General features: G+C 41.3%; 3 protein-coding genes across 8 annotated transcripts; 2 read left to right on the top strand and 1 right to left on the bottom strand.

Moving 5' to 3' along the window:
• Positions 1–2,352: 2,352 nt before the first annotated feature.
• mymx (myomixer) lies at positions 2,353–30,094 on the bottom strand. 4 transcript variants are annotated; one of them, XM_075476178.1, is made up of 34 exons: positions 29,447–30,094; positions 28,765–28,851; positions 27,519–27,662; positions 24,906–25,052; positions 24,236–24,427; positions 23,202–23,288; positions 22,849–22,967; positions 22,658–22,772; positions 22,494–22,571; positions 22,278–22,393; positions 20,962–21,124; positions 16,494–16,639; positions 16,296–16,389; positions 15,907–16,056; positions 15,505–15,654; positions 14,806–15,062; positions 13,591–13,720; positions 12,837–13,031; positions 12,275–12,427; positions 11,108–11,325; positions 10,602–10,785; positions 10,282–10,437; positions 9,504–9,842; positions 9,140–9,259; positions 5,759–7,723; positions 4,962–5,096; positions 4,779–4,853; positions 4,612–4,698; positions 4,444–4,535; positions 4,219–4,304; positions 4,057–4,120; positions 3,755–3,972; positions 3,257–3,391; positions 2,353–3,163 (listed from the first exon to the last, which is right to left on the bottom strand). In XM_075476178.1, exons 1-34 carry the CDS (start codon positions 29,948–29,950, stop codon positions 2,898–2,900), a joined length of 7,167 nt encoding a protein of 2,388 aa, XP_075332293.1. In that variant the 5' UTR covers positions 29,951–30,094; the 3' UTR covers positions 2,353–2,897. The 4 variants fall into 4 exon arrangements, with proteins under 4 accessions (XP_075332293.1, XP_075332302.1, XP_075332312.1 ...); XM_075476187.1 differs by having other exon boundaries at positions 23,202–23,285; XM_075476197.1 differs by lacking the exon at positions 9,140–9,259.
• Positions 30,095–45,231: 15,137 nt separating this feature from the next.
• On the top strand, positions 45,232–74,738 carry klhdc3 (kelch domain containing 3). 2 transcript variants are annotated; one of them, XM_075476165.1, is made up of 11 exons: positions 45,232–45,252; positions 46,960–47,201; positions 48,341–48,529; positions 48,748–48,863; positions 48,942–49,013; positions 50,075–50,288; positions 50,548–50,634; positions 52,030–52,138; positions 67,822–67,895; positions 68,947–69,025; positions 71,581–74,738. In XM_075476165.1, the coding sequence occupies exons 2-11, from the start codon at positions 47,048–47,050 to the stop codon at positions 71,645–71,647; spliced, it is 1,161 nt and encodes a 386-aa protein (XP_075332280.1). In that variant the 5' UTR covers positions 45,232–45,252; positions 46,960–47,047; the 3' UTR covers positions 71,648–74,738. The 2 variants fall into 2 exon arrangements, with proteins under 2 accessions (XP_075332280.1, XP_075332271.1); XM_075476156.1 differs by having other exon boundaries at positions 45,232–45,323.
• Positions 74,739–80,657: 5,919 nt separating this feature from the next.
• Positions 80,658–85,942, top strand: npas4l (neuronal PAS domain protein 4 like). Of its 2 annotated transcripts, XM_075483796.1 has the most exons (9): positions 80,658–80,783; positions 81,611–81,774; positions 81,956–82,101; positions 82,216–82,315; positions 82,605–82,860; positions 82,944–83,053; positions 83,404–83,539; positions 83,626–84,890; positions 84,993–85,942. In XM_075483796.1, the coding sequence occupies exons 1-8, from the start codon at positions 80,683–80,685 to the stop codon at positions 84,872–84,874; spliced, it is 2,262 nt and encodes a 753-aa protein (XP_075339911.1). In that variant the 5' UTR covers positions 80,658–80,682; the 3' UTR covers positions 84,875–84,890; positions 84,993–85,942. The 2 variants fall into 2 exon arrangements, with proteins under 2 accessions (XP_075339911.1, XP_075339901.1); XM_075483786.1 differs by having other exon boundaries at positions 83,626–85,942.
• Positions 85,943–121,896: the final 35,954 nt, after the last annotated feature.

Raw genomic sequence — 121,896 nt, 5'->3', positions numbered from 1 at the left:
GGCCATTGGATCCGTGTTCCTACCCACTATTCCACCCTGCTGCCCACGACTGATAGTTCCTAAACCACTCTTCCCATTACATCATTTTCATAGGCTCCCTGGGGCCGCCTGAGGCAGACAGCGTTGGGTTTCAAAGCATGGCAGATGACTGCAATTTTACCGTCGGAGCCTGCAGGTTGAAGGCTAAAAGACAAATTTGAAAAAAAAAAAAAGAGTTCTCTGCATAATCTCTTTTACTCTCTTGAATTATGACCAGCATTTGTTCCCAAAAATTCTGCCATAATTATACCTTTTTTTTTTTTTTTTTTTTTAAATTCGGAATCAAACGTCTCGGCTGTGATATTCTAGAAAAACCATTAACTTACCGTCAGTGTGGAAGTCTGTCATCTGTAAAGAGTCAAGAGTCATCTCTCCAGAGGCACAAGCACCATTTTCCATCAACAGCAGGAGATGCTTCAGGGCCTGAGGACATCTTTCTCCTCTTACAATGTGCTGATGGTTTCTTGTGATCTCTGGATCTCTTTGAATGACTGGCAACCCCGTGAGCCATTTAGCTCTGAAACACAGCGTGGACTTTACCTCACCTTTGGGAGGCTATGTCATGTGGCCAGTCGTTTGTGGTTAGACAGGAAAAAGGCAACAGAGTGTGGAGATGTGCAGTGGGGGGTGTTTTTGAGGTGTAAGTATCCGTTGCCTGTATTGCAAAACATAACCCCACACTCGGGGAGAAAGCCTCCAGAGTGTGGTGACACGCAGGCGTAATCAGTGCATCATTGTCCCCCCCCCCCACACACACACACCCTAGACAGCTGTGAACGGAGCAGTAGGAGCTGTCAGCAGATTGTACAGAGGTCAGAGGGTACAGAGGACAAAGATCTGGGACATGGTGATCAATGGATTGGCTGGTGCTGCATCCATCAGGATGTGGCTGTCATTTCAAACATGACGGATAGGAAAAACATACAAAAACGTCTTCACCGTGGAGGGGAACACTCACGTGTTTGTAGTCGATGCATATCAAGACAATAGGTGCCAGGCACACTGTGGATGCCACTGTGGATCATTAAGTTGTCCACAGTGCGTACTCTTTATGCAAGAAAGTACCCAGAATATGTCAGTGGCACAAAACGGTGACCTGTATGAGGATTTTCTCCACAAACTGAGCGAATGTGCGGTGCGTTGTGCAGTGCAGTTGGAGGCTGAGTCATGCGGCTTTCAGCTCTACAGTCTCTTAATAATGATTCCCAGATTCCCGAGTCGGTCGTGATTAATGCCCCTGTTGCGCGCTTCTGACAAATTTGCACTGCAGACGCAAAACACAATTTGAGCATTTCTATTCACCGTTGTAGCTGCTATGCGTGCACCGTGACCTTTTGGCAGTACCATACAAATAAAAGTTCCAACCAAGCTTTTTTTTCGTGATAATGTCCCTCGACCAAAGTGTGTTAATTACGGTTACCAGGAACCCCCTCACAGAGCTGCAGGAGTAAACAGTAGCACGATGTGAGGGTTAGGTTTGTTAGACTGCAGCGTTGTGCGTGTCGTTCCCTCTACTATTATTTCAGCTGCTGTCAAGCAAACACTACACAACTGTTTCTGGCGCTTAAGCTTCACTGCTCTTAAACTGACAGTTAAACTGTAGTAATCTCTTTCATCTGAACCAACACCCACTTTGCATACAGAGTGACAATTCTGGCTGCAGGGTTTGAAGCAGAGTCTACAGTTTCATTTGCTTCGAGCTTTAAAACACGAGCCAATTTCATCGCACTTTAAACCCCGCCATGTTTACACCTCAGCTGCTCTGAGAGCTACGACTAGAAGTGCAAACAACGTCAATATGGAGGCCGTTAACAGTTTGCCTTCGCCAACAGTTTTCAGAGTGAGAATTAATTGTTTCAATGAGCATTGTATTTTTTCATCTGCGAGTTGAGCTTTTGTCAGCTCTTCTGCTCCTTCCAGAAACCTTCCCAGAATGGACCGGCTCCCTCTCCTGTGTGACTAATCTGTGTCAGACATCTTGTAGGGATTCAATTAATATTTTGTAATGCTAAACAGTCGTATTTTGCAAATATTTTATGATAGAACTTATTATGCAACCACGTCTGCAGAGGGTCCCTGTTTCCTCAGCCTAAATGCGATGTTGATTATGCACATTTGCATCACGTCTCTGGTTGGTGTCAGGTCTGAATATGCAAAAAGAAGATGTTCCTAGCCAAGCTTGGCCTTTCATTTCTCTGTTCATCTTTTATCTCTTCCAAAAAGCCTCCAGAGAGGCCAATAAAGCTTGACTGAGGGACGTTTTTTCGCCGCAGCTGTCTTGGAAAATAAATCTTTAATCACAGCCCAGGCAAATTCTTGTTTTTTTATGTTTTATTTATATATCTAGTCTTTGCTACAACTCGTGTTTAAGAAGCACTTAAATCAAAATGGGTTCAAGCAGTGTCAAACTGCTGATTTGTAGTTCAGGGGCTGGAACAATACGTTCGGGTTTCATTAATACCTGGGCCCAAAAGACTCGGCTGAGCCAATAAGGCACCAGTCGCAAAAGGAAAAAAAAAAACAGAAAAGAAGAAGGAATGAAATTAGACTCAAATCCACAACTACACAGTGCACACTAATACAGTATTGTTGGCCTTGCTTGAACAAGAAAAGTACAAAAAAAAAGCAAAATAAACACTCATAACAAAGGAGAATTATAAGGATTTCTCTGCCCGTGAAGTGGTTTATATAAAACACATCAAAAATAAAGCTGTGGCGGTCCTTTTGTTATAAATATGGTCAGTAGTAGTGTTGTTTTTTTTCTTTTTTCTTTTAGTTGGGTCTTGCTCACTATGTGCACTGCACATTAGAAACTATTTAGAAAAACCCTTTCTAGGTAAAAACCCATATCTACAAACTCAGAGGTCTTTTTTCCCGAAGAACTTTTTAAAGACGGACTTGTTGCGAGGCCGAGGCATGCTTGCATAGCTTCGCAGAGCAGAGTCCACATATGTGTCCTGCTGCCACCCAGCGAAGGCCAGCAGTGGAGGCTCAGAGCTTCTGCTTTTTGATGAGCTGTCTGTTGACTTCTCTCCCACCACCAGAGTCACAGAGTAATTGGAGCCTTGCTCCAGGCCTTTTCCCCCGGGAGAGTGCAATATGGGTTTGATCTTCTGGTAAGTAGCTGGAAGGACACAGAGCAGAAACAGAAAAATGAATGGCGTCAGCACTTTATAGATCACACGTCACCAATCTGGGTTGATAAATGCAAACTAACCCGATGTAAAGGAGTGGGAGCGGTGCTTGTTACTGAGCCATTCCTGACCGCTGGATACAGGGGGGCGAGGCGAGGAAGGAGTGTTTTCTCTGAATCTGTGAGTCACTGTCTGCATTAAACTGCCTCCATCATCATCTAGAGGGGGTCAAATAAAGAGCAGAAAAGCTGAGCAACAACAAAATGAAACGTTTACTGTCTGCGTTAGGTCATGTGATGCTCCAGTTTTTTAGGATGCAGTAAGACGATGCCTTAGCTCCCCCTAGTGGTACCTACTGTAGAAGCAACAGCTATTCACTGATTCCTTTGTTGGTTGGAGCATTGAGTAAAACGGGCTGAAACACCACAAAGCTTAATTAAATCCTGGTTTCTAAAGGGAGCCTCTAACACAGTCTCCCAGTGGGACTGATGAATAGTCCCTCTGGGCTACTCCCACTGGCAGTGTGGTGACAAACTGATGTCCACAAAGCGTTAATGTGGAGAACACTTCCCCAGCCTTACCACAACAGCCTGCATCCGAAGAGAAGACGGACGACTGCTCATCCAAACTTTTTAGGTGACTCTGCAGCATGTGACTGTGCTCTCTGGTGAGAACAACAATTTCCTTGGTTTGGGCGACGCCCGGCGATTTGTGCCTGGAATACATGTGGGTGACATCACGTCGAGAGGAGCAGTGACAACTGGCTTGATCGTGACATCGAAGGCACACGGAGGACTTTCTGGAAGGATGAGAGGATTAAAAAATTATTAGATAAAAAAGCAATTATAAAGATTGTAGGCAAGCTGTTTGACCGCCATCTTACAAGGAAGTGGAGAGGTGTTGATCAACAGGGCCGCTGAATGGTGAAGACACAGGCTCACCCTGACCTTTTATGCAAAAGACAAAAAAATCAGCCACATCAGTGGCACGTTAACGAAGAGATTTGATATATATTTGATATAATTCATGTAACTGATATATTTACCTGTGCTTGCTTGTATTTTCATGATCCATTTCTTCATCATAAAGCGCGAGGAGGTATTAAACAGATATTCCGAGCCATCGCGGAGCCTGAAGAGCAGAAAACGCAACTGTTAATACTGCAGATAAAAAGTTAGAAAAACAGCCATCTGTACATCCACCAGTGCCATTAAATCTGTATAAGCTATAAAACATTATCTCTGCAACTTAATAACCACCACATTGTTACCGTAAACGAAAGCAGTTGGGTTTCTTGGTGTACTCTGGGGCAGGTGAACACTCGGCTTCCCTGAGGTTCAGTGGAAGGCCACACGCAGAACTCTGAAGCACAGATTGATAATTAGTTACCACGTACTACCTGCATCCAAGCACCTTTTCCTCACTTCTGTCTGCTTACCCGCAGTGTGTCCTTTCTGTCCTGGAAGAAGCATAAGGTGTGTCTATGTAGGACAGCGTGGTAGGAGTTCCAGCCTCTGGAGGCTGCCTGTGAAAATAAGATAAGAGTGTGTGATGCTGACTGTGGGCTTTACATTTGCCGACCGCGGTGGGTTAATCGTTCCTTACTTTCTTTCCTCCCAGCTGCAGCTTGTGCTTCCTCTCAAGGGTCCCCTCCATTGACTGCAACTCAGGCTTTCCACTCTAAATGGGTTTGAAAAAATAACATTCAAGTTTTAAAAAAAATATATACACCCAGAAAATATACAAGCAGTATATCTAATCAGGCAACTGTCGTCAGTTAAGCCTCACCAGGATGAAACAGCGCCCTCCTGTGGCCACCAGCTCTCGTTTCTTCTCTGTGTCCTGCGGGCTTTGCGAGGTCATTCTTTGCTGACGGGCCCTGTCCAAACCCATATGAACTGTCAGCAGACTCATGGACGGGTCCTGTTCAGGGAGAGAATACTCCACAGTCAACACAGATGACAGAAATCTTTATTGTTCATGTACAGTAGTTGAGTTGCCTTTAATAGACACTGCAACCCAACGGGAGCTGTACAGCTGCATTTGTGGAATATGCTGCATATAAATTCATTATGTAGAAACTACATCTGCTGCTATTGAAACTGATACTAGAAATCTACTAAAAGATTACATGGAAACTATTTCTAGACTAATTCCATGTTTTTTTTTCTTTAAATATGTGGGGTCTGAATATGTTTTTGTATTTTCTATAGTAATATACGTATCTCATATATATATATATATCTTCAGGAAACACTACCCTGATCCGCCCTCTTAGGACATCACCTGTTTCGTCCTAGCTCCTTACGCACTTATTTGTTTCCTAAATTGTCTTCCCATTTGTCTAGGTACCTAACTTACCGCACTTACTCTAGCACTAGTTATGCTCTTAGCTGTTTGGTTTCGGAAGGAAATGCACTTATGATTTTTTGTGACCTGAAGTTCTTTTGCCTACCGATGTGGAACACACTTATTGTAAGTTGCTTTGGATAAAAGCGTCTGCAAAATGACCGTAATGTAATGTAATATATATATATTTTTTAAATTGAGCTCCAGTCTGATAGAACTTCAACTGCCAACCTCACCTTTGAACCACCAGTGTGCTCTTCCACCTGCTCCCCCACATTTGCCTCCTCCTCCTCCTCCTCCTCCTCCTCCTCTCTGTATTGATAAATGTATCTCTGATTGTCGCCTACATCTGGCAGCTTCACTTGATCAGATGCGGTCTCGTTCACTGTCACTGAAGTCTTGCTGGCTGGTTCCCTGTTGGGAAAAGCTGCCCAGGATCTTCTGTCTCCGACAGCCTGTGGGGGAAGGTGATCTTTGGGACTCTGTCCCTTATCATAACCCAGCAAGCTCTGGATGTGGGAGGGTAGTTTGAACTCGGCAACGAGGAGGTTGGGTGCTGATGCTGTGACCTGGTTTCTGTAGAGCACAGCTGGGTTCTTATCTGTAGGTGAGCAGCAACGTGGTTCTCTGGCTTCAATTGAGGCTATAGAGTCTTCCTGGTTTGGCTGATACATGATGTCCGAGCAGATGCTCTGCCTGTATTTTGTAGTCTGGTTCCATATGTCCTCCAGTTCTTCTTCTTCCTCCTCAAACTGCTGGTGGTCAAGGTGAACGGCCTCTGTTTCTATCTCTGCTGAGTCCGGCGAGGGACTTGAAGGTGTGACACTGTTCTCTCTTGTTTGAGCGCAGTCGATACCTCCCACTTCAAGAGATACGAGCCTCCCCACCACTCCTTTAGGCTGCATGTTTTCTGAACATGGAGCGTCAGTGCAAAGCTTGAAACTGCTTGAGGTGGAGATACCAGAATCTGTAGAGTCCTGTCGAACACTGACACTCATCGTCGACTTCAGATTTACTTTCATATGAGAAGCTTGGCTTGACTGAGGCCCAGGACTCTCACCGCGCACACCCTGGGATCCTGCACATTTATGGTACTGGTGTCCATTTAGATCACTAATGAGTGTGTGGACACTAAGGCACTCGTGTTTATGAGCAGCTGAGGTGCAATTTGGAGCTTGGTTAACATAAACAGGCAGCTGTGAATGCTGGCTGCTCTCATCTTTTTCAGCTATACTGGATTTCACATCTGATAGCATTTTGTCCTGCTCTGCATGGTCACACTGAATCAACTGGGTTTTAGATCCATTTCCATGTGCTATGGTCAGATCCTCATTTTCTTTTTGGGACGAAACAGGTGGAGGCTGGAGACTCTTCTCCGCACCAGGCAGGTGGCGGTCCTTTGCTACAGGTGCCGACGGCTGTGATTCAGAGCAGCTGCTTTCAGCTGAACTTTGTGTGATGGCAGTCGCGGGTCGAGTCTGTCTGAACGAGCTCAGGACTGTGTGTCTCTGGGAGTGAGGGTCGGGATCGGCCCCTCCTCCTTTTTTGGACTCTGGAGGGGCGATAGTAATGATGTCCTGAATGCTGGGGATAAGGGTCATGTCCTTAGGTAGATCAAAGCTCAGCACAGAGCCCAGAGAGAGGAATCTGCAGTGGCTTCTCGTCTGACCTTCTGATGGTAAAGCAGCCGGCCCCGCTGACACAGCGTACGGGTTTATGCTGTCGTCTCCCAAGCACTCTTTGTCAATATCTTTCAGCAGGGGATTCTTCATGTAGGCCATAGCTTCCGCGTCCACTCTGTTCTTAGGTGAACTCTTCTTTCTTCGGCCTTCCTTCAGTGGCCAGGTACGTGTGTCATACGTGACTGTCTCGCAGTCATAATGGTGCATCCCATCGGTTGGCTCATCCACTCCCATGATTTTCTGGATAGTGTGTCGGCGAGCATCTCTCTTTCTCTTTCTCTTCTTGCCCATTCTCTTGAGGCTGCTGAACATGGAGCTGCTGCTGCTGCCCGTCAAAGAGTGGAAGGTCACGTTGGTCGTCTGTGGTCCAGGCATCGAGGGAGATTGAGAGGAGGAGGGTGGCAGTAAAGTAGGGGAGCCTGAGTCTGCAGAGTGGCTCTTTTGGCGGGGAAGGGTGATACTCTCATACACAGGGGCCACAGCCAGGTTGTTATCCTTGACGTGCAAGTAGGTACTAACCTAAAAAAAAAAAAAAAGAGAGAAAATGATGTTAGGCATGTGCGTTAGCTGTACTTTCACTGAAGCTTGTATACACTGCATTGCATACAGTTAACCCCACAGAGAAACATGCACACTGCAGGCTGAGGCCTCGCGGCCTTCTGTGAGAACAAGAGCTTTTTTATGTTACAGACGTGTTAAAGATGGATGATGACATGAAAGAAAAAACGACTATGACAATCATCTCACACGTTCAAGAAAACAACGGATCGATGGAATGTTTCTTTTCACAAAACTGAAAATGGATTTAAAAACATCAGAAAGAGCAAAAAAATAAATAAATCAGATGAAAGGACAAGAGAGCATGAACATTATTGCAACTGCAGACTTTCAGAACTTAATCAAAATCATATGTAGCTGCACATGCCGTCATACGCAGCTGTAATGTCTTGACCTTTCAACTCTGTGACTAATCTCTTGTTTCTGTATAAGCCCCAGACTATAAATCATGTTGTGCAGTCTGGGGGCCTTTCGAAAAGGTTCAGCCCCAGGTCTCTGTCTCATGGCTGCAGCTCTACTGGCATTTGGGACACGCTCCTGCTGGGAGCCATTTTGGAGTACAATTTTCATAGGAAGTGAGGATGAGGTCACTTATTTCACACAATCGTGGCTGAGCTGCGGAGAGTCAAACATGAGCAGGTTTACCTCAGGCTTGTGATGAAATGGCAGGACAAGAGAGAGCTTCTGTCAACAGTCACAGCAGGGGGAGGACTGCGTGTGCTTTTCTTACTCATTACCCTCATTCTGGTTCTGTCATCAGTGCTTTTCAGGTTTAAGCCCTGCCTCATTTAACAAGTTGTGTCCCAAAGAAAAGTTTTAATGTCAGATAGCCCGGTGAGAAAAAAAAAAACCCAACACTGATTCACCGTCTGGTTTTTGTGGTGGAAATAGAACCACTCATCTGAGTTTACAAAAGAAAAGCTGAACAGACAAAATGACGACAGACAGATTACTGTAAAGATAAATTCCCATTCACAGCAAATCCAACATACACACTTTTGTTTTCAGAGCCTTAAGCTTAAAAAATCAAATGTATCTTGTTTCTAGGACACCAAATCAGAATTAATTTTGTTTTAGATCTACATCTACGACTGTCGTTAAGGAGAAAATGAGGAAGTTTTCAGGGTAAAATGGTTTATTCCCGTTTCGCATTTTCCAGTCTCAGCAACTTTGGAGACGGTGTCAGTACAAATATGACGGCACTTTGGCACGACTTACTGTATTTCCAGAGAAGGCAACAACACAGGGGCGCGGCAGACTCGCTGTACCTTGTAGCAGGTTAGTAGAGCATGCGGACCCCAGAAAACAGCTGCACAGCATGCAGTCCCAGCACACTGAGATGCCGCATGCAATTATAGCTCACACTATGCAATTTACCTCAGTTGCACTTTGCCGATAAAGCTTTCTCTTTCGCTTTAAACTACCAAAAGTATTTTCCAAAAGCCCCTGGCAGCGCCTCCAAAAGTTTTTACAGGCAGAAGATTGAGGCACAGTGGACTACGGGAGAGAATGAGGAAAAAGGAAGATGTGAGGGCAAACGCGGGAGGAATGACCAGCAAGACAGTCAAGGAGGGAGATCCCATGCAGCGTCGTTACAAAGGAGCAATGGTGTGACCCTGAACCTTCAGGAGCAAGGGTAAATATTATTTGTTTCAATGTTTTTGAGTAAATGTATGTGATCAATAATCCTGACATCACATGATGGTGTTTGGAGACTGTTAGTGTTGAGTGTGCTTCTCACCCTGTGGACAGGCTCAGAGGTCTCCTCCTCTCCTTCATTCAGGTCAAACACCTGCACCTGGCTGTCACCGGTGTTACCAAAACTAAGGATGAGGTTGACTGCGGCCCCCAAAGGTGGGCTGCTGTTCTCCTTTAGCACCGTGATGTTTGCCTTTGGAGGATCGCCCTGAGGTCCAACACTGTTCATGATCTCATACCCATCCTCTGAGTGCTTCCCTTCATGCTGCTCAGTGCGTTCAGGCAGCAGGGGTGAGGGATATCTATCTGCCGCTGCCTGTGCTGTGTCTTCACAAATGTTGACGACATGGGGCTGCTGGGACAGGAACTCAGGAGCTGAAGTCTATGCGGGATGTCACAGACAAAGACAGACAAACATGCATGCTGGTTAGCAAGTATCCTCAATATAAATTTCATCTTCAGCTCTGACTGACTTGTGAGGAGTCCCAGGCATTTCATCTCTTGCTTGAGTTGCTCGGTTCACATGTGAACCGTCGACTCACCTGAGCAACACGCGAGTCAATAAAGTCAAACAATTATCACTACTCTTGATGGAGTGAAGGAAGCCAGCTATAGCTTTTAATCTAGTAGCATGGCACCAATACCCTCGGTCCCGTGTGATTAAAAAAAAAGAAATCAGGAGAAGTGTTTTAATCTATTTAAATAAATCTCGAGAAGGTAAAGTAACCTTCAGGTTTGACATATGCTGATTAACCAACAAACAGCAGGGCAAATTCTATGATTTTAGGGCATTGATTGTTTGCGGTAAATTTGTTTTTTACCTCTGTAATCGGAGGGCACATTAGTGCCTCAGAGTAAATATTATCTTGTGAAGACTCCTGTCTGTTCTTTTTGTGAAGCCACTGTTGTTTCTGAGCCCTCCAGTGCACCGAGATCCATCCAAGCATACTCCTCAGTTCCTCCATGCGCTCTCTTACCTACAAGACATTACTAGTTATAGAAAAGTGGATTATATATATATATATATATATATATATATATATATATATATATATATTATATATATATATATACTTATATACACTTATATATATATATATACCAGAATCACAGTGAATTTGAAGTGTGTATCCCTGCTCACCATCTGCATGAGGTGGTGTTCTTTGTCTAAAAGATTCTTCCCTGTCATTGCCAGTTCATCAAATTCCTCAAACTTTTGTTCGATTTGCAAGTCCAGCTCCGCTGCCAGTGGCCTCTGCCCATCTCTCCCAAGATGCAAGGCAGTGTCTGAGAAAATGCATGACCTGGTGTCTTCTGTCCAAGAGCTGTTCAGAGAGGTGGGAGGGGGGGGGTGAGAAGACAAGGAACAAGGCTGTGAGAAGAACCATACATTCACAAAACATGAGAATTGCCAGACTCTTCGTGATAGGAAAGACATTCATCGCCCTGTCACACCCAGGAAACTTGCTCAAGCCCTCTCAGCACATCCCAAATTCCACATCCCCCCTTGGGACCTGTGCTTGACAATGAGAACATCCTGTTCTTTCCTTGAAAGATATTGTAATGGGTAGATGCTCTCGGAAAGTGGATTAAACGAAAGAACTTGTGGCCCAGAATGGGGTCCCAACATCCTCACATCATGCTTACATCATGGCGAGGTAGCTCCTGAAGAAGTCCTGGAGCTGCACAAACTCCTGCAGACGTGATCTGTTGTCTGTCACACTCTTTCCAAGCTCGTTCCAAGCCTGAAGCGTAGCCTGGATCTTTGCCCCGAGCATGTGCAGTCTCTCTGGGCACACCTCCTTCAACCGAGAAGCCTGGTTCTCCATCTCCTTTACTTCCTCCCTGATGATTTCATAGTCAATCTGTGGAGAATCACAGGAAAAACACTATCAAAAACGACCCGTCTCCATCAATTCCAGTATCATTTAAACAGCCTGTATCAATTGTGTGTCTGACTATGACCTCATCTCCATAGCTTTATGCATATTATTCAGTTAGAGGCCCATATGGTCAACATATGGGCTGCCACGCTATAGCAAGCTTGCAATCTTGACCACTTTTCTCTCCTTTTGACGAGGCAGTAATTAATAGCGTTCGGGGCTCTCTGGGAGCAATACTTCATAACGTTTCTCAGCTACAGTAAGCCTCAAGAACACTGTGTTGTGGATGCCTGTGTGCTGACGGCACAGTTATTTCAGTTTGGGAGATTAGGTCATTACTGCTCTTCAATCGTATCAAGTCCAGACAGCTGCGTGCATGTGTGCGTGTGTGTGTGTGTGTGATAAACACAACACTGCCCAAAAATGACTCATACAGAACTTTACCATCCTCAACTTCACATCTCCAACCCTGTGACCTCCGGACGCTCATACACACCCTACCAGATTTACCCATAAACACACACACACAAGCTCACGCACACACATTGAGAGTTAACAGAACAGTGACTCACACGAGCACAAATAAATATCCTGTGTGGATAATAAACTTTTTGCACGCTCTATGTGTGTGTGATCGCACAGTGCGGTTTATATGATAAATTAAACGCAGCACAAAGCGGGGTGGGCTGGCCTTTTATTTTATTTTTTATTTTTTTGGTGAAAAGAAATTGGCACAACAGGAAACAGACTGTGGAACAGAGTGTTGGAGGTGAGTGTGAGGCAGACAAGGGGGCTTCCCGTTTTCTTTTCACAGAGCAAACAGACTATTATATAAAGCCAAGAGAATGGAATACTGAATCGTATGTCGGTGATGAATCATTTTAGGATGTTTACACCAAAATCACAACATGAGCCACCATCTTCCTCTCACCTCCAGGTGGTCCTGCTTCTCCTGCAGAGCCTCTACGCCACATCGGTCTGGTTCACACTGCATGGCCATGTCTGTCTCCTTCTCCAGGATGTCCAGACTCAGCTCCTTGCTGCAACATAAGCACTCCTCCACACGCACCGCCAGGCTGGCATGCTGGTGAGGCGCAGATCATCATGAGTTGATTTTTTCTTTTCATGAAGTCATACGTCGCTGTCTATGATTTGTTTTCCAATCACAGCCAGATTGCAAAGTAGTGTTTAAAATTGTGTCATGGAATCCCATTCAGTCGTCTAGTACTTTATGTGATATCTCGATATGTGTACCAAGAATAAATTGAATCCAAACACAAACCATCACGTACCATTGATGGAAAACGCAACCGCACAAAATCCAGATGTGGCTCTATTACAGGTCTAAGATTTTAAACACCGCTCAGCATCATCTAAGATCATTCTGCCAAACGCCGCAACAACCACATGATCTAATCAACAGGAACCAGAGCTCCCAGAAACGCACACTTTTCAAGAGAGAAGTCAGTATAAGTCCCTCTTTATCTCTTTACCTTGCTCAGCAGGTCCTGGATGGCCTGATCATGGCTTTGGGATCGACCTCTTTCCCTCACCGTGTCATTCAGCATCTCAACAGCCTCTCGAAGTTCCTCCACAGGGTCCCCCATAGTTTCTATCAGGGGCTCACCACCGCCGCTACTTTGGAGTGCAAGCAAAGTAGGAGCGGGGGATATTTCACTGTGGAGAGGCTGTTCCATAGAAGGAAAGAGAGAGGGAAAGAAAAGGCATTTGGTAAAGCTGAAGGGAATAATGAGACAGGTGATAAAAATCTGTTTGAATTCATATTTAAGGTTTCTGATGATTTCTGTGATTAATCCACACAACTAACTTACAATGTCAACAGTTTTGATGAGGAATATATTGTCTGTTAAAATTTTTTTTTATTGAAAATTGATCTGTGGAATATCTGTCCAAACTGCCTGTTGGATGGTCAGCCAGGGTCAAAACTCCCCTCCTAATCCATTCTGATGTCACACAGGGGGTGTCACCTAATTCAACCTTTTGTTTAATGCTTGAGCAAGCTATATATTGGCAAGATAGGAGTCGGGTATTGTTCTTCCCTTCCAAAATATATTTAATTCCAACTAAATCCAGGCAGAAATCTCAAAGACAAATAAATGAAAACATCAAAACCAAAGATTTCAGCCATGCTAAAACCATCAACATTTAAATAAGAACATTTCTAACAAGCTTAAAATACTGTCCGATCATTTAAGCTCCATCTCTGGGCTGTAATGTGTTTCTCACTTGTCCGAGGCTGTATTGATCACTGAGCTGGCTCTCCTCCAGCTCCACACGCTCCAAGAACTCAGTCAGCATGCGCGTGTCCTGCAGTTCCGAGCTCTGCTGGGTCAGAGCACTTAGAACACGGTGGTACCTGGGAAACACAACCATCAGCAACATTGTTTTAACAAGAAACTACATCTTTTGTGTCCTTCACATGCACATACAACTCCCTCAGCAGGACCACATCACAAGAGACCGCAAGCAGCTTACTGGATGACTGCTACCATGCTAGAGCGCTGTTATGTAATCATACTGTATATCATCTGTCACATAAACATATCCTGTACTTCAGGACACAAATGTACCTCATCTGTGCAGAGTTTACATATAAAGGGATCAGTTTGAAAGGGTATTTTTTTCCAGGATAAATGAGCCTTAAGTTGCCTCTTTGTAGTGTCAAATAATGACATCATACCAAATGCCATGCAGCTGCTTTCTCAGCACCACTACCTGAACCAATGGTCCCTCAGACTGCACAAGGGGCCATCTCTGCCCCATCCAACACCCCCACCCTGGAAACACTTAAACGGAGACATTTCCTTGTCTTTATTTTCATTGGTCAGCTTAGTGTTCTTTACAGAGTCTGAATTTCTGTTTATAGACATAGGTATGTCCAGAAAAGCAGCCAACATCATAAGGTTTCACTAAACGACCGTGGCAACAACCTGCCCTTTACGACGGGCCGACCAAAGAGAGAGGCGTCATCTTCCAAACAAGGAACGGGTGACTCTGACGCATGCTGACAAGCTGTGGGTGAAGTGCATGTCAGAACTGTGGGGTAGACCTCTCTAAGTGCTGCATGGCACAGAAAGGAATAAACTTGAGCTGTGCATTTAATGAGCACACGGAGAGTATTTTGTGCCAACTTGGATCAAATGCTAACTTATGAGTTTTTGGGGATATTTATACATTTGTGGTTTATGGGGTGAAATTGTTTGTCTTAAATATGAACTGGCAATTTCATGAACAAACTCTTCCATGTTGGATTACAAACATGGAGCAAGCCCAAAGCTGTGACCTCTTGGAAACAGTGACATACTTTATTTTCTGACAACAGTGACTGGCAAAAACCAGCAAGCGTTTGATTGCTCATATCCATAACATGAATCTTCCATGATGACAAACATCAGGGGGCTAACTCTGACCTTTTACTTCCCCTCCTCTGTAAAAACCTACTTTCTTTCCACCTCCTCCATACGCGCTGGCAGCCCTCGCGTGTGTGGGTGACTGTGGCCGTGAAGGCGGTCCACCTCCTGCCTCAGAGCGCCCAGCTCCAGGCTGCGTGCTGCCACCTCTTTCTCGAGCAGACAGCTCTCTCTCTCAGCCATGCTCATTGTTTCAGGGTCACCAGCTAATGCAGACTCCTTCATGGAAAGCTCCACAGACTCCAACCAGGCCTCCAGGCTGCCAAGAGCTTGGAGCACTTTCACAATCTACGCAGAACAGAAGTGGAGAGATTGTGGGTTTGCACGACATTTTGTCGTGATATAGAGGTTTTCCTGCTTTTGTTTTCAGGTAATTTAGCAAAGGGGACAACAATAATTATATAATTATACAATAATCATAGAACTAGACAGCGCTTTCACCAACACGATAAAGTTGACAACTGGATTTGCAGCCTCTTTTCAACTAACAATCAAATTATAAGGAAGCACACTTTATATTCCTTAGATTATATATAGTTGTGAAAATACCTCAAAGGCTCTGCCAAATAAGGCAGTAATGATCAAAGATAGCGAGTCTCTAACTATTGTAAGTATACAACCCAAGCTCTGTCCCCGCCTAAAAGTTCTAACTGTGGTAGAATTGATCCAGGATACCTGCCATGACCCGAGAACAGACCAGTACTTTTCAGAGATATTTTAAGAATCTTACCCTAAATCCCAGCTCCTCCGAGGCCTGGAGAAACACGGCATTCCTCTGGTGCCTCCTCCTCAGTTCTTCCCACAGAACTTCCAGCTGGCTGAGAAACTCCTCAATCTTAGTGCTGCCTGGGTGCTGTGCACGGACCAGTCCGTGGCCCTCCTGAGGAAGGTGTTTTAAACTGATGAGTGCATGTGATGAGTAACAACTGGAAATTATTTTGGGAGATGTAAACCTAATCTGACGTTTTGGCCAAGTACAGCTCTCTCAGATGAGAAGTCAGCTCATTATTTGGTTGATATAAAAACCATCCCTGCCAAGATTCCGTGTTCGGGGGAAATTTTCACTCAAGTCATTCATCCAGCGTATATGTTTTACGAGAAACTGTGAATGTGACGATGTGCCTCGGTTTACCCTTTTGACCACCTCTATCCTGGCTCTGTTGCTGAGGATTTCTTGTTCAAGAGTGTGTTGACATCTCCTGGCTGCCTCCAGACCCTCAAAGCTGGCTATTGAGCACACCTGTGTTGCCACGGACACATTGTATTTGAGCCAGGACAAAGTCTAAGATGGAAAGGAGAGAGAAGTGAAACAGGTTAAAAGGATGAACAGTTTAAAGACCACCCCAGCTGCCAAAGCCACAGGAAACACATCAGTCAGGACCGAGGTGATGTTTGTCATCCTGATCTATAAACCTACAGAGAAGCAGTGACTGAAAATTAGGGAAGGGCAGTATATTGATAGCTAACACACATATCGGGCCATTTAGCAAGAAGATCAAATTATAAATTATATTCGGTCACCTTGTCAGCAGACACAGTGAACTTCTGAAGCTGTACGTGAAGCTGTGGGTGGCCTCGTGCGGTCGTGGAGAGGCTCAGCTCTGCTCTCGGCTTCCTGCCGCAAAGAAAAGACAGACATGTGACTCCAATTATGATTTACATAAAAACTTCTCATTATGTGAGTCACAGGCAGAAATAGAAGCCAGGCTGAATTGACACCTTTCCCCCTTCAGTTGGTGTCTGGCAGTGGCGTCATCTGCCGAGGACGAGCCGTCTCCCACGGGCGAAGAGGTGTGCTTCACTGATTGCTGCTCCTGACTTTGGCCGCTCTGACTTCGCCAGCCACTCCCGCAGTCAGCAATACTCTGTGGGAAAAGTAGGAAAAGTGTAAAGATCAATAACATGGCATGTGAGAATTCTTTTTTTCATTTTTCTGCCTGGGATCCACTTAAACATCTCAGAAAGGAGGATTTCATCCTCATTCACAGGGAGGTGTTTCTGTTGCTCACTGCGAGTGTGAGCGCTACCACGTGGCTGCAGGCTGGACAATATGGACAGCTGCCCGGAGGGAAGTTTCCCCTGTAAATGACACGTACTAACAACGGTTGGCTATTTTCAGTGAGACAACCCAGAGTAAGTCGAAGACACAGACCTTTTGTGTTTAACAGCACCAAAGTTCACGATGAAAACACTAAAGATGGCAGCTAAAGTTTGAGTAGATTAAAGTCACTTTATGAATGAACATATGAAGGCTCCTAACATGTGTTATACTACTCTAATGATGAAAGAGAGGCATTGTGGATGAAATATAACCCATTTTAAATTCCCTCTGCCCAGCTCTCATTAAAACAGCTGTGTTTTTTCAGCATTAGACAGTGATTTCCACGACCTTCCAGTCCGACTGTTAGAACTATGCCGTGGAGTTTTTAGCAAGGTCAATGTCACAGCTATTGACCTCGTCTATGCGCAGAAATAAATTCAAGAAGTCAACAGCCACTAAGCTAGTTTTACAACCATTTGAGTGCTTAAAAGGTTGGCCAGAGGACTCCCACTAGGGTTTTCCAACGAGAGCTCCATGTTTCTGGACTACAGTGTTGGCTGCTGGTTGAAACAGACTAAGAAACATAAAGCTGTGAACCTGAGAAAGCTTGGGGATCCTGAGAGGGACGTGGGTGGTGAGTTACGCTGAATTTGGGGCGAAACAAATTACTTGTTTTCTACCACTAAAAGTGACCCATAAACTGAGGTGGCTGTGCTGGAGTATTTCTGATGTTAGGTGTTTCGAAGAAAAATGCTGCACGTTTTACTCAAATGCAGTCAGTTACCATAACATCGTTCTGTGTTGAGCTGAAAATGAGCTGAAATCTTTAGCTGACTAACTGAAAAGTAATTATAAACAACCACCCTGCAGCGTTTTTGTAACAATTTAGAAAACTTAAAGAGTTCTGGGCTGATCACTGGGTCAGTTTGACTATTTTCCAGAGTTTTATAAACCAAAAAATAAATCATTTAATTGGAAAACATGATTATTAGATCAAACCACAGTGAAACTAGTGATACAGTGAAGCCTGATTTGTAACAGATAATCTCCACTTCAAACAATCCTAATTATATGATTGTATAGTATAATTCAAGTATAAATGTCTTATTATCCTTGCAAGCTTTCATGTAAGTGAAACTTTCAACTTACTTTTGTTCACATTTGTATTTGTCGTCTTGTCACAGTGTTATATTTGAACTTCCACAAAAGTGAGGGGCCGTGTACACTTCCACCACCGCTGACCAACTGACACTTTAAATCACGAGACTCCCCGACAGACACTGTGCTGGAAGAGGTCCGTCATTGGCTGCAAACGGATTCATATTCATTGTTAAGCTGAACTTTTTCCTATAGATCAGATAAGAGGATAAGAAGAGGCTGCAAGGAACTCTGCTTTTCTTCAGCATCACAGATAAAGAATTGAGGCTGTCGTAATAGCTGGCGTTCTAAACTACACGGTTTCCTGTTGCCTAAAACACTGCCATGTGTCAGGATCGCATTTTGCAAAAATGCACGTGTAATACTTCCGAGTCATGATTTGTTGACAGGTCATTGTTCAAAATCATTTTGTTATTATTTCTTGATGTTCTCAGCATTTCTTTCGAAGTAGCCTCCTTAGTTACTGTGTTCGGTGTTATTTGTAACTCTGTGTAACTTTGAAATGATTTGAACAAGAATGAAAATATCAAATTAGCAAATCCCCCTTTTTTTTCACATTTCCCTGTCCAACTTAAAGAGTATGCATGAAGGTTTACGCAGTAATATAGAAGAACATACCTAAACGTTTTGCCGCAATGGATCCAACGAAAAACACAAAACGGACAATAATCGTGTTTTGTTGAGTTAATTTCAATTGGAGCCGTACTGACCTCGCTTACAGAGCAAGTGATTTGGAGAACAAGAGAAATACACGTCACCTTTGCAAGAAATGCAGTAAAGTTAAGGGATTTATATATACTGGGGTATCAGTCATTTTATTGGCCAGTGTTTTACAGCACCACATTATCAGGCCATTTATGTTCAAACAAACTTTTATGATTCACTTGATATCTGCAGCTGATGTCTCCTTCCCAGATATTTGCTTCTGTCCTCCATTCTTTGAAGTGGCTTCCATTCTCAACAAGTCATAACGATTTATTTCATCATGTTGAATATATAAATATATCATAACATCATTGTTTATCATTGTTTAAACCGCTAATAATGTTAAACCTAACATCTAATTTTAGCCCGCTTTCCCTATCTGGTTGCTGTTATTTTCTGTTTGTTCTCTACTGATCTCTTCTCCGTTTGTGCATCTTTCTGCAGTGTGCTCTGAAGTGATGTCAGCCAAGAACTATCACTTAGCACCGAGCCCATCTGGTCTCCAGCCTAAGCATCTGGCTGCAATTAGCCAGAGTAACAGACGACGGCCATGTTTACCTCTAGAAACAAGAGGCCGCACTACTGCGAACAGGATGGCATTGATGTATAGATTACTGTGGGATACATGCACTAATGAGCACACGGACAATAAAACCTTTACGTTTCAGTTTCATCAACCGAGTCACATTGAACAAGCAGACTTAGACTACGACCATAAAAGTGGGACTGTGTGTGCATACGACTGCGGATACACTGAAAACGCTGTCCAGTTATACATATACAAACTGTCTCCGAATCTTTATCAGTCTATGGCGCTGTGCAGCTGAAGCTTGGACCCTAAAAGCTAATGAAATCAGTTCGGCACATTTGGGAGCTCGAGTGAAAGAGCTTTCACTGTTTAACTGGTGCCTGTGCTTTGGCAATGAGTTTGGCCTTTAGGCTCCAGGGCTTTCTTTGGAGTGTCTTATTAACCCCTCCATAAATAGTAACAAGTGAGTCTCCCACAGACAGTGCATCCAGGCAACTCCCAGCTCCCAGTGCAATAAAGACTATACTGCAGTAAAAGGGCTCAAGACAACTATGCCAACAAGCTTAGCGTCTGCGGAGGGAAGCAGGCTTACTGGTCTGATGGGTTCTTATTACAGGTGGTGAGACCACAGGACCAGCATGAGCTGAATAACAAAAGCAGGGAAATAATGTGAACCACTGACACAAGTTTTCTCTCCCAAAGCATATCAGGCAGTTTTTCATTAGCTGAAATGCAAGCTTGAGGCCCAGTGGTAACATCAGAAGTGAACAAGGTGAAAAAGAGGAACTGCATTATGGGGTAACCTTGGCCTGAACACAAATAGCAACTGCGTGTTCAGTTAAGAATTATAAAGAGATTTAATGTGCAAACTAAATATACACATAATTACTAGTTTGCAACATACCACACAGTTCCTGGATAATCAGTTTTCCAAAAGACGCCAAGAGTATTTCCTTGTAGGTTTACAAGTGCTCATGGTGTTACTGTAGGAGCACCCCCGTGTTAAATAAAGTCTCAGTTTGGCCTGGAAGATGAGGAATGTCGTGTCCAAGCAGTCCACTTGCTTCAGTAACCCAGGAGTGACCACAGGCCTTCTATTAATACAGTATTAATTTAATGATAGTATTTTTGAGTGTGGTTTAAGGCCAAGATATTTTTCTACCATAAAGTCAAATTTGGGGTCTGAGGGAAAGACCTATTTATTCTGGCCGACTTTTTGACCATGCTGAACATTCACGACTTGACATTTTTAATGGAAACTTATGTGGCTCTTGTGCCAGGACAAATAACACCTCCAAAAGTTCTTCCTGTGGCTCCTACAGGGCAATATTCATAACATTTGCAGGCTGGGGATCTTATTAGTTATGGAGAGGATCAGCAGGAAACAGAGAGGCTGTTCTCTGAGCTTTAGAGCCAAGCTGGAATTTATCCTAACCAAGTTGTCAGGGGATTCCTCAAAACTGGGACATCAGATGATGCTTTTGAGTGCAACTAATTAGCTGCTAGGCCGGAAAACAAGCCGCGTGTTGTTTCCAACAACAAGAAGTCACAGCTCGTTTTTCAGAGTCTATTTTGGAAAAAAAAATCTGCTGAAGTTGTAAATCAGGCATTTTCCAAACCAAAGGACAAAGTGCGTCACTTTCTGCAGCCACAGATTTCGTAGGACTGGAACAGACCGATCTCATTTTTTGCCAACTCAGATGGAGTTGTTCTCTCTTCCTCCGGAGCCACAGTGAAATATCAGTGTCACTAACCACAGAGCCTTTCAGACGATTCTGCTCCTCCTTCACCTCCTTTCCCATGATCACATGTGTCTCGGTTCCCATGTTGCACTGGGCTTCTTGGGCGGGTGTCAGGAGGTCAGCATCTTCCCTGGTGAAAGTGGAGCCAGGGAGGGAGAGTGTTGTCCTGTCACTCCTGGAGGGTGAGCAGAGCAGGAGGTTACTTGTGGTGCTGACAGCAGGGCCTCAGAGACCAATGATGAACACCAATTATGGCTCTGAGGCTTTATGCCAGTGTTTGTATTATTTGATTTAAATAGTTACAGAGTGGAGCAGATAGTACAGACAGAATTATGTAATATTTGGATCTAAAGATAGGCCGCCACCATGAGAGGCTCTCAGCCTGAGAAATTCTTGGGAGGCAGGAGATGGGATGTCAGAAATGTGGACTGGAGTTACTCCCCACCCTTATTTATTACTACGAGCAATTCCAATCCTTTTTTTTCCTCTTTTTTATCAGGCACAGTAAAGAAATACAATATTATCCAAGGGCCAGTCCATCACTTTGACCAACTGGCTGGACTGATATCAAATTGGCGATGAATATTCAGTCCCCAGAATATAATTTCAAGGAATGCCACATTTTACTGTGCATGCTGTAGGTCTGTAACAAATCCCAATTTCTATAGAATTGACTGCAATGCACATTCAGAAATGACGTTTTGTTTCGCAGTTTGGTTCCAGTTTTAACGCGGCAATTACTTGCGGCTGTGGTCATTAAGTTGATATTGATTCTGATGGTCTAAAAAGCCTAATGATTAAAAAGTCTGGATGCTTACTGTATGCTATTAAACTAACAATAAATTGTTTTACATATTCCATAAAACTTACAAAATATTCTTGTAAACGTGCTCTTTCTCCAATTCAGCAGCCTGTCTAAGATGATGTCAGGATTTTATTGGTGAGAAGAGGGCAAACCATGTTGCCAACTTGATACGTCGCCAGACATTATTCACCTAATACAATGATCCAAATTCCATAGAGGCACAGAAAAAGAGGGTGGTGAGCGATACTCTGAGTGGCAGCTGATCCCTCGACACGTCTTTCATCGATCCAAATGTTAAAAATGTAACCAACCAGGGCTAAATGGGAAGGTGAGAAAACTTGTCGGGTGGAACTGTTTCTCATTTGGAAAAGTTGTCAGATTTGCCAGTGTATGCTTTTCATGTAGGGTACCAGTACAGTGAAAACATAAAAATGCCACTCCACCGCAGTGGAAACGTGTGAAGGACCAATTACTGAGTGAAATGGGGCATGTATTCAGAGTTGGTATTATCCTGCTGACGTACCTGAAATCCCTCTGCAGAAGCGTCCAGCAGTCCTTTACCTCACTCTGCTTCTGTGTGATGCTGGCAGCCAGGGCAGGATGGAGATTAGACAGCTGGGACGCACTCACATCGAGCATCTACCACACACAGGCCTGTTGGTTAGGCAGAGAAGGCTCCTGCAGCACATTTCAGGATGTGCCAAAGCAGCGCTGCTTTAGATGAAAGGACTATTCTTACCATGATTTGACCTGCGATGTCTCGTATCTCTCGGTCGCCGCAGCTCGCCAGCTCTTTGGATGCAGATATGCTCCTCCTCTGACAGAAAGGGTGAAAGCTGTGAGCTTTATGTATTACTCTAGACTAATTTCAAAACGTAATAGTGGAGATTTTAGGCAATTTACCATGTTGTTAATAGCAAACAAGGTATTATCAGCCTGCTGGTAGAACGAGGCCACTTCAAGTGCCAGGTGAAGATTTTCGTGGTAGTTCTTGAGATGGGGCTGGACCTTCAGCCACCTACAGAAAGATCATTCAGCCTTTAGACCCGAAGGTGTTTCTGGCAAACTAGCAAAAGTTGAGGAACAAACCGTACATTTTATTGATGTGTTTTCTCCTACAGGAGATATTTTTGCCGTCTGTCTTCCCTTGTTTCTCCAGTTTGAAGGCTAAGTTGTTGATCTCTTCGTGGAGGTTTCTGTGCTGCTGCTCATCCTGCAGGGAGACAGAAGGACACAATCCAAGTATGACCTCAGCTGTCTTTACCGTATGTCCTGGGGGACAATTTACTCTCAGCCAAGGATAGACCACAAAGAAACATCTTCAAAACTGCAAATGGAGGCAATAACACGCGAGAAAGCATTAATGTTTAACTCAAGAATATTGCTTAGCTGGTTTAAAACAGCTTTTGTCTGTGTTATGTTCATGGTAATCTTTTACAAGGCTCACCTGTTTCAGATCTAAAATTCTCCTGGTCAACTGCATTTTGTCAACATTTCCCCCCAGGACGTCCACTACAGACTGCTCCTCTTCCTGCTGGCACACATAAAAGTCAGTGTTTATGGCCCCCATTTGTACAGAACCCAACCATTATGTCTTTTCAGAGGCACAAGGATAAAAACCACATCACCACGGCTACCAGGGAGGATGCTGAACAGAAACAGCTTTCAGCATGACATTTGGAAACTTTGAAGTAAAGGCTGAGGAGAACGGAGGAAGAGCGGAACCGAATGGAGAATCCATCTATTCCAAGGATAGATGTTTTCTAGCTTTCATAAGGCAAAGTCCTCCCGCATTAGATTTCCGCAAGTGCATTATCAGTCTCTAGGTTCTTGGTGCCAGACACAGACGAGAACAGAGAAATAAACACAGGCCTAAAACACACTTGATGATTGCTTTTTGATAATGACAGGCAGATGTTTTACACCGGTGAGTATACGCAAACGAGAAAATGTCTTCAGGATACTGAGCTAATTTCCTGTATTAGCGAGTGCTGTTTTTGTGCCAATTATCTTGACAACTGTTGATTAGGCTGTCTGTAGACCAAGATTAGCCTCTGGGCTGACTGTTTGTGTTATAATTGTTACAGTTGGAGCGGTTCATTAGCGATTCTCTTTTTTGAACTATTGCTTTTTAGGCAAATGGAAGGAGAGAGGAAAATATTCAAGCTAAAGAGATGGGGGATATATTTTGGATCTGAAATCTGAAAGCAGCTCCGGGATGAATTGCTTTATTTAAATAAGTAAAAAAGGGCAATCATTTTAAAAATGGGAATAAGTTTTTGATTCCACCCTGTTTCACATTAGTTTTTGAAAGTGGAAAAAATGAGTGAACCAGCAGAAAACACAGCACTGTGCAGTGAGCAATTAAATACGTTTCTTACTTTCTAAAAAAAAAAAGGAGAACATTTCAAAAAAGATTTTTCATGTTCCATCTATTAATTGGCTACACTCTCCTCTTATGTGTGCTTGGTACTTTGGTACCTTCTCTTTAATCCATGCCTCCAGTTTGTCCACTTTTTTGTTGAAGTCCTGCAGGCTCTTGGCTCCACCTAAGGCACGCGTCTGATTTGCCGCCATCTGTTTCAGGGTCTGCCACTGGTCCCTGAGCTGGCTGAGCTGCTTCTTCACCAGATCAGATGTGGGGTTCAGCTTGCAGATCAACTGCTCACCCATCTTTTGAAATAATAAGACACTGTTTATTTGGCTTTGTAGCACAGACGGAGCGGCAAGACTAATATAGAACAGTGGTTGGACACATGTAACACTTCAAACTGCCATTCATGTCTTGGGTACACCCTTGAAAAATTTCCCAGTTCCTTCTCGGGCCTTCTTTGTGTCAAGGGAGATTAATTATGACCACTGTGCAATTTCCAAACATTTCTCCTGGCCTGACAGAGCCGTCTGGAACACTGAGGGTCTGCTTTTCTCTTGCCTGGAAGTGCCTTGAAGACCATTATGTTACACACTATGCGATATGACAGACTCGTATAGCACCAATGACAGTGATTAATGGTTGCGTTCAAATGGCCAATGTGTATTAAATTGTTAAAATAAACATTTGCATTTATGGAGTGCTCTGATGGGCTTGCTCTGTTAACTCGGTGGTATTTACGTTGCTACAGTGCAGCCTTGTGTTAAATCAACTTGTTACCTGGTTGAGTTGAATCAGAGTGTTCTCAAAGTCCTTGAGGTCTCTCTGAAGCGTTTGCGATGCCTCCTCCCAGTCCTGCAGGGGGCAGCACTGAATATTACATCCATCCTTCAAGTCCTGCAGCTTGCCTTTGATCCACGCCTCTGCCTACAACATAAACAGACACAGACTATACTGCATGAGATATTCTTCACGGTGTGTGCAGTCATTTACTTACGCCTATAAATAGATCAGAGAGATGTTAATATTTTGCACCTGAAGTTCATAGACATAACAAGAGGGAGTTTGGGAGCATTTATTCCTGATGTATAAAGGTTATTTCCACAACTGTGCTAGACCAAAGATAGACCAAAAATAAGTCACTTTCTACTCTGAGCAAAAAAGGTGACCTTTCATACTTGAAGCTCATCCCATGTGTCCCCGCCTTAGCAGGCACATCAAGAACAGCTCTTTGTTCTCCAATGTCATGTTATGTGGAGCAGAGGTTTCTCTTGGCAAGGGCCCGGGCTCCATTGCATAAGGCTTTGTCTTGCAGAGCTGCCTTTTCTGGCAACGTCTTGTAACGGAGCAGGAGGGCCAAACCGGGTGGCCAAAATCACAAAGTGTTGGAAAGTGCACGTTTGTTTTCCGAAGTGAACACAGCGTGGGAAGCAACGAGCCACCTAGGTCGCAAAAAAAAAGATGAGTGGACGCATAAATCAGGTTTGTTCTTTAACCTTTCAGACCGATCCTCTGTGAGTCATACAACTGACGAAATCAGAAGAACTTGTTCTGTTTTTTTCCTTTTCTGTGTGAAATGTCAAATATCCCTTAAAGACACACTTAAGACACCATTACATCACATCAAAGCAATATTTCTCAAGGAATTCAGGAATGTCTGACAGTGAATAACGCCCGACGGTAACCCCACGTTTGAATCAACAAAACATCGAGACTGCACGTGACACGTCCACCAAACAACTTCTTGCTCTCGATTAACATGTGATGTCATTTCTCCCCAGAGGAGGAGGTCATTAACTTTACGAGGCCCCCGGGTAGCAGAGGTATTTCTGGGTTGAACAGAAGGAAAAGAGCTCGACAAAACAGGCCTGCCCATATCTGCTCACACTGGCTCCCATGGCATTATAATGACCTCATGCAGGAAGTCTATGATTCCCTTGTTTCTTCCTGTCAACTCTCTACAACAATGGCCTGTTTATGAAAAACCTACAGTAGGGCCTTATGCTGGCCACAAGAAACAGACAGCTAATGCATGCAGTTCAAATTATCATCGCAGAACACATTTTTTTTGTGAAAAATCTTTGGCTGCAACAAAATGGCAAAATTAACAGAGTATAACAGATTTAATAAAAACAGATGGACATTTTTTTAAATCCACTTTATCAGATTGTAATCTGTGAGCGCAGCTCGTTCGCTGTCCATACCCCCGTTTACTCTCTGCAAGTTTCAGAGGAACCTTTGGCATTTTAAAACGAAAACGAGGGCAAGTTGTGCTAATCTTTTCTCTTTAAAAATAAAAATAAAAATGCCTGTCAACGTGCTTTTTTTTTTTTCCTCGTTTCCCCAAACCTTTCAAGTAATGCAGTTTGGCTCTGACAACACAGAGGGAGTTGAAGTTTCTCTACGTTTTCTATCGCAGAGGCGAAACGGTGAAAGGCGAGATATCTTGCAGAGCAGCCACGGAGACAGATGGGTCCACACGGAACCCTGTTTCTCCATGTGGTGACCTGCTTTGCTCTCTTAACCGTTAGGGGCCTTTAAAAGTCTCTCCCTGGAAAACTCACTTCCACTTTCATCGCAATCTAACACTGTAATCATACATTTTCATCAATAACAGCAGTCAACCGAATCGCTGTAAAACAAGACGTTCCCTAGACACCAAACCTCTGGCTATTTAAAGGCAACTCTCAAAAAAAGTTAAATACAAAGGAGCGCCACTTAAAGAGTAGAAGCGCTCCTAAGCTCGTTAACGTTAACAACGCGCTACAGCGCCGCTTTCAACACATCCGTACGTCACACGTTTGCCTCAGCTGACACATCTGAAATGAAGAACTTGTGTTTGGAAGCAAACAGCCTATCGCTTGGAGGGCTGCTCAACAGAGCTCTGATGACAAACCCAACTGCTGGACAAAATGTCCCTCTGCCAAACTTGCAGATGCAAATGTCCATGTGCGCTGGGGTGGACGCAGCACTGAGATAACACAACCAGTTGTGCTGCTTGGCTGAGTCTCTTTGAGCCATAGGCGTGAAGAGATGGAGCCAAACAATGATCTCATCCCTAAATAATTGCTTGTGGCGGCTTCCCCTCCCTCTCCTCCCTCAGCTGAACACAGCTCGCACAGTTCTTGAGACAAAATAAGAACCAGTACATATTTTGTTCTCATTGGAGGGTCACGCGACAGGCAGCTTCCTTTCTGATTTCGCCTCAACCACATAACTTGATGTTTTTTCTAGATAACCTTACTCCACCTTCTTTCCAGTCAGCCTCAGACTGTCCTCAGACAGGACAAGATTCCGATAAGCTGCTCACTTGATGAAGTTTGAAACAGTTGACAACATCTTTGCCTGCAAATATGCATATTCTGGATATTGTGAATGCCTTCCACATTTTACCTGCAGTACTTCCTTGTTGAAGAGGGAGTTGCGCTGAGTGAAGCAGTCGCTCTGAGATGTAGTAGCTGCCAACACCTCAATCTGTGTGTGCAGATGACTTTCTTTGCTCTCGGGCTCTTCCCTCTGCAATTCAGGCACTGAAATCTGTGTGAGCGGACAACAAAGACAAAGTGCTTAAAACCAGTTCGACTCGATCATTGTCCTCATCAGATAAAACTAAATAAAAAACTAATTCGATGACTGCCTTTTATAAATCCTCCTGTACTGTATAAGTAAAACACACACACAGCTCTCCAGCTGTAATCACCTCACATGTGATTCGTGGTAATTATACCCTTCTGTTTACCATCTAAAGACAAACATGTGGCAGGCCGGCTGCCCCAAGGTCACCTATAACAAAAACCTACTGTCAGCACCGTGCGGGATGACACGAACAGGACTGGCACAACTTCACTAATGGACAAGCATTCCTGTTCGTCTCCCTTCAGGAAACATCTGGGCACAAGAAGGAAGCAGGAACGGACAAATCCTGGTCCGTCTGGCACTTTTTGGCTTTACATGTAAACATATCACCTTTAAAGGACCTTGGCAGATCACTGCTACCTCCACACGACCTCCACAGGTGTAGGCATCCTAAAGTTTCACATGCGATTACAAACATTTTGTTGTTGTTGTTGTTGTTGTTTGTTGCCAGTTTTATGGTGACAATATATAAGCAAAGAACCCTTACATTTTTAGAAGATGATGTGTTAGATTACAGAATCTGAGGGAAGTGAGACCAGTGCTGTGTCAGTGTTATTACAACCAGCCTCCATAAGGACCTCAGTAAGCATTTTCTTTTGTTAACATCTTCCCTGACTTCATGTTTTCCAGTGAGCCCTGCCTCTTCGAGGTCTGCTGTAACTGAGCCCTTCATCCACAACACGCACTTTAGACTTCAACAAGTAACAGACCAAATTCAGTGATTTAATGGTTTTAAACACGCTACCATACACCCCCACCCCCTGAAGTTACTTGTATTCGCTGCATACAGTGACTTTAATGAAAACTATGGCCTAACATGACAAAACAATAGTTTCCCTTCTTCTGAATAAAGTAGGGATAAAACTGCACATCAGGAACACCCTGTGACAGGAAGAACATTTTGGTAATGATTTAGTTTTGACTTTTTTTTATTTTACCGAAATAAAGCAGCATTAAGATGGGCGCATACCGTTTCGAGCACACCAGCCAGCTCGCACCTTACCTGAATTGGTTTCTTTCCATGTAGTTTCGCCCTGGTTTGTGCCTGTGCCGGTGGCAATTCATCGCCGTTGTCTTTACTAAGTAAAACCTACGAAGTGATAAAAAAAAAAAATAAATAGACACCAAGTAGCAGGTAAAATAATGCTTGAAGTGGAAAGGAGCAAAGCGTTACAAATTGTAGTTCGTATTTTTTACGTGCACGTGCCTGTGAAAAAAAATCGAACGTTTCACCAATGTGTCGACCTTCGTGTCGTCAATAATCTCAGTCTGTCCGTTTTTTTTTATAAACATTTTGTAACTAAGATTATACTATAACAAGACAAAAAAACTTAAAGCAGGGCTTTTCAAATATATTTTCTCTAAACATTTATTGATGTGTTCAGAATTTAAACAAAATGCTTTCTGTCATATTTAGATTATATTACTTTCATTTTGCTGGTATTTTCTGGCAGAACAGTTAAAGTGAAGTTACCGAATGTGACTGTTAAGCTACATACAGTATAGCCTACCTATGTTAAAATAACTGTAAATTACTTACATTTAGTCTACTTGGTAAAAAAAAAAAAAAAAAAGGTAAGTGCCTCTTAAACCTATAGCAAAACTGAAACCATTGACAAATAGTGGCATAGAAGTTTCTTTTTTTTAAATTTGTATGTTTTAATTAGTGAAGTGTTGTCTTGTACCTTAAACTGAGACTTAGGCTTATTCTCACAGCTCACTCCCACAATCCTGGGCAGATGTGGATCTGATGTGCTGGTGGTGATATTGTTGTTGTTATTGTTGTTTTCTGATGAGGAGCCTGTGATTGAAAGCTTTGCCGGTACCTCTAACATCTTGTTCTCTGATCTGTCTTTACTCCCAGAGATTGTGATCTTCTTTATAGATCTGGAGACGGCAGAGGGAGAGGCAACGTTCTGGTTCAAGTGGTCCTCTGCTGCCATGTGCTCTTGATTGTGTTTCACGGGGGCTGCCTGCTTAACAATCGGTGAAACAAGACAGGGGCCATGTGCGTAGACCTGGGATCGACTGAGGTAGAGCGAGTTCAGGTTGTGCTGTAACACGCAGTTATCCAAAGTCTCGCCGGGCAGATAACTCTGTGTAAACTCCTGGCATTTTGGCACAGGGGGAACTGACAGCTTTGTCCCAATGGTGAAGGGCTGCACCTTCCTCGCAATGCTTTCAGACATGACCAATGTCCCAGTAAGAAAACAAAATGACTAAAGTCCAGATAAGCACTGAAAAGAGTCTGTTACATCCCTTTAAGCTCTCTCCTCACTAAACAGTTGTCCAGTCTCTGTTCAGCAGGCAAGTGGACGGTTTAACAGAAAGTGAAGGGAGAGCTCAGTTCTCCACCTTCTTGTGCATATTGAGAATGCACAGCACACAGCCCAGGACGGCTTCCTTTGACTCCTGGGATCGAACGCGGTCCCAGATGTGGCGCAACGCTGTGCCAAGGTGGGCAGCACCCGTCGAGAGGCTTCTCCTGAGGAACTGTGCCAGTGAGCCTGCCAGTCTACTACTGAGGAGCCTGATAACCAGGGACCGCAGCAAGATGAAAACTGCTGGCATGCTGCCTGACTGTGCTTCGCAAAAGTCTTGAAAAAAAAAAAAAAAAAAAAAACAGCTCAGAAAAGGAGGGGGGAAAGAGGAGGGTTTGTTAGGAGAAGGGATGAAGTCACCACCTTCTCTCTCTGCCTTTCTTTCTTTCTCTCTGTCAGGAGCGACAGAGCGGGGAGCGGAGAGGGGGCTGTAAAGCCTGGCTGTCAAAGCTTCCTCTCTGAACCCGAACAGAAAACCTGCCTGATAAGAGGCTGAGAGTAATGGAGTGAAAGGCAGAGACCTCTGTCAGACCTCTTCAATCACAGCTTATCCTCCATGAGGTAATATCCTTAGTTGAATCACACACACATACACACACCCAAACTGCCTCTCCCTTACCTCCACTTTGAAGTGCAGAACAGGTTCAGCCCCAAGGTGTTGGACTCTGTCCCAGCACAAGAATCACAAGAGAAAAAAGCTTAAAAAGAAACCTTTAAAATGGGAGGAGAGGATCAGCTTTAGAGGCTCATGGCAGCGCTGTCTGTCCAAGAATGAGAGCGTTCACTCAATTCTCCTCCTCTTTCCCCAACAGAGAGAAGCAGTTGTCACACAGGTTACAGCTGAATGCAACAGATGAGCTCTGGTGCTCTGCTCCTTAAACCCCTGAACTGTTGGCACGACAAGTGTGGAGTGGTTGTAGTGTGTGTGTGTGTGTGTGGGGTGGGGGGGGGGGCAGAAGATGGCCCCTGCCACTCCTTCATGGTCGCTAGGTTCAACAGAGCAAATGTTGGGCTGACTGAGTGGAATGGCAGGGGTGGCATGCTCGTGTCAGGGTGAGGTGGGGGATCTGTTGAGGGCAGACAATGGAGAAAATATTTGCAGGGAGCAGAGGGAAGAATCTGCTTCCATGGGTGAAAGCCTTTCCCTAAAAAGGAACTCTCGCTCTTCGCTCTGCTGCCCGCTGCCTTGACCTCAACACCTGGTCGAGAGGTTGAGATTAACTGAGATTAATGCCAGCAGCTCTGGCTAATTTTTCCACACACAGTTTTAAATGAGCTTTTGAAAAAGTCTGACCCACGCGGGGGACTTATGTAACCTTTAGAAAGCGAAACATTCGTTCGCATGCTTTTAATGTGAGCAGTGTTGGTGTATGTTTTTATGAAGGCAAAAACAGCCATCAGCGGGACAAGTCTCTCAGCAGGGCTCCATATGACAGACATAGCCTGGGGTCATCATAGTTAATGATGCTTTTAAAAGAGCTCTGGTTTCATGATGAAGTCATCTGAGGAAGAGTTTTAATGCGTTGCAGCTTGAAATCAGAGATAAATTCTACGCGGGCTGGGTGGTGTTCACGGAAGGCAGCATGGGTGGAGTTCAAGAGGTTTGGCTGGCTTTAAAATGACATTTCCTCATATTGCTCGGTGAGCGGCTCGAAAAGTGTGCAGTTTATGTGTTCAGTGGGCACACACTGTGACTACCACTGCCGTCCGCTGATGTGTTGATTGTGTTCTGTTTTATTTTGAGCTCATCTGGGATTGGGAGAGGCTTAGAATGTGCAATTCATACCTTCAGTTTATATTACAACTTAAAGTAAGGAATCAAGAAAAAAGAGAGTTGTAGTGCAGAGTTTAGTCATTTGCAAATCCCTCAATTGAAATCCTTAACTGTTGAAAGATTTAGTATTTTTGAAGTGGATACAAAAATATCAAAAATTTGTTTACAAGCATCCTTAAGGGTCACTAATTAGCACGTTGTAAGCTCCATTGGTGCGCGAAGCTAAGCTAATTACCTCCTGACTCAGCTCAGTGCCTAATGTAGACATTATAATAATGATATGAAGATAATATAATTTAGTGTGTAATGGTAAGAAAAAAGAAAAAGGGAGACAAGCAACATAATTGATTATGTGAGAAACACTGTTAGGACTTAAGTAAAACTACATCTAAAGAGGGGTGTTTCTGAAAGAAACCCTTCAGTCATCAGTCAACACCCCTCAGTCATATATATGACTTGACTGATACTCCTGCATTTCTCTCTATGCATAAAACAGATGAAACACTGAAGATCTCTGGCTATATTTAAGCTCTCATGGGCCTTAAAAACAAGAATTGATGCCTAAGAATAGCTAGAATGTTGGGGAATTGGGAATACATGTGAAAAGTCCGGCAGCAGCATTTTTAACTCGGTCGAAAAAGTCAAGTCAAAGAGATTGAGTTAGAGTAGTTTAGAGAAGGTTAAACACAGTAACCATTTCTGGGTACCAATGTCTTTTCAGAGACTGCAGAAACTAAAGACATTCCAGCCTAAAAAATGCCCTAGTTGAGAGGTGGTGCTTTTTGAGACTAGCCTTGATACTTTTGGAGCGTTGCTTGCAGAGCTGAACATTTCTGATTGTCCCTGTAGTCCCAGCATTTTGTTTTCGTCTTTCTGTCTCGGTCATGTTGGGTTTCATATCCCCCAAAGCTCATAAAATCTGTTAACTTTGTGCCACAGGAAAAGTTGTTATGGTTTGTGAACACGAGATTCAAACTCGGCCATTCACGCAGCCCCAATCAGCTGGGAAGTACACTGCGAGTCGGCAATGGTTGGGCAGCTCGGGCAGCTCCAGAATGAATTAGGAGACAGCGCTCCAACTATGACAAGAAAGCAGTGAAATAGGAGTGTTTACACTCTAAAGAACAAATGAAAACATTCAAAACCCTGTAGAAATATGTTACATGAACAGATTTTAAGGAGCTGAAGCTCACTTCCTGTTTTGTGGGCTGCTTTGATCCACACGGATTCAAACGCAGCAGAAGTCATGATCAGATGTAACTGAGAGCAATTTTTTTTTCTTTTTGAGCAATAAGGCACAAATAAAAATACCCACAATCCATAGAAATGTGTAACGTTAACAAATTTTGAGTGATACAGGTAAAGCACTTGCTGTTTTTACTGTCCGTGTAGGTGTACGAGCATTGCAGGGCTAACACTCCGGGCCGGACTGTCTGGGTGGAGCAACATACTTCAGCAGACTTAATTTCCCTAATCTACCTTGAATCTTAGGGTTAGGGTTGGAAATGCAACAGACCCAGGGTTCCTAGAAAAAAGCCTCAGACTGTTTGAGTTCTGGTACCAATCCACCCCAGACAGAATGACTTTTCAGTCAGATCAGTCCTAATATAAACAAATATCTCTCAATTTGATTGTGGTCATTCTGTTTAGAGATTTTAACTTTGCTGCGTCTGATTGGGGCAGATCAGACGGGTCTGTTCTGTTTGAGGTGGTTACATGAGGCATTTTTGTTCTAATTGGGCTATTATTCTGATTAGTCATGGAATGAAAAAGGTCCATGTAAATCCAGCTACTGTGATCCAGACAAAGCAATTGTTTGAGAGTTGCCAAAAAAATGTCCAGTGCTCTTTTAGAAATAGTATTCTTTCGTCTGGAAGCAAGGATTTTTACCAAAATTTGTGATCAGAAATTCTAAAGATTTAAGCAAAATGTTTTCCACTGAGAAAATAAACATTTGTAAAGGACAGAAATTTGTTTGTTCAGTGTAACTGTCTGATTAGATTTAAACCAGGTGTCCCACCTCTGCCAAACCAGTCAGATTACGCTACTGTAACACCTTCCTTATGTTGTTTATCCTGGAAGTCGTCCCTCCCTCTCTCCCCATTGCTCCCATTCACATCTTCTGTGTAAGCTGTGCTGCCCACATCCGTGACAGATAATTTCAACCTCAGCCCTGATCTGACTGCACTGTATATATGTGCCCTGCTCCTTTGCGTGTGCACCTTTGAGGATGGATGTTAAAGAGAAGGTGGTTCAGGCCCGACAGCTGATATCATTGCCTCCCGAGTTGATAATAAAAACCTGATGCTTTCTCACCACAAACCCTAGTTATAGATTGCCCTCGTTAGATACCCCCCATTTTGTTGAAGTTAGTAAATACGACTTCGAAGACTTATTCAGGGGGTGATGTCACTGAGGCTGCCCGCATGAAAGGAGAGTGATAGCTGCGGTGATGGAGAGAATATGCATGGGAGCAAAAGGGGGGTCTGTACTTTTCCACTTGGTGTATGTCATCACAAAGGCATGATCGGCCTCTTGGTCAAGTTTCAGTACAGATAAGATTGAGTTTTTACTCTGGATCAAGATCAGAAAAGAAAAGATAAAGTTTTGAGAATGGTTGATATGACGTGAATAAAAAAAATAAAAAAATAAAATTACAGCCTTGCATGCCATGTCAGGCCTGCTCAGCCAACATTGGATTTAACATTTCACAGAAAACCCTAAGAGCAGTTTTAGTTCAACACATAACTGCCTCACTAGAGTCTCCAAAGTCTCACACATGATGTAAAAAAAACGTCTGTCAAAGCTGCAAAGTGACACAGACATGTTTGCACGCGTCCACTTTTGACTTTCAATACATAGAAAGAATGCACTTCAGTAAACATTTCTGATTACAATGAAGCACATATTCTAAACAGTAGTGAGGCATAGAGCCAGGGAAAATGTGATCTTATGTATACATATATGTATCTATATATAAATATATGTCTGCTAATGCCTATCTGGTGATCTAAATAGCTGTAAATTCATTTGCTGTGAGCTCACAATGTTGAAACCACATCTTGACAATGGCCTCGCCTGTCTCAGATGGCTTGCCTGTGGGCTTTTGTGCATAATTTTGCTGAAAGAAAGAAACATGATTTGTGCCTGAATAGAACAATACAACATCTGCAGTTTATGGTCAAAGGGTAATTTAAATACATTACAAAAGACACATTTCAGCCTTTACTACATGGTGTCCACATGGGTTTTGCCCACCCCAGATCTCTTGGAATGGGTAATTTATGACATAGCTTCAATCAAATCCTCTTAAAAGCTGAGATGCTGCAGCAATGAGAGCCGTCAGCTGAAGTTCCAACTGCTTTAGTCATTGATTTAATACAGAGATGATTGTGACATCCAGTTGCGAAGCTTACCTGAGGCTATATTTGACCTAATGAGACTGCATGCCTGTCATATGATGCACACACTCACACACACACACACACACACACACACACACACACACACACACACACACCTGTGGTACATCATCCTTGGAGTTCTGTTTCCCACATTTCTTTCTGAGCATGTCCACTCTTATCACAAACATGAAGAGCTCAAGCAAGTTTGAATGTTGGATGACATCACATGCAATAAAATGCCATTTTCATCAGTCAGTGCTCATTGATTAATGTCAGTGCCAAGTTTGTCTCACAAAATAAGAGGGCAAGCAGGGACTATGAAACTTGATCATCTGCCATGATACACATGTTTTGTTTCTATCAAACTGTAGCATCATTGTTCCAAAAGAACTATAGCCATATGTTAAACATACTCCCTCTATAACTTAAATTTATTGGTAGGTCTGCAGAGTTTCTTGTACTAGTTCACTTACAGTACATCAATAAAACCATGATCTGTGGCCTCCCTTTGCAGCATTCCTCTATAATGTTTGTTCTATTTATTCTCTGACTTTGGCAGCAGTTTTGTATAATGAGTAAAAACAGTGTCTTGAACCTGTATGTTAAATTTAAAAAAGGTAGGAGTCTTGCTTTGAAACAAGAGGGCCTTTGTCTCTACTTAGACCTCTTAAATAGACTTCTTGTCCAACTGTAACAATTGGCAATGACATTAGAAAAATACATCACGCAGTTTCGTTGGGAAAACTGATTATGAGTCAGTGTTATAAGTGTAAGATTCAAAGAAAAATAACAGACAAGTCATAGTCAGCATTCAGGTTCTTCAAGTAGGGAAACAGATTGAGAAGGAAATTTGCAGGTGAACAAATGTATCCAGTTAGTTTTTTGTTTCTCCTTCTGGAGTGGAAGCCAACTGATGACAGATTGGCATCCATGAGATCATTTGTTTTCGGTTAATGGAAGATATATTTCATGGTTTCTTGGCCAAATCCCAAAAGATGTTCAATTCAAAGACTGTACTGAATTTTTTGCTGTTAGTCTGTTTTTCAGTTAATCCACTCGTCACACCCCACCCTCTAATGCAAAAGGTCAAAAATGTATCTCTTTAGCCCTTTGGTTTAAATCCAAGTAGCTACAAAAAGAAGAAAAAAAATCCGTCTTTCTAAGTTGTGTTTGGTAAATTAATGAATTACATTATTGTCGTGAGTATGTTAGCATGCTAGTTTGAGCTTTTAGCCTCACACATGCTACCATAGCAGCATGAAACAGAATGTTGTCCTATTAAACAGAACTCTATAGAAAGCACCCTTCTCTATGCCACTCTGGTGTGAGAGGTGCAATAAGCAAAGTGCATTGCATCACTCAGGCTGTTATTATACTTTTCTGTCAGTGCAACTGGAGTCCACCGCAAGGTAGCAGTCAAGCTGAATGGTAAGGTCGCTTCATCATGTGACATCATTAGTTCACATGGCAACTGTGCTCCAGCAGCAGGAAGCAATTTTCCCATATCAAAGGCTGAATAACAGAAAAAAAATCTGTACCTTATTTTTACCTACTCCAAAAGTATCAATCACCTTGAGAGGGAAGCTTAACATTGGACCTCTGATGTCATTGTAGTGGCAAGTTGGGGGCCTTCAGCCCTTTAATTGGAAATTCTGTTTACCTGGCAGTGTCGTTTATTAATCACATACAGGAACTGTAATCATGTGCTGCAACCACCCGGCATATTGCTCGCTCGTGTGCATGACATCTATAAAAGCAAGTGTTGCCAAGTGCTTGTTTAACGATCTCAATGCGGGACAATGAATCAGAAAAGAGATTAACCTACACATATATACATTTAAACATTTACATGTTCAGACTGGTGATGGATCGATTATGTAATCACAATGTACTTGAAAACTTAAAGAGAAAAACAGCAGAGGAAAAAGAAAAATGTTTAATCAGTGTGCTTCGGGCAAATGGAAAAATATAGTCAAGCCGAAATACATCCTGAGTCATTTTTGAACAGTGCTATTGTGTTGCAGATTAAATTGATGTTTTGGTTGAGGTAATACTTCTCTGTCATTTTCTAATTGGAAGTAAATACGAAAATACAAATAAACACACAGACAATGTAGAAAACTTTAACAGATGTTCCCTGACCTTCCTGAATACCAGTTAGTTCAACCTTAATTCTATCTTTCAATAAAGACATCATTAAGCCTCAACTCAAACAATTTGGATTTGATACAAAAGAGGCAAATGTGACCCCCCTCCCCGCCCTCATCTGGTTTAACGTACTAGGTGGCCTTGAGGCTTTTACATAACAAGCTGGACCTACCTGAAAGTTCTGCATTATTGTTTGCCTCGCTCATGTCATCTCCTGTTAGTGGAATGAATGAGCTCATTGCTGACACAAGTCTGAGCTATGCTTGGCATAGTCATGCTAAAAATCAGCTGGCACACTAACAAAGTCACCCTTTGTGGTATAATTTTACAAATAAAGTTGAGTGACAAAATGTCATTTGTATCCCCTATGTCCAGATTTTGAAAACGATTTTCTGCATTTTCCATCACAAATACTTTGAGCCATGAAAACAGGATATATTTTGTGGTTTCTTTAAAAAAAAAACACTTGTGGACATTTGATTCGAATGATCTATGGTTTCATTGCAGAGCTGCCAGTGGCAAAGCAGAAATCGATCCCATAGTTGGCTATTGATCTTAAAAGAGTTTTATTCGCCATTGAATAGCCAAACCGTCTCTTTGCACACATGTCGGAACTTTGCAAAGCACATACAGTCTTTGACTATTTAGGGCTAGCTGTTCCCTCAAAGACACAGCATGTGAATTACTAAGATTTTATTAAATCCGTTTTAAAAAGCAAAAGAAAAAACAAAATATCAGAAGACTGAAGTGTCTTTAGATTGGGTGTGGACTAGCACCTGGGCCTTGTGACTAAATGCCTGAGAGATACCAAATCCAAGGAAGGCAGCCAGTGCTGCCATAATCGTGGATGATAACAATTGGTTTTAAAACAGGTGCTGTACAGTCTTCGAAACAACTATCCCAAATGTATGAAAGGAGGGAAAGATGAAGTGGGGCCGTTAAAGGGGCAAAAACGGAAAGTTAGCCACATAAGTAAAGTGGTCCATATGAAAATTCCTCTTGCAGCTAGTTGTCTGTCTTTCCTGTTGCAGTCAGTGGGATGGTAACATTGATATATAAAATATAATATGTGGGTGTGGTTAGAGACCACAATCTAAAATCCCACAAATGCTAAGTAACAATCTAATGGGAGCATTTTATTTAACTGCCAAAGAAAACTGCAAGCCACAGATCTCCAGGTATTATGGAATTTAGCAAAAAGTTCATGCACTGTATGCACTTCCACAAACTGAAAGCATTATTCTCAAATGATCATATGCAGTGTAGATTGCCAGCATTATCAATCACAAAAAGACAAAAAAAAAGAAGATAGATAGAATAAATAGTCAGGTTACAACTGCAATGACAATCTGTTTTGATTCCTAAACCTGCTGCTCATTTTCTCAGTCTCTCTCAAACAAGATGTTCACGGGTGATGATAATGGCAATAAAGAGCATTTGAACCAACTCTCATCAAACCGAGATGCCGCCAAAGCATTTGTGCATGTTTTATGACCGGTGTGGAAATGATAATACTCTGTTAAAACCCTCATCTGCTCAGTATTTTAAGCTTTGTCCAATAACCTGTCTCCTTGCTTCGCCCCTCGACTTTTCTTATAGAGTACAGCTTGTTGGTTAATGTGTAATTAGAAACATAGCCTGTCCAATAAAAGCTGTTACAAAGTACTAATTTTACTCTTCATTCAGAGCAATTCAAATGAACCATAAGTGAGAAAATGGCCCGAGGCACATACCAATCGTCTTCTTGAAAAACTCACAGAGGGAAGCTCTGTTCATTTAATAACCCTGGAATTAAAGGAAAACGTATGATTCAGTCATCTGGCCACAGACTTAGATCATGCTCTATGACATCATTCTGGATGGCCTAATGCTGCTGACCTAATCCTGCTATAGCGGAAGTCAAATCTGTACGTCAAACAAAAATCTGTATGGGAAATATCTCTGCACACCGCACAAAAGTTGTGGTTTTAGTGTGTGGATGCATGCGTTTGGAGTAGGAGCTCATATTTTGACTTATGTCAATTTTAGGCAATGTGTCAACAACACCATGACTGTCTCTGAAGCCAGAATGTTTCTTTCTGAAGGCCCACGCAAACAAAGCACATGATGGAAACTTTGAAAGGACCTCAGCAGTAACATTTTCAAGCAAGTCCAGTGCTCTGATGGAAGTCATTAGAGAAGCAGATGGAAATAATGCCACAAAGTGGCTAAAACAAACTCTTACCCAACTATTACTGTATTTGTTTTTCCTGTTGACATCAACAAACACTTTATTCCCTTTCCGCTTATCAATTAGGTTATTTTGCACAGAGTTGCTTTCACTGTTCGTAATAACAGCACTTGGGGGTTTTATGCAGCATGGTAAAGAAAAAGGTTAACCAAAAGAGCCATTTTTAAGTAGAGGCTGTGTTTTTCTCTGCCACAAAGCATTGCAAAGCTCTTCCATCACTGGGCCTGCCCAAGAATACCGAACAACAGTTGGTTTCAGCAGTTGTTGTTGACTTGCAGAGCTATGCTCCAGTTGGACAACTGCTGCTCTCTATGTCAAAGCAGACACCACATGTGCTAGCTATAAAGTTAGCGAAACACATCACTAAGCAAATGTGTCAAAGAGTGGCTCAGCAGGGCAGATGGGTGACGCAATCTGTTCAAAGGCTGACAGGTGGTAAGGCAGGCCTGTCTTTTGAGGCAAAACACATTGGGTGTGTTAGTACAGGAGACAACAAAGACTTTCACTAGGATGGGCTGGGCCAAAGAGTCCCATTCGTTTTCTCTCTTTGGGTGAATTTGTAGACTTGCAACAGGCACAAAATCTAATAGGGAAAGGCATACACTCCTCTCTATGATATTCATGTATTACATCCTATATCATGCAATATTAGGTTTGAATGCACAAGCTCAAAAACCAATTAACTGCCATAGATATTATCTTTTTAGGTAAATTTATTCAGAAATTTCTGGATTAGCTTTCCGACAATAGCATCACCTAACTGCGCTTGTGTAAAATCAAAGGTGCATGAGAAAGACCTACAAACCGCTTTTTTGATCCACAGATGACACTTTTCTAACCCATTTAACATGTTTGATTTCACACCAGAAAACATAAAAGTAGTAAGCTATGAACTACACAGCTCCCCTAACCCAACTACATTTGAACTATTTCAACTCTAACTTTTCGAGAAATAACAGTCACTACTAATTTCTGCATTTCATTATTCCTCGAGTGTCTGCATAATCATCTATCAGAGCCTGAAACAGCAGCAGTTATCGGCAGCTGTCGTTTGGGCAGCCACAGGCACAATCTCACCATTGTGCACGGCGTGCAGCTGGCATGTAGTTGGAATGCTGACACACGATGAATCAATCACAAGCCCCTCCTTAGTGTACCAGACTTGGGCAGTGATAGAGACAGATCCATAACAGCTGTAATATGGATCCTCTGTGCCATAATCCTTTTACATGGCTCGACTTTCACCTCAGCCTGACCATTTTGAGCCAATGATTACACTAAACCCACCCCTATAATTCAATTTAGGTAGCATAGTAAAATTGCATGGTGCATCATATTTACAGTCTAAATGTGTGAAACATGCTTTTTAAGGGGTTCTAGTGAAATTTACAAGCACAGGGTTAGACTATGCATATAAAAAACTTGCAAGCTCTTTCATATTTGTTCATATTTGTCCTTTGCTTTGTCACTTGGACCTCAGTTACAGTTGGATTAGGTCAGCCATGACCATATGAACCTCAGATGAAGACTATTTTGTTCTCCAACCTCGGAAGCCTTCCAAAGAGCAAATTCTAATTTATTGATAGGGCTGACTTGGGTTTCAGTCATGAATGCAATATGAGGGACTTTTCTTAACATCAGACACATGCACATACCTATAAACTTCTCAATTTGACCACAGTATAACACTCGAATAAGCTAGGGTTGTTCGCCTCGTTTGGTGGTTGAATATTACACACAGGCCAGCGTTCTGTACTACGCTGCGGTATTCTTTAAACCGGACAAGAAAAACACAGAGATTTCTATGGAAGTTGCTTACTAAATGGCTATGCTCTGCCAGCCATTTTGAAGGATTGCCATGCAAGCAGCATACTATCAGATTATCACATCCTCTGCTGAGGTGCTCCTCAACCACACCGAATTTTTGATTCGGTCACGTTATCTGACGAAAAAAACACTAGGGTTTTATTTTTGGAAACACTTTGGGCAAGAGTGCGATTGAGTTCTCTGACAGCCTGCTGACCTCAACAATCCCACAGTGCCACCTGCTGCTGCAGTTCAGTTATTGTGCGTGTAACACAAACGACCACTGTAAATGCTGGTCTCATCCATTTTCTACAGCTGGAGCCTATACCAGCAGTCACTGGGGACTGTGACTGGCCTTGGAAATAAAAGAACCATGAAAAAGAAGCCTACCCACCAGGCCAGAAATCTGGGTGTAGTGATGGACTCAGACCTAAATTTGGAAAAACACATTAAGGCAGTAACAAAGTCAGCCTACTATCACCTTAAGAATATATCAAGGTTAAAAGATCTGATGTCTCAGCAGGACCTGGAAAAACTAGTCCATGCATTCATCTTTAGTAGGCTTGATTACTGTAACAGTATCTTTACATAAAAAGTCAGTTAGACAACTGCAGCTCATTCAGAACTCTGCTGCTCGAGTCCTCACTAAGACCAAAGAAGTTGACCACATCAGTCCAGCTCTGAGGTCTTTACACTGGCTGCCTGTCCATCAGAGGATAGACTTTAAAGTTCTGATGCTGGTCTATAAAACTCTGAATGGTCTAGGACCAAAATACATCAGTGACCTCCTGACCCAGTATGAAAATTCCAAGCCCCTCAGGTCATCTGGATCCGGTCTTTTATCAGTTCCCAGAGTCAGAACTAGACATGGAGAAGCTGCTTTCAGCTTCTATGCTCCCAGAAAGCCTCAGATCAGCTGAAACACTCAGTGTATTTAATTCCAGGCTGAAGACACACCTATTTTCAGCTGCAATTGAATAAAGCTCCAAATCTGAAGCTTGAGTTTCAAAACTTAATCACATTTTAACTACTGATTTTATATGATTTTATCTATTGTTCTTATTTCTTTCTTTTTTGTTTAAAATTTAAATCATGCTTTTTATTTCTACTGTTTTAATGTATCTGTAAAGCACTTTGAATCACCTTGTTGTTGAATTGTGCTATACAAATAAACTTGCCTTGCCTTACCTCCCTGAATTAAAAAGCCCAATTTCAAGAAAAACATAAATCTACAATTTTCTAATTGCACTTGACACTTGTCCAAATAAATTATTTGCAGTGTCTTTACTAACAACTAACCAGTTTAATTGTATTAAGGAGATATAAACAAGATTCTTAATTGATGTCAGCAATACACTCATCTTTACCACTGTGTGACATCACCCTTTCATTTAATCACACTTTGTAACAGATCGGGAACAGAAAATACTGATCGTTGCTGTTGTGCAAGAGGAATCTGTGTTCATTCTTGTTGAATACATGATTTTACAGTCTGTAGTTGTCTGATACTGCTTTTCATTATGCTCCATACATTTTCATTCGAAGACAGATCTCTACTGCAGGCCGACCAGTCAAGTACACACACTCTATGAAGTCTATGAAGCTGGGCTGTTGTAAGTTGTGTAGAATGATGTCTGGCATTGTCCTGCTAATCTATCCAATTATTTCCCACTAAAAGATTTTGCTTTGATGATAGCATATGTATCTCCTAAATTCTAATATACACCACTGTATTAGTGGTGATGTCATATATATGTAAGCCATCCATCCCATAGGAGCTGACGCAACCCAGCAGCATCACAGACGCTGACTTTTGTACCTTTTGCTGATAACAGTCTTGATAATCTTTCTCACATTTAACACAAAGACCCCCACAATACATTTGTCCAAAAGGCAAGCTGAAACATGGACTCATCTGAACACAGAACTTGTGTCCACTCTCTGTCCATCTTAAATGAACTTGCTCCTGGCAAACTCTTTGACGTTTTCCTGCAGGGTCGATACATATGGCTTCCTCCTTGCATAATACAGTTTCATGTTACATTTCGGTGAACTGTGTTGAGTCCGTCTCTGCATCCAAGGTGCTCCTGAGCACACAAGGCTATATCGATCACTGTAGCATGAACGTTTCTCATAGATTTCTGATTCCCTTTGCAATGAGAAACCCTGTTTTGGAGCTTATTGATGATTCTCTCACAGTTTGGCACAAAGTGGTCAGCCAGGGTCCATCCTTGCTTGGAAAGACTTTGGTGGAGGCTTCTTTTACGTCCAATCCTGACACCCTAACCAAGCCACCAGTTAATCTGCTGTTTGTAGATTCTTCCACAACATTGTTATTTGTATATTCTATCCATTTGTTTTGTTTTGTTGCTTCAATCCCAACTTTTTTTTAGTTTGTTGCTGGTGTTATACAGTGCAGCAGCTGGTCAGAGAAGTCGTTTCTTGTCAGCTAAATTAACAAATTAATAAAAATGACTGATTTTCTATGAATTACGTATATTTTAGCCAGCTCCTGAACTGGCTAAAATGACTCCTTGACTTCTTGACTGAACTTGCTAATGGAGTTGCTTCTTCTGTCATGATTTGTGTTTTTTCTAGTGTGTTTTTTTTTTTGTTTAATGTTCTATGTTCTCATATCCTTATGTTTTCAGTCTTCTGTCTACATTCTGGTCATTATTCTTTGTTTCCTCAGTTCCCGCCTGTCTGGTTCTAAGCTTCATTTCCACACCTGTTTCCTTGTCAATTTGTCTGAGCTGCAGTCACTTCCTCATTAGTTTCTTTCTCTATATAATCCCCTTGGCTTCTCTCAGTCATTGACAGATCCTCGTCGAATCACCTCATGTTACTCATGTTCTCTCAACCTCTTGCCTCATCCGAGGCCTTACATCTCTACCATTTGTAACAGACATTTAATCGTACTTGCATAAATGTCTAGAACTTGTGAGCAAAACCACACAGTGTTGGACATCTGAAAATGTTTTTGGTGTTAGTGTGGAAAAGGTGTCAAAGGGATTTTGAATGAGATTGTCTTACCTCTTACCTAAACAAGAAGTTCTGGTTTGAGTGGTTGGCCCTATTATGTAACTGCATTTCTGTCAAAACTGGAGATTCAAGATGTTCCACTGCCTTATTCTGCTGGAATTACAGAAGAAAACTAAAAATACACAAATTTTAGCTACATAGAACATTTTACTAGGTTTCATTATTAGCATTATTAGAGGAATTTAGTTGCAATCAAGTGTTATATTTGGTGACAGTTACGTCACTGCTGAGGATTGAAGATGGAAATAGTTGCTCTTGAGCAGGATCTTATCATTTAATATTTCTAAATGGTCCTGGCTATAGATTTTTGAACGAGTATATCATATCAGCTCCAAGATCCAGACCCGCTTTCTGAGATGCAGCTCTCCCAATTTATACGTCTGTCTTGCAGCCAGTGCGACTAAATTTATATTTGCTCATGATTATGTTATTTTCATATCTTGATTTGGGTGATCAAGTTGTTGTTTTGCAGAAATGTTGCTTCAAAGGTTGTCAGTTGGAACCAATTTTAGAATGTTTCTCCAACATAGCAAGCTGTATTCAATCTGCCGAACTAGTTAAATCTGGCCACAGTGGTTAAAAACTTTCCCTTTTATCCAGCATAGTGTCAATAATTTAAAAAGTGTGAAAGCGACATGCCATTTTATCCTCATTTTTAGAAAACAGCTTTTAGTTTTGGTGAATAAGAAATTCACATGCACAATCTCCTCAGGATAAAAGCATCCGGTAGGGGGCGCTAGCGGCGGCCTCTCCTAACAACATCTCGGTAAGAGCTCCCCTCACTGGATAGTTATGCCTGTCTAAGTACCAGTTAACCACAAGCGACTCGACCCAAAGGTAGTTAAACTATGTATTGATATTACTGTTTGTCAGGTAACCGATTCTTAATCCTGATAAGGGATATAATAAACACCCTTGTGTTACTGTTACCAGTCGTTCTTATGCAGTTCACGTTAGCTAGCTAACAGCTAAATTAGGTACTTAGCATCTATGGATTAGCTTTAGCCTAACTAGCAGCCGCTTCTCCATAACAACGCGAAATTGCTTGGTTATGGGAGCACTAAACTCGCCATACTGTGGCTGTTGTTATTTTGAAAGTTGAGTTTGGCAGCTGTGCTGTTGAGTATTTTGTCTCCGTCACAGACGTTTGTTTTCACTGACTAATAACGTTAGCCAAAGACTGCTAGCTTGTATCTGAGGCGTTATCTGGTCTTTAGTTATTGTTGCAGCTCAATGTCACTGGGTCTATATTAATCAACGATGTGTGCGTTTCCAGCACACATGACCATATGAGATCTGCATCAGTATGCTTTCCTTTTTTGTTTGTTTGTTTGTTTTACTAACCCATTGTGGTCCTTTGCAGTTGTCGGGGACAAGGCTAGTTATCTGACATCATTAATGTCCTGTTCAGTTGGAGGAAGCTTTCATTAAATTGTCCTTGTTCTCCTAATCTATGTGCTGCAGACAGGTGGTGAGACACTCGGGTTAAATATGTGCTGTGAACCCTTTAGGAACATGTTCTGTTGCAACGAAGAGATGATCATGAGTTTTGTTACTGTTACATATTGAGAAGTCTCTGTACAGCTCAAGTGGTGTATAGAGTTTACGTGGCAGTCTGTGCACCATGCTCCAAAACAGCTGCAGAGTGGTAAACAAAACATGGGTTTAAGGTGACACTCCGTTTCCCCATGGACCCTAGCTGGCTTGTGTTGCTCGTCAGAGATATGTGCGATTGAAATAGAGGGGGGGTGGTGGTGTTATTTTTAAGGGCAAACAAAGGTTGGAGGTCAGTGAGAAACTGAGTCATTGAGACAGAAAGTAGAAGGGGGAGACATGGTTTAGTCAGAGGTAGTTTCACTCTAATTTCAGAAGTAAAATTTTTGTCTTTGTAATACAAGTGGTGAATATTACTCTCTTTTTGCTGCTAATTTGAATTCTGTGTCTGGATATGTTGTTGAAGTGCGAGCTGTCATCGCTGACAGAAGCTCTTTAGTGGCTTTTAGCTTTCACCAGACATCAAACTGGTTTTAGCAGTTGGTCTTACATGACTGGATAACCATGCGAAGACAACTGTCAAGATGGACAAATTATAGTTTAGCGTTGCTCTCTCTGAACTTGATCGGAAACATTCATTATAGCTCAGGAAACTTATTAAGACCTCATTATTTCTTGGAGATTCCATATATGTGCAGTGATATTGATATTGCATTTTTCTGATATGGTATTTCCCTTAAGGGGCGTAGTGGGAGGGTGTAGGGAGAGTTGTGAATTGAAAGAATGAGGACTGGTAGGTTTAGGTCTAATCACCTCTCAAAATACTCTCACAGCTTAGATACAGGGGCTACTGTAACAGCAGAGCTGAGTTCGCCAGGAGAGCAGGTGCACTTTGAGCTTCCCTCGGTCGTCGCTCACAGTTTGCCCTGTTGTGCTCGAACCGGAGAGCTGCATAACTTCTTGTTGTTGTGATCGCTAGGTTTCAGTGGTATGGGCTTGATGGGATCCAAGCGGACGACAGAGTGATGGTCTAAGGACTCGCAGTCAGAGAGGTGCTTGGGCGTGGAATGTTGCGCTGGTCGGTGCACCTAGAAGGAGGGCCACGGAGAGTCAACCATGCTGCTGTGGCGGTGGGGCACAAAGTGTACTCCTTTGGAGGCTACTGCTCTGGGGAAGACTACGAGACACTCCGTCAAATTGACGTGCATGTCTTCAACACAGGTAGGTGGTGTACTTATGCATATTTATGTTCAGGGATTTCATAGAAAGCCCTCTTTTTTTCTCTCAAATTTTAAGTACACGAATTCTCTTAACAATGTTTGTTGCTTCCAACCGTTTTATTTTTTTGCAATGAGCACGACTCAGTTATTTATAACTTTCAGTGAAAAAAAACAAGAACAATTTCAATGTCTCAAGCGCTCTTGTTAGTGAAAAGTGTGTATATTGATATAGAATTGGTGGAATTCATACTTAAATTCATGCTACATATATATATATATATATATATATATATATATGCTATATCCGCTGGGCACTATTTGTTTTTCAAGTTGAAAAGATAAGAGTTTCTGAATCGTTCAAGCCTGCACTGCCTTAACAGTCGCCTGTAGTTAAACTTCAGGCTTTCCATTGTGGTTAGTGAAATTGTCTGGTAGTTTTTCAGTTGCTAACTCACAATCACAGGTGTTTTCCCCTAAATGATCTGCCTTGAATCGTTTAAAACTGCTCCCCTTTCTTTCTTGTAACCCATTTTAGAGTTTCATCTTCTCTGTGGTCAGCCACCTGCTGTGGCTCGATCACAAAAAGATTTGTGAAACCAGCTCTTTCGCTGATTGTAATGGAAACAGGACCGCCATAGATACCGTTTCTTGCCATTTTGCTTTGTGCTCCTACTCTTTGATGTCTGTCTTACAGCAATGATTGCAGTTATTCAAAATGTAATTTTCTTCTTTTTGTTTATCAGAAACACACCTTACTATATGTTTAAAACACAGCAAAGTAAGCGAAAAGTTAACTGGCAAACCCAATTTAATTTTGACGTTTCGGAACGCAGATGTGTTAAATAGCTGTTTGAGCTTGGTTTAAATATCTTAATCTTTATCTCTCAAATGTTAAACTAATTGTGTTTAATTCTCAGCTCTTAACATTAAAACGTAAACTGACACTTCTGCAAGACTGTTTAAGAAAAATAAAAAAATAGGTTGCTATTGGTCTACTTTATAGTCTTGTTTTAAAGTATTACTATTTAGTGAAAATGGGTTAGGCTTTGGGGTATTTCATTTCTAAAACGTATACAAACACAGATTCAAAAGTGATGTAAACTGAGTTTGTATAGCTATCTTAACTATTTTGTGTTTCAGTGTCGTTGCGCTGGATGAAGTTGCCTCCGGTGAGGACCGGAGGAAGTGAACGTGCCCGTGAACTTGCCCGTGAAGTGCCGTATATGCGTTATGGCCATACAGCTGTGCTGTTGGATGATACAATCTACCTCTGGGGTGGGCGCAACGACACAGAGGGGGCCTGCAATGTGCTTTATGCCTTTGATGTCAGTAAGTAAACCCTCATCTAACTCTGTCAGGGGAGAATTTTAGAGGCTGTATTTCCTCTCAGGTGCACCCGTTTGATGTTAAGTTTGTGCTAGCAAAAGGGAGAGAAAACCGTTTTTATGGTGGGGAGCGGTAACACCTGCACGTGTGTGATGGTTTTCCATTGTTGCATCTGACACACATGGTAAATTTGTACTTAATAACCCGTTCTTGCTTCAAAGATACCCACAGATGGTCCACGCCCAAGATCTCGGGGACAGTCCCTGGGGCAAGGGATGGCCACTCAGCCTGCATCCTGGGGAAGGCAATGTATATATTTGGAGGATACGAGCAACTGGTGAGTCTTCACCACTCTCCACTAGTTTCAATGAAACATTGAAATTTGATCTAATTCGTCTCCTCTGCTGGTTTTTAGGCTGACTGCTTCTCCAATGACATCCACAGGCTGGATACCACCACCATGGTTTGGTCTTTAATTAATGCCAGAGTGAGTTTAAAACACCGGTTGTTAATTCTGTGTGGGGAACGTCTTGGTATGAAATGTTCACAACAATCATTTGAGTATTCCCTGAAAACATTCATTCAATGAAATACAAAAACAAAATGGTTCAACTACCTTCAAGGCACAGCTGAACATCAACAAAACACTGTTGGTTACTGACGTTGGCAGTGTTTCTACATATGTGCCCAGACTGGCTGTTACAAAACCACTACAGTGTAATGCTGCTAACTGGTAGCTAGCCAAATACAAAAACCTCACAGAGGATTATGAACACCACCCTTTTAGAATATTACGTGTATGTGTGCACAGTCAACGTGCTCAATATCTCGTAAGGCATCTTTGCAACATAGACACCAGCTTATAGAGATGTGGTTTTAGCTACTAACTGATGACATTTTGTCGTCAAGAAGACTATAGTATGACATTTTCAGTTTTAATTGTGTATATTAATGAATAATACATGTGTTTTCTGCATGTCATCAGTCTTGCATATTTTTTGGGGTGACGTAAATAAAGTGTTTACACTGAAAACCAAATGTATTTGAGGCTTCACAGAAAATAGTCTTTAAGTGTTTACAAGGCCTGTTTTTCATGATATTTTGTACTTATTAGAATGCAAAATAAAGTCTGTGTACTTAAAATTGATTGGAGACAATTGCAGCACATTCTGGAGAGGAAGGCATGTGAAAGGCTTTAGCGTGGCTATAGGCCAGCTTAATGCGAAGGAACTAGAAGCTCTCCTTTGTTTGGCATGGCTTCATTCAGTGGAGGCAGATCGCATTTTACTGTTGGTTGCGTTAATGGTTTTCTTGTAATACAGCTGGATGTTAGTTCTTGGGCTGGCTTCTATTAAATTCTGTACAACACGCCTGCTACTGTTTTGTAGAACTTTAGGAAAGACCGGTTGTGCTTCAGAGGTGGTTTGAATTTTTGTGGCCTTTTGTAGTTGGTAACTAAGTCCTCTAGATGGAGCTGTTTGCCTGATGTTGTTCTGTCTTGACTGGGGTGAAAGTAAGGTTGTGCACCCATGTTTCTTTTGTTCAAAGGGCACTCCGGCACGATGGAGAGACTTCCACTCAGCCACCATCATTGGGACAAAAATGTTTGTGTTCGGAGGAAGGGCAGACCGCTTCGGTCCCTTCCATTCCAACAATGAGATCTACTGCAACAAGATCAAAGTGTTCGACACGGAGACCAACTGCTGGCTGAGCACCCCTTCAACGCAGCCGTTACCAGAGGGGCGCAGGAGTCATTCAGCCTGTAAGACATAAACAAAATATATATATATATTTATTTTTTTGTTTTTGTTTTTTTGTTGTTATTTTCAAATTTTTGAACGGATTCGTACATTTTCTTTTGTGACCTTTGTCTGTTTCATTCTCCAACATTTGTTGTGATATTGTTTATGTGACCCTATGTCATTAGACAAACCGAGCTAATTTCACTGGTTCAATTTACTGTGAAGCAAATGTCTGTCATCTTTTCGATCAATCATAAAAATTGGGTGATTTGTGTTTAGTTTCCTACAACGGGGAGCTCTACATATTTGGAGGATACAATGCCCGTCTTGACCGGCACTTCAACGATCTCTGGAAATTCAATCCAGGTGATTCTTTTTTTTTTTTTTTCTTCTTCTTCTTCTTTAGTTTTGGGGCAAAAGTGTCATGTTGCTGTGAAACGCTAGAGTCTCGTTCATGAATTCATGTTTGGAACTCCCGCCCTGTCGCCGTCTACATCCCATAAAGGAAATGCAGCACTTGAAGCGCTGAATTGTGCTGACTCACTTTTCTCCTCATTCATTTACAAACAAAGCTCTCCTCTCTCATTGCATCATTCTCAGTTTGGTGATAGAGGCCGGCTGTTCCGTGTTCATTATGCAGCGTGACACACAGATGCCCTTGTCTTCTGGTCAGAAGCACACGGATATATTAAAAAAAAAAAAAAACTGCCCATGATTCAGTCTCTGAAACGTTGACAAATGCTAGCAGATCAGTTCTCAGTTTAAGTGCCTTCCTGAGGAAGCCTTGCACTCTTGTTACAACCACAACATCGCTGTCATAAGTGAAGCAACACACCTGTTGCTTCTCCATCTTATTAAAATTGCATTATTATGTAATAATATGATATTTATGTTAAGGTTTTCTATGTGTACCTTCTCCGAGCTGCTACCGTTTGACCGATGGTCAGTTTTGTTGGCGGTTGTGCTCTGTGGTGTCACTTGAGATTGCCTATGAAGGTTATGGCAAAAGTTGGTCTGACATTTACAGAAGCAGTCCAGCTCTTCTGATCTCCATAATTTAAGTGCATATTTCATCAGAGAGTTTGCCATTTACCTAATCGTGGCAATAATTCTTCTTTTTTTTTTTATGTTTGAAGTGGCTTGCACTTGATGAACCTCACTTCTGCTATTAACAACCAAAGCCTGTTTTTTTTTTTTTCAGTCCACTAGATGGCAGCATCTTGATTATAATGATAATTATCTCAAATCTGAAGTGCTTGTTGCTATAGAGATGCAGTGATGCTGTTTCAGTCTGAGAGTGAGGCTGCACTTTAGCCTTATATGGACCAAAAGGGAGAGCTCCAACATCATCACTCATATGGTGCTTCAGAGCATTAGAGAGGATTTGTGTCTGTTTGTGTCAAAGTTTAGTATTCACATGAATGTTAGGTTTCGCTTCCATTTATTGATTCTTTTCATTCCCTTATTCACAGGCCTTGTCTTTTAATAAAGCAAAAAGGGGAATTAGCTGCGGGAGGAATTTAAAAACGTTATTAGCTTTATGGAGCTTGAAGTGATTGAGAATTTGAATAGCCTCTGTAATGTAGCCCCCATTATTTCGTCATTTTTTGTGCTATATATGGAAAGAATGTAATCAGGTGTTTAACGGAGATCAACTATTTGACTACAAACGAAATGAGATGGGAGCGTCTGTCACCATTTGTTTTTAAACATTATCTGTCATCTAAGCTTTTTTTCTCGTCTTGCATGTACGCACTACAGAAGCCTTTTGCTGGAAGAAAGTAGAGCCGAAGGGCAAAGGCCCGTGTCCGCGGAGGCGACAGTGCTGTTGTATGGTCGGGGATCGAATCATCCTCTTTGGAGGAACCAGGTAAGGCACACAAACTGTAAAACTGACGGTTTGTAATCCATGCACGAGGCAATTAAAACCCTCCATGGTACCGTGTTGCCTTGAGGCAACATGGACTTTTTGACCTTGTAAGAAAAAAAGGAAGCATTTTTGGGGGTGGTCTATACCACCTTAAGAATCTCCTAACCCTTGAGAAACCAATGAAAGTGCAGATTGGTGGTCACATGCTCTACAGGAAGAGATTTTGAACCCTCTTACAGCTCATGCGGCCACATTTCAGATCACCACATTTCCTCTCTCTGAAAGTGTGTTTTTCACCATTTTTCGTCATTCAAATCCCCTCCAAAAAATCTGAACTTCATTCACTGGTGTGTAGAGAAGTATTTTCAATCATTTTAGGAAAACTACAAACATACATTATTTAGTAAATAACAAAAAAGTGTATGTTGCCCTGAGGCAACACTGTACCGTTACGGAATCATTTTTGACCCTGGTGGCCATAATGGTTCAAGTAAAAAGTGCATGAAATCTGTAAGAAAGAATGAAAGATGATTTAAATTAATTATATTAAATAACCCATGTATATATTAATTCAAAATGCATTTGTGTAATATTTGATTCACTTAAAATAAATGTTTTAATATGGGGAATGAATCCGAATGTCTTTTATGGGAAGGCAAAGACATACAAGGCACGTGTTGCTATGCCACCAGATGACAGTGAGGATGAGGATGGTGAGATAAATAGTGATGCTGAGGAAGAGGTGGTGGTGGAATCCCTCCAGGGAGAGAGTGAGGATGAGAGTGAGGATGAGGTTGAAGGTGAAGATGAGGAGACTTCAGGAGTAGACAGTCCTCAGGAAGGCCAGCATGGGGATGGAGGTAGCATAGTAGATTGGTTCGGTGTAGGATAAATATATATATATATATGTACTAATCAGTTTTTAATGTGTATAACATTGTACATGATACAATTAAAAGTTTTGTAATGTTAAACATGGCTTAACCAGTTTGTTTCTGCCAGTTTTGATCAACACATATCTTACTGTTCCGTAATGGTAGAATGTTGCCTGAGGGCAACAGCTCATATTTGTAAATGATTTCTAAGGAAGAATTAAATTTATTTTATGTCAGGCACCACAAAAATATATTTGTTTAAGTGTTTTGTTGAATTGGAAAGTGTTTTTAGGAGATTTGATGTATCTTATATGTTATTAGATGAAATATTGTTTTTTGTTCCACGATGGTACAGTGTTGCCTTGAGGCAACAAATTTATAAAACTTTAATAAAATTATTATTTTTTAAAAACTTTGTTGATTTTGTTATAAGAGTCCATTTTAAGCTAGAAAAACCATACAAACATTTTTTTTGCCATTGGGATCATAATGCGTACCATAGGGTGCTTATATTAACCATTAGATTTATTTATTTTTATTGTACATTAGAGGCGAGGCTGCTTTTTGTACTTTTTGAATTGGTTTCAGATTATCACTTTAATTCTAAATCAGTTCATTAATGTGATGTTTATTGTTTGATCAACTCTTAATAACATCAAGATGCAAAACACTTATTTTGATGTGCAGTGCTTTTGAATATTGTGCCAATGCAACTCATTCTCTCCTCTCATATCTACCCTTTTTTACCATATTACCATAACAATCAGACCCATCCTGTTGTTTATTGGTGAACCCCCCCCCCCCCAATACAGACTGTTGCTGAATAAATGTTGGAACCACCACTACATGTTGTCAGTTGCACAGAAAATATCAGCAATGTTGGAACAAGTATCAGATTTACATGAATTTAAAGCTGATTCGTGGTGTTGCTTCAAGTTTATTAATGTGAACATGTTTTTCCTGTGGACATGATTGGATGCCATTACTTTCAAAATATGAAAAACCGTTTGATACTTTTTCTAATTTACGTCCAAAATGAACTAGTCATGACTCACTCTTGACGTCATGGCTATTTCTGTCTGAGATGTTGTTAAAAACAGGGGCTTCATTGAAGTTTTGCTCTCTCGCTGCACTCAGATGGAGGTAAGAGCTCCTAAGATTACAGAGATCTATTTTGTGCCCTCAGAAAACATTCATGCAGCGGTAGAATAAAACATTTTCTCTCACAAGTAAGCAAAATAGACCAAGAGAGCAACGAGGAGGCTTTAAGTGCTTTCTCAAACAATAAGCTATAAGAGTTGACACAGCCTGCTTTTTAAAAACCAAAGGCTGCTACTCGGGGATGGTTTCAGGGGCTCCAACTGTTTGTTTGATCAGATACATTGATTCACTTTGCTATTGCTTTCCTGGAAATGCTCGATCTGAAGAAGCAATGTGGAAATGTATTTGATTTTTTTTATTTTCTTTTGTCAATCAGAAGCATCAGATTTTAGGAACATCCACCACCATTGGCTAAAAATGGGTAAATTGGATAAAATGTTGAATCATCGTTCGTGATTATTGTTAGATATGGCTTCTTAAAGGCATTTAAATGTTCACAAACATCAAAGTAAATTGACTCGTGATTGAACAATTGATGGAAACCTGTTCTTTTAAAAGGTACCACTTGGAGGGTCTGGCTCCTGTAAACAGCTGTCTGTGATGATTCCCCTTGTTGGCTGTGAGACAGCAGTGATAGCCAGGGGTTTGGAGCTGGTTAGGTGCCGCTGGGCTGGTGATGGAATTGTGATAGGCCAGTAGCCAGTGGAGTAATGAGGTAGCTTACGGCGTTGGCATGGTCTACAGTAGTGTCTGAGTCCTGGGCTACTGTTATCAACAAGACTGCTGTTATCAGGCAGACCCCACAGGGATAACCTGATGGTGGATCAGAAAACTGTGGATAAGATCCTCTGAGCCTCACTTACGTCTACAGGCGCTGAAGTCCTGGAGGCCTTTGCTGGATTGATTTTTCTAGAGCCTCATCGAACAACCACGTAATGCTGTGCAACACAACCATAGAGGCTGCAGATCTTCTGTAATATTATACAGTGTAACACCACTATCTGTCCCTTAAAACTCAAATTACAAATGCATGCCAATGCATAATGAAAAGGCTTTTTTCCCCCCTTTTCTTTGTGGGGGAAGGGTTGGGGGTTATCTAAACAGCCAACTCTTACAGTTATTGATATTGTCACGAGAAAGAAGATGTAAACATTTTATTAAAATGTGTTACTTACATTTAGTGTTATCCGTTGTTTGGTTTCTCTCTGGGATTAGTTCAGGATGGGTTTTAGGGAGTCATGATTTCCTGTTGAGAGCAGATAGGGCAGGGGCTGGAGAAAGGGGTGTCACTGAGTTGATGAAGGGTGTAGAGGAAGAAATCAAACACCACTTGATGTCTCTAACATCCTGTTTTAAGGTCTAAGGCAAGATATGTTTTATTTATTTTTTTCCTAAAGAGATTGGGCTAACGTGTATATATAGATGAGCCAAGTGTCCTCATCATCTCTTGATGAGATGAAAACTCTTGTTTTGTCTACAGTGTTCCTAAAATGCAGGATTTTGTTTGTTAAGCAGTTGCTCTGTTGTTTTAAGTCTTCCCAGATCCTGTTTTGTGTTACTGTACAAATTGGAGCATGATCCTCACAGGCTCTGGGCAAATTGGCCACACAGTTTTTTTTTTTTTTTTTTTACCCGCAATGCACAATTGTTGTTTACATGGGCACACTTAAGCCTCTTACACACAGGAACTCCCAAAAAAACGCATGCACAGACGAGACACACGTCTCACACTCCAAACACCTTATCAAACTCAATTGTTTGCTTTCCCCCCTTATTTTATTTTTTTTTTTTTAAAGACATTTATTCAGGTTTTAGTCTTTTAATGTCTAGCTTGATTTGCACCAATAAAGACTGAGCAATAAAATGGAATAAATTAACGACTACTACTTTAGTGTAAGTGTGGCCTTTAAAACCACTTATTGGTTTGCCTGTCTTGTTTACTTTTGCATGACCTAACAACACAAGGGCAGCTAACAGGGCTAAGAAGTTATTGCCGTCTGTCTCAATGCGGTTGACAAACGCTCGGCCCGGGCCGCCATGAATTATTTGCCGGACACCTTGCTTGTGTTTTTCTTGTGGGGCTCCTCGTTATGGTAGGTCTTCGAAGGAAATTTTGTTGGAATTTATAGTCCACATCTTGTTTTCCCGCTCGGTTGTCCTTTCAGACTGATCCAAAACAGAACCCCTCTTGTTGATATTTATTCTCAGTTTATGATATTTGTTTTACCTGCAGGAATTTGCTCAGGAGTAATTTATTACTGAAGTTAAAAACAATAGAGCTCACAAGTCGAAGGGGGCTTTCAAAATGTTGGACATATAAATACTAAATCCAACACTCGGTCTGTAAGTTGAATAGTCGATTTATTACAAATGGACTGACTTTAGCTAAAGAGAATTGTGTGTTTGCAACTCTTGACCAAGATGTTGCCCGATGTTAGGTTTTTATTCTTTGATAGATTTTGGTGTATGTTTGCTTTGAGTTAAATGAGCTTTAGTGAAAAATGCTATTTTTCTCATAAAAGTTTTCAATCCTTTGAGGAAAAATGAGAAAATGGCGTGTGTATTAATGACCGGGTGGGCGTTAATGGCAGTCCTTTGAGTGCCACTTGCGTCAGTGTAAACAAGCTTGCTGAGCTGCAGAAAGGCGCGAAATTCTGCCCTATCTTTGATTTATGACCTCGGGGAGCATTCTTTCTCACGGAGTGCAATTTGATATACCCTCAGTGCCTCTGTTACACTCATTTACTGAGACCTGCTCACTGCCCCACGAAGGACAGACCACGCATGACCAACTCCACCTGCACTGACCTTCACCTACGCACGCAAGCAATCTGCAGCTAAAGCTTGTATATTTGAAATGTTTTTTTTTTGTTTGTTTTTTACCTCATGAGGAACTGAACGTTGCTGAAGTTAAGCTGCATATGAAACAAGTGTCTTATAGTCTATAGCGCTCCTGCCAGAAATGGTTGGGATTCATAACCCCTCTGTGTTTAATTACGACTGATAAACGTAGTTTGGGCTAAATCAGGAAGCAGTTTAAGCTTGGGAACTGGGCATCCTCTGAGGGGCAGGATGTGAACAAGGACATGACAGATTGGCATGCTGGGAGCAGACAGTTCAGAATCTGTAAAGGGAACTCTGGCACTGGTCCTGAACTACTTGGACATGACAGCATTTCTTCTTTCAATTAATCCATTTCTGGAATATAATTTTTACCACGACAGGTATTCATGCATCTCTGAAGGCAGCTTTGATGTCTGATTTAAATCATCCCATATGCTCAAATGTTATATTATGATTGAAAGCTTGGCCTTTTGTCTTTGCCAAATGTCAAGATCTAAATGGTCACTGTTAGTCAGTATGTTGTTCCTTTCTTCAGCACCGTTGTGTGGACTGCTGATAATGGCTGTTTCTTAAATGCATTTCACTGTGAGAAACAGGGACCCAATGGCAGAATGGCCTTCAGAGATAAATGGGTCTCTTTGATTTCATAGCTGTGCTCAAGCAGGCCAGGTGAGGTCTCTGGCCCTTACAATCTAGTGAAGTGAGTAACATAGTTATTATCTTCATTTGTATGAGCCCAGACAAATGGTGGTGAACTTAGTGGTACATATTGATTCTTTTTTTCAGACTGGAAATGAGGAACTTGCTCAATCAGACAAGTTTTAAACACGATAATGAGCGATCGTTCAGGAGTGGTGGCAGTGTGTCAGACCTGCTAATGCAGTCCTCTTCATCACCAAGAGTTGAAGAAATAAAGTTTGTGCCACTTGCTGTTTCTGATAATTTTCTGATGCACACATTTTTGCTGAGCATTAAATAAGGTTTATTTAAAATAGCAAAATACGTAAAAACTTCCTCGACTTTGTGGGGGGAAAGTCGAACTTTTGTTTTTAAACAGTTATTTTTAAATGGAGGTTAGAGCTGTACCATCTCAACGAAACCCCGTTTGCAGGCAGTATAGAGACTCAGAAGCGGGGTTAACTCCAGTAACTTAACTATTCTGAGCTATTTAGGCTTCATGTACAGGTTAGATCACACACACACTGGCACACGCTTACAAATCAGTGACATAAACAAAAAACTGTTAAGCTCGCCTGATACTGTCAGCACTACAAGCAGCAGGGAGATATCAACAGCAAAAGAACTTTACTATACACCAGTGATAACTTCACTGAGTTTGATAACAAGCTCTTGTGTTACTACAAATTCAATGAAAAGTGCTATTCCATCTAAATGAGTGGAGCCCTCATCCGAACGTCAGGGTGCAGTTTTTCTTTTAAACACTCAAAACCTGTATGTCTTGAGACAGATGTTCACCGTAAAGTTATTAGCACGCGGCTAATTAGCATATGGGTACAGACACACTCGTGTCATTTAAGATGACACACACCGCTTATTTTTCTTGCATGAATAATTCAACTGCATTCCACCAACATTGCATGGATAACAGGACACAAGGACACAGAAGCATGTTCCAGTAAAACAAGTGGCTCTAGTTCAAATGATGCTGTATTCAGTGCCATTACAGAACTGTTATTTGTATTTTCACTCGTACACCATGCGATTGCTTTAGCAATAACTGATCTGTTAGTTAGAGCAAAGTGCAACACATCCTAAACCACCATCTTCTGACAGCACAAAGCAGCCTAGTTTCCGCTTCCAGTAAACAGAAACGAGCCCGATTCATATTTTTTGCTTCCGGGAACTTAATGGAAACACAGCCGATGATGGCAGCTTTTTTTCCTTCTCTTGACTAAACTGAAGTAAAAACCAGGAACTTCAACATTTGTATCAAGATTTATGACACAGACTAACAAAGAGCATCCAAACACTTCAGGCCCTGACTTATTTTCAGTGTAGTCACTGTTGAAGTCGACACATCAACTGTGTGTCCTAGTATATTGGGTTTTGGCACCTTTTCAAAACAAAACTGCCAGGTCTTAAAATATCCTGTTTCTCTGCTGCTGAATTTCAGCCTCTGCTAATTTATTCTGAGCTAAAGTGGGATGAATAGATGAGATCTTCTGGCAGCATCTCTCCTGTACAGTGGCCAATAGGACAGTCCACACCACCGTTCTCTCTTTGGTGAAGTGTGGCGTTTTGGTCTGTTTGTATTCGTGTGAATGTACACACATGACTGAATGAGTCACGGCTCCTCTCGTCGCGCTAACGTCAGCGGGGTGCACATACACACGCACAAGCTCCCTTTGCTGTGCCAGTCTTTACACGTTTTTTCCATTTGGCAATATGCAGTCACTCAGTGATTTATTAACGATGGAAAGCATGCTGACGCCAATTCTAACATTAGACGTGAAAACAATTACGCTTTTTGTTTAAGAATGTTTCTGTTGTTGAATCTTCACCCTGCTGTCGTACTTGTTGAACATTCCTACATATTTGAGTAGATCTAGTTTGTTTATAAGCGTTTTAGTTCTAATGTGGAATTCAGAGGGATCACAGAGTGTGTGGCTACTCCACACTCTGAGCGAGAGGGAGACCACATGGCAGGTAATCTCACTGGTAGCCAAAACATCTCAGCCTGTTTAATCCACCAAGATCTCGCCAAGATATTTAATCTTTGAGGAATTTAACTCGTCATTTCAAAACACAAAGTCATTGAGCCGGAAAAGTCCTGCTAAATTCACTGATTTTTGTTTAGTAGTTCATGAAAGGTCAGAAACCTGGTGCCTTGATATCTGCTGCATGGCCATATTGTACCTTATCAACGGCTGAAAGGGCAGCTGCTACGATAGTCCAGCTGGGTGTGGTATGGCTTGTTATCACCGTAAAAGCTGACAGTCAAATTGTTAGACTAAACACATAATGGGATTAAGAGGGCGCTCTCTACTTAAGCTGCTCAGGAAAAAATAAAAATAAAGAATAAGCAAAATAACACGATTTCTGTTTATATGTTTGTTAATTTTTAAATCTAATTGCCATTGTGACTACATCCACTAATATCTCACTATCTGCAACTGGGGAACGTGGCTCCATGGAAAGATGCTTGTCAACACACCATAGATTTTGATACCACACATGTTGTCTTTTGGCCCTCAGTGTCAAAGGGTAGGCTGCAGAAGTTTCCTTTATTGTATGCGCGCGTGTGTGTGTTAGCATGTCCGAGATAAAAACCTGTCAAACAGTGAAGGCGACCCAAACAGGATGTGGGGCATCCCGCACGTGGCAAGACAAGACCTTGGGGCAGCTTAGCATCACCGTGATTTACTCTTCAAAGACAAGCTCATGATAGTATTTCATCTTCATCTTAACCCTCCTTAACCCACGAACAGGCTGTATACATTATGGTGTCACAGGGTTGAGTGTTACACAGCAGCTCAAATAAACAGCCTGCATAGGTGACTCTTTGTGATGCTGTGGTCAGTGTAAATTTTGATTAACCGCTGTCAGCGCAACCAAAACACATCTCGGTGATTTCTGGCCCCTCTGTGGAACACTGACAGACTGTGTGGACAAGTACAAATTACAAGCAAGCCACACCAGTCATTTGATTAGATTTAATAGTTGTTATTCACCCACAATAACGTCAGATGTGCTTAAACAGCACTGTTCCACTGTGAAATATGTAGTCAAATAGCATCACAGTATCTAACAAAACAAGAAACACAGATTGTATGAGCAGGGATAGGTTTTCATGTTATTTTTTTTTTATAATTGAATGTGATAAATGCCTGATTTTAAGACAGAATATTCTGAACAATTAGAAGCAAATAGTTCTTGGAAAATGTGACGCTAAAAATGGGGGAAGAAAAAAAAAGCATTTAGTACATGAAACCCAAATAACCAACTTCTGTGACGGGTTATCTTCCTCACCTAACTGTTGCTGTCTCTGAGTGTGTGGAGGAGCCGCCTGAGCCGGGCGCTTTCTGAAACAAAGCAGACCAACAGAAAACTGTCTCCACATACATATATTTATTTATTTTTGTTAGTTTTTTTGACCTAAGTGCTGCAAGAATGCTGACAGTCTTGTGGTAGTCATGAAAAAACTGCTTTTATTTTTGGCATCCTGTTGTCTAAAATGTTGTTGATGTTACGTAGACGGGGGTCCCATCCAATTACTGTACAAAGCCCTTTTCCAGAGAAGTTGAGAATTTTAAATCTGTTGATTTAAAAATTAAATAAATAAATAGGTTAAATCTTTAATCAACAGACACGAGTGCAAAGGAAATTGTTTTCATTGTGCTTTCTGTTCATCTTCATTGTATGTAGAATATTTAAGGAAATAATTGATGTCAGCAAGACACTTCCCCATTGTGTCATACCACCTTTCAACCAACTTATCTCGGGGTCTTTATCCGACTGCGAGTAACCCGATCTGGTCCAATTTTTAGTCAAACTAACGTGTATACATGAACTTAATAACTCAGTCTTATTGTAATTTAGCCATTAATCCGATTCTTTCGGTGCCATGTAACCCCACTGACTAAGTCTTTGGTAGATGGCCCATTTATTCCAAATCCACCTTGAACTGCTAAATGCAGAATCTTCCAGAATGGTGTTATTTGTGTATTCTACAAACTTTTTCCATCTTTCTTTCCATCTCTTGTTTTGAGTTTGTTGCTGGTATCAGTATCTATATTTGTTTGACATTTCTAAATACAGTGAAGTTTGTCAGTGGACAACTGAATTGAGGATCTTCTCTTCTGCACTCGTAACACCGCTGTCATAAAAAGCTTTTCTCTGTGTGAAACCGGCACACTTGTTTTCATGTTAAAGAGGCAACAGAGACGCCATCAAAACCCCACAAAAATGTCAAGTGACTCTAAAGCAAAACAACGGCGTGTGGGGCTGGAATCCAAGGTTGTGGACTGCAGCTTCTCAGCCACCTGGGTGCTTATGGGCAGTTTCAGGCCTGGGAAGGTGCATGACAAGAGTCAGTGTAATTCAAAGTGAGTTTTAAGGCTCGCAGACTTCCCTTTTTGTTGCATTCTAAAAGCCTTCCCAGCTTTTTGGGAAATTATGACAATAATGTAATTATTGTGACATAAAGCATCATCTGTATGCAAAAATGATCTGCTCCTTAATTAACTAACAACACATGCACTAAACCGGTGGACCTACTGTGAGTTCATTGTGTTCTTTTTCATCTCTTGGTTGACCTTGGTGTTGGTCTTCAGCTGTAGACGGTCGAAGAGGAAGTAACTTATTTTCCCGAAACGTATCTGCAAGCTATAAAGGAACTTCTGACAGCTCCTCTGCAGTATATTAAACAGCTGTGTTCAAGGCCTGAAAAATTTAATTTCCTCTTCCTCATTTTATAGGCCGACAGGTTGATAACAGCCTGTCCTGTTAAATGGCATGAAATATGTCACGATAAAAGGATCTAAATTTCCTTTTGCTTGAGATTTGTTACCACAATTTTTGTCCACACAGGCAGAAATTTGAGATGCGTACTTCATTAATGGCCGGCATCTCCTCTTGTCTGATCTGAAGTCGGGCGTCTCTCTCTGGGAGCCAGCTGTAGTTTGTGTCTCACCCTCTGCATGGGGTTTAGGTCTGGGTGGCTGCAGGTCTTAATCCACTGTCCAGCCACTGCCCGGGAGGGGGCACAGATAGCTCACTAAAGCAGGGTGAGGCTGCCGAGATTAAGGCAAAAGAAATGGACAAGAATCTATCGATCTGTGATGGCTCACTCTATTGGATTTACTCAAAGTTTTAATCTCCAAACTCTTGCCCACTGTTGCTGGAATCTTGAAAGCATTCTAAACCCCACCTTCCAGATAATGTCAGTATAAACACTGTAATCTAGTGAAAAATGTTTTGCTTTTGAGTGACTTTGGCGATAAAGCACTATAGACTTGTGGTTCTACTTGTTGAACGTTACTTAGCTTTCGATAACTGCATCGAAGTTTGTCAACATATGCACGAGTTCACATCTGGAAAACAAAGTGAGCTGTTTGACAGAAGCCCGTTTGACTTAATGCAAAAACCTTTGCCAGCACTTGTGCCACTAAAATAATTTGATGCATGTCTGGCTATCCTGATAAGGAGCTTTGCAGGAAGTTGTAGTATGTGATGAGTTCCTGTGGGTTAGGTGGTTGTGAAGGAGCAGAGTTCAATAGGAAGTGCAGAAAGGAAAAGGATGCAGATAATATCACTCCAAGAATGAGGATTTGGCCAATGAGGACACTGAAAGCATGCTTAGGACTGGACAGCTCAGGCTTTATGCATTGAAAATCTGTCATCTGCCAATCTTTTCTCTCTCTTGCCTTATTCTTTGGACTTTTGCTGTTTCTGAAAGTCACTTGGGAATATTTGTGAGCAATTGTTCCACAAAGCCTTTAATGTTTCCTCATCAGTTTTAGGATTACAGGTCACCGCTCTCTTCAGCATTGTTTTGAGACCTTGGTTTGGAGGAGCAGGCAGCGCTCCAAAGGACCGGCAATTAGGTGATTAGACACCCTCATTGAGTGTTGTTTGAAATAGCAACCAGTGTTATTTTAGTGGGGGGTGAACCATCACTCAGGACTCATTCGGACTGGGAACCACTACTGCTGCAGGGGGAGGAGCACTTTCACACATAGTGATACTTTGCTGATCAAGTAACAAAGTGGCCCATCAAACACCAGGATGCCACATAAAGTCGCACACTGTGACTTTCCTGCTTCTAAATACTGCCAGTCTATCAGACACCTTTTTCCCCCTCTTCGCTCCTTCTCCTGCTTTTACAGTGTGCTGCAGCCTTGTGTGTTTTTTTTTTTTTTTTTGTGGTGACCAATAAAACATTAACATTCCCTAATGCGCTGCTGAATTTCACACCAAGGCTGACATTATCCATGAGCATGCAAGAAAGCTTTATCCCAGCGGTTGCAATCTTCTTCTTGCTTGTTGCTCCTATTAAAGCCTCCTCTTATCTGCACCTTTTCACACATCATCATCAAAAGCCCATATCCCCGCTTTCCAAGCGAGCCTGCAGCCTGCACAGTAGTTCACTGCTACTGCAGTGTGCTTTTTAGATATGGGATGCTACTCCTCACTGCTTCTGTTAAGTTGATATAAACTGGTCTTGAATTTTGGCAAATGCAACCTCAGACGAACAACAACACATGACATAATACACGCTGTCGTCATCTATTCGATAAAAACTTGGCCAATATGCAGAAACAGCTTGTGGAGAAACCAAATGCATCACATAATTCAGTAGCTTGTAGAACTGCCATTGTGGAGGAAAAGTGGGTTTGAGCCAAGCTTTAGCTGTCAGACACATGTTCTTACATCTGACTCTTTAATACACGAGGAGGTACAGAGGAGTTTGTAGCCCCTTTCACACTGCGACCCGCTATCTTAGCGGGTCCAAATTGCACCTTCGACCCGCGTCGAGCAATGTGAACGCTTGGCGTGTCAGGGTGACCCGTGTCGCCTGAAGCCGAGTTCAGGGGGAGTTGCCTAGTGGCAGAGCGTCACACGAAACACATAAAATGCTGGGCGTGTACAATGACGTAGGCACAAGCCATGCGTCGGAGGTAGGGTGAAATACACCTGTCCGCATCAAATTTTTCAAACAAACGATGGCGGGACACCTTGAGAACTCATTTTTGCAATGCAGTTCATGGAGATGTTACTTTACGGTGCGTCTTGCTGCGTGGGAAACCGCGCTCTCCCATCTTTCTCGCCAGCCCTTCCAGCAGAGGTCCATCCTTCACCGTCCCTGACATGTGGTGGTAAATAACGTCCTCTGCTCGGAGGCTGAGGAGCTCGCGGACCTCCTTGTCTCCCCAGTTGGCCATATTAAAAAATGTCTCCAACTTGATGTAGGCTAAAACAGAGTAAAACTTGTCCTCACCTGTCGCTGTTGTTCTGAATCAGCTGTCCATTCTGTCTTTTAAACTCCTCACGTCACGCCCACGTCCGACCCGCGTCGATTGTGTTCACATCAAACTCGGCTCGGCAAAAAGACTAGGGTCCGACGCGGGTCGAAAGGCGAGTTGAGTTGACGCGGCAGCCCGGGTCGGCAGTGTGTACACAACAGCGGACACACTAAATTTGCGAATTAAACGCGGGTTATTCGGCAGTGTGAAAGGGGCTTCTGTTTGACTGCAAGGTGTCCAGGTCCTGTGGCTCGAAAACAAGCCCCAATCATCGCTCCTCCACCAACGTGGTTGACGGTTGATTTGAAGTTTATGTGCTGATACGGTGTCATCTCATGCTGATATCCAAACATCTCCAACATGTCATCACTCGGATCACATCTGTGCAAAGAAAATTGTTCCAGAAGTCTTGAAGGGTATTCGGATGTAACTTTGTGCTGCCATGTTTTTTTTTGTTTTTTAACAGAGGGAAGGGGCTTTCTCCCGGCAATCCTTCCAAACAAGCCATACTCAGGCTACGGCTACACGAAAACGAAACAAGGTTTTTTTTGAAAACGGGTACGAAAATTCTTGCGACCACACGGCAACGCGCTGCTGTAAAGAATCAGGTCCAGACGAAAACGGATGAAAACGATTAAACGATGCAGTACACACGCCACTGTGTCACGCCACGCTGTGAGACAATAGAGAAGTGTTAAAATTGGCTCACAGCGTCAACGTTTGACTGACGCAAAAACGTTTTAGCTGTAACAATGGAAACGAAACGAGGCCGTTTTCAAACTTTCCCACTCTGGAACCCGTTCTCAAAAACTATCGTTTTGGGGTAGTGGGAACGCCGGCTCCGTGTGGCCGCGACAGCGAAACGATAAGAAAAAGTATCGTTTACAGTGAAAAACGTTTTCGTGTAGCCGCTGCCTCATTCAGTCTTTTTCTAATTGTACCGTTTTAACTTAAACATGCAACAGTAACTGAAGCCTGTAGAGTATGAAGTGTAGTTCTTAGGTTTTTTTTCTGCAGTTATCGGAGCATTTCACGGTCTGACCTTGGGGTGAACTTGTTGGGATGTCCACTTTTGGGAAAATTGGCAACTGTTTTGAATGTTTGCCACTGTTGAAAAATCTTTCTCACTGTAGCCTTCTAAGCCTTCCTAGATTGATTGTCAACACGATGAGGCATTTTGCCTCAGATCTGATTGAATAAATCATACCATGGTGCTCTATGTCATGTGTTGCTGTTCATCTGAGGTTGCATTTATCTAACTTTAAGACCTGTTAAGGATCAGATTTCATGTATTTGATTTAATTATTCAACATTGTCAGATGATAACCCACTGGCATCCAACAACCAACTGTCAAATTAGGGGGTTGGAAGCCCTGATAAATGGTCTCTCAGCAAAGGCTCTGTGAGGTTCAATGATTGTTTTAGTAATGAGCATGAATCATCGTAATTTAGCACTCATATGGTGGTACATCTCAACAATTTCAGCTGTGGTTTTATAGCCTTATGGCTTTGGCTAAATTCTACAAAGTAACTAAAAATGTGCTCTCCACTTATTTTACATTAACCAAAACATGCAAAAATATGTCATCTCCACTGTAATGTTGCAGCTGGCTCAAGAGGTGGAAGGTATTCTGATAAAGGCTCCTCCTATAAGCTTGAGTCACCTCCTGGGGGCAGGGGGCGTAATGACTTCCACAGCTTGCCCCCTGGGACGGCTGTGCTCGTGCTCAGCACCTCTCCTGGCCGCTTTAAGCCATCATCATGTTTGTTTAGGGAAGATTAGCTACGTAAAACCCTTACAACATCCTGAACACGCAGCGAAAGGGAGATGCGATGGAGAGGACAGCAGGAAAGGGGTATAGAGATTGATGGGCGGCGAGACGGTGGAGGAGCTGGCGTGTTCAGCAAGAGAAAAGTTTGAAATAAATCAAAGCAAAGGGGAAATATGAATGTAATTCAAATCCATTCAATAGGATATTTTGTAATGGTGTTATAGATGGACACGTGCCTGTTACTGGCTCGTCCGTGAGTAGCAGAATGCATATTTGGATCTACTCTTGGAGACCAAACTTGGCTGCCACGTCCTGCAGGAATTCTGCATGATAAATATTAATAGTCACTAAACGACTCGAGTCTGGCTGAAGCTGTCCGCTGGGTGGTGTAAAACTGTAAAGAGCTATTTTATTTTCATACTTAGACAGGTCTCTTAGTGCAGCTGTTACAATTGTGAAATAACTATGTGCATCCAGTACACGTAGAGATCTGCACACACTTCCCTCTGAGAATAAATCATCCCTAAAATTTAGCTTGGACTCCCTCCGGCTCCAGCTTATTTCATTCCTGGTCCATTTTTATACAGTTTCTTTCCATGCAGCCAGGTTTTTAATTATTATTATTAACAGGCATGACTGAATAGAATTATGATACAAGCAGGCTTTCTAAGTTGTGGTACTCCAGGTGTGTCAAAGGTGTGTGTGGGTGTGTGTGCGCGCGTGCTTGCTTGCTTAGCTGTGGCAGGAAACAGATGTGCAGTGATATCAATGGCTGCACAGGTCTGGGAGACTATCAGCAGTGGCCAGCCTGCCGTCTCACTGCAGTGCTCCTCTTCCTGTGGGCTTAAATCATGCCCGTTCATGATAAGGAGAGCAAAGCGCTGTGAGACCAGCCCTGCTCTCATTGAGAATAATCTGTGGCTCCCTGATTATAGAACTGTGTGATTAAAGAACAATGGTAAAACAGTGGGCGAATACCTGAGTGCCCGTGAATGGCATAACATTATATTAAATGGTTTAATGTTAAATACACCCTTGAAAGCGATTGCAGAAAGTGTGAGGAGTTACTCTAACCTTATTAAGTTTGTTTTTTGTTCTCTTGACAGCCCCTGCCCAGAGCAAGGAATGGGAGATGAATTTAACCTCATGGATCATTCAGACCTGTACATCTTAGACTTCTGTAAGCATTCCTGCCATTATTCCTGTCTATGCTTGGCTCTCCTGCCCATAAATTGCTGTCTAATTTCACACTCACGCTTTTTGTGCCGTTACACCAATGATTCTCAACCCTGTCTTGCCGGCCCTGTAAGTGTCAAATGGCAGAACAAGACAGTTATTTAGCAACTTGTTTATAAATGCATTTAGAAGTTTAAGAGCTTCCATTTTCCACAGGAGCAAAGTGAACCAGAACTAAAGGAGAGTGAATATCAAAGTTGGGCTTTTCAGATGACTAGATGAAAAAAAAACATTATTGATCGTAACTAGAGAACCTGTAAATGAATAATTAAAATGTACTAATGAGTCATATATTATATTCAGATATGTAGATGCTGTGACCATAACACTACCAAAGCGAATATCCGTTCTTGCAGTGTTAAGTAAACTATGTGGTGTCATCTCATTGGATTTTACAGTCACAGCATCCTTCTAGCTGCTTTATTTCTCACCACACTGTCTGCCCGGCCCGGCCCGGCCCGGCCTTGGCCCCGCTTTGTGTTATCACACTGGGCACTTCCGTCCCTCGGACAACCAAATATAGCCATATCCTGCCTGCACGGGGGTAGCCTGTAATGCGTTCAGGTCACAGTTAGGGTTTGTGTAGGTGGGCTTACACCGGGACTGGCAGTACCCAGTGGCATCCCCTGTGGCATACGCCTCCTTGTGCCAGTCACGTGTGCCCTCACATTGTTTATCACTGAACATATGGTGAAACAGCCATGACGAGGATAGTAAGAGGATGTTCGCAAGTATTATTAGAAAGCAGGCTTGCAAATTGATTTGACGCTCTGCCTATCCTCATGTGTAAATCTTGGCTGTTTTTGCTGCTTTCCTGAGGGGAAGACAGATCATGATGACTTTTACGCCACAGATAGAAAATCTTACCCTTTCCTCTCAAAGATTATCAGATCTGTCAGGCCCAACGCCATTTTGAATTCCCACAGCTGAAATGGATATTCTTAGTATGAGTATAATTAGTGCCTGTGACTCATTATACTTTCTCTTCTTTTCAGGCCCTAATTTGAAGACGTTATGCAAAATAGCTGTTATTCAGTACAGTCTGGAGCAGTCAGGACTCCCACATGATATCAGGTCAGATGTGCATCCTCCTCTCATTAGTGCCGTTTTGTCACAGAAGGAACATATTGTTGTTCATGCTGTTTGTATAATGCTTGTCATTGTTGGCATCACTGTGCTCTTTCAATAATGACGTTATTTATCAGAAAGGCAAATTATGAGTCATTATCCATCATTTAGCTAGTGGTGTCTTTAAAGTAAAATTTGCACATAATTATGTGATATCTCAGCTAATATAATGAAGGTTTGTGGATAGAAGGATCGGACAATCATGATGAAACATGAGCGCAGTCGGTGTGACATTTCCAGTCGGCTTTGTCTGTGTACTCATGTGAAATTGCAGACAAGGCGCTTCACTGTGTTAAAGAAGAAATAAGATCAAAACAGGAAATCTCACTTTAAGCATGGGTGCATTACGAGAAAACAACATGTAGGCCGTCCACAATGGGAAGCAAGGTGATGGCACGGAAGGGGCCGTCTTGAACTGAAAATGATTTTCATTGTGCTGGAAGAACAAGAGAGCTGCTTTCCAGCCTCTGACGTAGTTTTTTGCAGTTCACATCGGGAAGTTTTAGAAAGTAATCCATAAGATGGCAAAAAAAAAAAAAAGAGTTCAGTTCCATTAACTGACTGACTGAAACAGACTCTGACCAGAACATCAAGACAGATCTCTCAACTCTTTTTTGGGGGGGGGGGGTGTTCCACCAAAGCGGTTTTACTGCTGGTTCGGAGCCAGAGCCTGATTAATTACCAGGGATTTCTGTTTTACTCACCAAAGTTTTGGAGGGTGAAGGGGGTTATGGAGACCAACCAGACCAAGTAAAATGTTTAATTCGAGAGAATGATGAACATTCAGAGTTGTGGAAGGCCGCAGCCTATCCAAGCTGTCATCGAGCGAACAGGCAGGGTACACCATGGACAGGTGGCCAGTCTTTCACAGGGCCAACACGGACACAAACGAGACAAACAACCATGCACGCTCACACTTACTAATGTCTCTTTAGAATCCTTAGTGAGCCTAACATGCAGTAAGCCGGAGTACCCAGAGAGAACCCATGCTTGCATTGGGAAAACATGCAAACTCTACACAGAAGGGCCTCAGACAGGATTTCAACCCGGAACCTTCTTGCTGTGAAGGGACAGAGCTAACAACCTCATCATACATGAAAGTGGTGTGGTGTGGTGTGAGTGCTATGACGATAAAGGGAGGTTAATACGTTTAAAGGGATCCAGTGAAATGCCTTTGTGGTGCCCAACAGTTAATTTTTCATAGAACAAACTTAGAACTGGCTAAAAAAGGGTACTTTTGGACTGAATGTTTGTTGCAGAAGAACAAGCTTTCAGACGAGCTACTGTACCACTTCATCCAGATACTCCATCTTCTATGCAGCCAATAAGGAATCCTTTACAAACAAAACTACAATATTATTGACAAAATGTTACAAAATTCCATTTTTTCTTATTAACTCAAGTGATTTAGAATAAGTGGAAAGGTATTATTTGCAAAAAATAGCTGGATACGAATGCATCGCATCAGGGTATCGCAGACAAACCAAACATTATGCTCGCAGTCATGCCGACACAATAACTCTGTGAGAACCTCATTCTTACTCGACATGCGCTCCACATGGGGTTGATGATTTGATTAGATCTGTGTTAAGTTGCAGAAAGTTGTACATGAGTGAGTTAGGTTTGATTTGAGTTGTTATTCCTTCAGACATCTGTTTGCGTTCTCAATAGCAAACTGCGAGTGCTGCGAGCATCCCTACGAAACCTACATTGCGCCCGATTATTTAAGATTTATTTACTCTTTGTAGGTCTGATTGATAGATTTTGTCAAAGTAATATACTTCAGGCTGCTCACACCGTCTGAGGCAAGTGTGTCTAAAAGTGAGTGCTTCCACTAAAGGGATTTATTTTTTTACACGTTGGTCCTGTGGAACCCGACACTAATTACTCCTCTTAACCTCTCATTTCTCTTGCATCGTCACTGCCACCTTGCACGCTCCCCACTTTGGTGTTTGCGGTTGTGTTTCTAACCCTCAGAGGGTTTTTCAGAGGGGGTCACAAGACTCTGGTTAACTCCCTTTTGCCCCTCAGTGGCATCTCCAGCCCCAGTGCCAATCTCCCCTCTTAAACACATACGCACACAACAAAAAAACGAACAAAGCAGTTGAGAGGGACTGAGTGTGAAACCAGAGCCAGTGATAACAATCTGGAGCTCAACCTCTGACCTGTCATCAGGTCAGCACTAGAGCCTGTTGTCAGCTCCTGCTCCTGATGCTCGTGTTACAGCGGGGCCTCGTGCACAACGTAGCTCCTCACGTCAGAGAGGGTGGTTGGGGGGGTGGGGTTTTCAAATTATAAATGTTTGTTGTTGCTTTGATCTTTTATGCACTTATTCCTTAGATAAAGTCGGGCGACGCAGTTGTTTTGAAAACTTTCAGAAACTTAAGGGAAACTCTGATTTCAGCAAATCAAAAGATGGGCACACGTGATGTCTTTCCGCATTCAATAGCACTGAAACGTTCCTTGAAAGACCCGCTAATCTCTCCCGTTGTTCACCCCAGGTGGGAACTGGCGGCCATGACGACCAACAGCAACATCAGCAGGCCCATCTTCTCCTCGCATGGCTGACACAGCTGAATGTGACACGGAACCAGAAAACGGGGCTTTTTTTCTTTCAAGTCAGCTGAGCACCCGGGGACTGTTGTTCAGTGGTCTGGATGCGTATCTGATTCATTTTCTACATTCTACAGGTGTAAACTTATTACCGACCAAAATATCCCACGTAAGAGTCCTTGGACATCTTGGGCCTGGCCAGATCTAAGGATATTTCAACACTCAAGACTGTGGTTGTGTGAGACGTATATCGTGGATGCCTGTTCACCTTCCTCTCCTCTTTCTAGCCTCTCTAGAAATTCAATCAGCCTATGATAATCATAGACGTCTAATCTTAAGCACAGGAAGAGGCGAGAACTTCAGCCAAAGGTCTTGAGAGCTAACCTCCATTGAGGATATTTGAGATGTCAAACTGAAGAGACTACTGTCAACCTTCAGCTGCAGATATCAAGAGACTGTCAAGTCATGTGAAACTATCACGCCCATGAGAAGATGCGGCTGACTTCTTACGCTTGTGTTCGGTGCCAGGAGGCAGATTATTCAGGATTCCCAAGACTGGATTGTTGTGCTTGTTAAAATTCTGTTGGACTGATTTTCAATGCTTAGCTATTCCCCCTGCTTCATTATTACTGAAAGACACCCAATTGCTTTCAAGTGTCTCTAAGGTGATTTACAAGGCAGCTGAAGAAAGCTTCCTGCCTTGTAAAATAATCAAGACCTTCTACCTCCCTCAACAGCATGTTATTGTTGGGTCTTTAAAGCTTCCTGTACTTTTGACACCTGCCATTCCCTAGAAGAAAGTTTAAAAAAAAAAAAAACAGAAAAGAAAAAAAAAAGCCTTTTCACAGCTGGTTTTTCTGAAATGCTGCAAAGAAGAGTGCGACTCACCTGCAGGATCACTTCTCTACGCATCACGTTTGCTTTCAGTGCCAAATGTAGAAGGGAATCTTGATGCAAATATACACGTGTGTGTGCAAGCAGGTTGGTGAGCCCACGCTAACCCTCGCCCGCCTGCTCCAGATTGTCTGTCGTTGTAGGGAAGCTCATCCATAATATGCATACAGTTCCCTTTTTTTTTTTTTTATAGACAATCCTTTGGCTTTCAGAGAGCCTCCCCAACTGGTTCTGTCATAGAGGTGAGTAAAACAAAGGAAGGGCGCACATGTGTTTATGTGCAGCGACAAGAAAGTTGAACGTGAGCAGCAAATGTTCTAAATGCATAAGGGCTGTTACTCGTTAACACACCATGCGGTTTGAAGACAACGTCAAAAAGCTCAACATGGTTCATGCGCATTCAGGTAAAAGATGCAGTTATGTTCAGTATTTTTGCTGTTATCAACAAAACCCATAAAAAAAGACCAAAACAAACTCTGCGTAAGGCCGTCTCTCAACACTTTGCTGCAGCGTGTGTGTGGCTGTCAGCCCCGAGTTTATTCCGAATGAATGCTAGCAACCAGCTGGACAGAGTCCTCTACAACTGTCGGTGCTTCAACAGGAGTGAACGGGGAATTTGTTGTTTAGGACTCTGTCGAGGATTTTGTGCACATGTGTAGGTATGGCAACAGGACAGTGAATTTACAATTTGTGTGTTTAAGTTGTTTGATAACTCAAATATACCAGACTCGGGACGCAGACAGTCCTCGTAAGATGAAAAATAGAATGATAGTTTCCACGAACCTTAAAGCTTTTAGTAATACAGCTTTACGTGACTGACTCGGGGAGGATGCTCAGGCAGAAGACTCGGCAGAGAGCTGCCCTTTTTAATATTTTCTCATGGTTTTATCTGATCCTGAGCAGTATTGAATCCAACGCTTGGCAAAATCCAGATGGGAAAACAAACCACCCCACACACTTGTAAGCCGCCTCCGTGACTTTTGATCCTGCTCTTTGGGACCAAGTTTGCTTTTGCTCTCTGTCCCGCCAGATAGTTCTATCTTCTCTGTATCTCTGAGATCTCATTTAGCTGGTTAAAATCTGAGTCGGCAGGGCTCCGGGTCCCAAACATCAGGATTAAACAGCTGACCTTAATCATAAATGTTTACAAAACAAAAGCAGGGGAAAAAAAAAAAAAAAAACTTTGTATGCAGATTGGGGGTTACCAGATAACTGCACTATAGCCAACTGTGGCATGTCTGGCCTTACAGAGATGAGACATGTTGATGCTGCTTTTTGCCTGAGTAGACTCCAGAGTTTGAGACGTTGGTCTGTCCGAACCAAGTCTGAATTTTATTTCCAGACCAGCAGTGCCAATGTGACTCAGCGAGGCTCACACCCTCTGCACTGCATGCACATGGACACTTGATACGTTTGAGTTTCCTCAGATGACCGTACAAAGGCCAATGCAGTGAAATGACAGGTAAGATGATTGTGCGCTCGCAGGGGAAAGGAGAGCCCACCGAAGAACAAATCAAACAGTTTAATATGACACCAAATGGCTGCCAGCAAAACTGAGTTGTTTTTTTTCCTTTTTCCAATGTGTGGTGTGGAGGCCATTATAATTTAAATAGTGTGTGTGTGTGTGTGTAACCCAAAAATAAATAAATGAATTAAAAAAAAAGGAGAAAATATGAATGATGGTATTTTTAGCGTGTTGTAAGAAGTAAATATTAATAAATGATAATGTAGATGGGAAAAAAACGACTTTCCTCAGCGATGGGCACTCAATGCAGATAAAGTGTAAATGTGCCGTATTTACACTCTTAATGATGCTATTTACCCCCGAAAAATGCAGTTCTTAAGGCTCTTTTGGTATTTTACATGAAACTTTTTGAGAAGGCTTTGGTGAACGGATGATTGACTTGACAGGCTACCCCTAAAGCCTAGAAAATCTGCTTCTGTCAAGTAACTGCACCTTCACCTTAAAGCACAGCGCTGACAAAAGTATATGGACTGATTTCACGCCAATAAGTGTGCTCTCCATATACAGAGCCCCAAAAAAACAAAGTATGGATTTGTGCTCTTTTTACAGCTGTGTCGGCTCTCGGGTCTTGTTTTTTGATTTCATTCGACATATTTTTAAAGGGGATTTTGTGTCTGGTGAGATTGGTCAGGACTTCCAGTGCAATATGCTTTATAATTGTATCAATAATAAATCATTTTGAGTTCAGTATGTGTGTATCCATTGTTGATTTCTAAAGCTGCACGGAAAGACTGGTTTGTCTATGCCAGTTATAGTTATAAATAGGGTAAATAGGCTGTCTGCAGCAGGGGGTGCTTGAATTACGCTCAGCAAACAAACAAATCTGCTTTCATGTTCCATCTAAGTTGCTCCCTCACACACTCCTCCCTCCCAAAATCAAACTGCCCGACTTGAACGTTTGAGCTGGGACCATCAGCACGGATTTAACGTGATGGGTGATTAGAACTTTCCATATTGCCCCGTGAGTGTGACCTTTTTAACACGATCACACAAGTCTTAGAGGCAAAGAGGAGCACTCTGCCGGCAATTTCATCACGGAGGAAAATGATGACGTTACACATCAGTTTGTGACAAGTATGCAAACCTTTACGATCGGCAGTTAATTTCAAACTGATTTTAGAGTCGGGCGTTTTTTCAGTCGGTGGGATGAAAATGAGATGCGAGTGGCCGCCTTGTTTAATTTCAGATAACAAGGATCTATCAGTTGGATGGTCACAGCACATTTGTGGAAGGCATAAGAAAAAAATCTTTGTCCTGCAAAGAGGAGTGGTCGAAGTCAGGATGGAAAAGATTACAAAAGCATCTATAAAGACTGAACTCAACAAGTCCCCGCTCAGACATTTAAAAAATATATATAAATGAAGGTAAATTCAGGGCCATTTTTGCCTTTTCCAGGAGAAGTTGAGCAATAACAATCACTTCAAGAATAAGGTGTGTAACAGTCTGCGAAATGACAAAAGAACCCACAGTCACCCTCGACACAAATAAAGGTCTTTATTGTTGGCTAACGTTAATGTTAGCCAAAATGAACAGATTTTTCTCATCTGCAGTTTGATGACCCAGTGTAGATGTTTTGTTTTATTTCTAGAGAGAGGTCCTTTCTGTGTAAGAAGGGAAACGCTGCACGGCATCAGAGGAACTTTATCATATCCCTGAAACGTGGTGGTGGTAGCATCACGGAGTGGACTCGTTTTGTTGCACTTATACCAGGATGACTTGTCATCAATGACGGATCAATTAATTTTGTAATAGCCTGCACATTCTAAAGGAAAATGTCAGGGCATTTGTCCACGCATTCAACCACAACAGAAATAGGGACATGTAGGAATGAATCCAGTAAAACTGTTACGGAGGGACTTGAAGTTAGCAAATATCTCAGAGCTGAAGCTGTTCTGTACAGTGGAATGTGCTCAAATTCATTCAAGCTGATGCCATTTACACTTAACTGAAATACTTGATAATTGTGTCCCATACCTCACTGTCGCTGACTTTCAATAAGTGCTCTACACTATGCTGTCAAAGTGTCCGCTGCTACATGTTGTCACAGGAAGATGCTGCTAAATTATAATTCTTTCATTTATAATGAAATTAAATGGATTAAATGGCACGTTAATCATGAATGATCACCATGCCAAAGGTTGGAGTCATTTTCTTATGTAACGACTGCAGTTATTCAAAACCATCTCATTCTATCGAGCAAAGTCTCCATTTAGATCTACTGTATGTGACACTTAACATTTCCAACTCTTTGAACCCTGCAGTTATGCCATTTCTGCTTCCTGCTGTGAACCAGCAACATCTGCCCCAGCCGGCCCGTCTGATAGCCCTCACCGTCTGCTTCAGTGGGTACTTGGGGTAGTCATGGTGCCACCCCACCCCCTCGCTGGCCCTTAGACTACCTAACGAGTGGCGTGTGGCTGCTTTGGAGGGGGTCTCGTCATTTCAAAACGTCTAACCCTGAACCCCGGTGTCAGTCTTGGCCCCTGCTACCAGTACTGTCCTGGCAGTTTGTTCCCGTCTTTCACCAGCCGCGTGCTATAAAGCCAGCGTTATCTGCAGTGTTAAGTGCAGGCCACAGACGGAGGGTCAGCTTAAAGTGAGGCAGCAGAGACACCCTGTCCCGCCTGGTCCCACCGCACACAGGAAGCGGGGCTGCACTGGGTCCCCTTTGTCTGGCCCCGGAGCCTGCCTCCACCGGCAGCGCAGGCGCTAATGCAGGGAGACACTCAGCCAAATTACTCTCTAATTTCCCCTCAGGACGCAGATGATCCCACTGGCACTTGAGAATCAGACTGAGGATTTGTTCAGAGTGATTTGTTTTGTCTTGTCCGACCATATCGCTGTCCAGTTCCATCACTCAAGTTCTAGTTCTCTGCTCCAAGCACTAGGCGTGGAGGTCACTAATTTGGGGATTTAACAAAAGAGACATTGAGGGAGCATGAGCCCTTAGAGCTGTAGCTGTTATGGCTTAAACTTGTAAAACATTCTATAAAAAGAAAGCAACAAGTTATCACTCTATAACAAACAGGCCAAACTTTAATCAGTGTATTTCCATGCTCACAGATATAACTCGTCTGAGATGAGTGACAGCATTTTGTGAGATGCGAATTTTCCTGTATGCTGCCGCCGTGTTTTGCGAAACCTTTAATCTATTCATCTGCTAAATGTACAAATTTAGAGCGAGAGACTGAGCTGCTCAGCTTCAGTGCGTCATGATTGCAGACCCGAAGCTTAATTCTCCTCCAGCAAGGGTTTAATTGGGTGACTAATATGCATGCAGTTAAAACCTTTTGAAGACAAACTCCCATAGCTCACTGCCTTGCAATCCTGTTCAGAAATTAAACAATGATGCAGCAAGCTGCTTTTCAGCATGAGATTTGTATGATAATTACACTGCAGTCTTAAAATGATGCCTTCATTCGAAACTCGGCAGATTGTTTTTTACAACGAACTCCGTGTTCATTAGACTAGTTAAAGAATTAAATCAACAGATGCTTCCATTGTTGCTTCATCATGAATAGGAACTCATTATCAGACAAGAAGTTCAAATCAAGCAGAAATTCAGGGAATTTTAGCTGTAGATTTAATTGAAATTTTGAATAAATTCTAATGGATATTCTTACACTTAAATTTGTAACCTTAAAACTGTGTCAATTTGATGCTCTGAGTAGAAAATAAATGTAACACTGTATTTTCTGTTTTAGGATCTGTGGACCCTTGGTGAATTCCAATAACTCAAGAGAACACATCTAACACTGTTTTGTTGTCTGTGACCTTTAAACCTGGGCTATATTTTCTCATTTGTGCTCGAAAGAAGGTCTTTACAGTTGGAACTCTGCTGATAGGAGACTTGGCAACAACTCTTTTTTTTTTTTTTTATTACCGCCTTGTCAAAATAATGAATAAAAGAGTACAAACGGGCTCATAACAATGAGTCTGTGATACAGATGTACTTTCACCTTCCTCTAAAAATTCAAATCTGCAAGTCAAAGCAGAAACAAAGCACATCAAAAGCTTCATCAATTTCAGTCGTAGTTGTTCAGTGAAAGGTCCCGGTGTGGAGACCTTCACATGACAATTACAGATGCATTATGGGTGGAATAATGCCCCACCTCATTTTACCTTAGGTGTACAGTTTTAAATGGTGACTTCAGAGCTTCAGCAGAGACTAACTCGTAACTTCTCTTAATGGGCTTAACTCAGTTTGACAGCCCTCCCAGTTTGACCCGACGGACCAAACAAACAAACATTTCAACACAGTGCTATAGTGCACGCTTTCCTTTCCGATGTTGCGGTATCTTGTATCTTGAGTATTTCAGTTTCATGTTGCCAGCCGCAGCCTGAACAGTCTTTATCTACTATTTCATATTGTGATGTTTTATGAAAAGCTAAGACAAACTCCATAAAAGCCAACTTGGTGTTCAAAACTCAATGTCTTGTGAGCTCAGCTTGCAGGTGCTGCTTGACATTTCAGATCTCTCAGGTGCCGTCACACTAGAAAAGATTTTCCCTCTAAATGCACTCAAACCATTAGTTTAATAACTAATATAATCCAATATTTCATAGAAAGTGAGAAAATTTCAAACAGATTTGTGTATCAGGACCATTTTTCTTCCTTTCCTTTTTTTTCATTTACTGCCATTAATTATGTTGTGGCCCCTTTCAGGTTCCCACATTAGCATCTCCGCTATCAAACATGTGTAAAAGGATTTTGACATGAATCATTCAAATGCTGCTTGTGAGCACAAATAAATTTGAACAACCAACCCCCAACCGCCAATAAAGCTGTTTCGGGGAGAATTAACAAAGACTTGAAGCTTCTTCAGATCCATCACTGGGTTTGATGATAAGACCATAAAACTGTGCTTAAATGTCAGTTTCCTCAATTTTCTGGGTGCCACAAAATGAGTGTTTTCTTAGTCTGAGGCCACTGTAACACATCTAATTCCTCCCATTAGAAGCACTCTACAAGTGAAGATGTGCTCCGGACATGCTCAGAATGGTCTTCTCTCTGCCTGTAGAAAAGGACCAAGACCACTGGACCACAGTGGAAATTTTCTAAGTAAAAATATTAGAATAGCTTTCTGGATAATATATATTCTCCTCCCATGGACCAAAGTTGAGATGATCGTTTCTGCAAGATGAAACTTGCATAAAATGAATTTCTAAGTTTTTTTTCCCTCTGAAATGAACATGAACAGCCTCAGCTGATATAAGCTGGTGTTTTATCATGGTGACTGTTTTCACAGCAGTAAGTTTCGAGAAGAAACACTTCTTACTGCTATAGTGATCCTAAGTTTATTTTCTTGAGGGAAATAAGACATTAAAGGGGAAAAAAGCCAACTTTGATTTAAAAAAAAAAGAAAAGGGGCATTTACAAATCATAAAGCTGGTATTTCAAATGAGACGTAAATGCAGCAATTACAAATACACTGGAAGTCAGCACGTTGGAATTTTCTGAGTTGAACAATTTGCAAATTATAAGCAAACACGGATCTTTGCTCACATCTCAAGCTGTGGCCAACAGCAAACCATGTATGAATGACGACATGTAAATGTCCCTTATCAAAAAAAAGATAAAAAAAAAGAATCGTGCACGGACGTTGGATCTATAAGTCGGCCCTATTATAAAGATGTGGCCCCTGACTTGGGAAAGTTATAGATCCACCACTGTTTTCTTGCCTTTTCTTTAAATACATAAACATTTTCACTTAGTGTCAGTTTGTCTGTATGGTGGATGAGAGGAGACACGTAAACCCAACAATCAAAAATCATGTTTCCTGACATCCTAAATCACCATAATTAGATTTTAATTTGTATTATTCCAGTAATGAGATCGCTTTGGTGCGTGCCTTTATTTGCAAAATAGTGTTATCTGATAATAAATTGGTATAGTAATTAAATATATTCCTACAGTCTTATCCTGATCAGTAATATCCATCTTAACTGTATTATATTGTTGTACATATAGATACGTTTCCTACATCAAAGGGTGAGAAGGCTCACACTCAGTCTTTGAGTTATGATGGAAACTGTAAAAAACAAATAAGAGCACCTCTGTTTTCATACGCATCAGGGGCCAACATACCTGCAAGTCTGAGCACTTGGAACATCAGATTGTCCGCTCATCTCTTTACATTTTATCATCTCACGTGATTGCCACCTTAATTTCACCGAAGCGAATCCTGCGCCCGTTCTGACAGGTTATTTTGGGGTCTCGTTTAACTAAATATAACCCGCCTCGCTCATTTGTCAATGCGTCACTCACAACAAGTAACATTATCCCATATATACAGCTTTCTCTTCGGCTGCGTTGGATGAGAGGTGTCGGGTTTTAGGGTATAAAAGGAGGGGCGCGCGCCAGTGCCCGGCACACATCATCCGGACTGGAGTCTGTGAAGGTAGGAGAAGATTAAGCTCTTTCGCCACGGGTTTGATCTTACAGGGAGGCTTAACTCGGTGTTCATACACTATTTTTTTCTACACTTTTCACTCAGAGTTTTGGGTTTTCAAGGAAAAAAAAAAAAGCAACCAGTGAACTGAACTGTCAGACTGTCTGTTCTCAGCTGTGTGTGATATCGGACGTTAAATCGGTGTGTGTTTTACGTCAGGTGGCGACATTGGCGTCAAAATGACAATTTGGTGCAACTCCTGCAAATGTCACGTCAGCGCACCGTGCACCTCTCACCATCTGCCCGAGGAGCACCGAAGCTCAGTCTGCAGGAGGTTCAGGTCAGTGACGCTCTCCCTCCTCTCCGCTCCGCGTCCTCTAGTGGCTCGATCCACACACGGCTGCTGGGAAAACACGCACCTAACTCTGCACAGCAGGTTTCACTGTTGCATGTGAAACATGCCCCTCCAATCCTGTCACAGTGATGCTGCCATCACGTGGAACAATCACACTAAAAAGGCTCAGAAAATTTTGTGATTTGAATCAACACTCTTTCCATGATTTGAATCAACACTGTTTGGAAATCTCCTTGATGAATATAGAGTAATAGCACATTCATGAGAGCTTATAGTCTTAGATCAGGATCCCCATAGTTAACGTTTTGAGTACACATTGATATGATTCTCCTTTTGTGGCACTTTCTGTGTCCCTGTGACGTGGGGTGCCCCACACCGAGGACACCCACTTTATAAGGCAATGAATGGAGCATCACAAGCCCAGCCTCCTCTTTGTGTGTGACGCCCACGCTGAAGCCCTGGCTGCTATAAAACCCCCAGGCTCTCAGTGGATGGGCCCAGACAGATACTGATCCCGCAGACAAAGTCTATCGAGAGCCCTCATCTCTGCTCCAGGCACGACAGCCTCTCATATCAGCAGTTTCCATAGGAACCCTTGATATTCAAAATCTGTCTTAGCTTGTGGGGAAGAGGCTGGATCAATTATTATGCTTTTTCATGTCCTCATTTGATTTGTTTTTCTCTTCTTCTTTGTTTTTTTTTTTACACTTGACATTTGAGGAGAATGACTTTTGAAATGCAAGTGCAGCAGTAAATTTTCTTCAGTCAGTGTTTGCCCCACTTTTGACCTCAGTAACCATGGTTCCTCACAGATCCACTAAAGGAGCCTCCAAAGCCCGTCGAGACCACATCAATCATGAGATCAGGAATATGCGTGCTCTGCTTCCCATCACCCAGGAGGACCAGGAGCGTCTCTCCTACCTTCACTCCATGGCTGCCATCTGTACTTACATCAGGAAGTCTGTGCTCTTCCAGGGTGAGTTTTCCCACTTGAGTCACGGTCAGACTTTTATGCCTTTGAACATCTCTGCTACATCTTTCGTCTGTGCCCTTGTCAGACAACACGAGGCTAAGTTTGCAGTACTTTGGGAAAAATATAAAAAACTTGCAGCGCTGCAAACAGTGTGACTAAGGCTGAACTCACTTTCATCCTCAAGGGCTCCCAGCTGGAGAAAGATCCCATTGCTCCCTGCCGTATGAGGAGTTTCTTGATGCCCTACCTGGCTTCCTCCTGGTCAGTACCGCACAAGGCAGGCTGGTCTATGTGTCCGAAAATGTGTCTGAATATACTGGTCTTTCCATGGTGAGTCCTTTGGTTACGTACAGTGTCAATTTTAACTGCAGCTCTCTTAATCTGAGCAAGTTTGGTGCTGTGTGGGCTTTAACCTAATGATGGGAAACCCTATTACTTTTCCAGGTAGATGTGCTACAAGGAGACACGTTATATGACATGGTGGAACGCTCTGATGTGGACGTCATTATGTCAAATCTGGATACCGGAAACAACTTATTATCAGGTATCAATTAAGGCTTGGATTTTACTTGAAAATGTTTTTCAGTGGCATTTAAAAGCTGTGATTACCATGTGAACTATAACTCTCTTCTACGGTTGTCAGTCAGATTTCTGACAGAGTATTACACGTGACAAGATGTAACAAAAAGGCAACGAGGTTGTAAATCAGCAGGAAAACGTTGAGTTTTTGGAATCTAAAAAGGCTGCACAAAGCTGTTAATCCATTGTCAAGCTTCTAAAAATTGCTTTCTTAAAGTACTTAAAGACTATTCTGTTGTTTTTCCTGTCCTCAGAGAGGAGCTTTATATGTAGTCTGCAGTCCTCCAAGAGCTTTAAGTTGCAACACGGCAGCTGCTGCTCCGTGCTGGTCAGAGGGAGCTTCCAGTTCTTCCCTCAGCCCTCTCCTGCAGCCTCTCAGAACAGCGAGCCTCTCTTTGTTGCCTTCTGTACCCCCACGGTGAACCGTCTGACCAGCACTGAGTCTCCCTTCTGCCTCAGCTTTAACAGCACCCACAGACTGGATATGAGTTTTACTCAGCTCTCAGACAGGTTAATTCACACTTCTTTCTCTAAGCAGATGAAATCAAAATGATCTCACACCATTCATTGACAACGTGATCTTTCTTTTGCAGTGTTTTGTACCTTTTGGGGTATTCAGTGGATGAAATGACCAGCCGATCGTGGTACAGTCTTGTGCATCCTGAGGATCTGTCATCGGCTGCGGATTCACATAGAAGTTTAAGTAAGTGTGAAAACCGCTCCAGGACAACTTGTTCTAGGGCAAAAACTAAACTTTGGGACATTTAGTGCTCTTAAGCCTTATTATTCATTCGTAGCACACAAAGGACTTGAACTTTTAGATTCTGAGTCATTGATGCCTGCATAAATTACATTCATCATCGATAACAGAGCTACAGTTGTGGTTTAGCAGCCTTTCTCTGAGGACACGATCTCGTCAGGAATAATAACTGAGAAGACCATTTTAATGTCAGTCAACTTGATTTTCTATTTTTCTACCTACAGTAAGGTTTTTAGGAGTGGAGTTTTGTGTGTGTGAGTGTGCATCATTATAAGCGTTAATCTTCTTTCCAGTGCAGGCAGACGAGGGCTTCCAGGTAGAGATGGTGCTGAGATTCCAGCGCACAGATCTATCATGGACTTGGATCTATATTCGAGCTAACAAGGACTCAGAGTGCCAAAGCATCAGCTGCACTAACTTCATCATCAGGTGCGTTGAAACTCCTTAGCAAACCTGAACTGATAGCTTTTCAGAGTTAAAAGGCTGACTTCTAACACATTGCTCTGATCTTGCAGTGAAACAGAGGCCAAATTTCTGCAGAAGAAAATCAGCATCAATGCGTTCAAGCCATTTATGCCAAATTCCCACCATCTTGCTCAACAGGCGCCTGAGAGTCAGAGCTACAGCCCTAAATGTTCTAAAAGACAGAGGACGTCAAACAGCCGAGGTGAGGAGCCAGGTGCCCGAGCGAGAAGGGAGTCTGGGCAAGACATTTACTGTGTGTTATGCACCTCTTCCCAGGGCAGTAACTCTCCAGTTCCCTTGGGGGAAAGCCTTGCTCTCTTCACCCCTCCTTACAGCCCTGCCTCCTCCAATTCCTCTCTGCCACAGGAGGAGCTCAGTCATGACTTCCTGATGGATGCGCATGAATGCACAAATCAGTTGCTGTCTTCTCCTGAGGGCTCTCCCTCTTATTACACCTACTCAGAAGCACGACTCACCTGCCACCAATCACCTACCGACCCCCTCCCTGCGGCCGCTGAAAACTTCGACCGGAGAGACTTTGGCATGTTCAGCGCCCACTCTCCGCTCTCCTCCTCATCTTCGACCTATGATTTCCAACCTTGTACATCCGATGCTCGATTAGTTCCAGACTGTCTCTCTGTGTCCGACACGTGTGAGAGCCCAGTCGACTGTGCATCACTGCATCCTGATGATTTCGCCCTGATGGAGCAGCCACAAGAGGGCAGCCTCGTCCAGCCGCATCATGTTCCCCACCAAGAGTTCCCATTACATTCCAGTCTTCTTACGCCCCACCGATCTTCCATATCAACAGAGGCAAACCTGTACAATGCGAGGGAGCAGGCAGAGATCAGTATTCTGGCTCAGCAGATCTCCTCGCTGGCCAGCAGCTTTGACATGCACCACACCCTGAACCCTCTTCAAAATGTGCCTCAGCACACAGGAACCAACACCTCGCCCTCAGCCCACGACTGGCACCATAGCCCTCCTCCCCCCTCAGCCCTGCTTCCAAAGCGTGCGTTGGTCCATGATGACAGTGTGTTCGACAGCATCCTTAAAGACCTGAACGTGGTCACGAGGAAAAGTAGCGCATCCAGAGCTGGTGTAATCGCTTATAGCTTCCAGCAGGGCAGCAGGAGTGGGTCCCATCAGTCAGATCAGGAGCCCCTCGGCCTCATCGCTGAGGATTCTCTGCCTGCAGAGCAGTTCACCACAGGCAGTATCGCCATGGATCCCTTCAGTTTGCAGCTGGGACACCAAGATCACAACATTGGGTTGCATCAACTCAACCACTTTATGTAGAGAAGCCCCCAGCAAGGTAGTTTCTACCAACAAGTACAGCTTCTTTGTAAATACAGAGTTTACAGCTATTGCATTTACAAAATGAGTATCATTAATACCCCTCTCTGCCTCCTTTCAGATGGACTTGCTGAAGAAACCTTGTTCTGAAGTAGGTCTGTGACTTACTGTTCTACCACTTGTATGACATATTGTCAGGGTAATCTTCCTCCACTGGATTCAAAGAGGAATGTGAGCAAAAAGAGCATATTTGAGTAGATGCTGTTTACTGTTTCCCAAATGATTCATTCCTGAATGTGAAGGAAAACAAAGACGGATCCGGTGTTGCTCCTGCACTTCAGCTCTGTCTTCATTTGTCAACACTACTGGATGTGTTTTATTTTTCGCTGATATCTTATGTTTTAAGAAAAAGGTACTTTGTAAGAATACGTCGGACTGAAGAGTTACCCACCCAAATGGAGGTACACTATATTTTTCTTCTAATACTGGGTGACCACAGTTTACTATAGAGCACTTTATAAAAGTCACCGCTATAAGAATTGTATAGAGAGAAGACACTTTGAAGGAATGTAACTTTGATTTTTTTTACCTGGATAAGCTTTAACACATGAATCATTCCATACAATAAAGAAACACGTGTACATAAGTGTTTTTTGTATAGGTGCCTTAAAACATGTAGTTTGATACAGAAAATTCAAAGTCCATCTCTGATCTGGTCTTTGGGTTTGAATTTTCTCATTGTGCCATTAAAGCTTGCATGCTTTCTGGAAGTTAACAAGTCGCACGACCCAGAAATGATGATGACTGTAAATACAACGCCTACCTCATTGGTTCATTGGTACAGCTAAATACATTCTAAGTCTGAATGTTATCCACAAATTGTATTTATTTGCTTTTGAACACACTGACTTAACTTTACTCTTGTTTGTTTTGAAATGTATTATTTAACGGCATTATGACCTGATCTTATGTTAATTTGCTCCACATTTGCCCCCTCCCCTCTCACCCCATGGTACTACAACTCTATTTGTTTGAATGTTCACTGTTACTGTGTCATTCCTGCAACTTGCCTCAAGTGTTCCTAATGTATATAAAATTTATGAAAAATAACATACCTCTACTTCGAGTTGATTTGTTATATTCCATTTTGAATTTTACTGTAAATAACATTTACAGTGTTACCGCCAAGCCGGTAGATATTTCTGCCTGGTAGGAATCCATTATTAGTGCAATGAGACGCAATACACAACACTGAATTATTACCCCATAAAGTCGTGATGGCTAAAATGAAACACCTACTTACATATACAACCAGTGCATGTTGGAGTCGTGTGGAAAATCCATGCTCCTTTAATACTTGCTTTAGTCTCCGCCAGCTCCTGGGAGAAAGAGCTCTTTGCTTAGGAAGGTTCCCAATTGAGAGAAATGATCAGGAAGTACGTAAGTGGCAGCCATGGCAAGAACTGTTTTAATTTTTCAGAACGCTGAGGAAAGAAGATTCAGTCCTTCCCCGGACCATCTCTCATGAAAGAGTAGGGATGTAGTTCTGTCCCATTATTCCTTTGGGCCGCAACTTTTAAAGCCATACTTGATGATATATACCAATTTATACTAACTGGGATTTGGATTAGACAGCAATAAATTACATTTTTATGCCTTTTTCTTATTGGCCTTGATTAAGAACCTTGTGATTAGAGAAATATTTCATATTATGGTCTATTTTTATGATACTGACATGCTATAGACGACACAGCCTCTTTGTGACAATGAGATAATTACATTAGATGAGATATCCAATTAACTTTTTGTAGGGTAGTCATTTTTCTACCACGTTAAAAATATCTACCATCTCTTCTTTCATGACATTTTCCAACAAGGTTGAGGAAAAGAGCTTAGGCAAAGACAATAAGAGGTCTTTTTTTTTATTTTTTATTATTGATTGTCCGTATCCACAATCTTCCAGCCACTACCTAATTTTGTTGTCTGCTGTTGGAGGCTGCAGGGTTTATTAGAGGTGCCTGTTGTGGCTGTAAACTGACGAGAGTGATGAGAATTAACCCAAATAACAAAGCTGCAGGCCGTAAATCCAAAATAATGACCAGAACAATCTGGAGAGCTGGGAGGAAACAGTCCTCCGAGAGTTCATCCCTAAGAATGACACCTTCACGTTACATTAATAGCTGGAGCTGTTGTAGATATATGTGTATTGACTCATACAGCTTTAAAATACACCTTAAAGTGATTAAAGTTAATTATAGCAAATGTATATTTTATGTGTTTTTTCTCCATTAATGATCAGATCCGGCCTCAGCAGAGCGTCTGCTGATTCTTCAGAGCTATATAGATTTTAATATATTGGGACAGGTCAGACCGATGACAGCACATAAACTGTTCACAGAGGAATCAATTGGGACTTTGGACATATATGCAGAATCAATGCATGAATGAATGAATATTTAGATAAGAGACCTGAGCGACCGTTAAGGTGACTGATGGATCGCTGTGGCTGAAATGAGATGTAGCACCAAAGCAACATTTGGTCCATATGCATGAGTGTGGGACCAAAAGCTCGCAGGCGGCACCACAGTCGTGCTGCTGGTGCAGAGTGTACAATGCAGAGCCTCATGTTAGTCTCATGCATGTCAAAACAACCACTAGATGGAGTGATAGCTCCAACAGCTTCCCTGAGACACAGATAATGCTGCACGCCAGTGGTGTAATTTAAACAAGCTTGAAATGAAGTGGATTGCATGCATGTAAATGTGTGCACCAAAGGACATCATTCAGTCCGTTCATAAGCAGGAGTCCAGATGCCTACAGTTATCCACGGAGACCTAATTAAGAGTGATGTCTGTTGAAGGGTGCAATGGCATATAAAGTTCCTAACAAGTCCCCCACATCTGCTGTGTCTTCCTGCAAGAGTCACAGTTACCTGGAACAATAATGATTTCCCTGAGGCATAGTGACACCAAGTCCGTGGCATTTGTTCACCCCAAGAAGGTAGCATAAAAAAAATGAAATAAAATTATAATCACCTTTGCATTTCAGTGGCAGGCATTGAAACTCCTGTGTCCCTTCAGAAAACACACCACGGTGGTAAAGGGAGGTGGTGCTGTTCTGTGGTTGTTGTTATATGGTTATAATTAGCTCTTATCAGAGGCTGTTTGTTTGTGAATATTATTGTAAATGCTGCAAATGTTAACGACAGACACTGAAGAATTCAAGATGAAAGTGAGTTAGACATGCACATGGGGACAAAAATACAAAAATACATCAAATGCTTATGCAGAAACACTCATTTTGTCCCTTTAACTTGGGTTAATGTATCACTTAATTACACAGGCGGTCTCCCTCTCTCTCTGAAATCAAATCAAGATGGTGTGAGATTAAATTACCAAAACTTACACCTCAGAAGGGAGGTAAAATATTACAGATAAAACACATTCTGATGATGTTGTGATTCATATCTGGGATCTGACACTGATATTGGGAATGAAGGTGCAGCACAGAGAAACTGACAAAAGAGAAACACAGGCAAAACTGTCATCTGCCCTACTTCAGTGGCTCTGAAAGTGCTTTCTCAGGTGGATGGCTGGAGGGCGGATGCTGAGGGAAAAGCGCATCGGTACGATTAAACTGAGCAGTTCATGGATGAGATTCTTTTCAAAGCCTCCCACAAGCAGCTTGTTTTTCATATCTCGCCTCACCAGTGGCCCCTCGCAAATGATTACCTCATTTGTTTGCAAAGAAAAACTCCAAATTGAAACTCTGACTGATTTCATACTACAGGGCCTCAGGTGGCCGTGCCGTGTCTCTGTTTATTTACCGGTTTTATGCTTTTATTGTTGCAACAAACAGGCGTGCTGCCTGTACTAAAAGCTTATCTTTGGGTATACATTTATTTCAAAATAGATGAAGATGAGGAAAGCCCTCCAGTAATTGATGAGACTTGACTCTTTTCCCCTGGAACTGTTTGGCAGATTGAAGCTGCAATCTCGAATGATATCCACCAAGGTCACAAGAAGGTGTCGTGCACGGACATGGCAGCTGTTACTGTGTGTTAACCCGAACTCCACACTCCAAGAGATAATCCTGCGCAGCATGTCATTTCTTTTCCTTCCTGCCTCAGAGTACAAAGCACCCTGCTTTTGTTTTGCTTGTATCACATTTCCATGTCTATAATGTTGTTGCCCCATTTTTCAAAGGAGACGCATCACCTGACTGGCGTTGGTCCAGTCAGCACGCACTGACACTCTAATTGGGTTAAACAAAAAGACCTAAAATAGACTGCAGCCTGTTCCTTCAGGACACCTCCTGTTCCTCCAGTTGCCATGCCTGAGCGCACAGCTCTGATTCAATACTGGATCCCAGTCATCAAGAGTCAACATATCCCGCTGATATTCACGACAGAAAGGCCAGGCAACTGGGGAGGAGAATACAAATGGCAGCCTAAGTGTGGAGCCTTCTCGCATATGAATGTTTTATTTGTTTATTTATTTTTTGACTTACAGCAAAGCACCTGACCTCAGAGGAGATGTAAGCATCCCCAACGTGACAGGAGTTCACGAACATGCTTTTCCTTATTAAAAGAACTTCTTGTATGTTAGGTCTAGAATACATGCCTGGATGTAGTATTGCGCTTTACAACAATCCCAAACAGATTTTCACAGATTTTAGTTTGACTTTCTCTTTGTGCAGAACCAACAGAACTGGTTTTAGGGAGGGAAAATCTATCAATATATTATATTTACCTCCATATGTTCACCCTCCAGCTCCAGAGAATCATAGCTCTGTGCTGGAATACACTCTGACTCACAGGTTGCTCTGTGTAAAACACAGTTTGATTTTTCACGCACAGTTGTTCTCGCATTGATGTGGGTATTCAGAGTAAGTCATGAAAGTTTAAGGCATTTCTGGTGAGCTCCACATATGCACCGTGCAAACCGTATACGTATATAGGGCATGCATCATTAACATGTTTATCACTCCACTTCTGCACAACCCCAGGGGTCAACACAAGTAAACAAGAAGGAGCGTTTCTTATGCAGGGCTCAGAGGCTCAAATAAAAGTCAAGTAATTATGCGAGACGCAATTAGGGCTTTAAGATAGGTAAATGAATTAATCAATAATTAAAATCAAATGTGAAAGGATTTCAAACGGCAAAACACATGATGCATAGCTAAATTTTATCTTTGTGTCGATAACTAATTAAACGGTGTAAACAGCTGAGAGATACTTAATACAGTCTAGAAACACCTGCTCATTTAAAACAAAATAGTAGGTAGCTGCATTACATATACTGACAAGTATAAGGCAAAAGGAAAATCTTTTCCTAAGCTCATTAGAAAACATCATGAAAATATTAAGAGAGGATAGTAGAAGAGATTCATACGGACTTTTGAGAAGGAAAATTAGAATTCAACCATACCTGAAGCACTGAAATTAAATTAGTTCAATAGATATTCTACTAAATGTGCTTGAGATACCTCATCCAATCCAATCTTATCACATTACTACACGGAGGATATATCATATGTCTCGTATAACGAGAGGCTATAACATGAAGGATTATTTTATCATCATGGTAGGTAATTGAGAACCGAAAGAAAAAGGCACAAAAAATAAATATACTGTTGTCGCAGGCTGCTCATACTCACCCTCCTATCCCATATTTACGCACACTAATCACAGTTAGTAAGACTGGATATAAATATCCTGCTAATCAAGCATGTCTTTGAAAGTTTTGGCAGCAAGAAATTGTGGGACAAAACAATCTCCTTTGTCTAAAAGCATAAACCAATGTTTCTTATGCTGAGGGGACGATAAAGGAAGCACTGAAGCTCATTTCCTTAGCATTTAGAAAACTGGAACAGCTCCCATCATGGCTGCAACTGAGATGCATCTGGGTCATTTCACTCAGTTAGGAACCATCTTAAGGGAAAAAAGATTTTTGGACCGGATTCATGGTTTTGTGCATGAGACACTTAAAGATAGACACTTAGCGAAGCTCAGCCACTGTTAAAGTTATTCATTTCTCCCATGCTATCCATATAATGATATAACAAGATAAAAGGGGCTATTATTGCCGGCATAATTTATCCCCCATAAAGTTCTAAAAAACACAACAGGCGATAGTTTTGATTAACACGACAATCATTGATGTTCACCACATCCTGAAGTAAAGTAGAACGTCCTGTAGTAGAATAAAGCAGGAATGTTTCATGGGAACATCTCGATTTGAGTGACCTGCTCAGGCTCAGTCAGAATGAATTTTTTATCAGACTGAGAGGGGTGGTGTGAACGTCCCAATCTGATCAACAGAAAAATGTGACCAGATATACACTTAAAGTGATTGCTTCTCTCCGATTACAATAAATGTGTTCTTTCTTCGCATGTTCAAACTACATGGAAGTCACGGGAGGCAACAAGCTTCTGTGAGGTGGAAAAGTGGTTACAAAACTTAGAGGTGGACACACCTAATCCTAACCTTTTTTTTGTTTTTTTTTGTTTTTCTTGGGAGACCTAAGAAGAGTTAATGATAAAAGAACATCTTGACTAAAAGTCTTATAGTGCTCCATGCCTCAACAGTACATTGATAGCAGCAGGAGAAGACGGCCTATGTGCCTTCGAGTTGGAAATAAAGTTGGGAAAACAAAATTTTTCTTCTTCTCTAAGCCTGCTTTTAATATGTCAATAGAGTTTTATTTTGATCAAATACTCTGCAAGTTGTGAGCACTGAACTTTTACTGTCTCTTTATTCAGTATCCATGTAAATGCTGAAATCTGATCTGATGTAATTGTATTGTGACGTCTCAAATGACAACTCCTTGTCTCACAGCATTATGACATTTCTATCGTGACTCTGTAAAGGAACTGTGGGGAAACTTTCAACCTTTTTTCTCAGTTAGCTTGGGTTTAGCCCTCATCAATAATTCTGATGGAGCATCTCACTCAGAGGACCTCAGCTCATGCATAAGTAAACACTATTCAAGTCAAAGGTTTCATTCCATGCTTAGTATTTTGGAAACTAATCATTTACTAATTCATTTTACAGCCCAGATCACCGGACATTCCTCTCAATCTTTTCTTTTGACACCCCCCCAACCTCCATCCCAAGATGTACCATCTGCACATTCTGATTCTCCGTACACTCTTTGTCTTTTATGACTGTGAACATCTGACTTTTGTTAGTGCTGAAAACATTGCTCGTTCTCCGGAGAATCCTTGGATGTTCTTGTGATTAGCCTGCGTGTTGCGTAGATATTAATATTTCTGAATAATGTGCTGACAAAGTTGCACTGGCAGTTAACACAGCAGGAGCAGAAGTCTTTCAACTACAAACGAGGCTTCTCCCTCTCTGACGCACTTCAGATCCAACATGAAAAAAAAACTTTGGGTAGCCCTGGCGACAAGACAAAAGTCTTGTGGCTTCAGAACTCTGCAAAGTAAACTCAGCCTGGTGGGGTTCACTGTGTGGGTGATGTAAGACACTGAGAGGAAATAAATGACATTGAGCGTCCATGACACTCCTCCATATTTTTGACACTCAGCCTTTGAGAGGACACACAAAAGTCTTCTCCGTCACCACTGAGGAGAACTTTACGCAGTTAATTGCAAGACTCACAAATTCTTCTTCTTTGTTTGTGTGTGTGTGGCAAATACATGGTGGATAGTGTTGGGTGATTTCCTCTGTAAATGTACAAAGTGTTCCAGGTTAAAAAAAAAATGTACAGCCAGATTTATCCATGATGAGTTTTTTGATCCTCTTATTGAAGTCACAAGTGTTCCTCCTTTCAAGCATGGAGAACTTTAAAGAATATTGCCATGGAAACAGTACTGTGCACAGACTGCTGTAGGTAAAGGTGAGTAGACTGAGCCCAGCATCTCAGATAATATTATTATAGATTACTCATGGTGTTATGAACAGGATATGATTTGACTAAAATCCTAAATGTGGAGCGGGGATGTGCCAGTGGGCATGCTGATTACATTCCACATTATATGACACAGAAACTGACAGCAAAGAATTGAGGAGAAAAGGCTTAATTGTTCTTGCTTCTGAACAATCAGGGCCATCTATTGACTTTTCATTAGGATAAAAATTTGTAGAAATTGTCGTGATATAACCCCAATAAAAATCAACAAAGTCAAGTGGTTTCTATTATGGGGAAATATTCCTGAGGCGTGGCTATCACTTGTGATATGTGAACCCTGTCCCTCTTTCCATTTATTAGCACATTTTAACCATGTTTCTATCTCATATCAAGACCACCTACATTTTGCTGTCCACTACTTAGCTTATTCCAGTCCTCACAATTGATAGTAATGAAAGGCAGCGCAGAATGGGTGACTCGTTAGCCATGGCTGCTCATTGATCTCCTCATCTCAGACTCAGATTAATGTGCCGACTTTGATCCACGTGACCTCTTGTCTGCAGGCAGCCCAAGTACTCGCACAGGTTATGCACATCTCGTCCTATGGATCTGCTGGAACAACTTGGTTATGTGGAAAAAGAAAAAGTGATAATGCTTGGGCTGACAGCCAAATGGAAAATAAAGATGCCATTAGAAAGTAAAATGAACATAGATTCACTACAGTGTACCGTTTTACTGCAAAATCCCAGAGCACACACAGCGAAACGAATTGTGCAGTGCTTTCTCTCTCTTACACACATGCACCAAATAGCTTTGTGCTCTCACAAACAAAAATCAATATTGATTTCCCAGAGCTAATCAAACATGATCTCTTTGGATTTTGGACACGCAAGCAGTTGATTCAAATTATATAAAGCTTTTCCAGTGTTAAAGCAGTCATTTTGCACAATCAGCAAGCTCAGATTTATACATGCCAGTTCTTTGAAGGTATGCTGAAATATGCATACAGCCACAGCCAGAAATCGGAACCGCAAAACGTTTTTTTTCCTCACTTGCCTCACTTTTAGATGTCTCCTTGAGTCACTGAGTCTGGCTTCCTGCTCTCTGATCTGAGGTTTATGACCTGAGATGCACAGTTCGGGAGTTTGGTAGGAGTTCTGATGATGATGGCTGAGGCGTTGACACCAGCATGATTTATAGAACAGTAGTCACCGAAGGTGTGCTCTGCGTGCATCACCTGGGGAGATACTTTCTATCACATCTAATCTGCATTCATTCAATTTTTCCACCGACGATGACTCACAGCAGTAATGAGGCACCCACAGGACGGCATAGCGCTCAAAGTGCAGTCACACTATTGTTTGATCCTTCAGTGAAATAATGTATGTAGCTCCTCTCCAGAATCTGAATTGTGGAGAAGGAATTGTCATCATTCAGTACATCGAGCTGCAGTTCAATACTCCTGACTCTGACTGTGATATTACCAATGAAAATAAACTGCTCTGTGTTAAAAAACGTCCTACTAATTTACCTCACCACATATTGATCTCTCATTTCAGCACAATGTAAGCTTGGTGCCACCGCGTCTTTTACTTGGACGTGATTTTGTCTGTGTCAAAGGTTTCCCAGCGACAACACTTAACAGTCAAGTCATTAGAGTTCAGTATTAATGAGATGTGTTCAATGCAAAAAGCATGCAAATCAATTTCTTTTCTTGTGCAACTGTGATGCGATTTTGTGCCCGTCAATGCGAACACAAAGGCTTATTCGATTGATAACACAGTTATTTGTCTGGAAAGGCCAGAAATGTTATTTACTTTTCCATTCACGCCCTCTATTTGTTAGGCTTACTCTTTTTGCTAAACAATTAGATAACCAAGTTTAGAAAATTCTTTTTATAATTTAGTTGATCGATAATTCTGCAAACTAATAACTGTGCATACATATTGTATGTATTGATCTGGGGAATACAAAACAAATGTTTTGATTTTTGTATTGTGTCCAAGTATTTGGTTTACAGAGTAAAGTAGTTTGTTCAGTATGTACAATTGATATAAAAAAAAAATCTAATTATCATTTGATAATAAAGAAAATAATCTATTGTGTGAGATACATTTAGTGGAGTTTAGTGAGCTGAGGAACTGTCAACTTGGTAAAGATATTGAAATATTGCACTACTTTTTTTTAATTGACTAAGGTATCTGTGGTGTAAATATTTCAACCTCTCCAGGTACTCCAAAACCTTGCATTGTAGAGCTAATTGGTAAATTGACCCAGTGAGTGTGAGTTTGCATGTTTGTTTGGCGATGGACGAAGAAGGTATGGAAAATTGATGAATGAATAAATGAATGAAAATCAGAATAAATATGACAGAGGTCACTCTATAAACAAAGATTCTATTCGTTTAATGCAATGTTGATTACAAATCATCAGTACACATCTGTAAATCTTGCTCTTAATCATTTGTGACTTATGATACACATAGGGAATGACAGTAATCAAGGATACATTAATCGAATAACTGAGTGCGTATGAACTGTGTGATATAGAGGCCCTTTGAAGTTTGGACACTCAAACCTGTGCACATTTCTCTTCTTCACTTTTCCATTTACCAAATTTATTATAGTTGAAAAAAAGCTCCGTCTGATGAAACCCTTTAGTCAAAAGTCAAAATGACGGTGCAACTGAACTTTTCGACTCAAATAACAATGCACAGCATTGTATGAGTACATTCATTCTCACATTCACTTTGCAAACGATCCTCAGGTCATTATCTGAGGGGAAATAATTCTTTGGGTTTGCCTTTCTACAATAAAACACTGACCCCCGACATCGCACTTTAACATATATTTCTGTGGAAATGAAATCATCACATCCAACTTTTTGTCGGTAATAATAAATCAAATTGCTTCGTGCTATTTACTTTTGAACATGCATGCTCATGCTAGCTCACAATAACAGTTTAAAAATGCTTAAATCAAAGCTGCCGTGATTGATTTAAATCAGTAACAACTCGAGTTTGCTCAATAAAACCTTCCCAGTGTCTTTCACATGCAGTCGTTTCAACTGAACATGTAACTTCAGTTGGGGTGTGACCCTAATTTAGACATCAGATACTGTATCTGAACTGGCCTGTGCTCTCCTGCAGTGTGTGGCCTTTCAGTCACAGTGCCAGTGCTGGAGGAGAGCCGATGTGACTGACAGATTTAGTGGGTGGTGAAGATGTGTGTGTTCCCCCAAGCGAGCAGTGCAGCACTCGACAGCACTCCGCGTTTTCTCCTCTTCTATCGATCAGAGGCAGTTAGGCCATGTCTGTCCCACATAAAAGGTCACAGTCTCTCCAATGTCACCGTGGACACACAGTGGTAGCGACTCACATACATAAAAGCCTGGTCACAATCCTGTGGATGTTCAGCTGCAGCACTTAAATGCCACTTTGGGGCCAGGCAGGAAGGACTTTGAATAACCTCACACATCCCCACCAACAGCAACTTATAAAAAGTCAATATCTCCACTGAGAGAGGAGTAGATTCCATTCTGCCTATGCCCTGTACAAAAGTTGATGGAATTACTATGTCCCCTTCACTTTGCAGCAATAATCAAGTATTAATTACAGTTAATCAAGCTTTGCAGACCATAGAGGAACGTAGAAAGGGGGACAAATTGGATGTATGCACACTAGTTTCATTCATGGCATGTCAGTGCGTTTAAAGTGCTGAGCTTGGAATTTCAGAGTATTAGCAAGTTATTAACTTTCCCTAATAGGAAAACCCTGCTCTTGGAATGCAAACGAGGTGAGAGAGGTGACAATGAGAGCATTGCTCAGCCACTTATGGGCTAATAATGATGTGCTCATTCATGTGTGGGGGACAACGGCCTCCCCGTCCTTAAACGCCAGTCCAACATGAACTTGTCAAAAGTTCATTCGGAGTTTGTTGAAGAGTCTCGCCACGAAATGAAATGTCACGGGTCATAAAGAGTCGTTATTTACTGGAAAACAACTAAGGGATTCCGCTGTGTGGCTCTGCTGTGAGGTTCTTCTGACCATCACTGCTGGATCATCAGGGTTGAGTCATCTTTATTCATATCTTTATTGATCTGTACATGGATGATTTAGCTATTCTGAAAATATGCAGTGTCAGGTGCTTGAATCACCTTCTCCTACACAAAAGATAGTCTCTTAAACATTGTGGGTCTATTAGATAACTAAAAACAAATGCTGCAGTCCTCAGGTACTCTTAAATTCAATTCAGTTCAATTCATTACAGTATTTCATCAAAAATTTATACCAAGAGGAACTTTAGAGCATTATTTTTCCTACAGTCTGTGAAAGTGGAGCCTCCAGGGTATGTATTAAATAGCAGATTGCTGCTGGTTGAGCATGAGCAGTCTCAGCTGCTGTTGCTCAGCAGCTGGTCTGTTTAAATCTAGCTACATTGATAGATAAGCGGTGTTTAACCTGCTGTCTGCTGACACACTATGTTGTTGATGGTGATGGAAACGTGACATAGCAGTTACTGTGACCACTGTCGCAACCATGATTTTGTGTTTGTTGTTAGAATTATGGTTAGATGATACTTTAGAATGAGTGTAACACTAACAACATGAAGGGATTGGCTGTGTGCCGGTAATTGACAATTTTGTTGGTTTCACTGCTGTGTTTTTGAGCTTGTGATGTTGCATTTACACATCTGTCACATCTGAAGCAACACCGGTTTAAATCCTGCATGAGTTGACAAAGCTACCTCTGTTAATATTTATAGGAATAGGAAAGAGTTGCGACCTTATCCGTTGCATTATATATTCAAAAACAAGTGCAGCCATAGTATGAGCATTAACCATATGCACAGCCACAAATTCAACCGAAACAGCCAAGCAGAACAGCTGCAGCTGTGCTCACAGCTAGTGGCTGTGCACTGCTGCAGCTTGGCATTTTGAATGGAACTATTACAGGGCTTGTTCAAAACAATTGTGATTGGCTATTATTCATTGTGTGGAATAGAATGGAATCCTTTCTAATGGGATAAAAGAAAATGTAATAAATAAACACACAATATCTATTAATTTGCTTATGTATTTCTTTAAAAAAAAAAAGCATAGTGAGTATGTGAAGTCGTTCACTAGGGGTGGGAATCTCTGGGCAATTTACTATTTGATTGGATTACGATTACAATTACGAGTGCTGCGGTGCAATTATAGAATAATTACTGTTTTTTTTCAACACAGGACCTTTTTTTTTAAACGTGTTATTTGGTACTCTCAATGCAAAAGTATTTCCAAAGATCCATAATGGAATTTACAGCCAGTATCTTTTATTGATAAAGCAAATAAAAGATGTTAACTCTCAGCTCCCTCACTAACTCCCAGCACTGCAAAAAAGACCAACTGTGGTAAATAACTACAAATGTCAGCATATTCCAAATCACTGACAAAAAGTAACTTCTATCTAACATACTCCTGCTATGTGTAACACGCAATTTAATCACTCATCATTGCTGTTGTTTGGAGCATATGAGAAGCTTTCTTCCCATAATCTGTGATAAAATATGCAGTTAAGGTGACAAAGACCTAACTTACCGCACTTACTCTAGCACTAGTTCTGCTCTTAGCTGTTTGGTTTTGGAAGGAAATGCACTTATAATTTCATGTGACCTGAAGTTCTTTTGCCTACCGATGTGGAACACAATTATTGTAAGTCGCTTTGGATAACAGCGTCTGCAAAATGACCCTAATGTAATGTAATGTAAAAAGGGTCTGCACTGTGACACACATATGTTAGAGCAGGGGTCTTCAACGTTTTTCAGGCCAGGGACCCCCAAACTGATGGAGCGTTGGAGCAGGGACCCCCCTACTATTTATATGGCATACAATTGTGTTTTATATTAAACGGGGCCTAGTGCCGTGTATCACCATAGCTACTCTGTTATTGTACATTCAATACTAAGCTATTCAAATAATACACAGGTTAATATATTCATGTTTTTATTTTAAACATGAGCAAGGTACAGGGTGGCCGTGCCACTGCCATTTATAAACAAACATCTTGCATACAACACTGAGCTATTCAAATAATCCACAGATTTTAACTTTAAAGACATGCTATGCAACTTTTTCATGGTCATAAAATTGCTTGACAATCATCAGTTTGCTTGGCTGACCCGTTCCGATGAAAACGGTGACATTTCCATCTCCATCTGGTGGCCCTAGCCCGCTTGCAACTTTGCCTGTGGCGCCGCATGCTTTGTTTAGCTCTGTAAGTCTCGCGACACACGAGAGCCGAGAACCACTGCTTCACGGTCGTAAAGGGCTCTGAGCCGAGCCAGGTAGCCTGATAGACACACCCTCTCTCCATTAGCTGTCGACGGCTAAATTGAATGCGGTTAGGTTCTAGAGTTGTAATATAGTTTGTAATAGATATCGTGATGGCAGAACCACCGAAAAAGCCTAGAACAGCGGGGAAAGAGACCACTGTAGGAGGAGGCCAGGGAGAAGAAGACAGCAAGAGACCGGGCGAGGCACTCCACATCGGTGAACATCGGTCCGGCGTTCACCGAATGGCGTGAGCTTCAAAGAAGGGAAGGATTCAAAACTGATGCCGAAGTGGCTCGTTTTTTATTGCAATCGTAAGTACATTATGCTCATATTTAGAACCTAAGTTTTTTTCCTGGACATAGTAAATGTGGAGCTATTGAACCTTTTTGGGTGATCGCTACATTTTCCAAGTCAAAACTTGTGAAAACGATGTTTGGTTAGCAGCCATTGAGCTAACCACTGTTTTCATCAGTGGATGTAGCCGCTAGTATATAGACAAATGTTGAGCAGTTGCCGTGTGCAGGTTAGCAGTGTTGTCGGTGTAGAACTTGTCGTTTTCATTACAATAATTTTGAATGCGGCTTGCTGGAGTTGAAAGTATTTGAGTTGTAACTGTAAAGGTGAACATACTGTTATGTATTGTTCCTGCCTCACGAACTATATCTAAAATAACAATTCTCTGTTTCTGAAGCGGCTGGCTATAGCACTAGGACTAGACATGTCCGTTCGTGTTTCTTTCAGTGGATGTTGCTATAAGGACTTTTGTAGAACTACATTTGTACAAATACACAGTCTTCCTGCACCAAGTTGTAGGTCTTGGTGTAATGAAATTAGGCTATGTTACGATCGCTTCCAGAATGATCTTTTTAGGACTGTTATTATTACTATTTGGGTGTGTGTGTGTGACTGTGTTCACTTTCTCATGCGGACCCAGGACAAATGGCGCCGTACGGCTGCCTCTAGAGCTGGTGTGAATGTGTATGTGTGTGTTTGTGTGTGTAAAGCGCTTTGAGAAAACTTCTTAGTTGTGATATTGCTCAAAATAAATGCATATTGTATCGTCTTCTCCAACTCTCTGCCAGTGTCTTGAAAAATAAACCGTAAATTGCCTCTGGTGGGTTTACGACAGTCTGGCTAGACTGTCGCCTATTTTCTACGGAGCTCCCCCTACAGCTTTGGGGTGTGTATTGCATGGTAAACAAACCCTGTATTACTGAGCCCTGCTTTAAACATGCATGTAGATGGGACAATGAATCCTCAGATGGCACAAGTTTGCACACAATTTGTGAGAAAAAACTGTTTGAAAAAAAAAAATTGTATTTATTTATTTTTTTTAATTTAAAAAAATCGTCTAATCAACCAAAGATTTCGCGACCCCCTGGGGGTCACGGACCCCCTGTTGAAGACTTCTGTGTTAGAGCTTGGCATATGTTATCCTATTCCATGACTTTGGTTTCGGTCTAGTTGTGAAGCCTGGGGATCTTTCTGTCAACAAAATATCTTTGGTATTGGACATGGTATCTGAGCTCTGAAATGTGCAAAATAGCGCAAAAGTCGTGTTTCTTAGACCGATTATGGACACAAATCCTTGGCAATAATAGTTGCAATAGAATTTGTAATTTGCTTTGCCCTTTCCGAGTTGGGGTGAAGGTTCGATATTGCCTATTTGACAGTCTTCTGGTTGGTAAAAACTACAGCCAGGTGTTTTACACACTTTCCTCCCAAGACGTATGTAATGTGGTTTAAAGTGTTTCCAAAATAGTTTAGTTCAGCTTCATGTGTGTGTGTGTGTGTGTGTGTGTGTGTGTGTGTGTGTGTGTGTGTGTGTGTGTGTGTGTGTGTGTGTGTGTGTGTATGCACATTTTTGTGAAAGCAAAATGGAAAACAACTTGCAGCCAAAATACGACGAGCACTTGTTCACTTTTCACAATTGTCTCAATACCTCTTTGTCTCCCCAGATATACACCCCTGAGGTGTGATGCAGATCTGTTCTGTGGGGAAAAGAGATGTAATTATCTCACTTTTGTGCTCAAGAAATGCATTATTTGAGATATCACATCATCTATCTCCGTAGAGATTTTCCCTAAACTGAAAGTATAACTGGACTAAACCAATGAAATCACTTCCTTCGGATCAGGGAGAACACAAAAAAATACTGGAAAACAAAGTAATGCTACCTAATGGGAACAAAATGTACAAAGAACACTGGCACCGGCCCCATTACTCATTATTATATATATTTAAAAGAACAGAGTAAAACAGTTACTGACATCTAGCACTAAAGTTGATGATAGAAAAAACCTTCTCAATGCCACCCACCCATTATCTAACAAGATGTCACTCTAAAGACTTTATCATCATCATCAATTTTCATCTGGAGAAAGCCTCACCGGTGTTTATTTCTGCCTTTCCCAATCCCAAAATCAGTTCACTTCTTCATTTTTCTGCTTTCATGTTTCTTCTTCATTGCTCTGAACAGCACTCTTCCTCTAAGTGCCTTTTATAGCAGTAATATGCCTTTCCTCCTGTGTGTTCATCCCACTGCGCAGGTACATATAACTTAAAGGGTTGATTCAAAGGCAATAAAAAAAACATAACGAATAATTTAGCGAAGCACATGGACACTAACTGAAACATAGCGTTTAATATCATATTCACTTTTTTCCTTTCTCACAAATCATTTATATTGTTTCTCACTGCACCAGAAACCTTTCTTTTTCATGCTTACCAAAGCAAAGATTCAAAACTGGATGATCATGTCTTAAACACAAATTTCCATCCTCATCACTTTCATATTTTATTTAGTTCTAAATAACACATAGCCCACTGCTATGCTAATATGCTGAGGTGACGAACATGATGAAAAAAATGAACACGTTAGCACACGAACATAAGCATTTCCATGAGCCGTTCCACAGCAGACAATTTGTCAGGTTGTGTGAGGAGGGAGGACACGGATGCGGACTTTCAAAACCAAGGAAGATTTATTAATTCAAAAACAAAAGAAGTCAAAACAAAGCGCGGCTGAGCCGGATTCCAAAACTAAACTGTGACAAAACAAAAACTTGACAAGGAAAAACAAAAGACTTAGCTTGACATGACATGGAATAAATACTTAGTCTCTCCGGGCTCGTGGAACATGGATGGCAACTAACAACAACAAAGATCCGGCAAAACTGACAGGGGAGGCAGGAAACTAAATAGGGAGTGAGAGTGATTGGGGAGTGAGTGCAGCTGAGGGAAAAAACACAGGTGAAGTGAGTGAACTAATAAACAGAGTGCAGGGAAACTAAGGCATGACAAAAAACTAAACCTGGACTGAAAACAAAAGCATAACCTAAAACATGAAAACTAAAAACGAGAGTCTCTGGGCGTGACACAATTATTCTCCCTTAAGATTTGAACATTTCTTAGATATTGGTGAAAACTTTACAGCTACAAAGATATATTATTTCAGTATGGACAGAAACACATATTAGTCAGACTCGCTGTGAACACAGAGCATGCGCACGAAGGAAGCCACATAACCACTGATGCAACTGATCACAAATGTGGAAGAACTATGATAAAGTGCAATGAATGACTTTGACCTCGTTATCCTGAAACCAATTAGAGCCTCCTGACCAAATCTGTTAGTCAATGAAAGCTGCAGCTTCAGTGTACCAAAATTGGCTACGCTGCTGAGTAAACCAGTGACTCTAATTAACTGGAGTACAACCCTGTTCAGGCCTGATGATGTGTCTTCGAGTGTCTCTTTCACACTCAGTGTCAAATGCTTGGGAAATGATGTGTGTGACAAGAAGAAAATGAACGAGCTTCCGAACAAACACTCACCCACAAATATGCTGACCCACGATACAGAATGGGGAGAGGGGGTGGCATCAATTAGCAGTCATGTTCCACTCTGTGTGCTGTTGTATTTTTGTAGCATGCTGGTGTGCCTGCCATGCATCAGCTGACCCCATTACAAAGCCTCTCAGAAATGTCATTAGAATCACTGACCTTTTAAACAACAAGGAGCGTGCTCAAACACAATTCTATAAAGGCTTGGTAACCAATTCACAATATATTTAGTACAGACAACTCCAGTTGACATGTTCTCTTTTTTTACTCTCCTTTGTTAGTTGAATATGCAGGATTCAGAGAATTTTAAAAGCCCCCACAATGCCATCGTTAAAGTATATATTGTTTGCACTATATGCTATTTATTTAAAAATAGAATTAATCCTCTTCAGCATCCAGACCTATTGTTGTGGCAGTCCAACATGAGAGCATGTGCTTCCTCGTTTTAATAGTCATTGAAATGTGTCTTCTGCTGGAAGGTAACTTGTAGTATACTTGGTTGCCTTTTTCTATAAGCAACAACATCTGCATTGTTTCAGATAAAAGAGGTAGGGGTCAATTCTGCACTTTCTAATCACATAGGAAGGCTTTGTGGGGAACGTGTGACAAACATTTTTTCTAAACTTAACCATTCAATGAGCAAGTTAGAAAATAGTCTAATATGGTACTACAGTGGCCAAGTTAGGGATGGGAATCTAGAACCTGCATTCAAAACTCGAGAGCCCTGTAACATAAAACTTCCAGGTCTTGTTGATTGTAATAATGTCAGTGACATACTGTATGAATGATTTCCATCTGATATTAACATTTAATTGAGGAAGACTGCAATAGTGACGAAGGCTCAGAGGCAGGATCAGAGGCAGGCTCCCGCACACCTGTAGCTACCCCTTTCATTGAGGCAGGGAAAAGTAAAATGACCAAGGCGAAAATAGATAAAATGTTGGTGCATACTTGAAATTAATTTGTACTATATATAACTGGATGAGAATTGATAAGGGAATCGATAATGGAACTGGAATTGCTAAATTCTTAACAATTCCCATTCCTAGTCAAAACCCAAATGATATTTTTACATGATGTTTGAATAAAATCTGAATAAAATCTGATAAGCATGTTAGTCCATGAAATACATGCACTAAATCTAATTTTTCAAAGCTGGACAAACCCATCCTGATCATGTGGTTGGGAGAATAAGTATTTGTTGAACTACATGCTCAAAGTGACTCAAACTTGCCGAAACACTCTGCTTGTGCTCCAGTGCCAGATAGTTGCAGGCTTTTACTACAAAGTATCAGAAGAAGGCGGTAAACAGAAGATGGAAAAGCCTGTATAAGTATTCAACCAAAAGGGACAGTGTGCTGCTTGTCGATTTAAAAAAAAAAAAAAAAAAAAAAAAAAAAAAAAAAAAAAAAAAGAATACAAAACACAAACAAAAAAATTGAAACATTTTTGAAAGTGTAAACAGTCAATAAACTCTGAAAACTCTTTTTGTCCTTCGTAAAAAATATCTCGATTGGCAGTGACGTAGCACACAAACCTTTGCAAACTGCGTGGTTTAATTACATGATTTATTCATTTACTACATTCCCCAAAATTTGTGCTCATGAAATGAAACTTCCATAAATACATGCACCAGGGCCAGGTGCAAAAATCCCTGTGTACATGCCATCACCGAACAAGCAGGTCTGTTTGTGGAACCTTTTAAAACCAAAGAAATTACAGCTATTTCAAATGGTAGGAAAACATCAAATGCCCCTTCAAAGTAAATCAGATTAGATGAAACCATGTAGTTATGTTGCTGTGTACATAACATACATCCTGTTTGACTTCTTCTAGCTCTACAGACGTATTGTTATCAAACTAAAATCTACGGCTGCATTTACATTTTTCAAGGATTTAGCTGATACAGTATAAAAACGTATAGCACGATTTGGTGGTTATCACTTTCATCTGAAACAATGAGGATCAATATCTTTGATGAACGTCTCCTCTCGGGCCAAACCACACGTCAGTCACCAGAAAAGGGAATAGGAGGACTTCCTCTTCATCTAACGCTGCCATCGGGTCAAATTTTCAGTCAGGCAAGCTGTTTATTTTCTAGTTAAATAAAACCAACAACATGCCCGACAGCCCAAGAGCTAATTAGGAACTATTAATATCATTTTCAACACTACATAACCCAGACAGCACTTATGTGTTCCTCAAAAGTAATTTTGGGGGGAAGAAAACTGACTTATAAAGAATGGGATATTGATTGTATCCCATAGGGAGCGACAAGCTCCCTGGGTACAAGCAGCACAAGGAAAATTTCTCATCAGGGCTAAATCGTGTCCACTGAATAGTTTCCAAATGAATGCTCTAAATTCTTATCATACCATGGAAATAGTTTATTTGTGCTTAGCTCTGTCAACACAAAAATCCAGTTACCCGTTCATTTATTCGTCTGTCTTCATCCGTCTCTTTTTTCCTGTCTTGCATTTAATTACAGGGTCTAAAGGTGCCACCGACAATGTTTTTGTTGACATTAGCATTTTAATTTTGTTATTGTTCTGTTTATCTATAATGATTTCAATAACCTCGTTTCAATTTGATTAAAATTCTTTTATGGTGGTTCTGTAATACCTGTACAAAGATGGTTAGCTCTGGGGCCTCTCCTTCGTTGAATCTGGCAAATGTAGATGAAAAGATAACGATGGTTAATCCTTGTGTTAACAGCATAATTCAACCATGGATCAATTGATAGATTGGCTTGTAATTCCCCCTTTTCGCACGAGAATGACAGTGGGAAACTGAGAGGAGAGTATTCTAATTTGATCTAACTTGCTCCCTCCGGTGGCTCCGACACTGCTGATGTGCCTCTAATTGATTTCCATGGGATCCTCTAACAAGCTGTGAGAGAAGAGAGGGAAAATGTTGTACATTTGCAGGTTCCCACCAGTGAAGGGTATGAGGATGAGGGAGTTTACATAATTTGCCTTTTATTTTTCACATTCCATCAACCACACCAACAAAGTAAAATTAATAAAAAATGTCAGTAAATGACAAGATTCACTAAATGTTTTTACATCGGTACAACGGTATGAAAACAGCTTCAAAAGATGCTGAAATGAGCAATTAGAGCAAAAACGACCCCGTGGTTTGCACATCCTCAGTCTTTAAAACAGGTTGAGGCTGACTGATTGCACTCTGCAACCTGTTCATTCATGTATTATCTTCACCATTAAGAGAAATAGCAAGTTAGGGCTCACTGATTAAAGAAAAGGAAAATTAACGTTTCTTGTATCCGAAATCTGTGGGAAAACTGTTATATTCTTCAGCTTCATTTGACAGGGCACTTAACCGTCTAACTCTTTTCCTCCCCTGGGTGGATCTGACTCGCCTTTTTCTTTTTAACTTTTAAGTGTCATGGCCAAAGAATTTACCTTTATGTAGTGAATTGGATGGCAAAGGATCTGGGAGGAGGGCAACTCTCAATTTATCAAATTGCCAGAGGCTTTTTTTTTTATTCTAAAAAGGCTTTTTTATCTTTTTTATATCTTTGATCAAATAGCATGGAAGCCCTGCCAGTGTGAGGGCTTAAGATGGATGTGATATACATCATAGGTCAGGTTAAGGGAAATGTTCAGAAAAATAAAGGTATGTTCATGACTAAGCTTACAGCAACCATGCTGCTTGTTGATTAAAAAAAAAAAAAAAAAAACAGGTTTAGATGCACTAGTTTAGTAGCTGGCTATATCTAACCTCCATATGTTATTTTTCCATTAGCAAACACATTAGTATGTTGTTGCAAATCAATGAGCTCAAACTGGCACAGTTTTTGGCAGCGACGGCCTCTGTCAGCACGAGCCTGGAGGATCGATGGAGTCACAAATTAAACCTCTGAACTCTTCACCTTGCATTCAGCACAGGCCCGACATTTCTAAACATTTATAGATGCAAAGCTTTTTGCATCAGCATAAGACCTACAATCAATTTCAAGCTGCGAGAGAGGTTTACCAACCGGGGGGACGTCAATAACTTTAAGACTCACAGCAGATTTCACATGAATGAGCCCACCTCCTGCTGGTGTCAGATCCACCAATGCTGGTAGCTGATGATTCCTCAGGGCTCGCTTTCATTTCGATGTCTGCGGTGACAGACTTGTCTTAGTGTTACCCACAGCCACAGGTTCCTACAAACTGTATACCTATTCACCACTTTTTACTTAAGATGATCGTGTTGCCAGTTGAAAACAAAAGTTGTGATTCATATCTTCCTTTTGTTTTCACAGCTCTTTCTGTCGTATATGATCAGCCATAAATCCTTCAGCGTGTCATTATTCAATAGGCCTACACTATGAATAGTATAACACGCTGAGATGATGATTGTTTTCATCACTTCTGAATTGCTATTACTGATGAAATGCAGCAATACCTGTACTGGCTTCAAACCACTTTAGCACAAAATAGGGTCATCATACTTGGATTTTATGACAGCCTATATCAACACGGTACGTCTGTGTCCCTCTGGATACCTCCTGTAACCTGCGAATGCTGCAAACAGCCCCACTGAAGAGTAGCTCTGTGATGGATGTTCCAGTCAAAGATGAATCTCCTGATGATGAGCATTGCACACAAGAATGGTGCTTATAATTTCAGTAAAAAAGGTAGGAGAAAAAAGAAACATGCTTGAGAGTATTTCAATTATTAAAGGAGTGGTACTTGGGACAGTTATATTTAAGAGTATCTGTAAATAATGTATCATTGCTGGATTGCTGAATATATGCTGAGAATCCATGTAGCCTATTATTTGTCTCAATAGGAAGACACTATGAAGGCTGACAGCCTGTGTTCAATTTGTTTTTGTTTGGTTTGGGCAGCCTGACTTCACCAGAAAACGCCAATTGTTAGTCTCTGTTTTCTTGAGTTTTTGCTTTTTCTCTCCTGTTGCTGGATTTGAGCAGCCCAGAGTTCTTCGGCACACCTGAGGAGCATTCTCAAGTCATCAGTCAGCCTTGAGTCACTCCTCTGTCGTCTCACCACTGTGCACCGCCACCGCCGTCTCCTCTGGAACTCAGGCTGTAAATCTATACTCTTCAGGAAAACCCTCCCCGGTCAGTAAACTCAGCTCTGTCTCTAAAGTCACAATACCAAGAACACTCGCCTAGAAACTCACCTGTCGCCTTCCTCTCCTGCAGTCCTTACCACTCCCTCCCCTCCGGACTGCATCATCCACAAGTCTCTCTTTCAGCACCCTCAACTTCTGTAACTAAATTATTTTAGTGTCCATATTCAGGACTCTGTCTCTGTTTTCAGGTCTTACTTCAAAGAACAAACCGTAACACCAATAAATATTAGATCTATGAAGTGATGTGCATCAAGTGCATGTACATTCGCTGACCTTTCACAGAAGCAGTGGTGATGTCACCGCACGGAGCAGGACTTTAAATGTCCCAAGTGCTTTTTTTTACCCTGACTATGATAGTATAAGCAGTATCATTTTATGCAAATTTGTAGGTTCACATTTTTTTGGATCAAAGATCTATTCACATATAAGTCACAGATACAGGGTTCATACAGCTGCTGTGCCTTGTCATCTTTTCGCGCTGTCATGTTGTTATTCCATTCAAAGCCTCTGGTGAGGTGATTCTGCAATTTTTCTTGACGAGAACTAAACGGATGGCGTTTCAGTTGCTCATTTTGCAATGCACTGTGCTTGCATTAGAAAACAATTCTCAAAAAACCCAGATTACAAATTCTAATTTTTTTTTTTTTTTAGTCATGGAAATGAAGTGCATGTATAATCTCAGAAATCACAAAAGATACATTGGGAAACCTCAGAGCCTCAACAGTTATGTAAACTATCACTGGGGTCAGCCAGGATGCATAAGAAGCTAAGAAGCGATCTGATAATTACAACACTTTACAGAGCTGTAATTCTACAGCCCAGCTAACTCCCTTGGCGGAGAGTTAAGAGTATCAAAAGCAAAACCCATTATCTTCAAATTAGCATAGCTGCTTCCAGGGAACTTTTGCAGCACTTTAAGATGAGACATTACAAATGAATAGGGAGCATCATCGTGAAACTTCACTTTTATACATGTTAGGAAATATTTTGGATAACACACAATGACTATTACTATATCTATATCTAAGCAATAACTAAACAGCTGTGTTTGTTTTTTTTGCAAAAGGTCTCCATAGAGAAAAAGTAGTGAAACATCTAATGTGTACATTACATTACATTGTCTCTCCACTTGTCTAACAAATGGACATGTTGTAGCCCAGAATTGACCAGACCATGACAGAATCATTTTTCTGCCCGTAGTGTCTCGGCTGGTCGAGGTTCTGATTTAATAGAAGCAATCAGTGCCAGTTTGATATGTTTGCTAGTGGTTGGCCTTTTGGTGATGATAAATTCATGCAATCTATTTTAAAACATGGAGTGAAAGACTAGATGATAAAATGTTACTACCCAGCTTTAGCTGATGAATATCAGGAAGAGAACATATTAAGGACAGATGACTCAAGAAAAATTAAATTTGGTTGAGCTCTGACTGTGTTTATAATGCCAAACAGTCCCTACTCTACTGGCTGACCGGCCGACAGCCTGATTTATTGTGATGTAAGATTTGTTACCAATTAAATGCACCACAGAATTCTGCAGGTCACAACTCTACAAAGAAGACCTATTGTGCGATTGTGTTCCTTCTTCACCTGAGAGCCAGATAAATCAAATTTAACAAGACTCAGTCTTTTGATTCCAAGTTTTAATTAATAGAGAGGGTCAGACTGGTCGCTGGCATACACTCCAGTCCCCCCCCCCCCCCAGACCCTGAATTGGATTAAGCGGGTATAGGGAATGGATGGATGGGCCAGGCTGGTTATTAAAAGTAACTCCCTGCGATAAGCCATCAACCAAGGTTGTCTCATTCCTTGTGAGCTGCTGCTTTTTTCACCACCGGGTTGCATTGTTCTAAGCCCCTGCAAGTCTCAGGAGACATGCGGCATGTGCCGATGATGCAGATTCCATTTGTTACACTTAATGGGGTTTGTTTGTGCAGCTCCTTCAAAATGGAAACACCACATGAATGTGTTAAGGAAAGGTAGCTCAGATGGCACGCAGAGGGGAATTTAGATTAAAGAGACAGACAGCTTGAGTCATCACCTTTGCTGCACGGCACACATTTCCAGCCCATGCTGTCCATTCATTTTGTGCTACCCGTATTTGAGAAGCTCTATAAATATGCACAACAGCCATGATGAAATTCCAATCCGAGGACCTGCAAAGTAAGAGGAACTACCGAGTTGCACTGTGATGAAGACAAATCCTGATGGCTTTTGTAATTGACCACAGGAGATGGGAATCGCCTTGCACATTTTAGCTACAGCTAGAGGGGATGAACTAAAGCTCCTGGCTTAACAGTGTTAGTTCAATAGTAGATGACACAGAGTACCTTAAAATCTCCAAATCAGTATACTCTCATTATATGTCTGCAGTGTTTAAGAGAAGGGGTATTGCTCATACAAATGCCCCTCCCTCTCTAACTAGCATTATCTTTAAAGCTCCAGTATTGATTGTGAGCGCTGCACAATACTTAGGAAAATATGTAGCAATCACTTCAAGAAGTTTTTCATTTCACAAGGAGGAACATTTGTAAAGCAATTTTTCTTTAAACGCGAACTTCTTACGTGTTTCTTTTTTGTCTCACAAAATGCTGCTGTATTTATTAGCTTTTGTTTTTTTTAAACTAAAGAATGAGCACCTTGTGCCTTGGATAATTGTTCTTTAGGCTATGTATTAGGTTTCTTTGGTCATTTATAAATTAATGAACAGAGATGCTAATTTCAGAGGCATTGCAGCAAATCGTCCTCAGGCGGGGCAGCTTTCTCTCCGTATAGTCAGTGTAAAGCTCTTCAAATGTGCTTTCCGAACTCATCTTCACAGCACAGAAGCCACAAATGTGGTACAATGACTTCAGGAAATAAAGCCTATATGTTCAAATTGAGTGGGACTTGTGTGAAAATGCATCTTTCACCCGTTCTGATTCTCTCAAACCTGCAGCAGTCACCATACTTCTCATGTCGTCCTCGCTCCTTGTCTCGACACACTGTGTGGACAGCCTCTGTGTGCAATTCAGATGAAAATGGAACCTAATATAGGGATTCTAGCAGGAAATTAATATGAGGGCTCCCCCATAAGCCTCACAATTTAAAATGAAGGTATACTAATCTCCTGGAATAAAGTGTGTTGTGGCATGAAGTCCTGGGATCTCTTCTTTGAATTGAACAGTGTGAGTCATCCCGAAATTGCGGATTGAAGATAGTTGAACATCCCTGCATTCAGCGCACGAGGACACATGGAGCATGGTGTGGTGTAAGGCCAAACAGCAGATGTCTGTCCGGCTGGTGTTGAGCTTTTCAAAGTGTTTCTTGCATGGTAATCAGTGAAAAATGTATTACTTCTAATTTAAATGTAATTCACAAGTACATTTGTTTTGTAATAAAGGGACTCGGAGATGAGCTCTACACAAATACTCTATTAAAACAGCACTCCGTGTATGCATATGAATCCTAATCCTCCCAATGCTCCTTCGAACTCTTCGGTTCCAACATTTTTAATGAAACACTAAAATGCAGGAATTTCAAGTTAATGAAGCACAGAAAAAGGTTCAAAAGGCTCTGCTTCTGTTTGCTAAGACACAGAGGGCACAATGTAACCCAAAAAACTCTTTAGTCTTTTCTGCCTAATAGGAATATGCTGCACATTGTTTTTTGAATTGTAACATCTTCCCTGCAGATGATATGCATAATAGCAAAAAAAAAAAGGTCATGCAGATTTAGTTAGCAGTTTCCTTAAGAGAACGTACACTTTTCTTTACATATGCACTTATGGCATGTACGTCAGGATAGAGAGAGGAAGTCTTGCCTTTCCTTCTTTTTAAACCGAGTGTCAAAATGCCAGCAGAAAAAGCTGTTGATGTGCAAATGGTGGTCTCTTGATTTTACCCCATTCAGCTCACCATGTCTGGTTCTGCTCCACTTGCTCATCACAACATGCTCCTGTTACGGTCTTCAGCTTGAAGGAGACCCATGTCTGAGAATTGAGCAACACCCGCTTCCTACAGAAAAGTCTATTGCAGAGCCGAGCCTGCAGTGACAGCTCATGGATTTTAATAGAAAACATAAACAATGACAGCTCTGGCATATTAAGCCAACGCACAGAACAGTGAGATTGCATCTCAAATTAATTATTTCGTGCAATTTTTGTTGTCATTTTACATTCCCACAGTTACAGCCCGCATAATAAAGGTGGAAGAGGAGACCGTAAACCACCTCTTCATTGTTATCCCATTTTTCAGCATTAGATGTATGGATTTGCTTAAATGACAGACCGTTCATTATGAAATATGATTCTGCAATAAGATCTGCAACTTTAGAAATAGTCAAAAACCTATTTGTATGCCTTTTTATACCTCAGATGACAGATTTCCCATTAATTATACAGCTGAAGTCTCTCTTAAACACAGGCCTTGAAAAAGATGCAAGAACAGACTATAATTACACAATAAAAACAGATACTGACCTAAATCCCTGACACCAAATCTAATATAGATGAAGATCAATTCAATTTTAACCCAGTTGTTATTGCTGCACTGAATCATGAAGTGTGGTTGGCTTTTCACAAACTGCTTCTGAATTTTGTTTTAGTTCTTTAAACATAGATGATTAAACTGTGTAATGTTTCATTAATGTTTCATAATGTTGTTATTCATCCAATTTTTTGTTTTGGACCAGATGAGTTTCTTTTTAATAATTTCTCATTATCATATCCTGACATGTAAAGCCTTAGACCTTTCTTTTTCCCACGAGCGTATGCTCATTTTGAATTCAACGCCAACGTGTTCAAAAAATGAAAAAATGGCGACGACTGTAAAAATTGTTTGATTCTTAGAAGAAAATGTGGTTGGAGTAAATCCTGCCTTCTAAATAATGTCTTCTCCTGGGAAAGCGTTGCCTATTTCTGCTAAACCTTGCCAAATGGCACTAAAGATTAGTGTTATAGATCAATCATTGAGAGGGCCAGAAGATGAGCAAGAAGAACTGGAGAATTAATAAAAAGGGTTAGGGTTTTGATGAGAGCCAAGAGTCCACCCAGGTCCACCCTGAAAACAACCTTCCCCGCCTAATTTCTTCACCCATTTCTCATCTACAGATGCGACTGGTAAAACATTTGCATACTCTCCTCTTCACATTGAAAGGCAAACTTCTATTTCTCCCACCCAATGACCAGAGCTCAGAGGGGCAGAAAAAGAGAGATATGGCTCTGCTGTGAAAAACAGAGGCAGAGCATTATGGAATACTCGGACGCCTACTGGGAAGAAAATCACAAAAAGAAAGAGGAGGAAAAGCAGGCAACTGAACTCAATAACATTAAAATCTCCACAGGGTAAGCCAAAGAAGAGGATAAACTCATGGAAAAATAAGTTTTTAAGTTGTATCCTCATAAAGTAGCCTTTAGTATTCAGTATTCAATAAAACAGACTTTGGCAGAAACCCTTCTCCTGACATATTAGATCTATTGTGAGGGTCAAATTGGTCTGATCTGAGTCTCAAATGTCAGCATACTGGGCTTTGTTCCAATATTGATGACAATGAGTCTCTAATTGATATAAAACTCCCAAGCTTAAGAGTTTTTTCCTGAGCAAAAGAGTTGGTCCGTCAACTGAAGCAGCTTTCTGCACCAAAATTATTTTAGCATTTCTGGGAATTTCTGCAGTCTCGTCTGGATGGAGATATTTCTTTCTAAAAGAGGCAAATATATCTGTTTAGAAAAGTATCAAGAGTGGCATAGTCTGGGCTTAAAAGGTTTATTGCTAGTCTCTTAGAAAAAAAAGTCACATCAACAGCACAAGGAAACTTCAAGTCTAAGTAACCAATCATGTCTTGCAACTCAAGAATGTCTTGTGAATGAAAAATGCACTCTGTGATTGATAAATGCCAACATTTGTTGAAGAGAACACAGCGGACGCTATTTGCTTAAATCTACTTTGTAAATTGCTGTTAACTTTTTTTTTTAAACTAAATGTTTCTCAATCTCTCCATTTTGCTTTCAAATAGAATCTGAAGAATTTGCTGTTCCTTTAAGCCGTGGGGATGCTTTGTCAGTCATTTACCATATTTTGGAATGAGTGAATTGGACTAAAATTATTTTACCTAGTGCTGGGCGGTATACCGGTTCACACCAAATACCGGTTTATAATTTCATTATGATATGAATCTTTAAAGGGGAACTCCGGGGCATTTGAAGCGTGTTTCCATTGCTAGAGGTTGTCAAATACTGATAGTAGGACACAGAGAGGTGCAAATCTGCGCTCCCTGTGTGGAGATCGCTCTGTCCGCACAGCATGTCATGCGAGGCTAATACGTGGTGGCTAAGGGGCAAGCGCTAACCCTTCCACGTAAAACAACAACTTGCACACTGCAGAAACGTCACACCACTTTATAACCCATCCGACAATAAAGTCACAAGCCTTACCATCAAAACAATATGCATGGTTCTCACATTACTGGCATGGGGACGTTACAAAACAACTTTATAAACAGCATGTAACTCACCGGGTAGTTGTAGGCTCGCGCATGTGAAAGCCCAAAAGAGTCGATGGAGAATAATCCCATATACAAAACAATTATATTCTCTAGAAAAACTGCGTTCAAGTATTTAAAACATTACAACAATACATGCCCAGTAATATTCTTGTAATGTTTTAAATACTTGAACGCAGTTTTTCTAGAGAAGATAATTGTTTTGTATATGGGATTATTCTCCATCGACTCTTTTGGGCTTTCACATGCACGAGCCTACAACCAGCCGGTGAGTTACATGCTGTTTATAAAGTTGTTTTGTAACGTCCCCATGCCAGTAATGTGAGAACCATGCATATGGTTTTGATGGTAAGGCTTGTGACTTTATTGTCGGATGGTTTATAAAGTGGTGTGACGTTTCTGCAGTGTGCAAGTTGTTGTTTTACGTGGAAGGGTTAGCACTTGCCCCTTAGCCACCACGTATTAGCCTCGCATGACATGCTGTGCGGACAGAGCGATCTCCACACAGGGAGCGCAGATTTGCACCTCTCTGTGTCCTACTATCAGTATTTGACAACCTCTAGCAATGGAAACACGCTTCAAATTCCCCGGAGTTCCCCTTTAATATACCGCCATACCGGTGTATTTGATTACACAACGGGGGGAACGCTGTGTCGCGCGACATTGTTTGAGACGGGACCCTTTTCAGTGTTGCGCTTCTAAACACACATGTTTACTGTCTATTTTGAACTCTATTTAAAAAATACTCATATTCATTAAGCTGCATTTCCTTTCCCTGCTCTCCCTCCGTCTCTGTCAGTCACGAGTCTCTCTCACATAGCCCCTCCCCTCCGTGCAAACCGCGTGTGTCTCCATCAGCGAGATCATCCCTGGAAGCTTGCTAGCTTCAGCGTCGCGTTAGATTAGCTCAACCAAAAGAAGACGGCTGGCGAAATTCACAAAAGGTTGGTATCACGTGCAACTTTATAAAGTCACACATTAAAAAGTCCAATAAAAATATTTTTAATACAATGTTGTCCCGCCACGTCCCGACCCATAGCAAACAAGCGATTACGCCTTCTTTATAAAGTTAACTAGTCGCAAGTTTGCCGTAAAAAAAAAAATGTAGTTGGGTTGTCGAGGTCAAAACACTAGCAACTGTGAATCAAATAAATTAGGTTTTTTAAACTCTTACACTGAATGTTTGCTGCTTCAATCCAGATGAGTATTGAAAAACATTTTCTGCGATTGAAAAAGAGACGTGTTGATGATGAGGACCAGCCTGAACCGGAGGTATCAGCCTGAAACAGAGCTGAACAGTCCGACCAGTGTAATTAGCTATGTTATTAATTTGTTTACAATGAAGATGTGAGTATTAATACAATAAAGGTCTGTGTGACCAATTATTAACAAAGGAATTATTTTGAAGAATTTTTATTTTAATTTTTAATTCTGTTCTCAATCTGTAGAAAATGCTGTGAACACCTAATTATGCATGAAAAAAAATACCGTGATATACCGTGAAACCGTGAAAAAATACCGTGATATGTATTTTTGGTCATTCCGCCCAGCACTAATTTTACCCCTCTATTTTTGATGTATGAAAATGAATAGTTTAACTCAACTGCAGCAGGGTGAACCAGTGTATTTTTAAACTAAAATCATTTAAAAAAAAAATTGTATCTGTATTTGAAAAGTCTATATTTAATAGTCCATCATTTGTTTAATTTGTTCATTCAAACTTTTTCTGAAAATGTGCTTAATGTATTTGTGTAATCATCTGACAGACCTGGCTTATTTTCTTTTGCAATATTAGCACAGATTATTTAAAATCTTCCATGAAAGGGATGCCATAATTTCATCATCTCTGATTGGCACACTTCTCGAAGCTGCCTTTAGGACTGAGGTGCACTGTAAAAAAAAAAACTGTAAAAAAACGGTAAAAGCACTGGCAGCAAAGATTCCAAACGGATACCGTAAATTTACAGTAAATAACTGGATCACAGAATTACATACAATAACTGTTAAAATACAGAATAAATTTTACAGTCAAAATGACTTAAAATACAGTATATTATAGTTGATGAATGCCATCATACTGTAAAATAACATACATTTTATGTAAAAAAAGATTAAAATAAGATAACTTTCAGATTAATCTCTGTAATTTTGCGGTATACATCATTTATTTTAGGAAACAGACCAGTCCATCTACAGTAATTTTATGTTAAAATACTATGTTTTCCATGTACAATAACAAAGTTTTAACATATAAAAACGAACTAGGTTCATAAAACTAAAGGTAAATGTCTGCCCATTTACAGTATTAATCTGTCATTTTAGAGAATTAGTATATTAAAAAACAATCATTAGGCAGTGGAAAAACAAGCTAAATACATTACAAATACATAAAAAATAGCTACATTTAAGGTCAGTCCCTGTAAATTAAGGGTATTTTAGTATTTTTTTCATGGAATGGCCTCATCTATCTAGAGTAATTTCCTGTTTAAATATTGTTCTTTCATGTACAATGACTGAGAAATAATGTATAAAAATGCTATAAATGCATTAAACCAACGATAAACGTTTGCCCATTTACAGTATTATTCTGTAATTTTAAAGAATTACTAGATTTAAAAATGTTCATTGGACAGTGGGTAAAAAAGCAGAGTACATTAAAAATACATCAAAGATAGCTGTATTTAAGGCCAATCCCTGTAAATGAAGGGTATTTAGTAGTCATTTCATGAAACCGTCTTGTCCATCTACACTGATTTGCTGCATAAATGTGGTTTCCCCAAGTAAAACAACAATGACACATGTATAAACTAAATATGCATCTTTAATCAAATAGGAATTTCTGCACATTTACAGTATTAGTTATTTCAGTGAATTGGACAATGGAAACTTAAACACTGTACATCAAAATACATTATGTGTATTTAAAGATAATATCTGTAAATTTATGGTATTAAACAATCATTTTAGTAAACTGAAAAAAACTGTTTAACAATTTCATTTGAAAGAAAAACACAAGGCAATCTCTATAAATGTAAGGTATTCAGCAGTTACTTTATATAATTGTTCAATATAGTGTTTTACTTCCAAAATCGATAGAGCCACTTCAGGTTGACCCCTTCAACACCAAACTCAGGCATTCGAGAAAATGGTGAATGAAGAGCAAGATGAAGCTACGTCCCTCTACATTTCGTATATTTAATTTGTGATGAGCTGCTTATTGCACAAATGCGATGCACAACGGCGCATTCTCAATCGCGGTATTTTTCTTTCCGATGGCGACTACAACAGGGAACTGATGGCGACTTATGGTTCCCGACCCCAGGAAAAAAATCTCGAGCATGCGCAGAACGCAAAGTCTAATTCACCACGTGCTTCAGCGTCTACAAGCAAGTTTAATTTGACTTTCAACCAAGTTATCTCAGGGTCTTAATCCGATCCGAGTAACAGTATCAATCCAATTTCTTGTCAGATTAAGGTGTCTATATGCACTTAATAACTCAGTCTTATTGTAATTTAGCCAAATATCTGATCCTTTCAGTGCCATGTAGTGAAGTGAAGTGAAGTGAAATGTATTTATATAGCACTTTTCAGCAACAAGGCGATCCAAAGTGCTTAACCCCACTGAGTTACGGAGGAGCCGATACATCGGTGCATCCCTAGTAATTTTGAGCCCTTCTTCTCAATGCAATGAATGTGGATTGGGAGCTGGACTCTGTTCCACAATTGTGAAGCACAAGAGGAGCTTATGAAGACGATCAGCAATATTTGGACTTAGGTCATGGCCATTAAACTTTGTAACCATTTCTTGCAAATCAAACAAATGCAAAAATAATTTTAGAATACATTCAATTTGGGCAATACATACTGTGCGTGGATCATCGTCAGATCATTTCAAACTGTCTGTTCACTTGCTGGGTTGCTGGGGTCTGTTCACTTGCTGGGCTGCTGGGGTCTGTTCACTTGCTGGGCTGCTGGGGTCTGTTCACTTGCTGGGCTGCTGGGGTCGGTTCACTTGCTCGGCTGCTGGGGTCTGTTCACTTGCTCGGCTGCTGGGGTCTGCCTTGTGATCCACAAGCCACTGAGCATTTCTAGCAAAGCCAACAATGTGCCACTTTATTTCCAAACTAAGAGACACAGAAGAGCAGAAATAAAGAGTGATAAATATTCTCTTTAGAGATTACACTTCAGCACATTACTCCTATCAACATTATATTCTTAAAAGTAAGATTTGCTCAAATTAAAACTTTAAACATGTCAATCACAGATCTTGATAACACTTCTCTTTCCGAAATAGATTCATGCAGTTATATACTGAGTTTTACAGAGAAATAAATATGGTCTTACCTTCTCCAGGTCGTAGTCTGCTTTTTTACAGGCATGACATCAATACAAGCAGCTCGCACACACATATGGAGAAACAGGAGAAAAAAGGTCAGCCTGGCTCTGTCCAAAGCTAATAAAAGCTCACAAATTAACATGTACCAAAAATGTAATTTATCTATAGGCATCGTAGTCTTGCTGCACCTCTGGTGGTAATGACAGCCAGTGCATCTCCGCTGACACAGGTAGGAAGTATGTCCATCTGCACAGGCTTTAATTGCAAGCTCGAGTCTAGTTTTATGGATTGGAAAAATGTTATTTGTCCTTACCATCTCCAAGGAAATAGGACAGTAATTCCACTTAAGAGAAGCACAGTCTTTGTTGTGTCTCATTGGGTTGAGTAGTCATTATCACTGGGAGTCATCCTCTATCATATGTTAAATATATGTAACCCATCTCCATTGTATGTCTCTGTTGTGTCCCGAGTTGGAAAGGAGACGTATGAGTCAGGACTGGATCTCTAAATCTTTACTTGGCAACTGCGGTGACAACAGAAACAGAAACACAGAAATCGTGAGTTGTGTGTGAGCTAGAAAAGGCTTTTTAACTTAAATCTTACAATAAAATAATCAATTTAGTACAGTAAAATTAAATTACAAGAAATAACATACACTGGTCCTTTAAAAAGGTTAAGTTTCTGCTTTCAATGCTTCAGTATTTAAAGTTCTGCTTTAAAAAAAAATTAGATTCAACATTTAGGCAACCAAACTTAATATGGTAACCTAAAAACCCACATTTCACTATCTCAGTTTAACGTTTAAATCCAAATAGACTAATATCACATTCAGCAGGCATCTGTATAATTTAGCATCAACAAACTTGTACAGGGCAGAGCCAGAGATTAACAACATTATTTTAAACACAAGCGAACAAACATCTCCACACCTGGGGCGATAGAAAGAAATAAACTTTTATGGTGAAAAAACAGAGCAGACTCTTGCGAGGGAAGACAGCAGTGAACAGGCTAATTTAGCATGCTAATGCTCGAACAAAACTAATTAAACAAAACAAAAAAAACTTAGATCTCATGCAGGATGAGTGGGACATTACACAGAGCAGCATACAGCAGTTTGACTGCATTCATATCACGGATAACAACTTTTATGAACAAATATCAGCAAAGAGCAACACAATTACGGCGCATGTTAACAATAAGTACTTCTGCTGTCACATAAAATGACCTGGTTGCCATCAGTCACTTAGTCTCAAAACTATACAAAACGATAGTTATCTGCTAACAGCTTATATAATGGTAACAATTTATCAGAGGGATGCTAACGTTAGCTTCAAGGCTGTCGACTTAAGGGCTGCTAACGTTAGCTTTAATGCTGTCCACTCGAGGGCTGCTAACGTTAGCTTCAAGGCTGTCCACTTAAGGGCTGCTAACGTTAGCTTCAATGCTGTCCACTCGAGGGCTGCTAACGTTAGCTTCAATGCTGTCCACTCGAGGTATGAAAATTAATTAAAATATCGTTCACATGCGTTATCTGGGACACTTACCTATAAAAGCGTTTGGTTGACAATGTCCATTGTGGGTGTCTCATACTTCTCCTTGGAGATCATGAGCCCAATTCCTATTAGGGCACGTCTTTCATGTGATTGACTCATGACATGCCCGCTAGAACCTGTTTGAAGGAGCGTTGTGTTCTTCAAACTTGGCCGGTTGGTCGTTTTGGGCGGGACGAAGCCAACTGGAAATAGGCGCCAACTTTGAAATTTGAACAGAAAAATCTGCATAGATTGATTGCATGAAGTGTGTTTCTAATGAAAATAAATATATAAATGAAAATATTTTATTTTTATTCTATATTATATACACACACACATTATTATTATTTTAAAAAAAGGAAATATTGCAACTCCTTCTCCCTAACACACACAGAATAAATATTTTATATATATATATATATAAATATATATTATCATTATTATTTTAACATTATAACATACATTCTGCATACAACTGGTACACAATGAGTTTTTTTTTTCAAATGCAGTATCTTTACATTAAACATGACACTCTTCCTCAGTCTTTTACTTTGAATCAAAGTAAAGGACAACCATACTTATTTATATACACAAATAAAATTATGTCCAGGACATAGTAGTTATTTACATTCTACCATGCATTTTGACCAGTTAAACTGACAGAGTTTTACCAAGTTACAGTGTAGCGAATATAGTCAAATAAAATAAAAGGGGAAAAAAACAACTTCTGTAGCTGTGAACTAGGGTTTTCAGCTTAATAGATACTACTGTGCAGAAGGCAGGAATACCAGGTTTCGCAGGGTGTTTAGAGCACACTAGCATGATTTGGCATCAGATTCAGACAGCCAAGATTGAGAAAAAAGACTTGCATGTTATATTTCTGGATGTAGCAAATGTTTACTACAGTGCCTGTAGTGGTTGCTCTTAGACACGCAGGGATTGTGGGTAATGTGCAAATAGGCCTGGGAGGCTTGGGGCTTGGCCCGGGGAGTAGAGCAGGTCCCAAGGAGAAGAGAAAGCTAGTTGTTGAGCAAGTTTGTAGACAGGAGGAAATGTTATGGGGCACAAAGGCTGTGGCTCAGGCTAAGCAGGGACGGTGGGTGAATTGGGAAGGTGTAGAGAAGAAAAAGCTTAGTTGGAAAGAGCTGTGGAGTATGGAGGAAAGGAGTATTAGATTTTTGATAGGGGCAAAATGTGATGTATTGCCATCTCCCCAGAACCTAAAACTCTGGGTAAATGGAGACCCGTTATGTTCAGGTACTGCAACTCTAAGGCATATTTTGTCAGGTTGTAAGGTTAGTCTGTCACAAGGCTGGTATAAGTGGCGACATAACTAAGTATTAAGAAGCTTAGCTGCAGGTATTGAAGAAAAATTAAGGCAACTAGACGAAACACTAATGAAAAGAGGTTCCCACCTGATGACCCCAATGATATGTTGGTCAGCACATTGGTCAGCAGTATTATTACAGGTTAAAACCTGTAATAATACGGAATTCTTTCTGTAAAACTGTATTATTTAAAGCACACGTTCCGTAAAATAAC

Source organism: Odontesthes bonariensis, chromosome 2, assembly GCF_027942865.1.
Source record: "Odontesthes bonariensis isolate fOdoBon6 chromosome 2, fOdoBon6.hap1, whole genome shotgun sequence".
NCBI lineage: Eukaryota > Metazoa > Chordata > Actinopteri > Atheriniformes > Atherinopsidae > Odontesthes > Odontesthes bonariensis.
The sequence above is the reverse complement of the archived record's forward strand: the minus strand, read 5'-3'. Positions and strand labels throughout refer to the sequence as shown.

Excerpts from the sequence above, each read along its gene's own strand:
- mymx (XM_075476178.1), bottom strand. The coding sequence starts at position 29,950 with ATGTCTGAAAGCATTGCGAGGAAGGTGCAGCCCTTCACCATTGGGACA. Across the intron at positions 24,428-24,905 it reads CTCTGATTCAACTCAACCAG|ATGGGTGAGCAGTTGATCTG; the intron begins GTAACAAGTTGA and ends TTATTTCAAAAG. Across the intron at positions 3,973-4,056 it reads CAACACCTCTCCACTTCCTT|AAAGTCCTCCGTGTGCCTTC; the intron begins GTAAGATGGCGG and ends TCATCCTTCCAG.
- klhdc3 (XM_075476165.1), top strand. The coding sequence starts at position 47,048 with ATGTTGCGCTGGTCGGTGCACCTAGAAGGAGGGCCACGGAGAGTCAAC. Across the intron at positions 48,864-48,941 it reads TTGGAGGATACGAGCAACTG|GCTGACTGCTTCTCCAATGA; the intron begins GTGAGTCTTCAC and ends GCTGGTTTTTAG. Across the intron at positions 50,289-50,547 it reads GCGCAGGAGTCATTCAGCCT|TTTCCTACAACGGGGAGCTC; the intron begins GTAAGACATAAA and ends ATTTGTGTTTAG.
- npas4l (XM_075483796.1), top strand. The coding sequence starts at position 80,683 with ATGACAATTTGGTGCAACTCCTGCAAATGTCACGTCAGCGCACCGTGC. Across the intron at positions 80,784-81,610 it reads TCAGTCTGCAGGAGGTTCAG|ATCCACTAAAGGAGCCTCCA; the intron begins GTCAGTGACGCT and ends GGTTCCTCACAG. Across the intron at positions 83,054-83,403 it reads GGATTCACATAGAAGTTTAA|TGCAGGCAGACGAGGGCTTC; the intron begins GTAAGTGTGAAA and ends TCTTCTTTCCAG.